Genomic DNA, 122,292 nt, shown 5'->3' with positions numbered 1-122,292 from the left:
GGAGGAGAAGGAAAGAGGACCAGACTTCAGGTCATCTTTAGCTATGTAGAGTCCAAGACTAGCCTGGGCTCTTAAAAAATAACAAAACAAGCCGGGCGGTGGTGGCGCACACCTTTAATCCCAGCACTCGGGAGGCAGAGCCAGGCGGATCTCTGTGAGTTCGGGGCCAGCCTGGACTACAGAGTGAGATCCAGGAAAGGCGCAAAGCTACACAGAGAAACCCTGTCTCAAAAAACCAAAAAAAAAAGTGAGTAAAAATAACCAAACAAGCAAAGTTTGGAGGTTCAGATTAAGGATATGTACTCAATTCTGTGTTCAAATGACTACTGTGCCTCTGTGCCCTTAGGAAGGATCCGTAAGGAATCCATTACTCCCATCCTGTAAGGGAGAGAGCCAGGATACAAAGGAGGAAATCTCTAGACTGCTGGACTAAGGATCTCATGGTAAAAAAGTTTCCAGTATGGGTTTTTTTTGTTGTTGTTGTTTTTTGAGGAGAGAGGTCCCAGATAGTTTCTCTATGTAGCCCTGGCTGTCCTGGAACTTCCTGCATAGATCAGACTGGCCTTGAACTCAGAGATCCACCTGCCTCTGCTGGGATTAAAGGTGTGGGTCACCATCGCCTGGCAGTTTCTAGTATCTTATAGAACCTACTTGTCTGTTTCTGTACAGGGCTCTGCAGGGCTAACACCTCCTAGTAGGGCAAGGAGAGTGAATGACTGTTGTAGAGGCCTGCTGTCTACCAGGCCCTGGGATGGCATTCTGTCTTTGTGTCTTCATATGTCTGTCCAAGGGCCAGGGCTGTAGCTCAGGGGAAGAGTGCTTGCCTAACATTCATGAAGGCCTAGGTTCGATCTTCGGCCCTGCCAGAAAAGAAAAAGAAAACACTGACTTGAGGTTGCTTTGACAAATACGAGTCCGTTTCCATTTCTCTCAGCCTGTGCCTGTCTGTAACTAGCTGCTGTGTGACTGGGTGTGTGCTGCACATTCCCAGAATTCTCAGGCATCTCCATGGCCCCTGCTTTCCCAGGGAGGTTTGCTCCTCTACCTAGAGCAAGGCTCCCTGGACAACGGGGCCCCTGTGGCTCCCAGTGACTCACTGAAGCAGCTCTCCTGAGCGTGGGTGAGGGAGGAGGCTGCGGCCAAGTGGGAGGTGGAGGCATCGTTCTTGAGCAGCTCCACGGTGAAAAGGCTCACCTAGTGGAGAAGCAACTTCAGTGTTCTCTTCCTGTCCACCACCTGAGCAAATTTCTCCAGTTTCAGTCCCCACCCACCAGTGTGTATAATGGTGAAGACTCTTCCCACACCCCCAGTTCCTTTGTTTTTACAACCAGAGTAATCCAAAGGATGCAAAGGGACCGAAACAGATGAGCTTCTGGGAGGAGTCGTTGTGGTCCCTCAGGTTACTCTTCCCCTCTGCCCTGCATTCACCATCTCGCCTCACTCCATTTCCCCTGCACACAGAACTCCAGGGAGTGATGGGGCTTGAACCCAGGGCTCCAAACATGCTAAGCATGCCTCCACCACTGAGCTACACCTCCAGCCCAGGATTCTGTTCTGTCTTGTTTATTTAGCTTTGCGTCACAGATTCTCTGGTCTCCATCTCTACTATAGTTAGACTATGGGTATGTGCCACTGTGCCCAGTTAGGGGTGTGTGTGTGTGTGTGTGTGTGTGTGTGTGTGTGTGTGTACATATTAACTTTTTCTTTTAAACTTCCATTTGAAATGTCAGCTGAGGCATGAAGGCACTTTAATCCCAGCACTCAGGAGGCACAGGCCACACAGCTTTCTGTGAGTTCAAGGTTAGCCTGGTATATATAGCAAGTTCTAGGCTGGCTAGGGTTCTATATTGAAATCTTGTCTCAAAAACAAATCAAAACAACCCCCCCCCCAAAAAAAAAAACAAGAAATAAAACCAAAGTCAATTGAAATGTCATATAAAATAGACTTTACTCAGCTTCTCACTTCTACTCAAGCCAAACAGTCCCCTGTGAACAATCATCTGCTGAATTGTCACTAAATATAAACTGTATTTTAAGAGAGACGGGGTCACATCTATCTTACTGGCCTGCTCCACGGCTCTCATTTTTGCCTCATTGCCATTTATTTATCTATCTATTTATTTATTGGTTTTTTTTTTGAGACAGGGTTTCTCTGTGTAACAGCCCTAGCCGTCCTAGAACTCACCATGTAGACTAGGCTGGCCTCCAACTCACAGAGATCGGCCAGCCTCTGCTTCCCAAGTGCTGAGACTGAAGGTGTGCTCCACCACAGCGGGCTTTGCACCTTATTTTTATATTTGAGACAGCAGTTGCTATGTTGCTAAGTCAAGCCTTGAACCCAAGATCTTGTCTATGTTTCCCAAGTGCTGGGATTATAGATTTGTGTCATCACACTCAGCTTCTTCACTCGTGTGTGTGTGTGTGTGTGTGTGTGTGTGTGTGTGTGTGCGTGTGTGTTTATAGGCCAAAGGTTGACGTCAGACATTTTCCTCACTCTACACCTTACTTTTTGAGACAAGGTCATTTCCTGAATCTGAAGCCTGCCAATTCAGTTAGACTGGCTGGCCCGAGAGTTCCTGGAATCCTCCTGTCTCTGTCTTCCCAGTGCTGGGATTACAGGCATGTGCTACTGTGCCCAGCTTTTATGCAGGTGCTGAGGACCAAGTCCTCCTGCTTACACAGCACTTTATTGAACGCAACATCTCACCAGCTGTTGTGGACTATTACTTTAACTATTTAAAGGTGTGTTAGTTTAAACCGCCTTTGCTTAAGGATGTAAAGAGGTGTTGCTTTGCGTGTCTAAGGCACCTGATTGGTCTAATAAAAAGCTGAAAGGCCAATAGCTAGGCAGAGAGAATAAGTAGGAGGAGGAATCAGGCTCAAGAGAGAATGGAGAATGAGGGAGAAGAGGGAGACACCAGCCAGCCACAGAGGAAGCAGGAAAGTAGGACATACAGAAAGAAAGGTAAAAGGCCCCGAGGCAAAAAGTAGATGAAAAGAAACAGGTTAAATTAAGTTAAAGAGCTAGTGGGACAAGCCTAAGCTAAGGCCGAGTATTATAACTAATATTAAGTCCCTGTATCATGATGTCGGAGCTGGCTGGTGGCCCAAAAGAAAGCCTGCTACACCCACCCCCTCTCTTCACTCTCTACCTCCAGCACAGTGCCAGGCATAGATAAATACCTGGTGAGTAGATAATGAATGAATGAATGAATGAAACTTGGGGAATTAGTGAAATATGCAAGTAAATGGCAAATAGAGCATGAATTACTACTAGAATCCGTGGTGGCGGGGATAGGAGTTATTTTTCATTCAGATGATCAATAGCACACGAAAACACTTACCCAAAAAGAACCCACTGTTTACCCACCAGAATGGCTTTTTAAAAAAATGCCAGGTGGTCAGAGGATGTGCAGCAACTGAAATCCTCATCTCCTGCTGCTAGAGAGTAAGTTGTTAGGGCCAATTTGAAAAACTGTTTGACAATACTTACTAAAGAGACACATATGCCAACTCTGTGACCGGGCAGTTACACTTGGAGGTATACATTCAAGAGAAATGAATGCATGCATGCGTTCATCAAAAACATACCCCGAAATGTTCATGGTGGCTTTTGTCATGGTAGTTCCAACCAGCACGCAGTGAAGATACCTGTGGACAGGATAACAGAGCAATTACTCAGGATACACTCTTATAATGGAAAAATATACCACACACACACACACACACACACACACACACACACACACACACTCACGACACAGGGCTGGGGATGCACCTCGTTTCATAGAATGTAGCCTAGCATTTGTAAGGCCCTGGGTTCAGTTCCCAGTAGTGCATATATCAGGCATGGTAAAAAGAAGTTCAGGGTCATCCTCAGCTACATAGGAAATTAGAGACCACCCTGGGCTACAGGAGACAGTATCTCAAAATGAGACGATAACAGCTAAGCCAGGCATGGTGGTGAATGTCTTTATTTTCAGCTCTTGGAGACAGAAGCATGCTGATCCCTTTGAGTTCAGGGCCAGCCTGGTCTACATAGTGAGTGCTGGGCCAGCCAGGGCTATACAATGAGACAATGGTAAGAATGGCTTGGGGATTTGAGCTGGACTGGGTTCTGGGAACGCCTTGGATCTTCACTTGGCTGACAGGGATATAGACACACGGATCGATACACTTGATTAATGTACTTTATAAAGAGTTGTGCTCTGATTTAAAAGGGGGAGGTTACCAACAGCCAGGCAGAGGAAGCTTGGAGCTTCCCCATACCATGGAAGTACAGGCGGGGATAGGTTTTCAAGGTGAAGGAAATGGGTCGCATCAGATACCAGAAAAGCCTGGTTCTCTGGATCTCACAGCTGAAAATTTATTTGTCTGGGCTTTCAGGGAAGCGGCCATAGCTGTGAGCTTAAGAGCCACTAAGTGGTGAATGAATGAAGATCATGAATACAGAAGGAAGAAGCAGTGATGATGGACGGGGGAGGCTACAGTCAAAGGAAGACTTCTTTAAAATAGAAACTTGAGTTACTCGTAGTCTGAAGGATGGATCCATTTGGAGGAGAGGACTGAAAACATAAGGGAGAGAAAGACTGAGGGGTGGCAGGAACTTCTTGGGACAGAAACATGGGGGTCCAAGGGACATCAGCTTAGGAATGGGTTGCTAGAGCCAGGTTGTAGTGGTGTCCTCGGGAGGCAGAGGGAGGTGGATCTCTGTGAGTTCGAGGCCAGCTTGGTCTACAAAGTGAGTTCCAGGACAGCCAGAGCTACATAGAGAAACCCTGTCTCAAACCAAAACAAAACAAAAAAACAAAACAAACCAAAACAAAAAACTAGGGTTGAAAGTCACTAGATAAAAGGCATGCATCTAGGTATCATATGTGACTTGGACAAGGTTCTACCTCTCTCTGGGCTTTGATTTATTTTCTGTTAGATGGAATTTAAATATTTGTCACAGGTCATGGTCTGTTCGATTATCCTGAAAAACTTCTCTCTCCTCTTTATATCCAAACTCCTGTGCCTTCCAGTTTTGCAGTTTCGAGTATTGCATCTATCCACATCTTTCCTATTACGTCCTGGATTTCCGCAACTGGTCTTGCCGTGTGCAGCCGGCCATTTCCCTTTGACTTCTACACAGGGCACACTGGGGGCTCCTCTCCAGCCCCGACTCCCCTTATAGCTCATCTAGGTACCTTGAAATGGTAGACATCCAGCTGTATGCCATGGCATTTCCTGTCCCTTTGTGCTGGCTTCCCTGGTCCCTCTCCTTGGAATAATCTCCCACACTCATCCGACTCTTATTCCTTAAAGCTTACTCAAATTCTTCCTGGAGCCTTCTTCCCCATGGGGTTCTGTGCTCCCCGGGTTCTGCAGAACCACATCAGACCTGTCCACTGCTTCTGTCTCATTCAGTCACATCTTTCCTTCCAAGTCTGTCTCTGATGGGCTGTGTGGGGAAGGGATTGTGGATTTTTTTCCATCTTTATTATATACATGATGTCTAGCATGTTTCCCGACACACAGAAGGTATTCAGAAAAAAATTTATGGAGTGGATGAACAGATATAGCACCATCATCGCCCTCTATGTTAGGTTTTAGAGTGATAGCCTAGAAGTGCTTATGAAATAGATCATAAATCTGCTGTCTTCAGCTCAGAAACAGTTGTTTCCTTGGCCAGGGGCTTAGAGAGGAGCCAGCGCTGGTGGTAACACTGGCATGAACATGTGTACGGCTGACATCTGCTTACACCAGCATCTCTGTGTCCTCTTGCCAACCAGAGGCACGCTGTTTTTCCTCCCGCTCTGACCATTGTGGGCTTTCAAGTACTCTAATTTAGAACTCTCCCTGTCAGCAAACATCTCCGTGTGACTCGTTAGACAACACTAGCCTCTAGATTAACCTAACCTTCCTACAAATGCAGCTTGGCCTCCATTTTCATAAGTTAGAAACTTGGATTGAACTGACCACCGATTAAAAGTATCCTAAGGGTGGGGGATAGCTGACCGTGTTGACTTCTTTATCCTGTCAGGATTTCCTCAACAGTGTAAGTAGTCACATGGCATTTCTATGTGGGAATGATTTAAAGTGTACAGTGGATGTATGTAGGTTACACATCAATCTCGTGCCATGATATATCTGTGAGATTTAAGCATTTGCAGATTTTGGTATCTGCAGCGGTCCTGGAATCAGCTTCCCTGAATATTAGGGGATGGCTGTATAAATTAAGCCCTACTGATGCATATCAGTACTGTTGTCTACATCAGAGTGCATAACCAAACTGCAGGCTTACTTGCTACTGCTTTTCATACTCAGCATCCTTCAAGAGACCACGAGGAAGTCGGCAGCCTCTTCCCAGGATGCAAAGCTACTGTACCAACAAATTTCCATCCTCCTTTACTGAGCCCAGAGAGTAGCGCCAGGCACCAAGCAATTTAGTTGTTTCTCGCGCTGTTTCTTCCTCCTCTGAGGACAGTAAGATTCTGTCAGGCACAAGGTTAGATAAAGAATGGACTTGTAGAGTCCATGTCTGCTAAGTCTCTCGCCCAGCTCAGCTCTTTGAGTCTGTCCACATCTGTCAGGTATATGTATTTGGAAGGATCATGGTATAGGTAGATGATTTCAGGGCCCTTCCTAGTTTTCAGGAAGATGTAAAGAAGCTGGAGAAGTGGATGGGAAAGAGGACGCTGGCCTCCAGAAGGTAGCTTCAGTGTGTCAGTCCACCCGGGCATACCTGCCCGCCCGGGAGCCTAGGAAGCCGGGCAGCACAGCTGCCACCCATGAAGCCCGCAGCTGGTCAGTGCCCCCGGCCCTAGAGAAGTATCCAAAGGACCCTTGGCAAGGTAGGGACGCTCAGTGGCCTGAGAACCGTTGGCTGGTCACAAACCTGGCTCCGGCAGGGCAGGGATCAGCCTGGTCCCAAGGGGCGGGACCGGAGCGGTGGTGGAATCAGGAAATTCCTTTTTACTGTAGGCTCTCGCCACCCCTTTCCAGAGTACTGACTTGTCCCGACCCAGGTTCCCTGAGAAAAAGAAAAAGAAATACGCCTCGGGTTTCCCCTCGCAGATCTGGGGTTCGGAGCTCTCGTGGGACCGCAGGAACACCCGTGCGTCCAAGTTCCAGGCCTTCCCGCCGGCAGGGAACCGGGCCAATCCTCGGCGACTCCCGCGACTCCTGAGCTCAGTGCTGTTTGGTCCCCGAGCTCCGGGAGGCGTCCCCCGGCTCCACTCCGGTTCAGCTTAAGGTGGTGTCACATGAGCTGCGGGGGAGTGGGAACCCAGGGAGTGGGCGGTGGCGTGCACGCCCGGAGGGGGCCGCCCAGTCCACCTATATGCACAGGGACCCGCCTGACGGATGCCAGGAATTCCCAATGAGAGGCGCTGGGGGGAAGTTTGGGCAACTCGGCCTGGCCAATGGAGAACCTCGGGAGGGCTCTGCCCCTTCTCCCCGCCCCCGCCCGCCTCGGCTCCGGCAGCGCGAGTGTTCACCGAGCGCAGTGTGCGTGGAGATTAGGTCGGAGCGTGCGCCCCAGGAAGGCAGTCCGCGAGCTCCAGCCGCCGCCGGCAGCAGCAGCCGCAGCAGCAGCCTCCGCTAGCAGAGCCGCGGCGGAAGCGGGCTCAGGGGAGCGAGCCCGGCCCCGCCAGCCCAGCCCAGCCCAGCCCTGCCGACTCCCTCCCCACGCCCGGGCAGCAGCTGCCGTCGCCTGGAGAGAAGGTGGAGGAAAAAAAAAAAAAATCCAGCCCCTAGCACGCGCGCACCATCATGGACCATTATGATTCCCAGCAGACCAACGACTACATGCAGCCCGAAGAGGACTGGGATCGGGACCTGCTCCTGGATCCGGCCTGGGAGAAGCAGCAGAGGAAGGTTAGCAGCTACCCCCACCCGCCGCATCCCCGAGTCCCGATCCCCTCTGCCCGCCGCACTCCTGGGCTCCCGGCTGGAAACCAGTTCCCGGCGCGCAAGAGCGGAGGCGGGGACAGCGCGGCCACTGTGAGGTGGGGTATTGGGTTACAGGCACCGGGCGGAAGAGGGGAGCACCCCTGCCCTGTAGCCCGCGAACGGCGAGCCGCAGCTCGGGGAGGTGGCCCCGCCGGCGGGCAGGTCGCCTCGGGGCGGGTGGTCTAGGCCACCCCGCTGCTGCCGAAACCGTGCCGGCGTGGGCAGGGCGTGGGGGCGGTGCTCCAGAGGCTGGAGCTGAGACTTCGGCTCCATAGCTGCTTACTCGGGATCGATTTTCCCCTTCCTCCCCTTCTTCCTGGCGCCTCCATATGGCGTGCGGTGGCAGCGCGCTTCCTGGGCCGCCCCTGGGGCTCTGTACCGTAGGGGCGAGCTGCCCCGGACTCTGCGCCCCTAGCCGGGTCGGCAGACAGTCAGCCGAGCGGGTGCCGGAGGCTTTGGCGGCCGCCTCGACATCTACCTGGAAGTGGACGTGCTGGAGTGCGGCTGGGGCCGAGAAAAATCGGGGGGCGTTCGCGGGCTCCCCAGGGCCCTGTGGGGGCGGGGTCAGGACGGTGAACCGTTTTATTGCTTAACTCGGAGAGCTGGTGGCTGCAAGCCTTGCGTCTGCGTTCTGCCCCACCGACTCGCTCTTTTCCTGGTGAAACGCGAGTTTGGGTAGCTTGGCTCTAGTTGAGGGGCTCCGGGGTGAGGGACAGTCTCAGGAGATATTTGAGGTCCTTCTCTGAGGATCCCTGCTTAGCCACGAGCTGTGTGTGTCCTAGACGCCATCAAGCGAGGTCCTGGATCTGCTGCCCGGTCTGGGCTGGGGAATTGGCGATGGGTCCCGAGTGTAATGGCTAGTGGTAGGAAGAGGTCAGAAACCACTTTTGGCGGGGGGGGGGGGGGGGGTGAGGGGGATGGGGGGTGGGGAGGGCATTAACCCTGCTGCGGCTTCCTGCCTGCGCAGAGAGCTCTTTCCCTAGACAGGCACGTATCCTGAACCCCCCTTCCATTCCCGTCCAGTTCCTCCCCATTTCATACCTCCCCCCCTTCGTGATCTGGGTATGGGGGGGGACGACAGGATGGCGCGTCCCTCTGGATAGTGCGGTTAGGGCTGGGCTTGAGGGAGAATGCTCATGTCCAAAAATGGTAACATTCATTCCCTTTTTTAAACTTAAAGGGGGGGGGGAGTTTAGAGAGCCGACTGAAGTTTTTTTTTTTCCCCTTCAACTAAAGGCATCCTGTATTAGCTCACTCAGGAATCCTAAGCCCTGAAACGGTGCCCTTTTACTCACTTCATCAGAGGTAATTTAAAACACACCACAATGGGCTTCCTTAAGCGGGCGACCTGGGGCCCTGCCCCTGTCTCCTACAGCAACATCGACTTAAGAGAGTCCCTTGGCTTTGAACTGAGTTCTTTGTAATGTATTGGTAGCTTAAAGACGCCGCCCTCTTCCTGCCCGCCCCCTCCCCCTCTTGTGGAGCTGAGGGCTGAGGGTCTTTCTCCCTGTTTTACTCACTGAGTAGTAGTTTTATTTCCTGGAACGGCTGTTGGAGGAGAGAAACCGGGTGAGCTGATCGGAGACTCCCACGGCGGACAAGGGATCTTCCTCCTCTGCTCGGTTCTCTTTCAAAAAAAGAAACAGAAAACAAAACAAAAAACCCAAAAACTTTCTCAAGATGGTCAGGAGGGCTGGGATCGCAATGGTGGAAATCTTGGGATCTTCCACGGAGAATAGAAGTCCCTTTCAGGGGTTCACCTTCGTGCTGGAAGAGACAGGAGTGATGGAGCTGCTGGAGAGCCAGACCCAGTGAGGGCTGTAGGACTCCGTTCCTGGCACCCAGACACTGAGTCTTGGGTCTATGTGTTCACTCAATATTAAAGAATGAATGGCTGAATGAGCGTATTCAGTGAGGTTGGAGAGAAAATGATAGATTCCCAGAACTCTGACCTGGGAGGATCAGACTATCTAGGGAATTTGGTCATCTCTGGGCATATGTAACACAGGTAGGCTGATGTTGGCTAATGTGTGCCAGCATGGTACCTGTTTTATCTCGTAGATCCCAGCAGCTCTGTGAGCCAGACACATGTAAGAATGAGTAAACCAGGATAAGAGAGAAGTTGCCGGGCCTGGGGGCTGGTGTGTGGTGGACCGGGAGGTAGCTGGAGGAAGGATGGGAAGGGAGCTAGGTCTGACATCCCAAGCCAGAGGGTTTTGGTATCTGGGAATCCGTATCTGCTTGGGTTGATAGTGGGGGACTCCCAGAAGGCCCTCTGCTTTTGACTTGGAAAACCTGGTCCAAGGTTGTGGCCTGGGCCATTCATTCTCTGTGTAGCCTTTATTCATTCTCTGTGTAGCCTTTTGTGAACGTCAGGTTCCCTGTCTGCAGAATTTTGGCCCTGCCTAGTTCTTAGGATACACAGAGGGGGCATTTCTTAAGGCAGAGCAGCATCTTGTAGATTTTGCTTTTCTTTCTACAGACTGGGAATGGAGAGGGTGTTATATGGGACCATTGCCCACAAGGGAACAGGGCTGAAGGAGGCAGGGAAGAATTGCGGGGGTGGGGGGTGGGGGGGATGTGCAGTTGGAGTCAAAGGTTACATCACAGAAGGCAGAAGAGAGCCTGCTTTTAGCTTAGCCCTGGTGCAGCGTGGCTGTTGGTGAGACTGTGGGTAAGTCATTTCCTTCTGTTGGCTCTCTCTGTGTGGTTTATGTGTGGGTTTGCCTGTGTGGTGGCTAGAGGCTGGTGTCTAGTGTCTTCCTGAGTCACTCTCCACTTTATTTATTGAGATAGGGTCTCTCTATGTCCTGCCCTGGCTAACCTGGAACTCTGCAATGTAGAACAGGCTGGCCTCGAACTCACAGAGATACTACATGCCTTTGTCTCCACACATTGCCAACTCTCCTTTATTTTTGAAAACAGGGTTTCTCTCACTGAACCTGGAGCTCTTGATTCAGCCAGTCTGGAGGGTCAGCAAACTCCAGGGATGTCTCTCTGCCCCTTGCCACTGCTGGGGTTACAGGCATATGCCACTGTACCCCGCTTTTTATGTGGGTGCTAGAGATTGGATTAGGTACTTAATGCTTGGGCAGAAAGCCCCTTAGTGACTGACCCATCTCCCCAGCTCCTGGCTTTTTCTAGATATAGTTCCACAAATGCTTGTGAGCAGTGACTGTGAGCTTGGTTGAGTTCTAGGTGTTGGTAGTGGAACGCCGAGAAAGGTAGAACCTGATGTGTTTCTGCCCTGCTGAGACTCCCCTTCCTTCCAGCTCTTAACCCGTTCCTATGAAATGATGTGGTAGGAACTGCTTCCTTGGTGGAGGTGGATGCAGGTAGAAGCCTGAGCAGGCAGGAGGAATGACTCAAGGAGCCAAGGGGTGGGATGGCTGTGCTTATAACCCTTCTCCAAAGAATGCTTTGGGGCAGAGTTCTCGGCTGGTCCGCCTACTTCCAAATGCCGCCGTGGCACAGAACCTGAGGACTGGGAGGAGATGCAGCTCTGGTCCACCTTCCTGACTTCCAGGCTGAGGTCTGAAGTCGTCTTTCTCTCCCGAGACAGTTCTTTTCGTGATGACCAAAGACCTCTCTGTGTTCCCTCATGGAGATCTCACCACACCCTAAAATGTACGTGCACAGAAGTCAAGCGGGCTAAAGAGAATACTGACTTGGTGTTAGGTCCCGGGACCTATCCTCTCACTGTGACCTTGGGCCAGCTCCTTTCAGCTTTGGCCTTGTAAAAACTAGCTGATGCCGTTTTAACTTGAGATGTGAGGAGGTGGTCTTGCTGTTCAACTATATTCTCCTCTCTGAAGTCTTGGAGGTTCTGGGTGACTGGGTGACCGTGTAGTCCCACAGGTGTCAGCCCTGGGGCTTTTCACAATAAGTAAGGCATCTAATCAATACTTGTTGAGTGAGTAGCTGTTGAAACAGAGCGGCGTTGGCAGGTGAATGAAAATGGCTGTGGATAAGACCCAGATCCCAATGCTGCACCAGTGGTAGGCTGGGCCTCAGGGAGACAGGCCACCTCATTCACACTGTTTTCTGGGTAGCTGGACCATCTCGTGGGAGCTTACCCAGGATTTCCGAAGGGAGTGGAAGGGCTTGAATGGATGGGTTTACACCTAGGAGGGACAAAACATCCCAAATCAGGGCCACCCTCGGAGGCATCCTTTTTTGTCCTCTTTTTTTTTTTTTTTTTTTTTTTTGGTTTTTCGAGACAGGGTTTCTCTGTGTAGCTTTGCGCCTTTTCCTGGAACTCACTTGGTAGCCCAGGCTGGCCTCGAACTCACAGAGATCCGCCTGGCTCTGCCTCCCAAGTGCTGGGATTAAAGGCGTGCGCCACCACTGCCCGGCCCTTTTTTGTCCTCTTGACTGCTGCCTAGTACCTGTGACAGGTGGAGGGGGCTAAGAACCCAGGCTGTCCTGGTCTTTGCTGCATTCCTGGAGCTGAGCACAGGGATAGGGCTCAGTTGAGGCTGCTGCTTGAGGATGTGGATGCTCTGTTTCTAAATAAAGACCCAGTCCTAGACCTGCATCCTGGCTCCACCTTCTGCAGATAAATGTGCACTCTGTGTGTGTGTGTTTGTGTGTGTGTGTGTGTGTGTGTGTGTGTGTGTGTGTGCGCGTGCGTGTATGTGTGTGTGAGAGAGAGAGAGAGAGAGAGAGAGAGAGAGTGTGTTGGTTCCCTCATTGACTAGCTGTGCCATCTTGGAACTACTTAGTGAATTCTAAGCCAGCTTGGTCTACATAATGAGACCGTCTCAAAGCCCTCTTTCTCCCGCCCCCTGCAAAAAAAAAAAAAAAAAAAAAAAAAAAAAACCAGACACACACACACACACACAAAAACAAACAAAAAAACAAAACACCAGGAAAAAAATACTCAAAACTTGTGCCATTGTGTTACAGTACAAGAAGAAGGACACACAGAGAGCGGATGTCCTTTAAGAGCCATTTAGCCCAGGAATTTGCCCTGCCCTCACACCTTCCAGCACCTTCCCCAAGCTCACTGGATATGGCTCTTTCCTCTCCAAACCCTGCTCCACATGGGTAGGCTGGGAACAGGTGCCCCATTGGTTAAGCAATGGATAAAACCTGAAGGAGAAGTGGGGGCGGGAAGGGTTGGGCCATCAGGCCCCAGGTGCCAGCTGGCCCTAGACCAGGCAGGTGTGAGAAGGCCTGGCTTGTGGCCCGAAAACCGGAGTGTCCGACAATGAGACACTAGAGGTGGGCTTGTGGGAAGAAGAGGCTGGCAGGCTCCTGAAGGGTACATGGTCAATGTCTTCCAGAGGAATCTCTTCCTTGAGGCTGGCTATGAGAGATGCTTCAAGGCTGCTACCTCCACACCCTCTCTAAAAAGGCTTGGCGCTGGGCACCTGACCACCTGGCCATAGACCGGAAATTGGGCTCGAGGGCTTGTCACACGAGATGTGGGACTTTCTGTGGGTCTGGAGCTGGAGTGGGATAGCCCCAGCCTGCACTATGACCTGGTCACAGATGTACTAAGGTGTGGCTCCTGGAGAGAGTCCAGTCCTTGATGCACTCGGACTGTTGATGACTACCGGAACCAGTTCTGCTGGTGGTGGGTCCTGACAACCACAGCTGAGGTGGAGAGGGGACCAGAAAGACCCGCAGTCATACTGCTAGGCTGTGTCAGTTCTAGCTGCTGGAGTGAGTGGCTGACGGGCCTTGAGGCTGTGGTAGGGACGGAGGCTGTACACAGCCCCGGGGTGGAGACGGTGTCCTGCATGTGCAGTTTGAGTAAAAGGGTGTAAAGAAAGAGGTTTCTGCTGGGAAACCCAGCATGCTGCGGGATTCAGAAAGGGTGAGATGAGAGGCTTGGGAGGGGCAGAGCAAGCCACCGAGAGTCAGGTACTGGGGACACCCTCTCAATGTTCTTTCTCTCTGAGCATTGTTCTTCATTTGGCCTTGGGCTCACCCTACTTCTCTCTTTCCTTTCTCCCTCTTGGCTTTTTTTTTCCGCCCCAGGAGCAGGAGGGGACAGGGTCTCATGTAGCTCAGGCTGGCCTGGAATTTTCTGTGTAGCTGGGAATGACCTGCCTGTGTGTTCTAAGTGCGGGAAGTATAGATGTGTAACAGCATACACCGTGGTGCTGGGAATTGAACTCAGAAGAGTTGCATGCATGGTGGGCAAGCATTCTACCAACTTGGCTATCTACCCAGCCCCCCGGTCCTTCACTTTCTGAGTGATGGTTAGGCCAGGCTGTCCAAGCAGGTCACTGGTCAGACTCTTAAAAGGCCTACACCTCGCCGGGCGGTGGTGGCGCACGCCTTTAATCCCAGCACTCGGGAGGCAGAGCCAGGCGGATCTCTGTGAGTTCGAGGCCAGCCTGGGCTACCAAATGAGTTCTAGGAGAGGCGCAAAGCTACACAGAGAAACCCTGTCTCGAAAAACAAAACAAAACAAAAAAACAAAAACAAAACAAAACAAAAGGCCTACACCTCTTCTGGTACAGTTGGGGTCATCCTAGCCAGACAGCCTCAGTGATCCGCAGCCTGACATGCAGCCAGGGATCACCTGCCCTCCTGTCTCTGCTTTTTCTCCTCCTGAGATGGCCAGCGGCCTCACATCTCTCTGCAGGAGCATTCCTGTGAGCTGGGCTCATTTATTCAGCAAGAATACTGGCAGGGCCAGGTGTGGGGCACGTGCCTTTAATCGCAGCACTTGACTTAGGAGACAGAGGCAGGTACATCTGTCAGCCTGGTCTCTGTGGTGAGTTCCAGGCCATCCAAAGGCTGCAGAGTGAGACCCTGTCAAAATGAAATCTTGGCAGGTTCTACAGCCTTTCCACTGGAGGTGGTTTTTAACGGTTTTAGTCTGCAGCTCCTCAGAGAGGTCATGGCCCAGAGGCCACAGGCAGAGGAAGCCTCCCAGCCCCATATACCAGTGCTGTTCATGTGGGTCAGTGTAGTCCTACTTACTCTTCAGGTCAGGTTTCTGCTCACTCAAACCTGGCCCTGACCCAGGCAAGGAACCTTGAGGGGACAGGGACCGAGACGACCCAGGACAGCAGGCCCAGCCCCATTGTACCACCAAGATTTGCCATCTATTCCCATCCTTTCTTCCCTGCACATGAAGATGAGGGGACAGAGAGTTCCTCGGGCCTTCTCTCATGGCCTTCTACTGACTGGGGGTGGCGGGTATTTCGCAGGACTTTTGGGTGGAGCACTAGGAGTCCAGCCTACAGTAGCTTTCCTGAGGGCCTGTGTGCATATGTGTTCCTGTGAGTTGGGCCTTGCTGCTGTGACATTTCACAGGTGGAGAACTCTCCGACCTTTTCAGGATCTCAAGGTCAGGGCGATGGTGGCTTGAGGATCCGAAGCTGGTGGTTCCACCCCGCTCTGGTGTTTGCTTTGCTGCGCCACTTATAAAATAGTCTGTGTGCGTAGGAACATGAAGCAAAGATGGACGTATACAAATAAAACCCCAGGGGTGGACATGTTCTGGAATTAGACAGTGGTGATGGATCCAGAATTACTGGATTGTGCAGAGCAAAAATGGTGACACTGATGTGATGGGAATTAGGTCCCAATTTTGAAAAATCCAAGAAAAGACTAATGTAAGGAAGAAGCTGACAGATGCCTGTCATCCTACCCTCCCAAATGTGAATGCTGTCACGGGAGTTAGGATGGCATCTGCCATCCTCATAACTTATTCTTACTTGTGCAACTCCTACCCCACCCCACCCCCACCCCGCCCCTTTCTCCTTGCTTGCTATCTGCTCCTAAGCTGGGATTTGGAGCCATGAACCATGGTAGAAGAGCTGAAGAGTCATCAGGAAGAGAAGCATTTCTTTCTTTCATTACACCCACCCACCCCCACCCCCACCCCTACCCCCCTCCCCGCAACAGGCTTTCTCTGTGTTGTTTTTGGTGCCTGTCTTGGATCTTGCTCTGTAGACCAGACTGGCCTTGAACTCACAGAGATCCCCCTGGCTCTGCCTCCCGAGTGCTGGGATCAAAGGCATGAGCCACTGCCGCCCGGCGAGAAGCATTTCTGTAGAGTGTGATGGACCCCGCTCTTGGAAACTGTCTTGAGAATTTAGGACACATAAGCACAGGAGAACAGGGGTGGGGCAGAAAGGTGGCTTTTCTTATCTTCCCAAGTCCCTGCCTGACTTGTGAGAGAGTCCTGGGGATGTTCAAATATGAAACCCTGTTGGACTGTGGTCACTTCTCCCTTCTTGCCTTCTGTCATTCCCCGGGTCAGCAGCAAGGGCAGCTTTCCTCAGGGTCCGAGGCAGGCATGGGCTGGAGAGGCAGCCGTACTTCCCTGGGAAGTTGCCTAGCAATAGTGGGTAGGTGACTTAGCCCACTACAGAGGTGGGAGGAGAATAAGAGGCAGTGAGGATGGGAACTGGGCGTAGATGCGTTTCCAGGGATGCTGTTCCCCTGGAAACTGCCTGCTTGGTCCTTGGCTACCATGGGCCTCTCATGGGGCTGTGATTTGCTCTCCACTGAGAGGAATCAGAGGCCTCTCCAGGCCTGTGTCCCGAAAGGTCCAGGGTGGAGGACATGGAGGAATCCTTGCATGCCAGACCATAAGTCAGCCGTGTTCCATCAGTGGCCTCCATTAGCACTCCCAGCAGCAGGGAGCAGGGATGTGGGAAGATCATTCTTCCTAGAATGACCTGAACTTGGAGATACAGAATGACCTGCTCCCAGGCACACAGAGAAAGGGCTGGACATGCAGACCCAGGTGTTCCTTTTGGTTTGAAGCGTTTCAGAAGGCCAAGATACCGAGAGGGAAATGTAAACACTGTCCATCTCCTGGGGGAGGAAAGAGAAGATTCTTGAAGGCGGATTGGCTAGGAGAACGGTCTGTTTTTCATCACTCAGCCAACTAGTATTTATTAATAGTATTTTGGTTCTCCAAGTAAGTAAAAGGACCAACGGTTCATGATGATTAAAGGCTAAATGATTTAGATGACCTTGGTCTGCACAAGTTTTCGAGGAAGGCACTGTTAGTATATTTTGCTAGATGGGGCAATTGAGACCCAGAGAAGTAACCTGCCCAGAAGCTGACTGACCGGTCAGTATACTGGGTTATGAACAAAGTTAGGCAGGTCAACTTCAGAATTCTGATTTTAACCGTATGTGCAGACACACCCTCGGCTGTGAAGGGGCTTGTGTTTTAACTGAGGCTTTAGTCTTAAATGTGAGTGAATAATAACTCGAGGTGGTGTGTAATCAAGTGCTTATTTTATGATTCATGGTTTTTCACATTTATACTTTTGTATTAATCATGATGTGGTTTATTGCCATTAATGGTGATGAGCAAACTTGTGAGGATGAATCTCCATTTTAGGAGATTTAGGTAGAGAAAGCGAGGCTCAGAAAAGTCAGGTGACTTTACCTAGGTCTTGGACACAACTTGAATGTTTAGGGTGAATTTTGATGAAAATCTTGGACTGACGGAGCCTGGCTGACATGGACACTTCTGAAGTGACTTTTCTTAGTTGGAAAGGTAGTGGGGGTGCCAGTGGCCACCTTGTGCACCCCCAAACTGCTCCTAGCCCTGACTCCAGCTTTTAGGGAGTAGCCTCTCCTGCTTTGGGGTTCAGCAGCCCATCCCCGCTGCTTCCCGCTCTCACTTGCTCTGCCCTTTGTTTGGGTTCACCTGGGGGACCAGGAAAACTTTGCTCCAGGCAGCAGGGCTCATTAAGGTTATTTTGAGTATAGGAGTCCATACTTTAAGCCTTGAGAGTACTGTACACAAAGGTGTGGGGGCTTAGGCTGGATTTTAGCATGACAGGACTGGACTTTTCTGGGCCAGACTGATAACAACATCACCTGCCGGAGGACAGTGTCATTTTGAACCCCAGCCTTGAACATCGTAGGGCCTCGAAGGGCCTTAAACCAGAGGCCCCAAGTCTCTTCTGGGTGGAAAGGCAGTCAGTCGGGGAGAGTGCCTCTTTGGTTACCTTGTGACTCCTGCTTGGTGGTTGGGGCCTGTGGGGCTGTCTGGAGTAGGTTGCAGGCAGTGGGATTGTGTTGCCAGGCCAGGGCTTGTAGATTTATTTCTTTTAGTTGTTTGAGACAGGTTTTTTTGCTCTGTAGCCCAGACTGACCTGGAACTCATTGTGTAGCCCACTCTGGCCACAAATGTGCAACAATTCTCCTGCCTCAGTCTCCTGAGTGCTGGCATTATAGGCACATTATAGGTGTGAGCTACCATGCCCAGCTTCTGAAGATATTTTAGTATAGGTTGAAACATGAGGATTCAGAGAAAGAAAGGTACTCAGAAGAAAGTAAGGCACACCCCACACCTGAGAGCAGGGGCGGTGTGTGTTTCTCAAAGTGAAATCTCAGAAAGAGGCAGGGCGTGATCAAGTGTGGCTAGGGGCTCCTCCAGGGAAAGTTGCCCTCTTAAGAATTTCTTTGAAAGCCATCTGCAGAAGTGGATATGATGGGAGAAAGATGGATTGGTGCTGGATTCCATTTTTCCCCCAGTCCTCTGTAAGTGAAATGTCACAGGGGAAGGAACATGGAGGTGAGTGGCCTCCCTCAGGCAGATGTCTGGATGTATCTTGTCTTTCCATGTTGGACAAGAAACCTCCTGTCCAGTATGTGGAGGGCTGTGAGGACCAGGTCCTGTCTCGTATCCCATGGAGAGACTGACCGTACAGATTGTGGTTTGGGGATAGAGAGAAAGTTGTCCGAGCACAGGCCCCTGTGTGTCTCTCTGGCTGCCAGCAGCCCCTCTGTTATTTTTGGCTGTAGCCTTGGCTTTGAAGGTGGAGTGGTTCCCTTCAAACACCACAGACATCCTCCAGATAATAAATAATGGCACCTTCCAGCCGAGTTCCCGATATTTCCGAAGGGCCTTTCTTTCCAGGAACCCAAAGTGCTTTTCCAGACTCAGCTCTGGGAGCTGGGCTGAGAAGGAGGCACATGAATGTGTTTTCCTGGAGGCGGGAACTGGGCTCGGATCCCTGTTTCCTGCCCTTTGGGTTACTATGGCCAGGACTAGAGGTGTCTTTGTACACATGAGGCCCTGAGCTTGCTCACCCACTCCCTTCATTCTGTGACACCTTCTCCCCTTAAATTGTTCAGTTCCATGGTTCGGGGATTGGGATCTAGGACCTTGTACATAGTAGACCAGGGTGACATCATCACTCTCCTTTTTTTTTTTTTTTTAAATTTAAGTTGAGCAACATGGGGCTGGTGAGGTGGCTGTCAGCAGATAAATGGACTTGCGCCCCACTCCTGACAGCCCGAGTTCGGTCCCTGGAACTCACAGAGTGGAAGAAAAGAACCCGTTCCTGGAGGCCGTCTTCTGGCGGCCACGTATGTGCACATGTGCACATAATAAGTTCAGGTGTAACGGAATAAATTTGTAAAAAGTTAAGCATTTATAAACGAAATTTATAGCCTGAGTAGTTAAATATGTATTTAATTTTATCTTATATATGTTTGTGTGTAAATAAATATGTATGTACACACACACATCAAGACATACACCTTTTTATTTATTCATTCATTCATTCATTGTGTTTGTATTTTTGAGACAGGGTTTCTCTATGTATCCTTGGCTGTCCTGGGACTCTGTAGACAGCCTGGCCTCGAACTCAGAGGCCCACCGGCCTCTGCTTCCTGAGTGCTGGGATTAAGGATGTGCACCACTACTCCTGGCTTTATTTTATTTTTAAGATTAAGAAATGGGGGGCTGGAGAGATGGCTCAGAGGTTAAGAGCACTGCTTGCTCTTCCAAAGGTCCTGAGTTCAATTCCCAGCAACCACATGGTGGCTCACAACCATCTGTAATGAGATCTGGTGCCCTCTTCTGGCCTGCAGAGATAACGTGCAGACAGAACACTGTATACATAATAAATAAATAAATCTTTAAAAAAAAAAAAGATTAAGAAATGTACTGGGCGGTGGTGGCACACGCCTTTAATCCCAGCACTCGGGAGGCAGAGGCAGGCGGATCTCTGTGAGTTCGAGGCCAGCCTGGGCTACAGAGTGAGTTCCAGGACAGGCACCAAAGCTACACAGAGAAACCCTGTCTCAAAAAAAAAAAAAAAAAAAAAATTAAGAAATGCTACTTTGGTGTTTGCATCTGAGCCTGTGTACCACTGCCCTAAAATTGTTGGCATGGGCAGTAAGGTCACTCAGGCACCCAGAGTGGCCGACTGGGAAACCTCCCAGGCCTCTCTCCATAGAAGCCCCTGGTTGAGGAGCAGGTCTAACTTAAGGTCTAAGCATACTAGACCAGTGACTGTGACTGGGGATGTGTCCCAGTCCCACTAAAGCACAAGAGCCACCCATAGTACCGTGGGTTGGCCTGGGCACATTCTCGGTGTTTCCCAGGCTTCCATTTAGGCTTTCTGTGGTGAGATGGCTGGCAGAAGGTGAAGGGTTTCTGGAAAGACCCGAAAGGTTCAGGTGAGACAGCAGGTATTTCTAGAGTTTGTTTCTGAAGCTAGTTCACAAAGAACATGCCGACTTTAGAGTTCTATTTTAAGGAAATGGCACATTGGAGTTGAGGCCCCAGAATTCTCTGGAATCTCATTGGCTCCCCTGTTGGCATGAACCTGTATCCTGAGTTCGATGTTTTTAATTAATAAAGCGTATGATCGTATTAACCCTGCCCAGGTAGCTGGCGTGTACCCGTGCCTGTTTTAAAACTGGAGACAAGCTCGTAGCCCCCCAGTCCGATGTGTATTGCTCCGTTTGCGCACATCTGTGCTGGAGCGCTGCATCCCATTTCCAACTGAGGCCTGGAGGCTTTGCCCAAGTCTCGTGGCTCCTTGCAGTGACAGGTAAACCTAGCTTCCTGCCTCTGGTGGGAGGACAGAAGTCAGTCTCAACGTGCTCTTTCCTTCCTAGGCATGTTTTTGGCATCTGGCTTCTGTGCCTTATGGTTACCTGCTCTCACATCCTGCCTGCCATCCTGGGGCTTTGAGGTCAGGGTCTTGAGGACCCACACCCCACCTTGTTATTGTCTTTTCAGAGTAGTAGCTTGCTCACCTTATTTATTTACTTACTGTTTTGTTTGCTTGAGATAGGGTTTCGTGTATCTTAGGTTTATTATGTAGCCAAAGTAGACCTTGAACTGCTGATCCTTTTCCTTCTATCTCCAAGCCCTGGAATTATAGGTATGTTCCTCCAAGCCTGGTTTTCTGCAGCGATGGGGATTGAAAGCAGGGTTTGTGCATTGGTATGCTACCAACTGAGCCACATCCCGCACCCCCTCTCCCCCCTCTTTTTTTTTGAGAAGAGTCTTACTATGAAATGGAGCTTGATCCTCCTGTATCACGTTTCTGAGCCCTGGGGTTCTGAGTATCCACCACCCCCAGATACTCACTGCTTGCCCTTACTGAGGATCGAATCCCTGGCTTTCTACCTGCTGCTGGGCTACATCCCTAGCTGTATTTATTACTTCTTGGTGAAGCAAATCTGTAGCTACAAACTTATAAGTGAATTCGTAGTTTATGCCTCACCATGGTGACTTGCAGTATTCGGAATCTAATTGTACCCTCTAAGACAGACTCTCCCGATGGGGCGGGGCTTGGACGAATAGAAGAGTTTTGGGTCATGGCACAGGTGGGGAGCTATGGTAGGCCACTCTTGGTCAGTCCCATTCTCAGGCCCTGAGGACAGCTAGCGGGATGCCAGGCATGTCACCTCTGTCCCTGCCTGGTTTCTCTGCTCCCGGCTCTTCTCTCCTGACTATCAGCCACTAGCTGTTGCCTTGCCCAGTTGGCCCCTGGGCTCCAGGATGGGCTGGCGAGAAATCTGGAAGAGACAGATGTGTTGGCAGGCTGTTGGCAGCCTTGCTCTACGGTCTGAGAGAGTCACTGTGAAACTCGTGGCTCTGAGGACATTTGGAGGATCAATGATCTGAGGTGCCTGGGACAGTAGAAGGTATATGATTCCCGAATCCCCTAGCAAGTGTGAGTCCTCAGAAGCCTTCCTGACTGGTGGCGCCCAGCTCCCTGAAGACAAGGCACACAAAAGCTTGTGTGTAGTAGTGGTTCCCTAACTCACCAGGTGCCTCTGGCCAGGTGTCTGGGTGGCCGTGGTCCAGCAGGAAACTCTTGGGTGTCATGGTCCAAGTGACCAGTACCACTCCAGCCGTGAGGTTGCTTCCTGGGTTCAGGACCGAGGTCTGCTTTGCTCCCCAGATTCAGATGTACCTGGGGGCCATCCTCATCACTGGACTGGGTCAGAGCCTTGGACGAGTTTAGACCCTGCCACGCCTCTCGTTACACTCCTGTTGTGTTCAGTCACAGGGTGGTAGGGTGCTGTCGATGACCTCCTGGCTCTCTTGGAGATAGTCCAGCTGCGGTTTTTCCTCCTGGCCATCTGCACACTCCAGATTCCTCTCCTGAGGAACTAGCCATGCTGGCCCCTCCCACAGTACCCTGCCCTTTCTCCCTGGAGGCTGGGATGATTGCATTTGGCTGGGATCCCTGCTTCAGAAAATCTTAGGGAGTTTCTGGTCCCCTTGTGTGAGCCTGGGGGCCCCACAGGAAGTCAATGTATGGTCTCGGTTTTTCTTCTCCTTCCATGGATGGCGTAATGTGTGTTCTTCCTGAGGGGTGGACCTTAGCCCGCTGTCTTTAGCAACCTTACCCTTGGGGTGTGGAACTAGATAGAACCATGGGGCATCCAGTTGGCCAGGACATGGTGTCCAGTAAGGCCTGGTTCTCTTACCACCTTCCCCCTGTTGGGACTTTGGAGAGTGGCATTTGTGACACCGTCTTCTTTGAACTATTAGCTCCAAGAGCTGCTTGGCAGAGTCCTGTCCCGTTCCCTCAGCACAGGAACCTTGGTGCTGCGAAGTGCCGGGGCCTTGGGAGGCCTTGGGGCTTTTGTTGGTGCTGCGAATGTCCCTTGTCATGCTCGACCAGTCATATCTGAGCATCGCTCATAACCCAGGAGGCTGCATCACAGAGTGGTGGTCAGTGCTCGATGTTGGTAGTTAGTTGGTTCTCAGGGCCTTGACTCGATCACCACGTGAGAATTATCTCCAAGGCCTGGGCCATGCCAGTGTTCTGTCTCTGTCCCCTTTTTTCTGTTTGTTTGTTTGCTGTTGAGACAGGGTCTTACTGTGTAGCTCTGGCTGCCTGGAACTCTCTAGATGACCGCCCGCTGGATCTCAGAGAGTTCCGCCCTCCTCTTGCCTCTGCCTCCCAAGGGCTGGAATTAAAGGTGTGTGCCATGGTTCTTGGTTCGTTGGTTTGTTTTTATTCATGTGTCTGTGTGAGTGTATGTACACTTATGCCAGAAGAGAGCATCCGATCTCCTGGAGCTTGAGTGAGAGGTGGTTCCGAGCCGCCTAACGTTGGTGCTGAGAATTGAATTGAGAAGTACATGCTCTTAACCACTGAGCCACCCCCCCTCCAATCCCCCCTGCCCTGTGGGCTACAAAGCAGATTCTTCAGGTGACCTCGAAATCGGCCTCTGGGCTTCCCAGCCCGTCTCTGACGCTAACCATTATGCAGTCTTACCTGTGTAACCTTCTGTATTCAGTTTTTAGGAGTTTCACCCCACCTGGAGGGTGAGCAGGGCCAGGTGGGTAGAGCCAGGTGAATGTCCTTCCCTGCTAGGCAGGACCCAGAAGTCAGTGCTCCACTACATAGACCCAGCCTTCTCTGACCATGGAAATGCCTGGCTAGGGTGTGGCCTGGAGTGGGAAGCCAGTTGCCCCAGGACATCGGAGTGAGGCCTTGTTGGGGGTTAGGAGTGGTGCCTTAGCTTTGTCCCTTAGCCTGGGTGCCCTAGGCAGGCATGATCTAGGGTCAAGGAAGAATGGGGACTATCTCGACCCTTCGCTAGGCAGGGATATCATAATCAGCCCCTGTGTTGCCTCGGCTGCCATTGCCTGTGTGAGGGAGGCTGCTTGCCCGGTGGGCTCAGTGGGTCTAAGAGCCTGGCCAGCCCCCAGAGCAAGACGTTTTGTGTGGAATCTAAGGAGAACTGTGTGTGTGTGTGTGTGATAGGTGGCCTTGTTCCTCACTTGCCTGCTCTTAGAGCTTGCTCTTGCCCTTCTTACCCTGCAGCAGTTTGAAGAAAGCAAATCATAGAATGCCAAGTCAAGGGTCCTTGAAGGTTATGTGGATGAAGAAAGTGAAGTCCATTGTGGCAGTCTGATTTGGCCAGGGTCACACTGCCCCGATTTCATTCCCTGTAAGGCTGGCTTCGTGAAGGATTCAGAGTACGTAGGAACCATCTTCTCCCATCCCTGCAAGCGGGCTCAAGAACCTCGGAGTGGACGCACCCAGCTCTGACACACGGTATTCTTGAGGCAGATAAAGCTACTGGGCTTCTGGCCAGTATGGGGGTGGCCTGTTTCAAGTGAATCCTGCAAGTTAGAGGTGGTGATGGACAGGCAAGCTTCTCTGCTCCAGTCTTCCTGGCATGGCCCCTGAGTTTGCATGGGACACAGCCGTGTGGAGGTGGTATCCATGGTGGCAGCAGTCCTGGGGATCACAGCTCACACTCATTACCACACGCTCAGTCCTGTACTGAGTCCCAGTTCCTGCACTATCAGTGAGCCATTGTAACCACCTTCTAGAGAAATGGTACTCCGTCCGATATTGCCAAAAACATCCTAGGCTTTGGTTAAGTCACTTGCCCCAAGTTATACAACTCTTTGTGGGGGACTAAACATGGCTCCGAGGATTGCCTTGCTCAGAGCACATGAAATACTTGCTGCTGGGGAGGGGCACCTGCTCCAGCCCTGTCTGCCACAGGGAAGCCCCCCAGAGATGGAGCTGAATCTCTACTTCCTCAGGTCCCAGGAACTTCTCTCTTGACCAGAACATTCTTTTATTGATTTATTTCTGTTTTATGTACGTGGGTGTTTTGCCCTAGGTGTCAGGTTCCCTGGAACTGGAGTTATCCACAGTTGTGAGCTGCCATGTGGGTGCTGGGAATTGAACCCAGGTCCTCTGGAAGAACAGTCAGTGCTCTTAACCACTGAGCCATCTCTCCAGCCCCGACCAGCACCTTCTTAAGGAGCAAGGAGGTGACCCTGTCTGGTCACGGAAGCTGAAGTCCACATGTGTCAAGTAGTGGAAATGGGGGTAGCCTGGGGCCATGTGGAGGCTTTTCATCCCACCACACTTCTTTTCTAGACCTTTCCTCCCTCCCTCCCTCCCTCCCTGCCTCCCTTCCTCCCTCTTCTCTGCTCTGTTGTTGTAGCCACAGCCCAGTACCAGGGATGGTCTTGGCGGTGACATCTTCTGTCAAGGCAGGCTCTTCTTAGCTCCTAGGAACCTGGTGCTGGCCCTGCCGCTGCCCTGACGAGGCACCTCCCTGGTGTGGCGGTTGGGTAGAGACTGCTCTGCAGGTATTCCAGGCCTCCACTCTAGCTGCTGTGGTCATGTCCCTCTCTTGCAGAACCCCTGCTGACTGCTTCCCAAACACTGTCTTGATTTGTCCCCCTAACAATGTAGGGGACACAGGCGCCCCAATCCAAACTTTGAGAACTCACTGAGGCTGTTAGAGCAGACTGACAGCCACATAAGGTCTGTAAGGCTAAAGGCCCCCCACTCCCCAACACCAGAGTCAACAGAAAGTGGTAGGTGGTTCGTCCCCGGATCCCCAAACACGCTCTCCAGCCTGGCTCACAGCATCCTGGGCCTGTGATCGTCCCCAGATCCCCAAACACGCTCTCCAGCCTAGCCCACAGCATCCTGGGCCTGTGAGAGTCTGAATGAGAAGCGGTCACCAGGCTCTTGGGAACATCTTCCTTTGTTGTGGTGTGGCTGGCTTGGAGCTGGGCCGTTGATTGCAGAAAACCCAGGCAGGTGAACACACAATATAAAGATAACCAGAAGCCAATCCAAGGCTGTCCTTCCAACGGCCTCGTCTCTGTGATTCCTTTTCAAGTAAAATTTTAGGTACCCACTATCACCTGGATCTGTTGACGGGGGCCATGGGAACCTGGTGGGTTGCATGTATCATTGTGACACTGGGGACCTGGTTCTCCCGTAAGAGTATGATAAAGTTGAAAAATTCTTGCTGCTGCTGCTGACAATGGTGATGAGGATGACGACGATGACCATCTTGCTGCCATTGCGGCCTCTGCCTCCTCTTCCCAGCTTCCCCCTCTCTTTCTCTTCCTCTTCGGTAGCCCACGCTGGCCTCAAGTGCACTGTGTGGCTGAGGATGACTTTGGGCTTCTGATTCTCCAGCCTCCATCAAGGGCTGGGCTGGGGTGTCGCACCTTATTTAAGCTGTGCTGGGGATCAAACCGAAGGCTTGGTGCATGCTAAGCGTGTACACTACCAACTGAGCTACGGCGTGTCAGCCCCTGCTTAGGGTTCCTACCGCACCTCTATAGTGCCATTGTGTTACACTTGCCTATCACAGTACAGTGGTGTGTCCTACAGGCTGTCCTCTAGGACAGTAGGCTACAGCATCGAATCTGGGTGACAGGAGGCCATACCGCTTAGCTCTGTGTGAGTGCACAGTCATGTTTACACAATGACGAAACCCTCCTGACCGTGTAGGCAGGGCCCAGAGATGTCCTCGTTACCGAGTGATGCATGGCGAGAATGGTAATTTTAATAGTAATGTTGGGTGGTGTGGGTACAAATCCTTCTCACATGTGAGGATGAGGCTGTGCTCTGTTCTTTTTTTTTTTTTTTTTTTAAACAGAAAAGCACCCCGGCAAATACTTTCCATATAGGAACCTACCCAAGGTCTTGTTTCCTCCATTTTACAGCTGGGGAAACTGAGGTCCAGAGAGGTATAGTAAATGAATGGGATTTGAATCTTAAGGGCTATGATTCTTCCTTCTTTTTTTTTTTTTTTCCTCTGAGAGAGGTTCCCATCCTGTATAGCCCAGGCTGGCCTGTATCTTACTGTATACACCAGACTTCAAAACTTAACAGCATTCTGCCTTGGCAACTGGGATGACTGGCGTGAGCCACCCTGGCCGGCTAAGACCATGGTTCTTTGGCCGAGGCCTCTGTGTGGTTCTTGGTTGTACCCCCAAAGCTGGCACAGCGCCTGGTATCTTAGTGAACTCTTGGAAAAGCTGTAAGAATAGAACGGAGGGTTTGGAGCCCTGAGCCTTGAAGAAAAGTGGCCTCTCAGTTGGAGGGAATCCTGCCATGGTACCCACTGGGGATGTAAGGCTCCTCAGAGTTCCTCCCCTGGCTTCCTGTAGTCACTGTTTGAAGTGGGGGATGAATTCAAGTTTAGGTGTAGTAAGTAGGTGGGGTTCAGAAGGCTTCTGCTCCTGCTTTGCAGAAGCTTCTTCCATTTTCATTACTTTTGGGATGGCAGCATGACCCTCTGTCACAAATGCCCAGCTAGTTCATTTCTGCATTGAATGAAGATAACGAATAATTTAGACTTTAAAGAAGGTGTCATCTCCTGGGAGGCTGATTCCTACCCCTGCCTGCCTTTAATCCGTGATGCCTGTGTGTTGCCTGCATGGATTTTCTTTAAAACTTACAGGAAATTTGCAGGTAGACACAGAAGGAGGAATGGGAATTATCATCAGAACATGCCTGAAATAGTCCACTGTCCCGATTGTTGTAGTGCATGGAGATTGGTGAGCTCGGGTGACCTGCTGCTGGGAGTGGCCGGGGTGGGAAGGCTAAGGGGAGAGGAGATGCTATCATAGTGCAAATGAGCGTTCACCCTTGCCTCATGCAGAAAGTTACCTAAGGGTTTGCACTAACAGTGTACGTCATTGGCTGGCTCAGACATGACAGTGTCTGAAGCGGGTGAAGGGGGTGGCTGGTAGGTGCATGTGATTCTCACTCATTATGTTGGGAATGAAAGCACTCCAGCCAGCTGGGCCTGGTTCCTCTGCTCAGCCCACATTTGCTGTGGATTGTTTTTTAAATTTAAATTTTCTTTTGTTTGTGACAAGGTGCATATGTGGTCAGAGGACAACTTGTCGGAGCTGCTTCTCGCCTTCCACTGTGGGTCCTAGGGATCGAACTCTGGTCTTTAGGATTGGTAGCAGACATCCTTCCTTACCTGCTAAGCCATTTATTTCCTCAGCCCACCTTATTATTCTCATTTTTAGAATGGCATTCCAAACATGATAAAGTACGGAGAATCATTTAACAAGATGTCACATGCTTCGCACCCATATTTAACAGAAGTCAGTTCATGACGGGAACACATTTTGAGATCTGAGTCTTTAGGTGATCCTGTCATTGCTGAACAGTAGAGTGGGTGCTGGTGGCACACGCCTTTAATCCCACCACTTGGAAGGCAGAGACAGGCGGATCTCTCTGAGTTCAAGGCCAGTCTGGTCTCCAGAGCAAGTTCCAGGACATCCAGGGCTATACAGAGAGACCCTGTCTTGAAAACCTTAAAACCCCAAAAAGAACAATATAAGTATACATCTGTAATCCATACTGCTTACAGCATGACTACTAAGCAACAGGAATTTTCTGCTCTGTTAGAATCTTCTAGGACCATGAGCCCATAGGGACCCCATAGTTCCATGTGTGGCTCTGAGGTACTAACCTCTGTTAAGCCCTTGTTCCATCCAGGTAGCAGCCAGGTGTGTGATCTCTGCCACTGAGGTGACAAATGAGTGAGAGTCACTTGCTGGCATGTTCTAAGGAGCCATAGGCTATTGGGGGATTTATTAAGGCAACTCCGTAGTTAAAAAAGGAGGTTTATTTTGGGGTAACTAGTAAGGGGGTTGGTTACAGTATTCAGGAGAGGTGAAGTGCAGTCCAGTGGTGTTCTCTGGAGAACTCTGCTCGGTCTACCATCCAGCATCCAGGACCACAAGGAACCAAGAGGGCCAGCACATCTGGATCTCAGGTCTTAAGGGCTCCTGTCTTGGCCCCGCCCCAGGGGCTCATCATAGGTGGGTACAGCAGTAACCAGAAGCCTCACTAGGGGTAGTACTTCCAGGTCAAAGCTGGAACAGCTACCCACTACATCAGGTGGTGAAGGGAGCCCAGAGGTAGGCCCTGCCCCACCTGCAGGGGACAGGTAAGGTGGCACTGAGCTAAAATCCAACAGGTAAGGAAACAGTGATGCTTGGAGTCAAAATCTAACCTAGAGGACTCCAGGTGGTAGAGCTCAGTGGGAGAGCATTGGCTGAACATGCCTGAGGCTCTGGGTTCCCAGTATTAGGGGAAACAAAACAGAACAAATATGTAAGGTTTCAGAGTGAGTGGGACACATATAATAATCCCAATACTAGGGAGGCTGAGGCAAGGACCGTTTGAGACCAGCCTGGGCTGCATAGTAAGTCCCCATGGGATGAAAAAGAAAAGAAAACAAAACCAAACCCAAAGCGAAGCTGGGCGTGGTGCTGCACACCTGTTATCTTAGTCCTGGGAGGTTGAGGCAGGAGGATCACTGCGTGTTTGAGTCCAGCCTTGATTATACAGAGGTTTGCAACAGCCAGGGTCCTCCCCCATCCCAAGGAAAAAGAAGACAGGAAGAGAAGGAAGAGGGATGTGGGTCAGGCGGATGTGCTGGAGTGGCAGAGGGTGTATGGAGTTGGGCCTGGCAGAGTGTGACCGAGGGCAGGAAAAAAGGAGCATTAAGTTCTGGGGACAGAGAGGCTATGTGTGAGTGTGAAGGAGTGGACTGGGTAGCAGGGTGTGTGTGTGTGTGTGTGTGTGTGTGTGTGTGTGTGTGTGTGTATGTGTGTGTAGGGGGCACTGGGGTGGGGATTGGGTAGTCCCAGGCCCTGCCTGAGTCAGTAGAGGGATAAGGCCATCTTCAGGGAAGCAGCAGTCGCCAGGCTCATTCTGAGACCTCTGAAGTACATGGCTGTCCAACTTGTCCCTGTTGAAAGTGCCATCGATGGATCTAATCTCGTGTACGGGGCAGGGTGGGGACTGCGTTGCGGGGATGTTTTGGTGGAAGCTGAGCTGGTTAGAGAAGGCCACAGGCTGTCAGTTAAATGAGAGGGGCTGCGTAGGGGTGGGTGGGCCTGAGCAGAAATAGGTCTCTGTGGGAGCCGGGCAGAGGTGCAGGCTAGCTCTGAGTCTCTAGCCAGAGGCACGGGATGGATGGAGTGGGAGTGATGTGGTCCTGCACGTGCTTAGATGGACTCTGTGCTGAAGTTGGGGTGGGGCGTGTGCAGGGAGAGGGCTCTGCGCTCTCAAGGATCTTTACTTTCCGTTCTAAGAATTTAGGCTGGAGAGGGTGACTGTGGGCTTAGGCACTCCAGTGAAGGCTGTGGAGGAGGCTCTGGCCTGTTGCCATGGGAACTCTCTGCTGCTGCGTGTTTCCATGTGCAAGGATGCCCTAGAAGGGAGTGAGCTCATCTTACCTGTAAGGTGATGAGTCAGCCCTGCCCACCCTACTGCCTCTTTAAGTCCAGCCGGGAACTTGGCCTGCAGACTCCTGCCTCTGCCTGCTCTATGGTCCACCCTGCTGCCCTACCGGATGTGCGCTTTGGTCACCAGACAGTGACCAAAGTGGCTGCCAGCCATTCATTCTGGCAATACGAAAATTCTGAGTCTAGGAAGTCTCCTTCCACCTCAGCCAAACTTTGGGCCTCTGCATAGCGGACATCCTCTGCTAGTCCCTTAGCTGCAGTAGACTGGGCACCAGCCACACCCAGGGTTCACAGTCAGGGGCTGGACAACTGCAGAGAGTGTGGGGGGGGCTGTGGTACGGGGCTCAACTTCTTAAGAAGTGGAGGTTCTGTGAGGATCTGGTGCTTGAAGAGATGGTGGGACTCCATGTGGGTGCTGAGAACCGAACCCAGGTCCTTCGTGAGAACAAGTGCTCCTAACCACTGGGCCAACTCTCCAGTCCTGTGTGAGGATCTGTTGGCAGGTAGTGGGTGGTTTTTGGGGGGTGAATGAGGAGAGCGTCACTACCTACCGCAATGGGGGTAGCGCTAATCTGATGGAAGAAAGCTAAGGTTTGCTGACAACGTTTTAGATACCCAGGGTCCTGGATCATGGCTCCTTCATGGATAGCCCATCTGAATGTGCCCAGTCATGAGAAAGTGATGAGAACCTGTCAATCATTGGCTAGGAATGGACTGTGAGCATCTGAAAGATCATGATTTGAGGAAACCAGACACTTATACCATTGCCATTGGAGGGGGGGGGGGGGGGAGGCTGTTCCTCCCTTCGTGTGGCAGCCTGTGAAATGACATGGGAAAGCTGTGCTTTCCTGGCTCTTGATTCAGTGGCTTCACCCATCTGTCTCCCCCCTCGCCCCCATTTGAGAAGATAAATGACTTCAGCAGGAAAGGGACCGTCTAGCCATGTCACCTAAACAAAACCGCTTATGTTTTCAGAAAGCCTTTGGTGACTTAATCTTCCCCATATTATTTGGATAGCAGTAATCATAGTGTATATGACATTTAGCTTGGCTTTTGTATTTTCCTATTTGGCGTTTTACCAGAAACATATTTTTCTTACAGATCTTTGCAACCTCTGTGTTTCTTCCCCAGAGAAAGTGAGATCCAAGCAAGGCTAGAGGTTGTTTTTATAGACGTATATTTATTTATGCATTTCCTGCCTCTTTTCCCCCAAAGCATTCGAGGTAGGCTTATGAGCAAGCCTCTGCATAGCCAGGCCGTAGAGTCATAAGACCCAGAGCATTGGTAGGGCAGGGTGAGGCCGTTGAGAAATCAGTGCTAAAAGAAGTTTAGGAGGCCGGAGAGATGGCTCAGCAGTCACAAGCATGTGCTACTCCTTTTTGAGAAAATCCAAGTTTTATTTCCAGTACCCACCACAGGCAGCTTCCAGCTATCTGTAGCCCCAGCTCCAGGGAGAATCTGACCATGCTGGCCTCTGTGGTCACCTGCACTTGCATGTATCTGTACCCCCTACACTGCATACACTAGTTAAACAAAAATTAAGAGGTTGATTTACTTGTAGTTTCAGAACACTAAGAGGTTGAGGCCAGAGGTGCATTCCAGACCAATGTGGGCTACAAAATGAGCGCTGTCTCAAACCTTTTCAAAAGGGTAGAGGGGTTGGGAGAGACGACTCAGTGGGCTAAGACTCGGTCTGCTACTGAGCCTGAGGTCCTGAGTTCAATCCCCAGGGCTCAAATGATGGAAGGAGAGAACTCATTCCCACATCCCACAAGTTGTCTTCTAACCTCCATCGCATGCCATGACGATGCATATGTATCCACACACATACATAAACATGCAAACAAAATAAATAGAACGCTGTTTAACAAAAACCCCACACTGGGCTTGGAGCGATGGCTCAGCGGTTAAGAGGACCTGAGTTCAATTCCCAGCACCTACAGAGTGGCTCACAACCGTCTGGAACTCCAGTTCTAGAGAATTTGGTAGCATCTTCTGACCTCCTTGGGCAACGGGCACACACATGGTGCACACACCTATATGTGGGCAAAACACTCACACACATAAAATAAATAAATCTAAAAAAATTGTTTTTAAATCCCCAAAGGGGAAGAGGGTTGGAGAGATGGCTCGGTGGGTAAGGGTGCTTGCTGCGCAGTCATGAGGACCTGAGTTCAAATCCCCAGAACCCACATAAAAAGCTGGGCATGGTCATATGCATGCCTGTAACACCAGCACGATAAGCCCATGGAGCCAGGAAGATCTTGCCAATCTGACTGCAGGCTCAGGGGGAGACTGTCGTAAAGAGAATGAGGCAGAATAAGAGAGAACACCTAATGTCCTCTGGCCTTTGCACATGGGTGTGTGTGGGCGCAAATACACAGAAATAAGTAAATTAAAGCAAAACCAAACCAAAACACGGAGACAATTTATTTTTATTTTTGATTTTTTTTTTTTCAAGACAGAGTTTCTCTGTGTAGCCCTGGCTGTTCTGGAACTCACTCTGTAGACCAGGTTGGCCTGGGACTCAAGAGATCCTCCTGCCTCTGCCTTCCCAGTGCTGGGATTAAAGGCGTGGGGACACCACCGCCCGGCTCACAAACATAATTTTCGCTTGTCAATTATATCTCAAGAAAAAAAGCTGAGGAGAGAAAATAACGTAAATAAATAAATACGGGGTGTGGGTTGTGTGTGCCACAGGGCATGTGTGGAGGTCAGAGGACAACTTTGTGGAGTTGGTTCTCTCCTTCCTCCTTTTGTTAGTTCCAGGGATTAAACTCTTCCACAGCAAGCACCTTTACCTGCTGAGCCATCTCAGCAGCCCAGAATTAATTTTTATTTTAAGATAGGGTCTCACTATATAGCCCTGGCTGACCTCATGACAGAGATCCACCTGCCTCTGCCTCTCGAGCGCTGAGATTGAAGGCCCGTGTCATTATGCCTAGCTCCCAAACATTAATTTAAAATTTTTTTGTGTATGTCTTTGGTGCATCCTCTCTCTCTCTCTCTCTCTCCCTCTCTCTCTCTCTCTCTCTCTCTTTCTCTCTCTCTCTCTCTCTCTCTCTCTCTCTCTCTCTCGTGTGTGTGGTGTGTGTGTGTGTGTGTGTGTGTCTTTTTCTTTAAGGCATGGTCTTTATAGTCCAGCCTGGCTTAGTCCCGCCCCAGTCTTTGCTCTTACTTCTGAGTTCCCCTTTAGACTCCTCACATGTGATCAAGCAGGCATTGCCCTTCTGTGTGGCTTGTTTCGCTTAGCCTAACACTAGAAGCGGTTGATTCTATAAGTCAGCACCGCCTTCGTTCTGAGTCTTCTAGCCTCCAAAACAGGAGGGGAAACAGGAATAAACTGTTTGTTTCCAAGTATGAGGAAGTCTATCGGCTCATTTGTTTACGAGCACCTAGCCGCAGAGGGCACGAGCTGCTAGGAGAGAGGTGCGCTGGACGTGCGGTCAGCAGTTCATGGAACACTCAGAAACCTCTTCTGTATTCTTGGTTTTCAGATGAACTCAGAGTAGGAGCCCAGGCATGGTGTTAAATTGCACTTGTCTGAAGGCTTTGCTGTGGGAAGTGGAGGTCATGAAATCCAGAGATGCTGTTTCTTGAGGCCTAACCGTGAGAACACAGGTCCTTGGAAATACTCCACAGCATTTCCTGGAGACTCAGGTGGGGACAGTCTGTGTGGGGTCCCCACTCAGAGTCCACAGGTTTTTCTAAGGCCTTTACTAAGAGAAGAACTGTGTGCTTTGCATGCTGGGTACCAGAGCTTCTATTTTGTTATGAACACGAGACTCTGGCTACCTCACCTTGCAGCATTCTGAGGAGGCTGGAGCTGTCTCTTGCAGGCCATTTTGCATCTGCTTTTGCCCACAGGTGCTGCTGGCTTCAGCCTCTTCACACACCAGGGCGGAGGTGTTTCAGGAAAGGAACCATATGGTCAGTTGGGCCTGGGCACGTCACCTTTCCTGCTGTCTCAGGTCTCAGCTGGCGAACATGTCCAATGATGTCCCCATGATGGCGTTTTTTTTTTCTTTCCAGCTTTTGATTATTGTAGATAATGACTATTCCTTTCTTGGCATTCTCAGAACTGTGTAAATTGATGTAAGGCAATGATCATTCTGTGTGTGTGTGTGTGTGTGTGTGTGTGTGTGTGTGTGTGCGCCTGTGAATCTCATTATGTAGTCAATACTGGTCTTGAATTTCAATCCTCCTGTTTCAGCCTCCTTAGTGCTGGTAGGAACCTGGAGGCAGGAAATGAAGCAGAGAACATGGAGGAACACTGTTTACTGGCTTGCTTCCAAGCTCACATCTAGGCTGCATTTCTTTTAACCACCCAGGCCCACCTTCCCAAGGGATGGGATCATCCTCAGTGGGCTGGGCCCTCCCACATCCATTAGTAATCAAGAAATCCCCACAGGCATTTCCACAAACCGGTCTGATAGAAGGGAAGCAGTTCCTCAATTGAGGTTCCCTCTTCCCAGGAATGTCAAGTTAACACCAAAGTTAGCCACCATAGTCTGGAAACAAGAAAATAGGGATTATCATAGGTTCTACCATCCCAAGAGCCTGGGCAAGGGTAGCACACTGCTGCAGTAAACCTCTTGCCTTTTGAACTTGGGACAACCCCATTTCTGGTGGGTAATGGGGTGCTCCTCCATCCCAGAGTATCTCATCTACAGACTTTGGGCTTACATCGGAAGGTTCTGAAGGCCACAGCGGCAATTGTTTGGTGCTACATGGAGTGTGGTTTAGGAAACTCTCAGTGTTGAGAGGTGAAGTCACTGCTACCTGTTACCCCTCGGTAACTTCTTCAGTAGCACGCACAGCAGGGTAGGACCTCGGTGAGACCTCTCCACACTTTGAGACCTCGGTGGTGGGCAAGGGCTGACGAGGTTTGGTGGGAGAAGTGTTCAAGCTTGGGATCTGGCCACTGACCACATCCCCTAAGTTCCTGCCTGTCTCAGAGGCTCGTCTGAACAGGCAGGGTGTTGGGTAAAATTGAAGGGAAGTGGAAGGGAACCTGAGCCTGCTTTTTTACTTCCTCTCCTCACTTCTCTGAGCTAACATACCATGACTCAGGTGCACGCTACCCTTTCCTCCCCCATCACCAAGAGGAAGCTTCTGGGCTGGGGAACCTCTTCTGGTCTGGCTGGCCGGCCAGCTGAGCTCTTGATCTCCTAACCCAGAGCATGAGTTCTGGTCAGTCTGCTGTTACTCAAGCCATTGTCTTCTGAGTTCCCCAGGAGCTGGAGATGAAGACAAGAAGGAGATGGCTAGCTGGAGGAATTGTTTGTCCTCAAACAGGGAATGAAGCCTTTTCTTGATTTGCTCTGAGAACTGGCAGAACATGGGGCAGGAGAGATGGCTTAGGAGTTACAGCTCTTACAGAGGACCTGGGTTTGGTTCCCAGCACCCACATTGGGTGGCTCACCATTTCTAGCTCTAGGGAAATCTCATGCTCTCCTTTGGCCTGCGTGGATACCTACACTCAGATGGTCATACACACAGACACAAGCATATACATGAAAAATTTTAAAAATAATAAAAGTAAATGTTAAAATCCCCTTAGGTGGTATCAAATGCCAAAATGGACTTGGTGTGTCACACACAGTGACTCACCTGGGTGGCTGAGGCCTGCTCAAAGCATAGGCACCGACACCCAGAAGGTCCCAGTCATCTGCAGCTCTGGCTGTTGCATAGAGTAGGATGGCTTGTGAACCAGGACTGTCACAAGGTCTCCAGGGGTCCCTTGAAGGAGGAAGAGGGCAACACACGGATGATGGTATCTTACCGTTGTCCATACCCCTGTACCACATGTACAGCTTTCTCAGAGGTGGATGTAGAAGATGCTTGATAGCCTGTATCCTATGCTAGCCATGTGACTGATTTCCAGTCTCTAGGGGCTGTGGATGATCAGAATCATGGGGTGCACCAGAGAGAGTCCCGTTCAGGGGGCTATTTCTTAGGATTAGTGATGAGGATGCCACCGCGTTGTCTCCATCACTACTGGTAGTGTCTTCGTAAAGTAATCCCCCTTGAGGCCTTGTCCTGCCTACAGGTTGTAGCCCTGTGGGCCATGGGAGTTGATTTGCTCTGTCTTGTTTGGTAGGCCCTGGGCCTTCCTTTCTTCTCTGCACTCAGACAGGGGAGGGTCCACTGAGGATCCTGATGGTCATGAAGTAGAGCTGGCCTCTTGAGGAGGCTGTGGCTTTTTCGTGGTGGCCAGTGCAGAAGTTCCTCTGTCGCAGTCCATCGCCCCTCCCGTCTTGTCCTTACTACACAGTCACCCATTCTCAGGGACCACAGTTTCTCTGTAGGTGTGCTGCTGCGCATGTTGTAGCCATCCTGTCACCCACGAGAGGACTTTCATTTCAGGACTCTGTTCCTTTTAAGGCATGATCTGTGGGTCTCCTGGGCACCATCCAGGTCTAAGAACCGCATGCCCCAGTCAGAGCCCAGGTGTGCGCCTCTATCAATTATCTTAGGCAATTTCTTTTAGATGAAGCTACAGAATTTGGCGGAGGACTATTACTACTTCAGTCTGACTGTGGGAGGAGCAGTTAAGCTTAACACGCCCAACTCCTTCATTCTTAACTTCCTTTGCCTCCGGGACATTGCGTTGGAGCCTTCTCTCCTTGTGACTGAGATCTTGAATTCTAGCTGCCCTCAAATGGGAATGACGTATTCCCTCTGGACCCCAAGCCCCACCTCCTGTGACTAAGAATGAAGAAAGGAGAGAAAATGTCTCTGCCTTCTGTATGGTCTGTTGTGTTGGGTCTGGAGCTGGTGGGCTGGTAGACAGTCTGCAAGGCTACTTTAAAGCACTATTGCATTGACTCCAGTGGAGTTTGACTTGATGGATTTTGTTCATCCTGGGGATTCTTGGGCTTGTTTACCTGGCACACAGATAACCCACACTGCCCATGGATCCCTTCCAGCCTGTGCTGTTCCTCCTCGGCCACTGAGCTGTATCCTCCCGTAGCAAGTCTTTCTCTGTACGGCCAGCTCCCAAATAACAACACAGAGACTTCTTATTAATTACTAGCTCTTACAACTGTTAACCTATTTATTATGTTCTGTCGCATGGCTTGTAACCTCATCTCTGGATTTCCCAGGCCACTTCCTCAGCCTCTAGCTGGCGACTCTGCCTTCTTCTTCCCAGAGTCCTCTCTGCCCCTGGAAATCCCACCTGTACTTCCTGCCTAGCTATTGGCCATTCAGCTTTTTATTACACCAATCACAACAAACACATCTTCACATAATGTACAAATACCCCACAACATCCTTCACTGACCTGCCCAGGTCTGTTGCTTGGCTTCCCGTGGAGTGAGGGCTTCTTGACTCTGCATCCCACCTTGCTTGGTTTCCCCGAACCACTCCAGTGATTTGTGTTCCTCTAGGCCCCAGTAAGCCGAATTCTGTCGGAGACGTTTGTGCCTTGGTCCTGCCTTCCATATGGCAGTGTGACAGCAGGAGTTTTTGTTAGCATCGAACTTCTAGCTCCCTCGCTGTCGTGAGACTGGGTCATTTCACCTGGGGGGTCAGTCGGCCGCTGTGTTTGCTGGCACAGACTCACACTGTCTTTGTAGATGAACCCTGGTGAGAGAAGCCCAGGAGACTTGTAGGAGGGTACAGTCTACCAGGAAACCCCCTGATGCTGCCCTGTGAGGGACCAGGGTGCGTGCTGGGGAGTTATGAGAAGAAACCCCCTGGCTGCTTCTGTGACCAGGGAACTTCTCAGGAGAGATGAGGGCCACAGCACAGAAAAGGAATCTGGAAACTTAGAGATTGAATAGGGTGGCTGAGGGCTGGGGATACCAGGCAGCCTGGCAGGTCCATCAGCATCGTTGTGGACTGGGACATGGGGAAGGGCTTAGATTGTGAGACCCTAGAGCACTTCATTTAGTGGTCTAGAGGAGGCGCAGTCTTCAGTCAAGACAGCCTAACTAAGAATCTGTTTTAAAAGGGAGAACCTGGGTTGTTAGGATAGCTCACTGGTGCTCACTGCCAAGCGTGACAGCCCCAGTTCAATCCCTGGGACCTGCGTGATGGACGGGGAAAACCCGTACTGGAACGTTGTCCTCTGACCTCCAGCTACACACCAGGGCACGCTCTTCCCCCACCAATAAATAAATCTATGTAACAAAAATATTTAAAAGTGAAACTGTGAGGGGACAAGGTAACAACAGATTAGCTGGGCATACTCCTTTTTAAGGTGGTACAGGATGCAGCATTCTTCGGTGTTGGCAACGGGAGAGGGAATTCAGTCAAAGTGTGCATGATTGTTAACCCCGTCATTCTTCCCCCTAGACTGGGTCTGAGCGGTATGACCAACTGAAAGAAAGGAGTCTTTAGACATCGTCCCTGTGTGCTATGTGTGGATAAGAGCAAAACTGGGGAAAAGGATTCTGTGTGTGTCTAACCGTCCTGATTGTCATGGTGGGATATTTTTGCAGTCTTTTTGTTTGTTTGTTTTTTGAGACAGGGTTTCTCTGTGTAGCTTTGGAGCCTGTCCTGGATCTCACTCTGTAGACCAGGCTGGCCTCGAACTCACAGAGATCCACCTGGCTCTGCCTCCCGAGTGCTGGGATTAAAGGCATGTGCCACCACTACCCGGCTATTTTTGCAGTCTTTAAAGATGTTAAGTAGGATGATTATACGAAAAAAAAAATATCAAAGGGTGGTTGAAAGTGGGGGTTGCCGAATAATATGTACATTAGGGTTGGTTTCAAGAGCAAATAAGAAAGACAATATGCAAAGTTGGAAATGGTTGTGTTTAAGATTTAGGACTTAAAAAGTAGTGTTTAAATTTTACAGCAAGTCAGGGAGGTCCTACCTGAGGAATCACTACCTCTCCAGCTAGTCTTCTGCTTCTGCCTTTGACTCTGGAGCTGGTGGCCTCGAGTAAACTCTGACCATTTATCCTGAACATTAGGTGTGAGTGCTGTGGAATGTGGGTCCCAAGCCCAAAGGTGGGAGATGGATACTTTTGTGGGAGAGACTAACTGACTCCGTGCAGTGAGCCCATCATCCAGAAAACCTCAAAAGGGTAACAGATCCCAGTTGGCATGAACTAGACCTGTTCAGACTGTCCCAGTTTTGTGAGCTTAGGCTTAAGTGAGATGTCCATCCTTCATCCTGTTTTCTAGACCCTGGGAGCTACGTCCAGGAGACTAACTCTTCTTTGTCATCTGCAGAGCCCTTTGGACAGAACTGGTGTGCAGGCTGGCTCCCTCTGCCTAGGCTTTGCAAATCCCCTGCTAGCTAGGACAGCCTTCCCATGCCCAGGGTTACCCTGTTTGTGTCTCTTTGTGCCAGTGGCAGCCTGGGATAGGGGATCAGTACTTCTTTCTTTTCTGGTTTGTCCCCATCTGCATGGGTGTCAGGCTCTCAGGGGGCCACCACGCTCAACACCGGGGCACTTTGACGTTTTGTTTAGGTGGGGATGTTATTGAGAGTGTTCAAGGGTGAGAACCGGAGGGCTCTGGCTCTTTAAGGCTGGACCTTCTAGTGAATTTTGGCAGAGGCCATACTGAGCGTTTAATTTTAGGGCCAGGGAGGGGGCTGGGGAAAAGTCCCCAAGCATCTGGTTCGTGTTAAGCCCTTCCTTTAGAAAAAAAAAAAAAAAAAAGGCTGTGTTTATGGTTAAAATCCGGCAGAGCTGAGGGGGAGAGGGATACCGTTTCCCAGCACCAGGCCTTGCGGCACAAAGACAGTGCACGTAGCCACCGTCTTGTCCCCTAACCCCTTCTCAGCCAGCTTGTTTCCAACTCTGAGAAAATGGCCATACCGTTTCATCTCTGCCATTAAAGCCGGATGTTTGCCTTCAGACAGCCTCCAGCAGCTGGGCTTTGCCAGGCTGAAGCTGTGTTCCCGGTGCCTCAGCGCTCTCCAGAGCTGGCTGCCTGTCAGCTCGTTGGTCTGCAGCCTGCAGGCCCCGGGTGGGTCCAGCCACTGCTGGGTCCCAGCGGGGCCACAGGAAGCGGCAGACTGAGGGGTGGCTCCAGTAAGCTTTCCTCCTGTGATCCCTGTGTGGACTGTCAGAAGGCCCCCAAAGTCTGTACCCTCTGCCAGTAGAAAAACAGAGGCCCAGATGACTGACCAGGCTCTTCCAAAGTTACACAGCAAGCTAGTGGCAGACTCAGGATTCAAACCAGACGCCGGACACTCTCCATTTCCTTTGTGTCCCTTGGGGTTCCATATGGCTCCCCTTCGCCATAGTTGTTCAGATTACCTACCCATGCCCTCAACCCTGCCTGCCCCCAAGCACAGGCCCTGAGGACAAGAGACTGAGGGGTGGTGGACAACAGACAGGTCTTAAAGATCCATAGAGACGTTCACCAGGCTGTGCACGGCTCCGAGACTGAGTTTGCTAACAGTAGCCTGTGGGAGCTCAGAAAACACTGAGAGATGGGATTGCTTGGCTCTGGGAAAGGGGTGACGCAGGTGTTCCAATTGGAACCGGTGCTTCTGGAGGGGTGCCAGGCATGAGTGTGTACTCTTAAAGCTTGCCCGGTTCCAAGGCCACATCCTGTCTTCTCTTGTCCTTTCTCAGCCCAGCTCTTCCAGGAGCCTAGAAGCTCAGAGCTTCCACTGTCCCACCCCTTTCTTTACGTTACTGACGAGGAAACAGGCCACCAGAACACGGAAAGCAGAGTGGAGTGGGCTGGGCTCAGGCCTTGCTTACCCCTCTCCCAGTCAGTGCACTTTACTTCAGTTGGGAGCGGAGTGTAGGATGCTGGGAACTGGGTATAGAAATGAAGACCGTGTCCTGTCCTTTGTGACTTCCTGTCATGGAGGATGACGGTTGTGTGTATCACCAGTGCAGGTGGAATCTGGGCCCCTAGGATTGGGTTGAATCATTCCCTTGTGTCTTCTTCCTAGAGGGGAAAAGGGCAGACTTGCGTGGCTCACTTCCTTCTGGAGAAACTGAAGCCTGACTCAGCCTGAAGTCGGGACCTGGGGAGGCCCCCCCCCCCCCCCCCCCTCGGTTGCTTCTCCCCTGGCCGTAGGAGAGGCACTTCCCTCCTGCCTGTGTGCCAGGGCAGAGGGCAGGGAAGGGTCTGAGGCGGGGTCAGGCCCTTCTCTACCTCAAGTCTGCCTTCGTTGTCTTGGGAGGCGGTAGTCCTTTTTTTGGAGCTGGTAGGAAGGGGAGGAGTCAGGTGACAGTCTAACTCACAGTTCTTCAATGTACTCTGGTTTGTGTGTGTGTTTGTCTTGTTTTGAGACAGGGTTTACTCTGTGTAGCTTTGGCTGTCCTGGAACTTGCTCTGTAGACCAAGCTGTCCTCGATCTCACAGAGATCTGCCTGCCTCTGCCTCTTCAGTGCTGGGATCAAAGGCGTGCGCCACCACTGCCCAGCCCTCAGTATACTCATTTGAAATGATTTTGGTATATAAACCTTCCATGTCTGTTTTTGTTTGTTTGTTTATTCATTTGCTTTTTGAGACAGGATATAGCCCTGGCTGTCCTGGAATATGTAGGCCAGATTGGATATGTAGACCAGATTGGCTTCAGACTCAGAGTTTGCTTGTCTCTGCCTCCATGTCCAACATGGATGCTGGGATTAAAGGCGTGAACCACCGTGCCCAGCAAGATTGATTTATTTTTATTTTATGTGTATGAGTGTTTTTTTGTTTTGTTTTTTTTTCTCCCTGTATTTCTGTGCATCGTGTGCATATGGTACCTGAGAAGGTCAGCAGAGGGGTCAGATCCCCTGGGACTGGAGTTACAGACAGTTGTGAGCCACCATGTGGGTGCTGGGAACCAGTCCACTGCAAGAGCAGCCAGGGCTTTTAACCATTGAGCTATCTTTTCGGCCTCAACACTGTTTTTTTTTTTATAACACATACAAAATTTAATGTTTAACTCTATGCATGAAATTAAACTTTTTACTGTAGTAAGCATGTGTGTGTATGTATATATATTTACTGTATTATATGTATATATACATTTACTGTAGTAAGCCTTGTATGTATGTATATATATGTTTACTATATTTATATGTATATACATTTACTGTAGCAAGCATGTGTATATATATATTTACTATATATGTATATATACATTTAGTAAGCATGTGTGTGTACATATACATTTACTATGTTATGTGTATATATACATTTACTGTAGTCAGCATATGTGTGTATGTATATATATTTACTATATTATATATACATATAGTTACTGTAGTCAGCATATGTGTGTATGTATATGTATATATGTTTACTATATTTATATGTGCATATAATTACTGTAGTTATATGTATATATATATTTACTGTAGTAAGCATATGTGTATATGAATATATTTATATGTACATATATTTACTGTAGTAAGCATATGTGTGCATGTATATATATTTACTATATTATATGTGTAGATACATTTACTGTAGTAAGCATATGTGTGTATATGTATATATTTACTATATTATATGTACATATATTTACTGTAGTAAGCATGTGTGTGTATGTATATATTTGTCATTTTTAGCCATATTAAATTTATAATTGAGTGACATTAGACACTTACATTGTTGTGCAGCCATGATTACCATCATTTCCAGAACGTTTTTCACCCTGTAAAACTGGAACTCTGTACCCCCTGCCCCAGCCTCTGGTTGCCATTCAGATTTCCTGTGAAAGTGACCACTCTTACTCTAGGTCCCTCATGGAAGTGGTCCTATCTTGTGTGCCCTTTTGTGATTGGTTTGTTTCACTTCGGGTTTGTTCAGTAGTATCTGGTGTCAGAATTTCCTTTTTAAGGCTGAATAATATTCCATTATTGTGTTAGCACATTTTATTTCTCTGTTTATGGGTCAACAGACATTTGGGTTACTGTCACATCTTGACTATAGTGAATAATATTGCTATGAAGCTGGACGATGGTGGCACACGCCTTTAATCTCAGCACTTGGGAGGCAGAGGCAAGTTGGTCTCTGAGTTTGAGATCAGCCTGGTCTACAGAATGAGTTCCAGGACAACCAGGGCTGTTACACAGAGAAACCCTGTCTTGAACCCCCCAACCCCCTCAAAAAAATCCCCCAAACCATTGCTATGAAATTTGGTGGATCGTTGAGTTTTGGCATCTCTGTGTGTGTGCTTGTGAGGCACTTGGAGCCCCCCCCCAAGGTGGGGTGACAGCTCAGTAGAAGGCCTTAGACAGACTCCATTCTCTTCTCCCCCTGACTGGGCATGCCACAGTAGCTGTCTGTAAAGGCCAGTAGGCTAGCTGGCTGGGTCCCCAAGGATGCACCATGTCTAGCCCTGGCTGCCACACAGCTCTGGGGAAGTCTGGAACCGTATATAAGGCTAATATGAAGTTTCAATATCTTCTACGGAGAAAAGAGGCTTTAGGGGCCAGGTCTCCACCCTCTCTGCCTCCTCTAGCCTCAGACATGGGGAAGGAGATTACACCCTCCTAGGCACCCCAGGGATTAGTGGGGCCCCCCCAGTTTGCAGCTGTCCTCACCTCCTTCCATTCACTTTTTACCCCCAGCCTTTCCTCTCTCAAGGGTTAGTCTATGACACATTTTTGGCCAGTGAGTTGCAGAGACACTAATGCAAAACTTCCTCGCTTCCCCTGGAGCTGAACACCATCTGTTTTTAACAGCAGGATCCTCTGTCCTGATTCCCGCTCCCAGTGGCTGCTGTAGCCAGCGGGTGGTTGGTCCCTGCATTTCAGCCTCCAGATACAAGCCCTTTCAGTCACATCGGGCACACCGGCTTCTGCCTGCTGCTAGTGCAGGCTCCACTCCAAGCTGCCTGTGTTCATTCCTGACCCACTCCCTGCAGAGATCTGCATGTGGTCCCCTCCGGGGGGGCTCTATGCTACTTATGAAGCATGTGCCTCCTTGATAGTGGACCTGCCGCTTAATCGGAGCTCCCTGAGAGTGGGGCCATTTTTCATTCTTTCTCAGGTCCTAGTAATGATGGATCCAGTACCCTGTGCAGATGCTTCTTGTAATGAAGCCACGTTCCCAATAAAACTTTGGGAAGCTGGAAATAGCCTCTCAAGATGCAGGTAACACAGCTCACTTATCCAGCACTCTAGCTTAGCCAATGGTACACTTGTTCTCTCCCCCAACACTTAAAGTTTATTTTACTTACTTAATATTATTTATGTGTTCGTATGTGTGCCTGTGTACGTGCCCAAGGAGGGTTGGATCTTCTCGAGCTGGGGTTCCAGGCAGTTGTGAACTCTCTGATATGTGCACTGGGAATCAAACTCAGGTCCTCTGCAAGAACATTATACACTCTTAACTGCTGAGCCATCTCTCTGGCCTAAGATTTAAGTGTTTGCTTGTGTGTGGGTATATATATATGCATGTGAGTGCAGGTGGCCAAGGATGCCAGAGAAGGGTCTTGGATCTCCTGGAGGTGGAGTTGCAGGTAGTTGTGAGCTGTCCAACATGGATGCTAGAAACTGAGCTTGGGTCCTAGTCGAGAATTATGAGCTCTTTGCTACTGAGCCATCTCTCCGGCCAAGTTCTCCCCCGACCCATTGTGAATGCACTGCTATCCGGGAGCGGCGGTCACTGCCACTGCCCAGGATCGCAGGAAGATTATTCTGAGAATCACTAGCCTGGGGGATGATCAAAGTTCAGAATCCCAATATGGTTTCTGCTGAATCCATCCTCAGAAGCACCAGAAAATTGACAAACTATTAAGTCCAGTCATAGGAAGGCAGAAGCCTCTGTACTGAGGACACCCAGAGACAGCAAGAAGGCAGAGGAAATGAGGGATCTGGAACCCTGGTTTTGGGCTTGGGGCCAGCTCTGTTTTTTTTTTTAATATTACATTTAGCACGTATGTGTATGTGTGTGAGTGTGAGCATGGTGCTCATGAGGAGGTCAGAGGACAGCTTGTAGGAGTCATTTCCTTCCACTATGTGGGTCTCAGGGATGGAACTCCAGCATGTCCGGCAGTAAGCACCTTACTAACAACCATCTCTTCATCCCGGGGCTCTCTCTCTTTGCTACCTAACCCTCCTGAGTGTCGGTGTTTCCATCTCTCAAATGGGGATCAAAGCAACCTGCCTCTTAATAAACTGTGAAGCGTAAGTGTGACCCGTGGTATAAAGTGCCGAGTAAGTAAGGGCCAGCTGTCCGTTGATGGGTCCCTCCGCCAGCTGGGGGAACTCTGCGGGAGGGGGGAACTTCGGGGTGGGGTGGGGGGGTCCCCTGTGCTTTTCCTCTGCTTCTCCTTGGTCTGTTCTAGGTCAGGCTCCTCGGAGTGGCTGCCTGAGAAGAAGGGAGCGCCAGGTGGTGGGCATTCTCCTGCCGAAGGAAATTGCTTCCTCCCTGGGCTGAGAGGAGTTACTAAACTTTGGCATGGTGTTGGCTGTGTGCTCTAGACTGGGATTATGTGTGAGGGTGAGAAGGGGTCCAGGGCACTTTGGGCTTCATTCTGGTGCAGTGTGCTCCCTCATCTTGCACGTAGGTCCTTCCTTCACTCCTGCTCCAGGCATTTGGACGGAGAATCCCAGCTGCTCTGGTTACTGTGTAACTGTTTCATAGGCGGGCTGTACTTTTCTTTCTAGATGGCAAGCTCCGGGGCCTCTGTTCTCCATCTGCATGCAGCCGGGTGTCCCTTCCTCCTGCAGGGTGACTGTCCACTCCTGTGTGGGACATTGTCCAGGCTCTGGGGAATGGGTAGGCGACCCGAGTTCTGCTGGGAGGCACCTTCGCCACTTTCCTCCTGCAGGAGAGAGGATCTCTGCAGCAGTGGCAGGGTGTTTGGGAGAGAGTAGGCATCTTAGTAGCTGTGTCCTTGAGCCTCAGTTTACCCCCTGTCCTCGTTTCTTTTTTGATGTATGTGTTCATGTGGTTGATTGCACGTGTGCATGTGGGCTTGATGTCGGGCATCTTCTTAAGTTGCTCAAACTGAACTGGAGCTCACTAATTCAGCTGGACTGTGGCCAGGGAGCTTGAAGGTACTGCTGGTCTCTGCTTCCTTAGTACTGCGGTGACTGCCATGTGTCACCACACCAGGCTTTTACAGGGGCTCTGGGTAACTTTGTGCAGCCAGCACGTCACCCACTAGACGCTCTTCCTGGCCCCCAATGTCTTCATCAGTGGAGGAGAGGGTTGTGTGCCCTGTGCGGGCGCCGATAGAACTAAACAAGATGGTGGACGTAGACCACCCGGGCTGGTGTCTTATAACCTGGTGAGCTTGTGTAGAGAGGTGTGAATGAAGCGGAGTGAACCGAACTCTGCTTTTAGCGGCAAATCCTTCTTTGCAAAGGCCAGGGGCATCAACTTCTTGTGCATTTCTTTAGCCCACAGTTGCCCAAGCTTGCCCGATTACAGGATTCGCCTGGGATGCCTATTACGATACCAATTTGCGGGCCCCACCCTAGGACTCCTGAACTGGAGTGGCGTTTGTCAGGGTGGGATTTCTGACAGTATTTGATATAATGGGGCCAATTAAGAAACGTGATTTTTTTTTTCCCTTTAGCTCACTCTCCCTGTAGAATTGATCTCCACCAGATGTAGCCCATTGATAGGAGGCAGGCATGACTCCTCGGGAAGTGGGGGGCACTGTAGATGGGAAGCTTGTCTCCAGCGGTGGACCCAGAATTAGAACTCAGGTCTTCTGATGCTGTGTGTCTCTTTTCTTGCAAATGTTCCTTTAAAGCATGGAGAAGGGGGGGATGGAAAGAGGATGACAGGAAGGGGGTGTGACTCACTCAGGCTGTCTTAGGGGCCTATAAAGACTAACGGAGGGACAGATGGCGAGGTGGGGACCCAGGTGGGCCTGGTGGGCCTTGGGCTTCTTCCCAGAGCCATTGAGCATCAACAGGTGTCGGAATGTAAAAAGATTGGAAAGGCATGTCTTAGGTGGCACAGGCTGGGTGGGCAGGGCTGCAGTGCATGCCGAGGCTGCTGGGGATGTCACATGAGGAGATAGTGTCCCTGGACAATCCTGGTTGGTCTGGAGAGCCTTGCAGAAACATGGCCAAAGCTGGCTCCCACTTCAGATGGGAGCGTGTATAGCTGTGGCAGCTAGCCAGGCCGGCTTGCTGGTCCGGTGCCTTGGAGAAGATGCTCCTTAGCTTCTCTCCACCCCTGCTCTACTGGTGGACTTGGGAGGCTCCCTCCACTCCAGGGTGGTTTGGCTGAGTGTGGGTGAGCAGCAGGAGCCACTGCTGAGGTAGTTGAGGACGGTTGGGGCCCAGTTCTGGTACCTTCCGCTTCACTCCCTTGTGGACTCAGCCCAGGTCTGCACTGGTGGGGTAAGGGTGGAATGGTCTCTGAACTCTCCCTTCCCGCTCTCCCAGAGTGTCTCTGATCTCCACCTACTTCTCTGCCTTCACCACCTGCGGCTGAGATGCTCTTGTCTCAGGTTGCCCCTTCGTCCACCCCGGCTCGCCGCAGTCTGAAGGCTCCTTCCAGGATGCAGGCATCATTGTGTGTTAACCTCCACCCACCTTGTCACCCCTCCACTTATTTTGGCTGAAATCAGACCAGAGATCTTCAGTGGCTTCCATTGTTCTCAGTGGAAAGAATCTTCACATTCTGTGGGCACCCAGATTCCTGGGGGTCTGGTACCGTGCTCACCTCTGGTGCTAGCCACAGGGGCTATGGTTTTTTGTTTTTTGTTTTCTTGTGAGTAGGCTTCTGCCCTACCTGCAGCCTTGGTTGTTTTCTCTCCTCGGCTTAGATGGCAACTCCCCTTACCCCAGCATGTGCGTGTGGCTCCGTTCTCGTTGGTGATGTAATATGGATAGCTTTTATTATCAGGGCCTCACATTTGCAAACCTGCTCTTTGGAGCAGGAGTCAGGCCAGAACCCACCACCACTCATAACCTCATGCTTCTCTGACATTTTCTATGCTCGTCATTGATCTCCCCTCTGAAACCCTAGGTTCCGTGACCTTGGAACTGGTTTTATTTACTTACGGTATCAGTACTCAGTGAGAATGAATGAATGAACAAGTGAATGAATGAGTGAGTCAGCTCCAACTCCCTGAGGGAGGTGGAGAGAGCACGGGCAGGTCAGGGAGGATCTGCACTGGCCTGCTGTGAGGGAGGCTGCTGTGAGGGGGCCAGCCCAAGCCCAAACAAGCTGGTTGCTCACACCCTGGCATCCACACCACCAGCTTGGCTGCCTCTTCAATTATTCATTGTCTTTTTCAATGGGTTTTGTGTTCAGAAGCCAAGAGACAAGAATTCAAACCCCCTTTCTACCCTCCCAAAAACTGAGACTTAGCAGAGACTCGTGCCCGACCCAACCCATTCTGCATCCCCAGGGAGCCCCAGGGCCAGGGCCCCTCTCCTGGCTCAGTCTAAGCATTGGAGGTGAGTCTCCGGTCTGTGTCCTGGCCTGCCCCTTAGCTGCCCTCCTGGGTCCCAGACTGTCTGGGGACAGCTGAAAAAGTCTCCACGTGGCTCTGTGTCCTGATCTAGATTTCCTGCAGGGTGGCAGGCGGAGCTGGGTAGTCAAACGGAGTCTTCGTGACTGGGTGGCTTCCCTAAAGGAGCCTTAACTGTCCCATGAACCAGAGCACAGATCTCAGTTCTGCCATCGGCCGCTGCTGTGGAGGCTGCCGCTGCCTCCCACCCACCCCGTCTCCTCCTTTCCTGGAGCAGATCGGCTGAGATGACGCATGCCTCGGTGGTGACTGAGTTGGAGAGACATACTAAGAGAGTTTCTAATAGCCCAAGTCATTGAATAGCTACAGGGCTTGATTGATTGCTTCCTTTCCCCTGGGGCCCCAAGCTGCTTTCTTGGCATTCCGTGTCCATCCTTTAAGTGGGACTGTGACACTGTGTTTTTCTCTAAGGTTTGGAGGAGGCTGGACTGATGATAGCAGGCCTGGGACTGTCTCTGAAGCCCAGGAGCCCTCCTAGGGGACTAATAATGAGTGGTGGAGTCTCTTTGATCTCAGAGGAAGCACAGATAAGGCCTCCGGTCGAGCGCTAGCTGGAGGTCTCTGAGCATCCCAGCAGAGTCAGAAATGGTCTGCCAGATCTTCATTTCCATACTGCCACAGAACCACACCTGTGCCTCAGTGGCCTGCTGCAGATCTGTCTGCCCCTGTCCCTGGAGCCCAGCTGGTCATGCCGAGGGGTTGGTCAGCTGCCAGGGCAGCAGGGACAGGCTGGGAGCGCAGTGATGGTAACAGGCTCCATCGGCTAGCCATGGGTGAGGGTTCCCTGCTTCTCTTTACTGAAGGGGGGTTTGGAGTGTCTATGCTGTTTTCTGTGTGTGCACACACATGCATGTATGTAGTTCTGGGAACTGAATCTAAGGCCTTATACATACTAGTCAGTGCTCTTAACACTGAGCTATAGCCCCAGCCCTTTGGACTACTTTTTTTTTTTTTTTTTTTGTGGTTGAGGGGAGGGTTGAGACAGGGTTCTGTGGAGTACTGGCTGTCCTGGAACTCGCTCTGTAGACTAGCCTGTCTTCAAACTCATAGATCCGCCTGCCTCTGCCTCCTGAGTGCCGAGGATTAAACACATGTACCACCACCACCACCGCCCAGCTCTGGACTACTTTTTAAGGTGCTGATCTGTGCTGTGTGTACTCGAGGAAAAGAAACGTGATTGGACCTCACGTTAAGGGAATTGAGGTAATTAGGTTCTTTGTTCATGGCCCACTGTCATTGTGGGTCCATGCAAGATGACTGACTGTGTGACTGTCACATTTCCTCCACAGCAGACCCTCTCAGACCCCCTCCGCTCTTTGCCTGCCAACAGTACAGCCCCAGTATTCAGCCATGGGAGAACGCCCTGGATGGGGGTCGCTGGGTTGTACAGTGAATACACATCGAAGTCCCTCATGAGGTGCAGGGCCACTCTCTAGAAGTGCTGTAGAGCCCACTTGTCACACAGCGTCCTCCACGACTGCCCCAGAATGGTTCCCACACTCTCATTTCTTTGCCTGGCCATCCTTACCCTTTCCTTTCTTCTACTTCCGATTTCTTTGTGTCCTGCTAGGAGTTTTGCATGGACAAGCTCCTTGAAAGCCCTCTGTGACACTCAGCAAGAAAGTATCCTGGAAACTGGGGCTCACACGGGTCAGGAATTAATTTAGATCCCAAGGTCAGTAAAGCGGCAGGCCAAGAGTGCGTCAACTTACATCCTGACCACCAAGTCTGAGGTCTTTAGACAGTGGGGTCCTCAGAGCAGCAACACCTGGAGAAAGAAAATGTCTCCACCTTCCCAGAGCATTGGAAGCAGGGGCTCTGGTGGTAGGGCACGGTCCGTCCATCCCTCCATAATCTAACAAGTGCTCCAGTGGCCCTGATGTGAGTGCCAGTTGGAGGCCCATTCCACTGAGTTGCCTCCTCCATCCTTCTGTCTTCCCATCCCTCCTCCTACCCTTCCATCATTGGGTTAGTGGTGGCAGGTTTTTCTGTCCCGCCCGCCAGCTCCCAAATCACCACACAGAGACCTCTTAACAATTATGAAAGCTTGGCCAATAGCTTAGGCTTGTTGTTAACTAGCTCTTACAACTTAAATCAACCCGTTATTGTCAATTACTTTTTGTCTCATGGCTTTATTACCTTTACTCTGTACTGCCCATGCTACTTCCTCTTCATCTGGCTGGCGACTCCCCCCATCTTCCCAGTGTCCTTGTTGCCTGAAAATCCTGCCTAGCTATTGGACATTCAGCTTTTTATTAAACCAACCAGAATGACGTATCTTCACAGTGTACAAAAAGATTATTCCACGACAGGTTAGTCTGTGTGAACTCAGACTTTGGGCCCAGGCTGCTCTTCAGGGTGCTTGGTGTGTGTTACAGACAGATACATCTCTGTGGAGCCCGAGACCTCCAGGAACCCCCCTTCCCCCAATCCCTGAAACCCGTTGACAGGACAGGATTCCAGCTGTCTCCAGCCATTGCATGGAGGTTGGAGTTCCTGGGCACTGTGCCAGAGGGTCTAGATGAGCTTGGATGTGGCCTGTGGTATAGGGCCGAGCAGAAGGTCCAGAGTGACAGAGGGGAGACACGGACAGTTTCTTCACCCGAGCAGTACTTTGTCCTTGGAATTTGGGCTGAGGATGTGGTAAATTGGTAAAAATGCATCACATAAACGGATCTGTCCCCTATCTGTAGGAGCATCAGGAGTTCAAGGTCTGCCTCTGAGTTTTAGGCCAAGCCTGGGTTACATGAGACTGTCTCAAAACAAATCCAAACACATTGTGATCTGTGCCCTGACCCCTGAGAGCAGATTCCACAGAGGGGCCTGGAATCTAGTCCATCTCTAGTCAGCACAGTGCATTCCACAGAAATGACCCAGGAAGAGATGGTTGCTAACCCGAATCTGTTTCCTGAGCCCCTACCATGAATCAAGGGTTTTCCCATCAGCCCAGAAGGGGTAGATGGATCCTCTCACGCACAGGTGCGACCATTAGTGCGTCAATGCCGTATTTCAACACCGTGGAAGAGATGTGTTAGGGGCTAGACCCTGCCAGACCACAGAGCCCCACGTTAAAGACTAGAGGGCTTGTCATCTGTGGGAGTTCTCTGTGGAACTGGGTGACCTGTAGGTCTCAGGATCTGTGCCAGAAAGAAAAACCAAATGAGCTCACTTGGAGGTGGCTTTTCCTTCTATGGGGAAGGAATGTGCAGGCCAGTCCTGTGGGTCCTAGCTTGCTGAGGTCTGTGTGTGTCAGATCAGCAAGGGGCAGAATCACTCACTCTGGATGTGAGTCCGGGGGAACAATAGCTTCCTCCCGCCCCACTGGCTTCCTGGAATGGGGTGCCACTCTGCTGAGATAAGGCCTGCCCCTCCAACCTTCGAATCCTCATCCCAGCTTGCTTGAAGGCCTAGCGGTAGCAGTAGAGGGAACCCAGTCCCTTTCTCTAGCAGTAAAGGATCCGGGGCCTGCTTTTGAGACCACTCTCTTCCAAAGGGCCAAGTAGACAGAGACAAAGAAGATTTAGTGGGATTCTAGAATATTTAACTTGTTGGTTTAGGAAAAATTTAAATAGCCATTTTATGGAGGGGGGGTGTAGAATTTTATAACTTAATGCTTTTCACTGTATTTTATAGGTAAATGCAACCAATTTGAGAACATAGGAAAATAAATTTCATACCCTTTGGCTACTCTTCTGCCCCCACTGTTTAATTAGTTAATTAATTTCGGAGACAGAATCTCACCGTGTATCTCTGGCTAGCCTGGAACACACTAAGTAGACCAAGCTGGCCTCAAGCCCATAGAAATCCGCCTGCCTCTGCCTCCTCAGTGCTGGGATTATTAAAGGCGTGTGCCACCACCGCCCAGCCATATTTATTTATTTCTGAGATATAGGGTCTTGCTCTATAGCCCAGAGGTTGGCTTCCACCTCATAATCCTCCTGCCTCAGACTCCCAAGTGCTGGGATTACAGCCTGAGCCCTTTGCGTAGCTTTGCTAATATACTTCCTGTCCCTGTGAAGGGGATGGAAGGAACACACACACACACACACACACACACACACACAGTAGAACTGGCACTGGACTGAGCCCATTGTACTAGCTCACGACAGCCCTGTGGAACTGAGGTTGTTTTTGCCCTTTACTAGTGCTGGAAAGAGAGACCAAGCAAGCCTGGGACTATAAATATAAAGCTGGTGATGGACAGAGCTTGCAGCAGCTGGGGCATTTGCTGGGGACTCTTCAGTCTCTAGGAGCAAGACAGTGGGGGTGGGTGGGGGGGTGGGGGGTGTATGACGGTGGCCGATAGGGATGTGCAGTTGACTCTCAGTAACTAGGGGTTCAGAGGACAGACTTTCTTCACTGGGATTCTCTGTCCCAGCGCCCTGAATTCTCCCAGGGTGCACAGGTTCAATCTGCACAGGGCAGGGAAGACCATGCCAGGTCCTCATGGTGGACCCGTTACAAGCAGGGAATGCTCCTTAGGTTCAATAGCCCCTTTGACCTGGGTGACCCTCCTGGTCTCCGGCACTGCCTCTCCTGAAATGGGCCCTAGATGGACACAAACCAAAAAGCACAGCTCCCCTTCAGCTACAGGCTGATTTGGGTCTCCTCAGGAGTGGGAGAAAAATAACAGGGCTCCTTTCTTGCTAATACTTGGTACTCTGTGAATGATTAACTCTGATTAAACAGACAAGGGAGAGGAAGCGACAACGGGCATTTATTGGGCTCCTGCTATGACCAGGGCGTCTGCTCACTGGTTAGCATGCGTTGTCTTGATCCTAACAGCCCTCGAAGTAGGGACATTGTTTATCCCCTCTGTCAGGCCCGGCACGTAGGCCCAGGTGGATTAAGTAAGGTCACTTGGACCAGCTGGGTTGGCATTTTTAGGTATCTGTCCATTGTGGACCTATAGGTCTAGTTAGCCCCATTTTACCTATGAGGATCTTCAGGCTGAGAACCTTGCCCAAGGAGTCAGGGCTAGTGAGAGGTTAGGCCAGGGCTAAAGCCCAGCCTGTCAGCCCCCAAAGCTTAGCCCTTTTGGCCACCTGCATTCTGGGTTTCCTTGACCCCAGCATCCTTCTGTTCGGGGGTGGGAGAGGGCTTGGGGGGGTGAGGGGTGACTTAGAGAGCAACCGGTGCTTGAGGTCTCCTTCACAGCCGCTCCCAGGTGGGTGGAAAGTAAACAGATCTGGGTGGAGCTGTTCCGTGGAGCTCTGCCTTTTATCTGCGGATGAAGCAGCTGACGCTGACTTTGAAAGGCTGGCGGAGTGCCCTTGGTAAGTTAACCAGACACTCCTGTTTACATCACCAGCACGCAGGCGTTCGAGATCTCCTCTGGGTAGGTCTTTGCTTAGACAGACTACCTACAGCCCATGCCCTGGCCAAACTGGCATGTGTGGGGACTCTGAGGGACTCTAGGGTAGCCCTGGGGAGTGACCCTCCCCTCCCTTTGTTAATTGGCAGGTGGAGTAGGGGACTTAGACCCAAGCACACCAGGGACTCTGATGCTTTCACAATACAGCTGGGGTCTGGCTCTGACCAGTACCCGCGGCATCTCAACCAGCATGGTGCTTGCTGGCGGTTGAAAGACTGTAGGATCCAATGATTTTTTTTTTTTTCCCCTAGACTTTCCAGCTTGTATAGAAAGTCCCATGCCACCTTCAAGAAGTTTAGCCGCTCCTCTGGAGGTTCTGGGACCATGTGGCTAAGGGGCTATGCTTTGACTTTCCCCACAATTCACCATTATAGACTTATGGAGGAAATATGTTCCGGATGCCGAATTGTCCTCTGTCCCTGTTTCCAGTTACGCCTTTTCTTGCAGGATTTTACCAGGGGATTTTCTCAGAGCCCTCTGTCTCCCTCATATTCTTTTTTTTTTTAAGTTTATTTATGTATTTTTATGTATGAGTGTTGTGTCTGCATGTACACCTGCATGCCTAAAGAGGGCATTGGACACAACTACAAATGGTTGTGAGCCACCCTGTGGGTGCTGGGAATTGAACTCAGGACCTCTGGAAGAGCAGTCAGTGCTCTTAACCACTGAACCATCTCTCCAGTCCCCCCACCCCCCCTTTTTTTGAGACAAAGTTTCTCTGTGTAGTCCTGGCTGTCCAAGAACTCTCTGGAGACCTGTAGCAGGCTTATCTTGAACCACCAGTTCCCAAATCATGACACAGAGACTTATTATTAGTTGTAAATGCTCGGCCTTAGCTTATGCTTGTCCACTAGCTCTTATAACTTAAACTAACCTGTTTCTCTTCATCTGTGTTTTACCTTGGGGCTTTTTACCTTTCTGTGTGTGTCCAGAGGCTAGCTGGCCGGGGTGGGCATCTCCCCCCTCTTTCTTCCTTGTTCTGTCCTCTCTCGAGCCTAGATTCCTTCTCCTGTTTATTCTCTCTGTCCACCAGCCCCACCTTTCCCTCTACTGCCTAGCTATTGGCCATTCAGCTTTTTTATTAGATCAATCAGGTGCCTTAGGCAGGCAAAGAACACCTCTTTACATCATTAAACAAATGCAGCGCAACAAATGTAACACACCTTTACATAGTTAAAGTAATACTCCATAACAGACCAGGCTGGCTTTGAACATAACGGAGATCTGCCTGCCTCTGCCTCCCAAGTGCTGTCATAGTCTTACTTTGTATGTATGCATGTATGAATTTATGAAGCAGGATCACATGTAGTCCAGGCTGGTCTCCAATTTACTGTGTGGCTGAGAATGACCTCGAGCTGATCCTCCTGCCTCCAGCTTTTAAGTACTGGGTTTATGAGCATGAGTCATTACCCCCAGCCTTCACTCTTTTAAATGTAAGGGGTACTTTCCCCCTCTTTATTATAGAAACAGTCAATAATACAGCAACAGCATCAACACTCTCTTGTATCAGCTGATCCCAGAGAAAGAGGAAGTCTATTCTGTCCCATCCCAGGGGCCTGATGATAATGGTGAAATTTACACACTTCAGGCAGACTTGCTTTACATTTGCATGACTTTTTAAATAGATAATGACAACATGTGGTATAAAATTCAAAAGAAAACAAAAGGCTATTCTATGAGAAGCAAATGTCCTTTTCCCTGCCCTGTTCCAGGCTGCTCTTCCTCTTCCCTGGAGCCAGCCACTGTTCCCAGGTTCTCCCGAATTGGCCAGGGAGATTCTGCCCACAAGCTTTTATTTTTTTTTTATTTTCATTATAGTCCAAGTTAACGACAGACTGATGATTCTCCTTCCCCTACCTGGTGAATGCTGGGATTGAAGGCGTGCACCACCAGTGCAGCCTGCAACCAAGCTTTAGCCTATCCAGTAGACTAGTAACAGCTATCTGTTGGGCTGGGAGGGTCAGGAGCTGCAATCTTGAGACTGAAACACTGGTCTGGTTTTGAGTCCCCTGAGGTTAAACCACCCGTCCCTGTGGAATTTATTGGGAAGAAACTGAGGAGGAACAAAAGGTTGTTACCAAGTGTCCTATTTAGCTGTGTTGTTGAGGCCCCAGATGATGGGATTTCAGAGCTGAGGGGTTAACTTATCTGAGGTCACATGCCTCGCTGAACCAGGGCAGGCCCAGGCTTCCTGACTGACTCCTGTCCTTTGAACAATAACTTCCCTGAAGTGAGCCAGGGCTGGTAACCTTGATTCCAAGAGGAGGATGTATCCGGGAGAGGTGTGGCCGGCAGGTGAAGCCTGGGCCTGAGGTAGGCTGCTGTCCTGCCCCTGCCTTGCCCGTCTCAACTGGCTGCAGGGCATTGTTTACTCTGTACTGGTATCACCAGAGGCCTCTCTGGTCGGTCACTTGAGCATGGGCAGCCTGGATTTTGCTTTAAGGAATAAATATCCAAAAGAAGAGGCTGGCCAGGGAGAAGGCAGAGAGTGTAACAAGCCAACTGTATTTATAGGCGGTTTGGCCGGGAGAGCAGCTAAGGATCCTGGGAACTTCAATTCCTGGCGCACAAGTGTGCTTGCATTTGGACACACTTGGTCTTAGACGCTGTGCCGTGTTTGTGTGGCTGTACACAGTTTTAAAGCTGTGTTTATAAACGGCAGTATGTACAAGCTCATTTCAGACTTCCTTAATTATATATAAGCATTTTCTTGTGATAATGTAGTTTCAAAACCCATCATACTTGTCATCTCCTTTTCTAAGTGAACACATGGTGATTTACTCAACTATCTACCTTGTTAATATAATTCGGGGTGTTTCTGGGTTTCTTCACTTCATTAAGGCTAGGGAACACCTTTTCATGCTTAAAGCCTTTCCTTTTAAAAACATTTTTTATTTCATGTGTGTGGGTGTTTTGCCTGCTTGTGTGTCTCTGCACCACATGCGTGCCTGGTGCCCATGGAGGCCAGAAGAGGGCGTTAGATCCCCTTCACTGGAGTTACAGATGTGTGTGCTGGAAAGTGGATCTTGGTCCCCTGCAGGAATAGCAAGTGCTCTGAACTGCTGAGCCATCTCTCCAGCCCCCTACAGCCTTTTCTTTATTTGGCGCTTTATACCGGGGTAGAGTCTCCAAATTGGGGTATATAGTTCAGGCCTGTTCTGGTTCACGTTGACAAGCTGCTTTCCTTTGGAGTTGTAACCATCAGCCTGCACACAGTTGTATGGGGCATTGCCTTGCACACTCTACCAGGTATTCATTTTGCAACTATAATGGATGGCTGTCCTGGTTTGCTTTCTATTGCTGAGATAAGCATCGTGATCACGAGTAATGGGGAGGAAAGGATTTCTTTTTGTTTACACGTCCTAATCATACTCTGACAGTGAAGGAAATCAGGGCAGGTACTCCAGCAGGAGTGGGAGCAGGAATTCTGGAAGATAGCTACTCACAGTCAACTACCTTTTTAGCCTTCCTAGGATCGCCTTCCTGGGGATGGCACCGCCCTCCCACGCCATCAGCCAATAGTTAATAACATACCCCCATAGATTTACCTACAGGTTAATCTGACAGAGGCAGTTCCTCAGATGACCCTAGCTTGGGTCAAGTTGACCGATGGCTTTACCCTTTGTTTTAATTCACAAGGCATGGCAAAATGTGTGTAGTCATCTAAAGTCCTTCCTGAAACACATGGGCTGTTGATCGGTTCCACCTGTGGAGTTGTCTCTCCTCTTCACAGGATGTCCCCTCTACTTTTAACAGAAATGCCCTCGGTCTTGCTACCAGATTGTCAAGGTGGCTAATGTCATCAGTGGTCTTTAGGAGTGTTACCTGTGACAGGCACGGGTATTGGCTATGTGCTGATTGAGTGCACTACATGTTGTGTGTGTACAATTTATTTTGTGAGCAGACTTAGAAGGTTCCATGGTTTTCCACCGTGGGAGCAGAGAGATACCCAGGGAAACTTAATTTAGACTTGGCTGTTGACTCTTTTTTTTTTTTTTTTTTTTTTGGAGGCAGACAGGGTCCCTGTAGCATGTATTCTGTTTTCAATTGTAGCAGCATTTAAAGATCGAGGGGTTCCATTTAGAAGTCTCTTCTTTTTTATCTTGTTGAGTGTTACTGTGATGATCCAATGAGTTAAATGAGGTAAAACACTCAGAAGAGGGTCCAACCCACACTAAGTGCATATGTGCTTAATAAACAAACTGCTGTCATCTGTGGCATACATGTTTGCCTCTGTTAGACCAGATTCTCCACGGGGCATGATTTTGGGGTGTCTCAGTTTGAAACAGACTTTTTGTTGTTATTGTTTTCCGAGACAGGGTTTCTCTATGTAACTCTGGCTGTCCTGGAATTTGTTCTGTAGACCAGGCTGGCCTCGAACTCACAGAGATCCAACTGCCTCTGCCTCCCAAGTGCTGGGATTAAAGGCGTGCACCACCACTGCCTGGCTTGGGATAGACTGTGATTGACATCTAGTGGGTAGGATCCATGATGGTCTGATGGTGTCTAAGACCATACTGCTCTTCCAACGGGAAATATTCTGACCCCAGATTCCCAAAGTATCAAGGTCAAGATACCCCACTTATATGCCAGGCAGTGATGGCGCATGCCTTTAATCCCAGCACTTGGGAGACAGAGGCAGGCAGATCTCTGTGACTTGAGGCCAGCCTGATCTACAGAGCGAGTTCCAGGACACCAGGACAGCCAGAACTACATAGAGAAACTTTGTATCAAAAAAACCCATATATATATATATATATATGTGTGTGTGTGTGTGTGTGTGTGTGTGTGTGTGTGTGTGTGTGTATGTGTGTGTGTCTCTATAAGACATATATATATATATATATATATATATATATATATGTCTTAATAACACTTTAAGGGGCTGCCTGGACTTTTGTAGAATCACAATTATAAAGGGCCTTCCTCAGCTCAGCCTGGGAGCTATGTGAACCCCTTCAACAGTGTTCACATGGTGCCCTCCTGTGACATATGGCATGTCTGGTTTGAGTCCCCTCAGTCCATTGAGCTCTGAGCTTTTGTCTTCATGAAAGCAGCTGGCTAGGATCTGTGTCACAATGATCTTCCAGATATGGCCGTGGAAGAAGAAGTGAAGTCACCTGCACAGGGTCATTTGGGTACAGCTGTCTCCTTATCCAGCTGCAGGATCCACATCTCTCTGTTGCCTGTTCTGCCTGGGCCTGCACCAAGGCCCCTTCTTTGTAGAAGTGAGGTGACTTCCTCAAACACGTCTTCTCTCCTGCTGGTCAGAGACCCAGTTCCTGAGTCCTGTTCCTCCTGCCCATGTGTTTCTGGTCTCCTTCCCTTCTGGGTGGTCTCCCATCTCTCTCTCCTTGACAGTCACCTGGCAGTCCACAGGTGCTACCGCTCTCACGGGTGGCTCTCTGCCATGCTGACCAGAGAGGCCGCCTTTCCCATGCCAGTGCTGCTGACATGGTGAGGTCTCCTGAAACCGTCTGGCTTGTGTTGTCACTTTCCAGTGACAGGTTCTCAGTGGATGTCATGAAATTTGGCTCACGGGTGTGACCACTTAAAATGCCAGTCTTGGTTCTGCACCCCTTGCAACATCCCACCCATACCCAAGCCAGAAATCCGTGTCATTCTGGGCAGCAGAAGTTGTGAGGGGGTTTAGAGTTGGTGGCGGTTTGGTGGCCTGATCCATGTGCCCTCAATTGTACAGTGAGGATGTCGGGTGCTACCTGAGGTCATCAATGGTGTGTGTGCTCATTGTGCTGTAATGACGGTGGCTTTCTCTGGCCATGGTGACAGTGGTGCTTAGAAGCTACTGAGTAGCCACCCCCGCTCCAGCCCAGGTTCCCCCTTCATGTTTTGTTTTTGTTGTTTTCATTTTGAGATAGGCTCTCGCTTTGTAGCCCTAGCTGTCCTGGAACTTAACATGTAGACCAGGCTGGTCTTGAACTCACGGAGATCCAGGGATTAAAGCTGCATGCCACCGCATATGCCTGCTTCCCTTGGTTTTAAGGGGACTCTCGTTAGATCTTCTGTTGACAGTTCACAGTGTCCATTGCTACCCCGATGTTGCTGTTGGAGCTGCGACAGGTCACTCACCCACAGTGATAGACGTGGGGTCTGTGTGGGCCTCTCTATGGCCACCCTGTCTGTGCTGTCCTGCAGATTCCTGCTCTGTGGAGGATGTGGGCCTTCCTGTTCTTGCTTCCCTCCTTCCACTAAGGTCAAGACCGAGACTGATACATTAAAAACTCAGCCCCTGGCTCATGCCATGGGAACAACCTTCTGTACCCCAGTCTCTATAGGGTGTGACTATTCGGAAATCTTGGTAGAAACTACGATAGAGGCCGTAGTGAGTGATAACAGCAGTGGCCGCATCAGGCCTGCTGTATTTCAGACACATTAGTATGATGCGGCCATCATTAATACAAATACTACTACTTTGTTAGTATTATTTCATTTGAGCCTTGCCTCAGGCATGTCTGGTAGACAACTGTTGTCCCCATTGTACAGTTCTGAAAACTGAGGTATATGGAGAAGGGTATATATAACCTCGGGTGTGGTATAACCACACTCAAAAGTTGTGGTTATAGACATCTTTGAGCCAGGAAGGATGCATTTTCAAATGCCAGGGGCATTCTCAAGGTATATTAAAGGAGACATGTTGCCATGGTGATTGTTAATGGCAAAATGAGAACATGGTAGAAACCAAGGAAGCAAGACCCAGGCCCTAGGAGCTGGGGGCAAGGTGCCTGTCTCTCACTGGCCTTTGTGACCCTAAGATAACCCTGATACATTGATACATTCTTTACCTCCTCAAGCCACCATTAGGTACCAAGGTTATGGAGGGTTGAAGGGACCCTGGTTCCTCCCATTTTCCCCTCCCTGTCCAAGATCTGCAGAGGCTGGCAGCTGGACGCACATGCACACATGTGCATGTGCATGTGCGTGTGTGTGTGTGTGTGTGTGTGTGTGTGTGTACACGTGTGCATGGGGGGAGATGGACAGGTATGGAGAGGTAAGCAGAGGCAGAGAGGGGTGCTTACCTTGCCACAGCTCTGGGAGTAGGTCCCAGTGTGGTCCTTGCCTAAGCATGGCTCCCGAGACCTTGTGGTACACTCCAACCTGAGCACATTTCTAGAGCGCCGTACATGTGTGAAGGGAAGGCTGTCATCTGTCTCCTCATTCGACTGTGACATGAGCAGGCTGCAGGAGGGGAGTGAAGACTTTTGGGGATGAGGTGGAAGTTACAGAAAGCAGGGCCCCCTGGGATGCAGGCAGGCGTGTGGTCCCTTGCCCCTTTATTAGAATAAAGTTGGACCATTAGACTTCTCTGAGTGTAGCACTGCCCATCCTCCTGGGTGTTGTGTGGGGCCGGGGTGTGTGTGTGTGTGTGTGTGTGTGTGTGTGTGTGTGTGTGTGTGTGTCTGTGTGTCTGAATTGGGTCGGCGTCCCTTGGCTGCTAGTTTTTCCTCCCTGAATCCTGGGGGCAGTTGCTGAGGAGATGGTCATTCTGCGGGGACCTTGTAGCCTGAAGAGAGAACATGGTAGCGTGGTTCATGGTGGCTGTGGCTTCTCTGCTGGGATGCACAGGGCTGCTGTTAAAATCACCTTACTGCACCCTCTGCTCTATCAGTTCTTTCAGGAACTGTAGCGCGGGTCCCAAAGGTTCCTCAGAGCAGCACTTGGAAGGTGGGACCTTGAGAGTTTGGTGTCTGGAGGCAGGGAGGGGTTGTGGAGAGAGCTGGCCCAGTCACCGGCATGTCTGGGCGTTGTTGTTGTTTTGCGGCCTTTGGGTGGATATAACGGTAGGCATTTTGTAAATCGTTTTTTAAATCCTGTGGACTTAGAAGTGCCGTGAGATCCCCATTTTACTGCTAAGGGAACTGGAGTTTTGGAAAGGCCAGAGAACAGTGGATTCAGAACAGTCCGCAGGAAGAAGTGTGTTCTTAACACTGAATTACTCCACGTCCCCCATGCCTGAGCTTTGTGGCTACTGCTGGTAGGGTACTTTATGGAGGGGTTCAGGGCCCTAAGCCGTGGGGCCCTGGGGACCAGGGCTTTTATTGACTCTTCTGGCAGGCTTAGCCCCAGGGCTTTGTCCTGGAGGCCTGAACAAACACAGGTGTTGTTTTGGCTCCTGCAGCTTCCCCAGGAAATGGGGCCAGCTGCTTTCTACCGCTCTTAGCCTCTTTCACAAGCTCGGTCCTCTTACAACAGCCTCTTCCTCCCTGGGTTCCTCCCCGCCTGCCTTCAAGACCAGGTTAATAGCCAGGGAGAACTCACAGCCCTCTGCTGGGCAACTCCCACCGGGAACCTTAGCTTCCAGTCGCTGGCACTAGGCAGTTTCCCTCAAGGCCTTAGGAAGCCTTTGGCTGAGGGTTGAAGGGACTGAAAGTTGGAGGGTGGGCTGGGAAGAGGTTTAAGGACAAACTGTTGGGAGATAGGAGATGCTGATCATGGAATAAGACCCTCCCATGCCTGGCCCCAGTGAATGTGCAGTGTGGTGGCTCTGGGCCAAAGTATGTTGGGAGAGATTATGGTAGAACCAGAGTAATTGTGCTTACTCTAAGATTTAAACATGCTTTGCAGTATTTTTATGCCAACACAAGAATACTTCGGTTGCATTTTTTTTTTTTTATGACAACGAAAGAAGCTATAACAAAATGAAAATAAAAGCTAAGAAGCACACCATCCCCTGCCAGGGTATCCAGTGCATACTACCCTCTGTCAATCCTTTCTCTTGAGCTGTTCTCTGAGGCCAGAGGGTCTCTAAGCACCAGGGAGAATGGCCACCCACCCACTCCCTGCCCTGACCACTTAGTATCACTCAGAGGCTCTGCTGTCTCTTTGGGACCCTCTGAGCTTTGCATCAGGTTCTCTCGAGTGCCCAGCTTCTCCAGGGCCCGGGCTTCTGCTGTATTTTTTCGGTGCTGCAGTTCTGATTCTGCCCATTGGCACCCTAGGATAATGCAGGTGAGCGTTGAGGCCTGGCCTTTCAGGAGCTGCCAGTCTGGGGTGTCGGGCTGACCAGTGGCCAAACAGTGGTCATGTTGCTGGGTCCAAGCAACAGTAGAACATGTCATTGCAGGCTCTGTGCCAAACCCAGACATACCTTTTCCTGGAGGAAGTGACATCTGGACCCAGTCCTAAAAGGCAGATGTGTTAGCCAAGCAAGGTACAAAGGACAGAGCAGACTGAGGAATGGTTTATTTTTCCTCTGTCCACCTTGATCTGATGTGGTTTTCTCGAAGATTTGATATGGCCCGTACCCCTTCTCCCTGTCATGGTGGTGGGTGTGTGCAGGGGAGAGGGGCCCTGGCTTGGTAAGTTACTGGTGAGGTCTGAGAACTGAAGTCCGAAGCTCTTCCACAGCTGTCCCGTCCGACCTCTCTCATCTCTCCGTCCCCCTGCTTGCTATCACGGGCTCTTAAACTTTGTTCGTAAATCCGGACAGCCAGGTTTGTTTCCCCTGATAACAGGGAGTTTGATGTTCTCTCTCTGCCCACCTGTTGCCTCTTCACTTTGGAGGTTCCCAAAGCAAGGGGAGGGCGGGGCACGAGTGACCTCCCCTAAATGAGAACATTCCAGGCACGCTGCTCATCCATGGGATTTGCAGGTGGGTGGGAAGAGCTGAAAGACCCTACAGTGAGGTGAGCAGGACCAGACTCTTGAGCCTCGTGATGTCATGGGTTGGGATTTGGCCAAGTTTTGAATAGACACGAGAAACTGAAATACATACATCTGTTCCCTGTTGTTTGCAGAGTCAGCCCATTCTATGTCTGTACCACCAGGAGGTAAGCCCTTGGTTGGTGGCCTGCCTACGGTTGGTGGCCTGATCGCCCCCCTCCCCATCTCACAGAGAAGTAGCTACAAAGTTGATGGTCTTTACATCAGCTTCCTTCCATCCATCCTGAAATTCTTGTCCATGCTTATCCTAACCCAGATACCCACATATGCATGCTGGGGGACTTTGGATTCTCTCCATGCCGACACCATGCCTCCGAACTCCATCCCCAACCCAAAGGAATCCTTTCCCCCGATTGGCTACCAAGCGGGAAAGGATTTTATAAGATAACTTAGCCAGAGGTGCATGTGGGTTTCTCAAGTAACTTCTGGCTTTTTACTCTTTCTTAAAACTGTAAAGGGAGATTGTCAAGAATGAGATTGTGGCACTACAGGGTGTGGGTAGAAATGATGCTTTTGAGGAGGGCTGGGGAAAAGGGGAGGTGCCGCTTCATTCCCATTACAGCCCCCTATAGGCCCCAAAGGATGCCTTATTTGCATTTCTGTGAAGAGCCCCCTGATTGGTTGCCTCACTTGCATTTCTGTAAAGAGCCCCCTGATTGGTTATCTCACTTGCATTTCTGTAAAGAGCCCCCTGATTGGTTGCCTCACTTGCATTTCTGTGAAGAGCCCCCTGATTGGTTGCCTCACTTGCATTTCTGTAAAGAGCCCCCTGATTGGTTGCCTCACTTGCATTTCTGTAAAGAGCCCCCTGATTGGTTGCCTCACTTGCATTTCTGTGAAGAGCCCCCTGATTGGTTGACATGACTGTGTGAAACAGCCATGCTGAGAGTTTCTGTGGATTCTGCTGAGTGGGTGGCCATCCTCCCTCTTCCCTCCCCGCGGCTTATAAAGTGAGGATGCCATGAGTCTGCTGAGGGCCTTCCACAGAACAGCTGGAACGAGGACGTGGGGTGGGGGTCCTGGAAGCCATCGAGGCCTACGGTGAGGGCCTCAGAGACCGCATGGCCCACGAGGAGACTGACCACCTGCTTCTCTTCCCTTCGTGTCAGACGTTCACGGCCTGGTGCAACTCTCACCTGCGGAAGGCGGGGACACAGATCGAGAACATTGAGGAGGACTTCCGAGATGGCCTGAAGCTCATGCTGCTCCTGGAGGTTATCTCGGGTGAGCCGGCCCTGGCCCAGGACGTGGTGGTCCCCTCTGGGCTCTGTCCTAACACTTGGTTGTATTCTGTCCATATTCATAGTTGGCCCCTGTGGGCACCAAGCAAGCACATGGTGTATTTACATACATGCAGGCAAAACACTCATATATGTGTATGTATATAATACAACACACACACACACATACAATATATATATACAAAAAAAGGGTCAATCAAGATGTCACATCACTTACTCTATTTCCGTGGAGGGATTACTCCGATGACTTCATTAGGCCCTGTGTTTTAAAAGTCTTACCACTTGGAATATCACCATGCTGGAGCCAAGCCTCCAGGGCCTGAACCCCTAGGGGACAAACCATAGCGTTGTGCATGTCCACTTGGGTGCTCCAAAGCAGTAGCTGGCCCTCTCTTCTTGCTGCTGCAGACTTTATCTGGTCATCCTAAACTTGAACCCAGGACCACAGACTGCTCTGCCTCTCTGCCCTTCTTTCCAACTAGAAATTTACATTCTGTTCTGTTCCCTTCTTTCACGACCCCCCTTTTAACCTTTTGCATTCCTCTAGGTGACTCCCACCTAGAGGAAACCATTAAGACCTTAGGTCCAGTCTCCGCCCCTTCCCCTCCTCTCTGCAGCCCGGCTCTGGCTCTGAGCTGCCGCCCAGCACTCTGACAGCCCAAATATGGTCACGCTGTTCCCTGCTCCAAAGGCTTTTGTGCCTCCCCAGGGCTTCCAGCCTGAGTCCACATTCCTTTGCAGAGCCCTCACGATCATTTAGGAGCTGGCACCTGCTTTGTTTCCAACTAACTATTCCCAAAAAGGTAGCAGAGCTCAGGCCCTCCCTCTGCCACACTGGGAAGCTCTCCCGTCTCCCCAGATGACATGTCCCGTTCCCTGTGCTTTGCATGACTTCTGACAGGCTCGCCTCCTTAAAAACAGCTTTTCATATATCCTTTAGAGCGAAACCTGGGTAGGGCAAAATATAGACAATGGGAAATTAGAACCGTTTTAGCTTCTTTTTGTGTGTGTGTGTGTGTGTGTGTGTGTGTGTGTGTGTGTGTGAGGAATTACTTATTTTGGCTCTTGGATTCACAAATGTCAGCCCACTGTGGCAGGGAGGATGTGGAGGAGCAGATCAGTGGACATCATGGCAGCAGGAGGCCAAAAAAGGGAGTAGACAGAGAGGCCAGAACATTTTCCAATGATGGACTTCCTCCCAAAGCCCCACCTTCCACTTTTCACCACCTTTTAATAATGCCATCATATTATGAACCTGACAGGGCATTAACCTGTTGATTAGGTCAGATCCCTAATGACCTAATGATCTCTGAGAACATCCAGACCTGCCCTTGACTAATCTCGGCATCTCTTAATCCATTCAAGTCAACACTTAAGACTGAGCGTCGAGATCTACCGCTTGTCAACTTGATACCCAAACACATCATGTCAAACCCTAACATTCCACCCCTGAACCCCAAGAGACTACATTCGATCTCTCTCCATGAGTCCGAGTGATCTTAATAATTCCAGCATTGTTCTGAAGGTTAAATCCAGAGTCCCTACTGAAATGCAAGGCAGTCTATTAGTTCTGAACCCCTGTAATAAATAAATATGTAAATCAAATTTGCGTGCCTCTAACGTACAGTGGTACAGTGGGAGGACTCAGGGCATAGACAGGGAGAACAGTACCAAAATCAGACCAGAACTCAGAAGATTACAGCCTGTACAGCCGTGTCCAATCCTGAGGAGGCTTGATGGTGTGATCGAACCTCAGCGGGCTTGGGCACCCCTTCCTTCCACGTGGCTTTTCTCTTGTCTTGTTGCATCCACTGCCCGGGGCTTTCATTAGCAGACATTCCACATTCCCAGCATCTTCAAGGGGTTTCCATTGCAGCTTAGACTTCACCCCCACAGAGCTTTTGGTAGGTAATTCAACCGTGTTATACATTTCCTGGCCTCCCAGGCCTTCCTTTGAACTCTGGGTAGAAGCCACCAGAGCACTGTAACTCCTGAATTCTGCATGCTTGCAAAATCAGCTTCATATGGATGAAGCCAAGACTTCTGCCTGTCCTTCCCTACCCCACATTGTAGTGGCCTCTGGGGTGCCTGAGAAGCTGAACCTAGGAAGTCCTAGCAGGTCTCTTCTGAAAGGAAAATGTTTTTTTTACTGGTGACTTACTTTTGTATTATTAAAATTACCATACAGAGTAATAGGTTTTATTGTATATGCACATGCCCTAACATTTCGTTCTAATTCATCCTTCCTCACTGCCCTCCCCTGAAGGGGAGCACTTTCAAAAGATTTTATAGTTTTATATTATGGAGCCTGTGGCGGATGGCCAGTTCCTGAGGTGTCAGAGACATCCTTCTTATTAAGGCATTTTTCCTCTTGACCCACTGTAAAGTGCTTAGCTTTTGTTTTGTTTTTAAAAAAGAGAATAAGAGATAGTTTGTTCTGGAGCTGTTTTGAGTGACCATGGCCCAGAAACACAGATTTAAGTTACCCTGAATTCCATGTTCTAGTGTGGAAGCAGTTTCGTGAAGTTTTTACAGTTTTACAGAACAAAGGGAATCGTAAGTCAAGGCAAGTTTAAAATACAGTAGTGGGTACATCGGAGAGACAGTTACAGCAGGATGGAGGGAGGCCTTTTCCGTAGGCCCAGGATGCTGTCTGATGCCATCCTAAGCCACAGCTAGTGGCTGGAAGCTAGTGGTGTGCTAAGTCAATAGAATCCAGAACATTTCTGTTAGCCACAGGTTGTTAGTTCTGACACAGAGGAGAGAGGAAGAGCTGGGAAAGCCATTAAGGAAGAAACTGCTGGATCCTATCAGTGCTGTCTTGGCTTCTTTTTTAATGTCGCTGATCTCCAGCAGTCACACCCTGTCTGTCCACAACTTTGAGTTTGTTCCTTTGGGGGCGAGGCTTCAGGCTTTTTCCAGGTCTTTCCATTCTTTTGCACTTTGCCCTTGATTCTTGTTGTGAACCTTGCTAAGAACGGTAACTGTGCCACAGCTTGAGTGTGATGCTGTCTTGAGATTTCTTTACCCAACTGTTAGCTTTAAACCCAGCTTCCCACAGAGTTCTAGGACACCAACAACATATTGGCCAATTCTTTGCCAAAATGTTACGTGAATGCCTTTAGTCCATTCACATGCCTGCTCCTGTCTGAAGCCTTCTGAGTCAGACTTGACTTTGTTTCTGTTGTTATTCTGGTTGCTGAAATCCCACCAGATGCGCTCAGTAAGCTTTGTGTATAGCATTCTTGGGCTCCTCTAGTCCACATCTACTGATTTTTCCACACACAGGTTTCCATACACCTGTTTCAAATGTCATTCGGGGGTGCAAGTACATCGTAGTGGGAAGGCTGTGGTAGTTGCTCATTGTATACGTTAATTTGTCTGCCTTTTAAGACCTGTCCTTTCCTACTGGACTACAATTACATGAAAGGCAAGAAACCTGTTTGCTCTCATATACCCAGCACCTCAATCTCTGGCATCTATTAGGAACATAATAGATAAATGTTGAGGCCAGAGAGACTGAGGCTTGCTGCTCTTCCAGAGGACCTGGGTTTGGTATCAAATACCCACAGCTTCTGACTCACAATTGCCTGTAACTCCAGCTCGAGGGGAATCTAGTGCCCTCTTCTGGTCTCCTCAAGTAGCTGCACATACATGGCATGCATACACACACACACACTTTTCAAAAGTATTTTTAAAATAAAGCTATAAATTTTGAGCGAAGGCACGCAGGTTTGTCTCTGAGAAGTAGAAGAGGGAGAAGCGAGATAGAATCAATTTCTCTTTGATTCCCGAGTGATAACTCTGAACATCCGAGAGGCGAATCATGCCTGTGCCCATTTAAGAAGCGCTTTGGACGAGGGGGGTGAGGGTGGCCCTGGTTCCTGGACAATCCTACCTCACCTTCATGTTCTTCCTTCTTGATCAGGCGAACGCTTGGCCAAGCCAGAGAGGGGCAAGATGCGCGTGCACAAGATCTCCAACGTCAACAAGGCCCTGGATTTCATAGCCAGCAAAGGAGTCAAGCTGGTGTCCATCGGGGCCGAAGGTGAGAACGATGCCGCCGTGTGGTCGGTGATTCCTCGGTCCTTTCTGCTCTGACTCCTGTAATGACAGGACTGGCCTTCGAGGTCCACACCAGGACTCGCCCCTTCCCCAGTCTGTCACTGTAGTCCTTATGCACCCCGAGTGCTGAGCACCTCACCCAGTACCTCCCTGCCCTCCGTGTCCTGCAGGAGTGCTCTGTGGCTGACAGTGCCCTGGGGAGACCCTGCTGTTCACAAAGCAGCATTCTTAGTAGCTTCTCCCTGGTTCTTTGCCCATCACATCAAGACTTTTTTTTTTTTAAATACAAAAAGCTGTTGAAGCCATTGTTGTGGTGTGCTCTTAGAATAGTTAGAATGTGGCAGGGCTTCTGGTGTATCTTGTGCCGGCTTGAAGAGCAGCTAGAATATTCTAGCTGGTCCCTCTGATGGCATAATCTATGAACACAGCACGTTTTCACTGGGCACTTGCTTAGGGATGCCAAGGGATTGAAAGACGCCATCTGACTCACTTGGCCAAGACGTGGCCTTGGTTGTGTAGATGAGGGCTCATTTGTCGTGAGGAAAGCCAAGCTGAAATGCTTTAACCTGTGACCCCACAGGGCAGAGTATCTAATGCTTACCCTCACTATAGACAAATATGCTTATAGATGACCATGATGCTTGCTCTGGTCCCATCTTCTGTAAGTGGCCAAGTCTGTAGGCGGACTTTTCTTTCCCTGCCCACCAGTTTCCAAATAACCGATATGGAGACTCAATATTAATTGTAAATGCTCAGCTGATCGTGCAGGCTTATTACTAACTAGCTCTCACACATGCACCCAGATACCTCATTTCATACACGTCCTGCTTCCTCTGTGTCTGGATGGCGACTCCTCCGACTCTGCCCTTCTTCCTCCCAGCATTCTCAGTTTGACTCTCCCCCCTAACCTTATCCTGTCCAGCTATTGGCCAGTGAGCTTCTTTATTAGCCAATGAGAGTAATACATATTTACAGTGTACAAATATTGTTCCATAGCACAAGACCAGTTCTGTATGATACCAGAGAAATGCACCAGGGTGAGGGTGATATTGTTCCCCCTAAATCTGTGAGAGCCGATCTCCTGTGGGTAACGAGAAAGGTCCTTTTTTTTTTTTTTCCCCCTCTAGACACGGAAGGGTTTTATGCCCACTCATCAGCTTTAATAGGGGCAGCAAACTGCAGTGTGTCAGGTTGAGCCTGGTTGACAAAGGTTTTGGTGAGCAGCCGAGCACAAAACCATATCTGTCTGCCCGTCATCTGGTACTGCTTTGGGTGTGGGCAGTGAAGTTCAGTCATTGCTGCAGAGACCATGTGGCCAGTGAAGCCAAAACTATTTCCTGGCAGGCCCTGTATTGAGAAAATTGGCTGACCCTTCTCTTAACTATTGGGGTTGGTGCTCAAGGTGGTAGCCATACCTCTGGATCCTGGCACCCCTATGGCTTTGAGCATCTCAAGGGCAGAGGCTGCAGTCTCTTCAGCCTGTGGCCCCAGTCTCTAGCTACTGATACTGGGTGTGTGTTCGAAGCACGAGTGTGTGGCAGGTACTTACCTTGTGGCTGGAAAAACATTCTTTGCTTCTTACTAAAAAGAAAAGAACATCTTGTTCTACTAGGGAAGGGTGAAGCCTGGCAGCTTTTTCTCATGCAGGGAGAGCCAAGAAAAATGCCACTCAATGGTCTGGCATCAGTTCAGGTCCCCACTAGGGTAGGAAAGGAGAGAGTGTGGGAAATGGGCTTGGGTGAACAAGAGGGATGGATGGGGACTGCAGTGAATTGGAAAGAGCTTTTCCTTCCAAAAAGGATGAGCTCACATAGATCCCATCAACTGTTGCTGAGTGGGAAAGCAGGGCCACTATGGCAGGTTTGTTTTTAAAAAAAGAAGTCAGAAAAAGCAGAATTTTAGAAAGGAAAATTGGGCAAAGGATAACCGAAGAGGAAGGGAGAGAGGTGGAAGATGCGTCAGTGTCCTGGGCTAGCCTGAACCTGACCCAGCAGGAAGCATCCCTGGGTGCCTCCTCAGGACAGTGGTGAATTGGTTTGACAGACCATCTTTTAGGGTGAGGGGGGGTGAGGGGGGGCCGAGGCTGAGGAAAATCACCAGAGAGGTAGAATGGCAGGTTTCGCTGAACCGGACTGCGCCTCCATAGCAGAGCCCAGGTCAGGCTCCAGGGCTGAGGTCTAACCCTCATCTATCCTGACGGGCTCCACTGTGTCCCCTGGGGTCCAAGGCAGAGTAACGGGGCCGAGGCAGCGAGGGACTCTAACTAAGCACACCCCACTGTCTCTCCTGTTCTCTAGTGTTAATGTTGACTCTTCACTGTGACTTAGAATTCACTAAGTTCTGGGGAAGGGCAAAGGGACCCCCCAAAAAACTGTCCTGCTAGTGCTCGAGAGGTCCCCAGTGGGTCATAGTGTTCGGCTCTCATGGAGTCAGGCAGAGGGGCGGGGAGCCTCCATTCCAGGAAGGCTGAACTTCAGTGCCCATCTTTTTATAAGCTTTTTTTTTTAAAAAAAAAAATTCCCCCTCAGAGTCAAAATGCTGCCGGTAAAATTTCATTGTAAGGATTTTTTTTCTCTGAGTCATTAAAACCTCAGGAATGCAATGTTGAATGGTTCTGTTAATATCTGTTTGAGCACAGCTGAGCCGTTACCTGGGCCTGCCTTGGGAGTGGCTAAGCTCTGCTAAGTCCTCGAGGGCCAATGACAGGCCTGTGTGCCTCTGCTTCGCTCACTGTCATTCATGCCTCATTCATTCATTCATTCACTCATTCACTCATTCATTCATTCATTCCTGGAGGCCTTCCTCAGTGCTAGGCCTGTACTGGGCAGTGATGCGGGACAAGTAAAGTCCTGACCCTTGTCCATCCGGAAGACAACGGGAAGAACCTGCAGATGTCAGGTGGAGAACAGGGAAGAATCAGATGGGTGGTCAAGGAAGGCTACTATGGGATGGCCTGTAGGGAGGGGAGGGACAGGCCACGTGGATGTTCCCGGAGAGGAAACAAGGAGGATGCCAGCGAGGATGGAAGGAGGGCCCAGGATGCTCAACCAGTCCAAGAGGGCCTCGCTGGCCACTGGACTCTGGGTGGGGTGGAAAGGCATGGCTTTGAGCAGCAGAAGGGCGATGGGGCTCTGGGGACTTCAGTCACTCTTTGTCCTTTGAACAGAGTTTCCATGGTAAATAACTGAACAACAAGGGTATTTAGACAGGAACCTCACTCCGCACCGCGGGTCTTTGGCCAGGGACAGAGATAGAATTTCACTGCCAGAATTGAACAGCTCTGAGATGCTTGCTCCCCGGTGCCAGCTTTTTCAGCGAGATTTTTTTTCTTTTTAAAGCCAGATTATGCTCCTAGTTAACAGTGTCATAATAATGTGTATGCATTTAAATTTGTTTTTCAAGTTTACTAATTTAACGTCGGGGAAAATGAGACCCGTTTTCATGTTCTGTATTCACTCATGTCTCTTCACCTGTTTACCTGTGAGAGCTTAGCGTCTGTGCCCATCAGTTTAAACGTTTTCAGTGTTATGGATGTTGATGAACTGGAGGTTGTAGATGAAAGCACATCTTTAGAAAAAGTAAGTCATTCTGAGGTGGGGCTTGGTAACAGCGCACCTGTAATGCCAGCATGTGGGGAGGCGGAGCAGGAGGATCCACAGGTCAGCCTGAGGACATGACCCTCCCTCATCCCAGCTCGCCATACTGATTCAAACGCCTCCCCTGCAGCATTTCCTGCAAAGCTCTGGCTGAGCGTGCTGATCAGGGAAACGGTTGCCTGCTGCCAAGGCTCTCGGTGACTCTTAACGTGGACCCGTGGCCCATCGCTGACTGTGGCTCTCAGCAATGCGTCTCGTGTCTCAAGTGAACACTGGTGTTCCTTTGCCCAGCACACCAGTGCAGACCCAATGCAGTCGTGTTGCAGAGGGGAATAAATGAGATATCCCTTGGGTACCTGGCTCTTCACTGAGCACCTCGCCGTGGGCCAGCTTACTGTCTGGAGCTGCAGCTGAACCTCACCTTTCAGCCCACACAAGACCAAGAGAGCTCCGTGGCTTAGGCTGATGTAGTACGTCTATTTACTTGTTTACATGTGTATTTTATCTCCTCCTTGGGGATATGAGTCCTCAAGGGAAGTTGCTCTTTTTCTGCCCTCCCCAATAATTAATTAATAACCAACTAATCAGCGCCCCCGAAGAGAAATGGACTTTTACTTGCTTTTATTTTGCATGAGCTTGCCTGCATGTATGTCTGTGTGTCACGTGCTCGCCTGGTGCCTGTGGAGGCCAGAAGAGGGTGTTGGATCCACTGAAACTGGAATTACAGATGGTTGTGAGCTGCCATGTGTGGGTGCTGGGAATTGAACCTGGGTCCTCTAGAAGAGCAGCCACTGCTCTAACTCCTGAGCCATCTCTCTAGCCTTGATTTGTTTATATTTTTACTTCTCTGTTTCTAGGGTGTGTGTGTATATATATATATATATATAGATAGATAGATAGATAGAGAGAGAGAGAGAGAGAGAGAGAGAGAGAGAGAGAGAAGAAGGAAGGAAAATGTAATAGAATTGTAGCATATAAGGTCTGAAAAATGTGAGGACCAAATATAGCAGGTTATCTGAGCTGTTGTCTTGAATGGGTTTTAAAAACAAAAATCTATTTTAATGCTTAGGGCATTTTGAGGTTGACCAATCAGAGGGTTGGTTAAGATGGCAGCTCTTAAAATGGACGTGTGTGACTTGCTGTTGTTCGTCCTGGCTCTCTGCATGAGTGGCTATTTTAAGAGCTGTGATTGGCCACAGACCCCTAGGTCGTTCATCGCCCCTCCTTAGAACCTCTGTGAGAGCTTAGCAATCTGTCCCCTCCTGTCTGTCAGACTGGGTGACTGTGGTTCAGGTAGAGAGTCCTTTCTGATGGACCCACTCTTCCAAGAGAATCTTGCTCAGATGGGTTTCTCTCTTGGTATCCATCCTGGTCGATCCACTAACTTTCACAGACTTCTTATGTGGAGCTGGGTGTGCCTTAGACAAGGGGAACTCTGTTTGAGGTGCGTAGGTTCAATCTCCAGCACAAATAAATAAATAAATAAATAAATAAATAAATAAATAAATAAATAAATACTTTTTCCCTCTTCTGGAAGTGGGGGATTTGTGATGTTTGACTTCTAAGGGGTACAGGGAGTGACATGGGAATGCTGGGAATGTGTGTCCGTCTTGTTACGATCCACCTAACATGTCCGGCCACTGTTTCTATAGAAATTGTGGATGGGAATGTGAAGATGACCCTGGGCATGATCTGGACCATCATCCTTCGGTTTGCCATCCAGGACATCTCTGTGGAAGGTGGGTTTCTGCTGTGTTCTGTTCCCTCTTGAACTTTCACCTCCCCCCTGGCCTTCCCTTACCTAGTCCTCTTCTCTAGGCTCATCTAGAACTCCCTCACCTGGGGCAACAATGACCATGACTTCAAATAACTCCCCCCAAATATGTTGGCCTAGCAGCAGTCCTCATTTCCAGAAGACCAAGGCTGCTGTGGTTGAGTCTTAAAGCCTCACTGGGCCCTTAGCGGGAAAGGATTAATCATAGGAAAGTGAGCCGGCCCGTGTCCACCACTGCTCCCATAGCACCCCCTGGTGGCCACTTTCCAGGTCGGCACAGGCTGCCCTGGTATGAGACAGTAATCCCTTGATTGCTTACTCCAGCCCTTTTTGAGCTTTGTGTCTGATACGGTGCTCTTATCACTTACTGTTTGTGGTTTGCTATGTGCATGATATATGCGTATAAAAACCACCTTCTTAAACGATGAGATTGAGGTTAAAATGCTTTTAAATATGCACATTTAAATTTTTTCTTTTATGTGTATGGGTGTTTTTTACCTGCCTGTATATCTGTGTACTGTGTGTGTGCCTCGTGTCCCAGAGTCCAGAAAAGGGCACTGGCTCTCCTGAGACTCGAATTACAGTTGTGAGCTTCCCAATGTGAGTGCTGAGAACTGAACTTGAGTCCTCTGGGAGAGCAACAAGTACTTTTAACCACGGAGCCATCTCTCCAGTCCCATGAAGATTTATTTTATTTTTTTTTTAGTTGTGTATTTGCATGTGTGTCCATATGTGGTTATGTACAGGTGGGTGCTGGTGCCCTCAGATGCCAGAGACATTGGCTCCTGGAGCTGGTGTTACAGATGATTGTGAGCTGTTCTAACATGGGCACTAGGAACCAAACCAAACCTCTAGGAGAGCACAAACCTCTAGGAGAGCACTAAGTGGTCTCAACTGCTGAGCCCTCTCTCCAGCCCCATGCCAATTTATACATAGATTATTTATTTAATTAATTAATTTTGAGACAGAATTTCACCATGTACCTCTGGCTGGCCTGGAACCTGCTATGTAGACCAGGCTGGCTTTGAACCCCCAGAGAACAGCCTGCAGAGTGCTGGGATTAAAGGAATTCACCACTGCACCTGGCTCCCCGTACCAATTGATTGTGCTTGAAAAATTATAATCTTTAGAGCTGTAGATCCTTTTTTAAAGTCCATTTTATTAGTTAAAAATACGTGAGGTCAATGAGGTTCTTTTTACTAAATGCTGCCACCTGCAGTTCACAGGTCTGAACACACGGAGGCAGTGCAGTCTGTAACCTTGGAGTTGGGAGTCTCTCCCCCCCCCCCCCCCATCCCCTTAGAGAGGGACAGGGCACTAGAGCCAAATCAGTGCAGTAAATAGGAGGAAGCCTGACTTCGGATGAACCTGGACAGGAAGGAATCCTTTCTTCCTGTTCCTCCATGCTCACCCCACAGGTTGCGTGATCCCCTTTCCAGGGGCTTCTGGTCATGTAAATTTCATAGGCTCTTCCAGTTGTCCTTGAAGTGGAAAGCAGCTGCTGAGTTACTGTCTATCACTATCACTTCTTGAATAAAAGGGAGTTGGGCAGATACCCTGGCAAGCTGTAGCTGTCTGGACATTTTAGTCTATGGAGCAAGTGGCTTGCTTTTCTATTTTTTTTTTTTTTTTTAGATTTATTTATTCATTATGTATACAGTGGTCTGCCTGCATGTATGTCTGCAGGCCAGAAGAAGGCATCAGATCTCATTATAGATGGTTGTAAGCCACCATGTGGTTGCTGGGAATTGAACTCAGGACCTCTGGAAGAACAGTCAGTGCTCTTAACCTCTGAGCCATCTCTCCAGTTCCGCTTTCCTGTTTCTTAAGTAACTTTTTCCAGCTTTGCCAAACAAATAGACAGGATGGCCCGGACTTCTTTCTTCCTTATAGCAACAGAGTTGGGGGTCTTGAGGCCCCCATAGGGCCTCTTAGTAGCAGCATCCTCACTTCCTAGGTCACCCCACTGACCCCGCTCCCCCTCCCCCTTCTTCACAGAGACATCGGCTAAAGAAGGGTTGCTTCTGTGGTGTCAGAGGAAGACCGCCCCATATAAAAATGTCAACATCCAGAACTTCCACATCAGGTGAGTGCTGGAGCCAGAGGCTCCCACAGAGGCCGGCCGGTCTCCTCAGGATCTCCCCTCATCCCTTTGTTGGAAGAGTCAGGAAAAAAAAACCTTCTGGGGAAGGGTATTGTCTCTTTGAATCCGCCATCCCTCCCCAAAGCATCTTGGGCCTGACTGCTGCCTGGTACAGCTTTGCTCATGTTTATGATACTGGCAAGACCCCCTCAAAGGTCATGTCAGGAAGCCTGGCCCAGGGTTCCAGAGCTCTTGTTGGAGGTGTGTGGGACTTAGCAAGGGGAGGGTGGATGTGGCAGGTTCATCTCGACTTGTAACCACTTAGAAAAGCTTGACCCCATACCTGGGAATGTGGCAGGCAGAAGTCTCCCTTTCTCTCCTGCCTTTTAAATCCTGCTCCAGAGGATTTCATAATGAATGGCAGAAGTCATCACCTTGGCCCACTCTCTCTCTCCCTGGACAGTTGGAAGGATGGCCTTGGTTTCTGTGCCTTGATCCACCGCCACCGGCCCGAGTTGATTGACTACGGCAAGCTGCGCAAGGTACGTGTGCTCACCTGATCTCACGCCGTCTTCTCCTGTCAGGAGACAAACTGAGGGAGGACAGGACAGGACAGGACCGCTGCTCAGAGCCCAATGCCCAGCCTGAAAGGTGTTGGCCTTCTGGGCCAGCTCGGGAAGCGAGCAGAAAAATCGCTTTCTCTATTCATTACCCAGTGTACGTATCACAGATCCCTGTGTACATACACAGCCCGCCAAGAAAGCTACCAGAACTGAGGCCACAGTGTTTGAGTGATGGGATGCTGAGTGACAGTTCTCCTTTACATTATTTCTGGTTTCATAAGGTGACAGTACTTATGAATGATGTCCTGAGAGACATTTTGTCCCAGTGTCCCTGACCTGTGTCTAGTCATAGGCAGATGCTGTAGGTTTGGTGTCCTGTGTTGCCACTCAGTTTTAATTATGCTTTTGAGGTGGTGGTGGGTTTCACTCTATTGCTCAGTCTGGTCTCCAACTCCTGGACTCAAGTGATCCTCCTGCCTCAGCCTGGGACTGAAGTTGTGTACCATTATGTCACCTTCATTTATATTTGGGTATCAGTGGTGATTTTCTTGAGTGAGAAGTGTATGTTGAGGGGGAGAGGAGGTGGGCCTTTGTAAGCTCATGGTGGTTGTAGGTGTCCAAGCTGTTCGAAGGACACTGGCCTAGACCTTGGTTGAGGCCTGGCCTGAACCGTTCTTACCTGCCATGAACTGGTGTCACGAGCTCCCCTAGCCGCACACTGACCTGGAATGGAATGGAAATGGAACCCACCAGTGTGTAGGCCACTTAACAAAGGATCTTTTTAGGAATACAAGCCTGTGTCTCCCCTTCCCCTGGGATACCTGAGGACAGTGTTCAGTCTAGCCTCCTACCCTCTGCAGACACACCTGTGCCCCAGAGCGTCTTGCTCACCAAGATGTTCTTGCCCTGGCAGCTTCTTTTAGGGTGTAGGTAGATGAGCAAGCTGCCCAAAACAAAACCAACCCCCACCTCCAAGATTTGCTAGGATGAAGAGACAGATTCCCACCCCTCTGCTCACCGGCAAGGGCCTATCTGCTAACGGAGAGGAGCCTGAGGCCTAGCCCTGGGTCCGGGGCTGGGGCCACTGTTCTCAGGGTAACCTCTAAGGGAGAAGAGAGTCCCAGCCTACCAGCTCAGCTGTTTTTTGCAGGGGAAAGTCCGTATTTCATGTGCCCATTGGTGAGCGCCGACTTCCACTTTCTGACTTGTGAACAAGGCTGCCTGCCATAAATACCAGCAGACACATCTCTATCTGAGACCATATTTTCAGTTCTTTGATGTCTCTCAGAATCCTGTGGACCACTAGATTGAATGGGAATTCCATGTTTAAATTTTTTTTTAATTTTTTTTTTTTTTTTGAGAAATAAATGACATCATTTTCCTCTTCCCTCCCATGAACCATCCCCCTCCCCGCTGCTCTTTCAAATTGTGGCCTCTTCTTTCCTCTTATTGTTGTTGTCTTTATTATTGTTGTTAGTGGTTGTGTGTGTGTGTGTGTGTGTGTGTGTGTGTGTGTGTGTGTTCCTAAGTACATACATATAAACTGTTCAGTCCATATAACGTTACCTGTGTGCATATGTCTTCAGGGCTGACCATGTGATGACCACTTGGCGAGGAGAAGACTGTTTCTCCAGCTCTCAGCACTCCCTAGTTGCCTGTGGTTCTTCCTGTAGGTTGACGCTTTCTCCCTTAGCGAGTCTGTCCATGTCATCTTTGTTCAGGTCACGTTTAGGCAGCCATGTTGGTGAGACTTCTTGGGGATAGTTTCTGGCATTTGTAGGAGACAAGACCCCAGCAAACTCTCTAGCTCTTACAACCTTTTTGCCCCCTCTTTCACAGTGATCCCCAGCCTTAGGTGCAGGGGTTTCATTTTTCGAGGACCCTCCTGCATGCCCTCCTCCCCAGCAGCTGCACCGTTCTGTGAGACTGACGTGCTGCCTGCTGGACTGGGGAGGCATTCGGCTGCGCCATTTTACCTTAACTCCCTGTTTGAAGTACATTCCAGGGTGCAGGGACCCAAGATCCCCCACAGCCTTGTGCACCCCTCTCCCCATTTAGCTCTCTGGAGAGGATAGCAGAGGTGCAAATTATCAGAAAGCCACGGCTACTTAGAAGACCCCAACATGTGGGAAAACGGCGGGGGGTGGGGTGGGGGGGTTCAGCTTCTAACTAACCTTTCAGCGTTAGGAGCACACAGCCCAGCTATTGAGTTTGGAGGGGGAAACTACGTCTGCGTTCCTTACCCATGCGTCCCGCGAGGACTGATGGTTCCCCGCTCCCAGCGTCATTTCTTAACGCTTCTTTCCTACCCCAACTCTAGCGTGAGGCCCAAGTTTTTCACCCCTTTTCCCTGATATACTGAAGCTGGAGGTGGGAAGGAGAATGTTTGAAGCCTCCAGCTAGTGGCCCCTGGCCTTGAGGCCAGCCTTCCTTACCCAGAACCTGGGAAGAGCTGGTGGAGCACTGTCATCCCGCCCCCATCCCCTCCTAGCTGGGATAGGCTGTGACATGTGACTCTCTGTATGATCGATCACTTTGCCCTTTTCTCCTTTAGGACGATCCGCTCACAAACCTGAACACGGCCTTTGACGTGGCAGAGAAGTTCTTGGACATCCCCAAGATGCTGGATGCCGAAGGTGAGGGCATTCCCCCGTTGCTCCCCGGCAGCTGAGGCAGGAAGGGGGAGGGGCTGTTGGCTGGGACCTCAGCTGGAAGAGCTGGGGGTCACTTGCCTGCCAGGGATTCTGTGTGGTTCGGAGGAAGAGGCACTGACTGGTAGCACGCAGACTGCATAGAGCGAGCTTCTTGGAGAGGGAAGGGGAGGCCTTCCTCCTCTGCCCCTTGTCCTTGGAAGAAGCGGGAACCATGGCCACTGTCCCTTGGGCTCCCTTCAACACTGATACCATTTTACAGTGTCGCAGCTCCATGTTGAGGAGCCGAAGGGAGTCTAGGGTGTGCGTGGGGGTTGGGTGGGGAGGGTGTCCAAGATTGCCCCTAGCCCTGTGCTCCTGGCAACCCCACCAGCGGCATTCAGGAACATTCCAGACATGCACAGAGGTATGAGATGGTGTATTGCCCACCATGCCAGAAGGATTATTGATAGTCCATCACACCTTATTTTTCTTCTTTGTCCTTTTGCTGTCTTTGTTGGACTGTATTAAATCCAATCTCAGTCACCGCTACCTACTTCCAAGTACGTGCCTTAAAGATATGGGTATTAGCTGGGTGGTGGTGGCACACACCTTCAACCCCAGCGCTCGGGAGGCAGAGGCAGGCAGATCTCTGAGTTCCAGGACAGCCAAGGCTACACAGAGAAACTTTATCTTGAAAGACCAAGTTGGGGAGGGAGGGGAGAAAGATGGGTATCTTGCATGTAATCAAAATACTGTCCACAGACCAGATGTGTGACACGTGCCTGTCATCTCAGCACTGGGGAGGCTGAGACGGGAGGATCATGAATTTGAGGCCAACCTGGGCTACCTAAGTGAGACTCTCAAAAACACAAAAAATCTGTTTCACATCTAGCAAACGTGACAGTAATTCCCGATAAATCACCTGTCATCCTCATAGCCAGGGTCCCCTATTGAAACTTGCCATTGAGAGTGGGCTGGCTTTAGTCCATGGGTTGGCTGTATCCATGCATGTGTTTGGTTGGTGAGTTCAATATGTCATTTCCATCTTCAGCCCATCCCCGCTTCCTTCAACCCCTTTTATTGATGCCACTGACCTTGTGGTTGAGGAGAGCCACCAGTAGGGTATTTCCTGTGGGCTTCTTCGCTTGCCTCCTGGGGTATCTTCCCCATTCCTCTGTGTCCATGTTCCTGTTAGTGGAAGTTGACTCTGGAGGCTGGCTAGATTCAGGATGGGCCTTTTGGCAAGGTTGCTTCACAGTTTGCAGACTTCTGCCTCCATCCCCTTGTGAGATGCGCGGTACGTTCAGTAGGCAGCTTTAAATGCAGCTCTGTCTTTCTCTCTCTCCAGACATTGTCGGAACTGCCCGGCCGGATGAGAAAGCCATTATGACTTACGTGTCTAGTTTCTACCATGCCTTCTCTGGAGCCCAGAAGGTACCTGGGACCCCCTGCTCCTTCTCTGCCCAGCACACCTCATGCCAGATCCCAGCCATGCCCTCCTACCCTTCCCTCCATCTATCCCTCCATGTCCCGGTGCAGGTGTCTGGAAGGCCTGGTTCTGGTCTCGTGGCTAGCCAGCTGTATTTATGAAGAGGTCTTGTTGGCCTCCTCTCTCACACTACTCTGCGGTCTCTCACCATGTATTAGGACCAAGAACATTTAGCAAGCGCTAGTCCTCCGGAACCAGCTGCGTGCCCCAGGCCGGAGGGCTGGGTGTGGGAGATCAGTGGGTCGGTCCTCTTAGCCCCTGAGTGGCCTATCTGAAGTGCGTAGTGGAAGCTCCGCTCCCATCCCTCCGTCCCTTGCTCATTTCCCTCTCTGCTCACGTCCCTCTGGCCCTCTCCTCTCCTCCCACCCGTCCGTCCGTCCGTCCCCCTTCTGTCTCGTGCTCTCTGTCCACTGCTTCTGTTCGGGTTTGCTCCACGCTGTTCTGCTTTCTTCCCTCAACCTCTTCTCCTTCTCTGTGCAGATGTGTAGGCACGCTAAGGCCGGAGGGGAAGGCCATGTGACCTAATGTTTCATGTCACTGCCACGCCTTCTCGGGGCGCAGAAGGTGAGCTCGCCCTTGGCCTCGCCCACTCTCCCCGCCGCCCCTTGGCCCATCTTGTCCTCCTCGCTGGACACCAGCAGCAGTCCCCCTGACTGAGAGAGGGTTAGTTCATGCCCACGTGCAGATGCCGGAGAAGTCCAGCCTCTGGGTGGACTCCACAGAGGGGAAGGCGGCCAAGCTATCCGAGCCTGGATCCTAAGCCCTTCCCTTAAATACCCAGAATCCCTTTCCCCTCTGTCCCTCCCTTCTTCCTGCCTGAGCAAGGCCATCTCAAATCTAGGCCGGAGCCAGGCCTGGGAGATGTCTTCTGACATCCAGGCCAGAGTCCTGCATGCCGTTTGCCAGCCAGGCCTTTCGTGGATAGTTGTAAATTACATAAGAGTGCCACCTGTGTGCCACGGACTGTGGAGATTTAAACATTAGCTACTAAAATTACTCTGCAGATAGCAGCAAAGATATCTTTTTCTTTTCACTCTCTCTCTCTCTTTGTTTTTGTAGTGGTGCTGGGGTTTGAACCCAGGGCCTTGTGTTTCTTGGGTAAGCATTTTACTGCCAAGCTTCACGTCCAGCGGTAAAATGTCTTCTAACCAAATCAGTCTTTTTTTTTTTTTTTTTTAAATAAAGGTCACTTTTTAAAAAAATTGCCCAAAGACAACCAGATGGGCTGGCAGCAACCCTGGTACCCACTGGATGGGTGCCCAGACCTGCCTTTCTCAGTGGTGGCCAGCCTCCAGCTTCCCAGCCCTCCTGCTGGCCTCCTGACTCCTTCTCATCCTCTGCCCCTCACCTCTGCTGCTCTCCTGCCACCCTCTCCTGAACCCCGTCCCTGACCTCTTAGCCAGGGTGTGGGCAGCTTCTCTGCTTGCCTTGGTTGGGCATTTGTGCTCAGCCTACTAACCACACAGAGTGTCCTGGCCAGGCTGACTGAGGTGGCCTGGCCCCTCTGTCTGACTATCCCGTTCCTCTTTTTCATGCCCTTTGCCTTTAGGGATTCTGCCCTGGGCTTCATGCCTGCCGACACTGGCCTTACCTGTCTCTGATTCCTTCTCTGTGGCCTGGCTGATGATAATGCTCGGGAGGGGTGTGTGTGTGTGTGTGTGTGTGTTTGTGTGTGTGTGTGTGTACGCAAGCGTGTGTGCATGCACACAGGCATGGCATGGAAGAGATGTGGTATGGTGTATGTATCCTGCGTGCAGTAGGGAGTGTGGGATTTGTGTGGCTCCCCCTCCGAAACCCTCCCTCCCCTGTGCCCTCTTCCCGTTTTCTCATCCCTGTTGCAACCATTTCATGCTTTTGTCCACATCCCGGCATAGATAGGAACATAGACAGTGTGGCGGGGTGTGGGGTGTCTCGCTGGATCCAGAGCTGTCCCCAGCCACTTCCACAGCATCTGCCTAGAGTGATCAGCCCCAGAAGGATGTGTCCCTCTGGTTTGGGGGGGCAAGGAGATGAAGGAATCTCTCTGCATCTGGCTCTGTGGCTGGTACCCATGACAGACATCTTCCAGAGCCAAGCCATATCCACGGCCCACCCTCTTCTCCTCATCTCTCTCTGGCCAGTCATGGATAATAGAAGTGGAAAGGTCCCAGTTAATAGACATGGGCGAGTGCCTCTGTACATTTCCATGCAAGCATGTGATGGACACAGCTGTTGAGGGACTGTCCTCATTGGGCGAGGACCAGCTTCTGTTTGGCAGGCTGGTTTGGATTCTGATTCCTTGCTTCCCGGGTTTAGAATGGGTGGAGAGAGCATCAGGGTTTTGTTTATGCAGCTGGTGCTTCGGAGGTCTCTTAGGAGCTATTTCTAGGAGCTGGCCCCCGAAGGGGCAAACTTGATCTGCTGTGCGTGTTTCTGGATGTTTAGGGACAGGTGGAGCTGTCTGCATCCATCCACCTGTCCACCAGTCACTCGGTCCAGGAGTGTAAACCTTCTAAGGGAGAAAATGTATTCCCATCCACAGACGCTGTACCTGTCTGGAAAGGCATGATGACAAGGAGGTGGCCTCAGCTGGGCTTCTGTGCTGCGGCTCTGTCCAGAGGAGACAGCTGGGGGGCTGCAGGGTGCCTTCTTTGAGCAGCAGCTTGGAGCTTGGAGGTGTGGGGTGGGATAACATTCCCCCAGGAAAGGCTCAGGTACCACTAGGGAAGGGCGAAGAGACCGTCCCTAAGGAGTCACTCACTACTAACAGCGGGGACAAAGAAGGTCGTCATGGATAAGGCGGAGGCTTTGAGGTGTGAGAGGGGAGGAAAGAAAGCAGCATTGCTGAGTCACCATAGAACGGGGAGTTCTGGGGAAATGGAGGCACAGGTGGCGGGACAGACATGTGTCCCCAAACCCACCCCAGCCTGCTTGTCTTGAGGAAGCGCCATTCTGGGGCTAGAAGCCATGATCTGTTGGGCTTAGCAAGCCTGGCTTGGGGGTGGGGGTAGACAAAACAGCAGTCACTGGGCAGGAGGGAAGGCGATTTTAGCTAGATTCGGGGAATTTGTACTAAAAACATGACCAATGAGATCTTTGTAGCATTCATATAAACAGTGGGTTGTGGGTGGTGGAGCCCTGGTGTATCACTTTGCCTGGTTTGGGTATTTAATGACACTCTAATTGATGACAGCCTCTCTATAGATGGATCTGTCTCCGGTGACTTGGCACTCTGATTATCAGGGCAAGCAATAGCTAAATCTCTAAGAATAATAGCTCGTGGATATCTATCTATCTACCTATATATAGATATAGATAGATAGATAGATAGATAGATAGATAGATAGATAGATAGATAGATTTATATATATATATATAGATATATATATATGTATAAAATAATATATGTATATAAATAATTGAATGTTGTGTGACTGGGTGTGGTGACGCATGCCTTTAATCCCAGCACTTAGGAGGCAGAGAGGCAGGTGGCTCTCTGAGTTTAAGGGCAACCTGGTCTCCATAGCAAGTTTCAGGACAGCTAGGGCTACATCGAGAAACCCTGTGTAAAAACAAAACAAAAAGAAAATTGTTGTATGTTAAGTTGTACTAACAGTAGTAACAGTTGAAAGTGGTCACGGAGAACGTGGGAATGTGCATCTGGCCTCTTTCTCCGGAGTGTATTCTCGGCCAGTTGGCGTCTATGCTTCCTTGCATTATCTCATGCAGTCTGTCGTCCGGAAAGACTTGGGCAGCCTGCTTCGCTAGCGTGGGTTTTAGAACAGCCCGTCCCATCACAGAAAACCCAAAGCCCGAACCCAACCTGGGTTTTCTTCTGGATGGCTTCGTCTCTGTCTTTCTCCCGGGGCCCATTTTTTCCTCTCCTGGTCCAAGTCCCTCCCTGGTGTTTCTGAACTCCAGCAGCCTGGCAAGCATTGCTTACACACTGTGCTGCTGTTAATTTTCCCCTCGGCTCCCACCCTGCCCTGGGCTTCTTGTAGCTCTGGGGAGGGGCAGCGGAGAAGCCAGATGCTTAGGATGGCTGTCACGGGACTGCTGTCACCATCTGCAGCCTGATTGCCTTCACTCCGTGGGTGAGGTCTGCAAGGCCAGCCAAGCCGCCTTGTCTCCCCTCTGGCTGAGGTTGGTAGTGACTGGCCCGTCTTCATAAGGGGGCCACTTGAAAGCATGTGTCCCCTATGCCCCTGGCAGGCTTATTCAGGGTTGCAGCCTGTGGAAGGAAGTGGGGGGAGGTGGGGAGACAGTATTCTGAGGACTTTAGCCTCTGTCTTTCAAGAACCTGCTTCTCAAAGGTTCCTCAAGGTGACCCACAGTGTTCACAGGTGGGACCTTTTTAAAGAAAGCACTCTTGTACTCTGTGGGTCTGTTTTCTCCAAACCGGTCCCTTGGGGATGCTGGTAGAGTCCTCCAGCTCTCTTCTGCTGAGGCTAGCCTGAAAAGGTCAGGCGTTAGAGCCTTGGAAAACATCCTCAGGAGTCCCATGTGGAAGTCTTCCCCAGGTTTCATCCAAAGGACTCTTTTGGCTGTGGAACTATCTACAGGCTATGGCGAGGCTTTAAGAGCACAGCTCTTAAAATTGTACGGACTCATACCCCACCCAGCCTACCGACTTGGCAAATAAGTTTATGGCTGCTGAGCGCAGGACTCAGGATGCATCTGGAGGACAGCGAGTTTAAGTTGGGATTTATTTACATTGCCCATGATAGCGGCCAGCTAGCATGGTGGTGCACGCCTGTAATCCCAGTACTCTGGGGTCTGAGGCAGGAGACTTGTGAGGCCCCTGGCCAGGCTGCAGCTGTTGTTTATCTACAACGAGGAGCTACCCATGACTTGTTTGTGGCAGTGTCTGCAGCCCACCTCCTGGTTGTCTGTGGCCCTCTGCCTTAACTTTGGTCGAAGTAGTTTTGATAACACCAGGCAGGATCATCACCCCAGCCATTTTCATGAAGCGTGCTGACCTGGTGCTCAAGAGTCTGCATTCTTTCTGGATCCTGCCCCTTAGGGATAGGCTCCTGGAAAGCGACTCATTCCTTCAGTGCCTCAGGGAATTCGCCACACTCACTCAGTGGTTCTCAAGAAGATGGCAGTCGAGCAAGATGTCTGTATGAGAAGGGGCCCTGCCATCTCCAGGACAGGGTTGAGTTTGAGGGCAGGGCTGGTGACCGAGCTGGGGACCCAGAGTCCCTATGTGGCCGTTCTCGCATTCTCTTCTGGGAGTCCCAGCTGTTCGGTACCCACCGACCCAGGATACAGTCTCTGGACTGTTCACTTGAGAGACCTTCAGGACAGTTTTGTTCTGTCCCATCCCCTGTGTCCCAGCACACTCCCCCATAAGGCATGTGATTTGGTTGGCATTTCCTCTTTGAACAATTCTTCTTGGAAAAAAAAAAAACACATGTATCATAGTCATTTCTTCCAGTTCTCAAGGAATTCTTTACACTCAGTCTCGTTTTGTGGTAATAGAAACTCTTTTTGTTCATCAACCAGATTTGGGTTTTGCCTTCCTCTTTCTCCAATCAGGTATCCTTTATCATCTATAGGTCACCTGTCTCCAGGGTCCCAGGGTTCATCTGTATCTTCTCATAGGCACTGTCTTCTCTACCTTTAACTGTCTCCTTTCTGCCCTGTGGTCCCCAAAGAGCTCCACGTTCATACTTCTCCTTGGCCTAGGGTTGGTATATGTACGAGGCCACAACTCAATTCAGAACCACTCAAGTGGACCAGGTGTGATAGTGAAGATCTTTACACCCAGCACTTGGGAGGCAGAGGTGGCCAGCTCTCTGTGAGTTAGTTCGAGGCCAGCCTGGTCAACAGGAGCGAGTTTCAGGATAGCCAGGCCTACCTAGTGAGATCCTAACAACAAAATCACTGAAGTGAAGTGGGTTTGGGAACACAGGGTCCCTGCTGATGTTGGGTACACAGGACCCTTAGCAGTCACCAGAGGCTGGGTCTCCGTGGGGTGCTAGGCCTTGTGGCTGGTTACCATTCCATCTCTCCATTCTTCTCCCTGCTGAGGACTGTCTCTGGTCTCTCCTGGTCCAGTGCTTGGTGCATGATGTGATCTTAGCTGAGCCAGCAGCACCTGTGCTGGGCTGAGCCCTGCATCTCCTCCTCCATGCACTGCTATGCCTTTAGCTTTTCCCTAAAGGGCTTTGAACCAGGAGCCTTCGGAGATTCTTCAGGGAACCTGAGAGGCCTCGCTGTCAACCAGCACCTTCTCACGCTTTCAGACTTGAAGTCTCCCATCTTCAAAATCCTGTCAGATCCAGCCCGAGGTCCCAAGTCTTGTGATCCCTGGAATCCCAGGATGGGCTTGAATCTCTTCCTTTCTCCACCTGGCCTGAGATTTTTGAACGCCTCAGTTACTTGGTTCATTTCTTCCCAGCATGCATGACGGGAATCAACCCTTGTCCAGGGCTGGCCAAGAGAATGATGCAGGAGACAGGGGAGTGTGACACGGTCTCAGGGGCTCCTTTCCAACCACATGGAGTTGCAGGGGGAGGGGCTTGTTGACACAGGTGTGTGGGGGGGTCCCCCGTTGCTGGGGCAGGCTGGTCATGACTTTTCTATCTCGTCGCCAGGCGGAGACAGCGGCCAACCGCATCTGCAAAGTCTTAGCCGTCAATCAAGAGAATGAACAGCTTATGGAAGACTACGAGAAGCTGGCCAGTGATGTGGGTACCCCTGTGTTCTTCCAGACTGGCCTCCTCGCCAGGCCCTGCATTACACCCTGAGAGAAGGAAGCTCTTAGGTTCGGTGCCTGCACAGTCATTCTGTGGACACAGTCCCAGGCTGGTGCGGTGCATGAGCCAAGCACAGTTAACCTAGGGCAGCTTGGTTCTGGGCCTCTGGGGAAGCAGAAGTGAAGACGGAGGAGGAGGAGGAGGAGGAGGAGGAGGAGGAGGAGGAGGAGGAGGAGGAGGAGGAGGAGGTGTCTGGCTTACAGTGAGCCTGGGAGAATGCCTCCACCTCTCTGGCTCTTGCTTTTTCTTTCACTTACTGAGTGGGAGTTGAGCCCTGAGATCTCAGAGGCCTTTGCAGCCTGGTCTACTGCCGCTCTATAAGTTTTTGTCTAAACTTGATAGTACGGGGCTACGTCAGGTTCCGAAAAGCTACGCGCCTGGGAGGACTCAGTCCTGGCTCAGGCTGGCTCAGTAGTCAGTCCATCAGGGGACAGGATGGTGAGAAGTTAGCCGGTTGCCCCGCTGCTCCTTTTGGGCTGTTCCCCTGGCCTTTTGGTGGCTCTGCCTTCCAGTTTAGTGAGAGCCAGAAGCCCAGGCTTTAATCCCTGCTTCATCGTTTCAGCCAGTCACCGCAGCAAGCTGCATGACCTGGCAGAGCAGAGCCTTGGGTGCCTCCTCCATAATGTGGGGGTGCTGATAGCACTTGACCATGAGGTATTTCTATGATTATTTCTGTGAGTCACCCCCGTGGGTCATGCCTGGCAATATGCAGGTGTTCCGTAGGCTTCCTGTCATCCTTCTTTGCAGTCCTACATCTTCATAATCCTCACCATAGCTCCAGGATAGAAATCTAGGCTGTCCTGGATTCTAGTCTCTTCTTTTTGAGGCCGGAGATCCCTGTTCTGTTACATCCCTGCTTGGTATAGATTAAGAAACTGAGGCCTCAGGTCTCCTTGCAAAGCAGATTGTGGTTCTTTGGTTTGTCCCTATCAGGGCAGAGAAGATGAGGGGTGTGGACTCTGAGTTGACCATATCCTGGTCACCTTGGAGGGAGCACCCGGAAGCCTTCCTACGTGGCATGGTGAGGCCCTAGTGGGTCGTTGGGAAGGGAGTGTGCCATCAGGAGAGACTTTTTGCCAGCCCTCTTCCTGCGAGGACAAGCTGGCCTTTGCACACACCTTCCTCCGGCATCCTCACTCCATGCCTTGTCTCTGCCCTTTCGCCTCAGCTGTTGGAGTGGATCCGCCGCACCATCCCCTGGCTGGAGAACCGGGTGCCCGAGAACACCATGCATGCCATGCAGCAGAAGCTGGAGGACTTCCGAGACTACCGGCGCCTGCACAAGCCACCTAAGGTGCAGGAGAAGTGCCAGCTGGAGATCAACTTCAACACGCTGCAGACCAAGCTGCGCCTCAGCAACCGGCCCGCCTTCATGCCCTCCGAGGGCAGGATGGTCTCGGTGAGTGCCAGGGGCAAGTCTGGGGCCTGCCTGGCCACCTCCGTCCCCCAGCTCCTTGGAGGTGGGTTTCCTTCTACCTACCTGCCATGTTCCACATTTCTTTCACTTTGTCACTCAGGCTTGAGTTCAGGCGCAAGAGGGATAGCCACCTTCTCCCCTGACTGTTCTGGGTCAGGCTTGCTCTTCTCAACCCCTGAGCATTCCAAATTTCCCCTGCCCCTTAAAAAAATAATGTTTTAAACAGGATGTCTGGTCGTACTGAACCAAGCAATAATGTTAATTTTTAATTTTGTATAAACTTTTAAGTACTTTCAAAATAAAATAACAACCGCAAAAACAAAGCAAAACTTTGGTTATCTTAAATAACTAATTTTTGTAGAGTATTTCTAATATACAAATACATAAAATATTAAAAAGTAGAAGTTATTTATAATCTTACTACCTACCATCAATTTTGTTTTAATTTGAAAAGATCCTTTTATTCTTTTATTTATTTTTTTGTGACTCTAGGCCTTAAATCTAGGTCCTCATGCATGTTAGGCAAGTGCTCTGATGTAGGACCACATTCCCAGCACCCTTTTTATTATTTTTCTGTGAGATAACTCATCCTGGATGTCAACTCATCCAGGCTGGCCTAGGACTCAACCATGAAGGCCTTGAACTTGAGATTCTGCCTTGATGTTCTAAGTAGCTAGGATTACAGGCCTGTGCTGCCAAGTCCAGTTTTAATCTTTTTATATAAATATAATTTTAAGTGACTCTTAAAGCGTGTTTTATGTAATAAGATTCTTTTAAACAGAAATACCTATAACAAGTTGGGTGTGAATCAAATCTATAATCCCAGCTCTTGGGAGACTGAGGCAGGAGGATCGCAGCAAGTATAGCTAGGCCTTATCTAGAAAATAGAGACAAAACCCTAATATTGCAACCAATTTTCTGTGTCATGGGTGCCCTTCCATTGTGTCCCCCTTTATCATTTTGTCCTTCATTCCCTTTTATCCTGTCTCCGGGACTTTATGGGCCAGGAGAATGCAGGACAAATTCATCAAGGCAGATGAATGCTTTCAAACAAAGCATAACACAACAAAAACAAACAGACATATTGGGCAGGACCAGAGAGGGCCAGGCCAGGTTGGGGGAGGCAGGAACAAGGTGATCTTGAAGGGAGAAAGCAGGCCTGTGGCGTCATGCAGGCAGTTTGGAACACCAGTTCTTTAAAGTTCAGGGCTTCATCAGATGCTCTTGGGTTGTCAGAGTTACTGTTAGCTAACAGATACTCCTGAGAGCTGAAGGAAGTGCCTCTGATGTGGGGCAGATGGCCAGCGCATGGCCAGGAGGATGGCCCGCAGACTGGTTCTACTCTAGTTCTTCCAACTGGGTGCCTATGCTAACTGTAGGGTGCCTTGTACAAAGCTGGTGTGTATTTCTTTTCTGCTCATGATTGTGGCTGATTCCCTCTCCCAAGCTACCCTCCAGAGCCCAAAGGCCAGCATCTGGGAGTCTTGGCCTATTAGAAGCGTATATCTTGGAGGCCGTACTGTCAGCTTGCTTTATTCTTAATTGGTTTGGCCCCCTGGCTTGACCTTGGACCTCTGAGACTAGCTAGGGTTTGTTTGGAAGCTAGTCCATGAAGGGGAGGGCGCCATCGGTGGAGGTGGACTCGAGCTCCACTCCCTCTCCAAGAGGCAGGGTAGTCCGAATAGGCACTGGAAGAGTAAGACGGGATGTTTGGCTGCGATGTGTGTGGCGGCCAAAGATCCGAAGCATCCCTGCCTGGAAGGCTGCGGCCCCTCCAGGTTCTCAGAGCCCGCATCTCCCATATCTGCAGGACATCAACAATGCCTGGGGTTGCCTGGAGCAGGCCGAGAAGGGCTACGAAGAGTGGCTGCTGAATGAGATCCGGAGGCTGGAGAGGTTGGATCACCTGGCGGAGAAGTTCCGGCAGAAGGCCTCCATCCACGAGGCCTGGACCGATGGTGAGCCAGAGCCAGCTCCCGCCTCCCTGCCCCATTTCTGCTTTCCGACTCCCACCCAGCCGCCGCCGGCTACAGCTCTTTTCTTTTGCCCTCGTTGGTGTCTTCTTGTTTGTCTCTGAATAGTTCTCTGGCATCGGGCAGGTTCATTCACCCCTGGGTTGCTTCGGTTTCCGTGTTTGCCAAGTAGGAACCGTAGTACCACCTCCTCGGTGTGTGAGAACTAAGTGGCCGAGGGCACAGGCGTGCTGCGGAGAATTATGGACGGCAGTTTGGGGAAAGGGCTGCTTCTTCCTTGTTCTGCATTGCCATTTGTTCTCTCCAAGGCCTTCAGTGTGTGGCTGTCAGTCCTGGCATTGTCCCTGAGAAGCGGTGTCTATTTGTCTGTTTCCGGATTTCTGAAATGTGGATGTTGAGGTCCCACTGTGTCGTTTCCTAGGCTGGTGGCTGACCTCTGCTTGTTGACCGCAAGGCTAACAGCCATCTGTGAGATGGTCTTTTTCCCCCAGAAACTGGCTTGGGTTAGAGTGAGGACCAGCTCCTGCCCATTTTCTTGCACTCTGCTGGCCACAGTGGCCTGAGACAGAGCCACTGGCCGCCGGTGCCTAAGATCTCCTTACCCAGCCCTGGTTCATGTTCCTCTGGCCTCGGGTTGGAAGTGAATAGGGAAGACCGTATTCTGTAGCCATCTGGGAGTGGCCTGGCTTGGTAGGAAAACACCCGGCGAAGCGGGTGGGTTTAGGATTCCATCTAAGTACATGTGGAGTTACCGAGTGAAGGGGATTGGTGGAGATGGCTCTGACCGCCCACTGGTATTTTTTTATTTTATTTTTGTTTTGTTTTGAAATAGGAGTTCATCGTGTAGCCTTGGCTGACCTAGAACTCACAGTGTAGACCAGGCTGGCCTGGAACTAAGAGATCCACCTGCCTCTGCCTCCCTAGTGCTGGGATTAAAGGCATATGCCACCACACCCAACTAGAATTCCATTTCTTAAGACTAAGGAATTAACCCTAAACATGGAAGACATTGTGTGCACAGGGCTATCTGTGGGAAATCTGGCACAGTACAGGCTGGGATGGGGTGGGATCCAGGGCCCCACAGAGCAATGAGAAGCTCTATTGGAGAAATCTGGCCAAGAAATTATCCATATCCATGGGTTCTGTGTCTCTGGATTCAACCAACTTTGAAGCAAAATGTTAAGAACAAAAAGGAATTATGTCTATGCTGAGCTCATACAGACTGTTTCCTTGTCATAATATGGACGAACAGCTATCTACATAGATAGCATTTATACTGTAAGCAACCTGAGTGGTTTAAAGTATATAGGAGACCTATATACTTTATAGGTGAATATATGAGAATACACACACACACACACACACACACACACACACACACACACACACACACTGTGTCATCTTGTATAAGGGATCTGAGCATCTTGGGATTTAGGTATTCTAAGGGGGTCCTGAAATGAATCTCCCACAGATCTTGAAGGACCACTTTACCCAGGAAGACCCTGAGGTCCAAGTAGAAATTCTCATAGTGTGTGCTGCTAAATATTTTTAAAGCAAGCCAGGTGGTGGTGGCGCATGCCTTTAATCCCAGTACTTGGGAGGCAGAGGCAGGCGGATCTCTGTGAGTTCAAGGCCAGCCTGATCTACAGAGGGAGTTCCAGGAAAGGCGCCAAAACTACATAGAGAGACCCTGTCTCGAAAAAAAAAAAAAAAAAAAAAAAAAAATTAAAGCAGAAAACATTTATATAGGAATAGATAAACTCATTTATTTGTAATCTAAACTTACTGTGTTATGATTTTAAAGGGAAAACAAAACAAAAGAACTAACCCAATACCAGAAGAAAGAAGTGCTTTACTACTGGACATAGCTCTTAGCCTCACAGCCTAGCCTTTATGGACCAAGAAGGTATGCCGTCCTGTGATGGCATAGGCAGAGAATGTTTGTGTACACGAGGCTAAGTTTGCCCGTCCTGAGAGGGTCCTTCTTCAGGCAACTTGGAAGCTTTTTAGGGAGGTCATTCCTCATCCTTGCCTTCCTCCTTTAAGGGCAAGGCCAAAAACACAAGCGCTGCCCTTGCCCTGGGCTGAGGACATTACTGACGGGCTGAGAAGGCTCTAGTCACCAGTGGATGTGAGCAGCAGAGGCCACAGGTTCACTGACTGTGCTGATACTGTCTGGGAAGAGGATCCCTGTCGGGCTTTCAGGACGTAGCCATAGTAACTAGAGAGATTCTAAGACTCAAAAGTACCTCTGAGGTACTCCCCGGCTCCCCCGTTATTCCATAGAGCATATATGGCTGTGTTTCCTACTGTTAGAAAGTGGGTATGTGGCCTCATGCATTTCTGCATATTCCTGCATAACCTTCCTAGACAACTAGTCTAAATGCCCTGGAAATGCTCCCTGCAGGGCAGTGGTCTTCCCAGCCTCTTCCCATACTTGGATATTCTTGCTGCACGTCCACTCTCTTACCCTGTAGATTGGTGTACAGTGAGCACTTCCATGGGAAGTACCCAGACCAAACACACTTGCCTGGCTCTTGCTCAGCTGTGTCCCATCCCCGTCTCCCGCCTCCCTCACCCCAACCCCAGGCAAAGAAGCCATGCTGCGGCAGAAGGATTACGAGACAGCTACCTTGTCAGAGATCAAGGCTCTGCTCAAGAAACACGAGGCCTTTGAGAGTGACCTGGCTGCCCACCAGGACCGCGTGGAGCAGATCGCCGCCATCGCCCAGGAGCTCAAGTAGGCCCCCTTCCATCTCCTTCCCTTCTGTGCCCTAGTGTGAGGCTGAGGTCTGCTTTCTCAGCTGTTCTAGGTGACGGTGGGAAGGAAGGGGATAGACTGATGGGGGAAAGAGCTGTGCCCATGTGGTCAAGGAGGCAGTACACAAGGCAAGGACTCTTCCTGGTGGGAGAGAGCCTGATCCATTCCATTCTCGTGCAAACATTTGGTCATCACCTGTTACCAGGATAGGAGCAAGGGGTGCTCAAGCCCTGTTTTATTTGACTTTACCTTTCATTTACCTTTTAAAAAATAATTTTTTTTTTCGGAGCTGAGGACTGAACCCAGGGCCTTGCACTTGCTAGGCAAGTGCTCTACCACTGAGCTAAATCCCCAACCCCTAAAATTATTATTTTTTAATTAACTTAAAAGTAATGGGGTTTGTTACAACATTTTTGTACTGTTTTGTTTTGTTTTCTAAATTGTGTATGAGAGAGAGAGAGAGAGAGAGAGAGAGAGAGAGAGAGAGAGAGAGAGAATGTGCGTGCACACAGGCATATGCATGCCATGGCGTGTACGTGGTGATCAGGGGACCAACTTAAAGGAGTTGGTTCTTCCTCTGCTTTTACTGTGAGCTCCAGGAATTGAACTCAGGTCCTCAGGCTTGCACAAGTGCCTTCACCCACTGGCCCATCTTGCCAGCCCAGATTTTATTTTATTTTATTTTTGTTTTGTTTTCTCTTGAGACGGGATTCAAATTGTAGCCCAGACTGGCCTAGAACTCAGTGTGTGCCTCAGGTTAGCCTCAAACTTGCGGCAGTCCGTCCGTCCGTCCGTCCGTCCGTCTCAGCCTCCCAGGAGAATGCTAAGATTAGAGGCATGAGCCACCATGCCTAGCTGCCAAGCCTTAGTCCTTGACTCTGAGCTTTTTCCTTGGGCCCCAGCTGCTTCCTGTCATTGGTCGTTAGAGTCACCACCAACTTGGTTTGTGGCAGGGACTGTTGGTCTCCTGCTCCCAGTTTCCTGAAAGCCAAAGAGGCAGGAATGGGAAGGATGCTGGAAGGTGTGCCAAAGGGAGCACCCCCGGCTCCCCCAAAACCGCTAGTGCTCCTCACATCCCCGGGAACAAGAATGACAGGCTCCCTACCCACCCCCCTCAAGCTGTGTCGTTCATCGCTTGACCCCTGTCTCTTCCCACTCTACAGTGAGCTGGACTATTATGACTCACCCAGTGTCAACGCTCGATGCCAAAAGATCTGTGACCAATGGGACAATCTTGGAGCCCTCACTCAGAAGCGGAGAGAAGCATTAGAGGTGAGGACCCTGTGGTGCCATGTGTCTCTTCTTCCTCCTCCTCCTCCTCCTCCTCCTCCTCCTCTTCCTCCTCGGTTCTCTGCTTTTTAAATTTTCATGACTCCCTGGACCATCCCCTATTGGTGAATTTATTAAGGCCACTCCACGTAGTTAAAAGGAAGATTTATTTAGTGGGTAACTTACAAATGAAGGGATAGGTAGGTCGCGGGGTCTGGGGAAGGTGTATCGCAGTCCAGCGGTGTTCTCTGGAGCTCTGCTCAGTCAACTTCCACCGTCCAGGGTCCCGGAACAGAGCGAGCACTCACCCATCCCGATCTCGGATCTCCAGGCTCCTCCCTTGGCCCCGCCTTGTAGGTGTGACAGTTGCCGAAGCCTCAATGGGGGTTGGAACTTCCAGATCCAAGCTGGAATGGCTACCCACTATAATCCCCATCTCTGGCCTAATGGGAAGACTCCCTTTGGCCGAGAATGTGTGAACTTGGCCTTGATGGAGATCCTGCTCCTATCCCAGTGACCTTGTTAGTCCCGGACCTTTGGAGGGTTTTCCTGTTCTGTAAACCAGACCCTCTTGGGACCAGGGCAAGTGATTCCAATGTGAGGTGATCTGTCAGTTGACAACCAAGACCCAGAGCCACTCAGGAACTGGTTCTTCCTGCCTCATCTGGTCCAATGATTCTAGACCAAGATGCGAGGGGGGGGGACTGGCCTTTGAGGGTGACTCTGCTAAACATTCCACCCCCCTTGATACTCCCAGAGAACAGAGAAGCTGCTGGAGACCATTGACCAGCTCTACTTGGAGTATGCTAAGCGGGCTGCACCCTTCAACAACTGGATGGAGGGAGCCATGGAGGACCTTCAAGACACCTTCATTGTACATACCATTGAGGAGATCCAGGTGGGCATCCCAGAGAGGCTGGTCCTCTTTAGGATAAACTGAAGACCAATATCCCAAGGGTTCCATAGATTGAAAGTGTTAGCATATAAGGTTGTGTGTGTGTGTGTGTGTGTGTGTGTTTAAAGATTGTTTATGTTGTTTATATGGGTGTTTTTTTCTGCATGTATGTATGTGCACCACTTAGATACAGTGCCCAGATGCCCCTGGAACTGGAGTGACAGATGGTTGTTGGCAGTCCTATGTATACTGGGAACGGAACCCCAGTCCTCTGCAAGAGCAGCAAGGGCTTTTAACTTCGAAGTCATCTCCCTAGCCTCCTACCCCCTTTTAAAGATAGGGTCTCACTATGTACTTCTGTCTGGAACTCACTCTGTAGACCAGGCTGTCCTCAGACTCCCAGAGATCCGCCTGCCTCTGCCTCCTATGTGCTGGGATTAAAGGTGTGTGCCGCCATGCCCAGCCTAACACTTGAATTATAGTAACAAGATAATATATGTACATAGAATAACATTCTAAAGATAAAGGGGTGCTGTGACAAGGTTCCCTCCCATAGTCCTTTCTAGCCCCCTGCTCCCTTTTTTAGAGGTAAGTATTATCATCAGTATGATCTTTGTATATATAAACAAATGTGTGTGGGGGGGTTGGTGTTGTGTGTGGTTTTTTTTGTTTTTTTTTTTTTTTCAAGACAGGGTTTCTCTGTATAACAGCCCTGGCTGTCCTGAAACTTTCTCTGTAGACCACACTGGCCCTGAACTCAGAGATCCGCCTGCCTCTGCCTCCCGAGTGCTGGGATTAAAGGTGTGTGCCACCACTACCTAGCAGACATGTATTTATTTATGTGTTCTTTGCACACACAAAAATGTAGACTTTATTATATACCAGATCCCACATCTTGACTTTAACATTAATCGTGGGGCTCCCATTGGCTCCCCTCTTAGATTAGAGAGTTTGCAGGGGCCTAGGGATATAGCTCAGGTGGTAGGGTGCTTGTCTAGCACCCTTGAAGCCCTGAGTTCAGTTCCCACCTCTGCATAAAATGAGTATGTTGGATGCAGGTCTTTAACCACAGCACTCCCAAGGTAGAGGAAGAAGAAAGGGTTTTGCAGGAAGCTGAAGGAGCTAGTATTGAAAGAGAATACCTGGGGAGCGGGGCTGGCCCCACCCAGATCCCTGATCTGGTGGTAGGGTGTTGAACACCCCAGAATGGTGGCTGCTGACTGTACCAGCCCTCAGGACACAGCTGTCGCTTTGCCTTCCTCTGGCCACCCTGCCTCGCCGGCTCTCTGCCATCAGAACCTGGTTTGGTGTCTCCACGTCTTCAGTAGGTGTAGGACTTGGCCTTCAGAGCCCTTCCACCTTTTATTTGGGACCTCTTGGGCTCTCTTTGCTTGTCTTGTCAGAGGAGAGCACTGACTAATCCTGCCATTGTCTATCCAGGGACTGACCACAGCCCATGAGCAGTTCAAGGCCACCCTCCCGGATGCCGACAAGGAGCGCCTGGCCATCCTGGGCATCCACAATGAAGTGTCCAAGATTGTCCAGACCTATCACGTCAACATGGCAGGCACCAACCCCTATACAACCATCACGCCTCAGGAGATCAATGGCAAATGGGACCATGTGAGTTGAAGGGTAATGGGCATAGGCCGAGCCATTACACTTTTTTGTTTTGTTTTGTTTTGTTTTTCGAGACAGGGTTTCTCCATGTAGTTTTTGGTGCCTGTCCTGGATCTCGCTCTGTAGACCAGGCTGGCCTTGAACTCACAGAGATCTGCCTGACTGCCTCCCGAGTGCTGGGATTAAAGGCGAGTGCCACCACCGCCCAGCTATTATACATTTCTTAAGGGCAGGATTTTTATCTGTATCTCACTGGTTTTCATTTATTAGTGAATGAGTTTCTGGTCCAAGCTGACACCTTCACTCTTACTGCATTCTGACTTGCCCTTTTCCCTCACGGAGGGGCCCCCATTTCCTCACCTGGGAGTATGGAGATGTGTGGCTGGCCTGCCTACCGAGTCCCATGGTTATTCTCACCCCAGGTACGGCAGCTGGTGCCCCGGAGGGACCAGGCACTCACAGAGGAGCATGCCCGCCAGCAGCACAATGAGAGGCTACGCAAGCAGTTTGGGGCCCAAGCCAATGTCATTGGGCCCTGGATCCAGACCAAGATGGAGGTGAGTCTTGTCATGGGAAGCCGGCTGGGAGTGTCTTACCTCTTCCCGGCACCATTCCAGCCAGCCAAGTCACCTGGTTACTAGGAAGAACCATGGAGGACTGAGGTCTGAGCTCATGATTGTTCAGTGGTAGGGTATGCCAATGGTTTGATCCCTGTGTCTCACTGGGGCAAAGTAGGAGTAGATGTAACCAACCTTCTTATTAAATAAGAAACACAGAACCAATGCAAAGAAGAAAGCCAAGAGGTCAGAGCTAAGAGCTAAAACCTTACCCTTCCTCCTGCGGTGGTCCTACCTCTCCGAACCAGAGCTACTCCTGTGCTAAAGTCTTTATATAGAGTTCCTGTTCTGCCTTCTCATTGGTTGTAAACCCAACCACATGACCGCCTCATCACGGCCTGTCTGTATAGACCTCCAGGTTTTCTATGAATAGTATTGAAATTAAAGGCATGTGGGGCTGGAGAGATGGCTCAGAGGTTAAGAACACTGGCTGTTCTTCCAGAGGTCCTGAGTTCAATTCCCAGCACCCATATGGTGGCTCACAACCATCTGTAATGAGATCTGGCTCCCTCTTCTGGCCTGCAGGGATACATGCAGACAGAACACTGTATACATAATAAATAAATCTTTAAAAAAAAAAGAAAAAAAAAAAGAAAAGAAATTAAAGGCATGTGTATCCAATACTGGCTGTATCCCTGAACACAGAGACTTACCTAGCTCTGCCTACCAAGTGCTGGGATTACAAGCATACGCCACCACTGCCCTGCTTTCCTATGGCTTGCTAATAGCTCTGACCCCCGGGCAACTTTATTTATTAACATACAAATAACATTTTAGTACAAATAAAATATCACCATACTAGGACACTACTAAGGAACTACCTACGGAAGTTCCACAAGAAGAGCAACTGAATGCCTGGGTCAGCTCAGTCCCTCTGGGTTGCCTTGTCCCCATTGCCGCTCCCCCAGGCAGTGGGCCTGATCTTTTTAAGAAAGAGTGCCGAGCCTCTTATAACAAGTACAGGATATTTTGTGGGATGTGTGTGATGGTGATCACTGAGCATCTTGAGTGGAGAGTCCATGTCAAGTTTATGTGGGTGTGCACACACACACAAGCGCACACACACACACACACACACACACACACACACACGCACGCGCACTTAGGTACATGCACTCCCAAGACTCTACTTGTAAATACTCGGTAAATATTAACAGGACCGAACTGAATGAACACAAGCTGCTTTTACTGAGAACCACTTACATACATGAGTCAGCGGCTGGCGGAAGTGTACACTAGGCCTGGCTCATGGAGTTGGGGTGGCTCCGCAGGGCTTGGCCAGCCATCCTAGAGGCGAGAGAGCAGGAACAAAAAGAACTGTAGCAGAGGCACACCAGGTGAACTGAGAAATATGAGGGGTTCTGCTCAACGTGACATAGTTGGGAGATGGCTGTGAGCAAGGCTCTGGAAGGCGTTTAAACAGCAAACAAAGGAATGAGCACTCGGGTCAGCCGTTGACCCTGCCCTCCAACCCTTTCCTCAGGCGAAGGTGGACGATATATCACCCAGTGCCAAGGCTTAATATCGAACTACAGGATGCAGCTTCCTTACCAAGGAATGTCCATGCTAAATAACTTTTTATGTTCAGTGTTGCCTGTTCTAGCCTCTCTAGGGCTGGGATGCTAGCAGAGGTGACCATGGGGGACTGGTCCCTGCCACCTAAGTGCAGAGTGGGCTGGTCTGACGTTATCTCCTTCCTGATGCGCAGGAGATTGGGAGGATCTCCATTGAGATGCACGGCACCCTGGAGGACCAGCTCAGCCACCTGCGGCAGTATGAAAAGAGCATTGTCAACTATAAGCCAAAGATTGACCTGCTGGAGTGTGACCATCAGCTCATCCAGGAGGCGCTTATCTTCGACAATAAGCACACCAACTACACCATGGAGGTAAATAGGCTGGGTCCTGCTTCTCTGAGAGGAAGCTGGGGGCCCTTCCTGTCCTCCACTTGGAGTATCATCTCCCAAGGAATCTGGTTGTAGGAAGAGGAATGCTCACTCTCCCTACCCCAGACTCTTTACCTTCAATCCACAGCACCTTCTGGATGCCCCAGAGAACTTGTTGCAGGTGTACATATCTGGTCCCTAGTTCCAGAATTCAATTCATTTGTTCTAGGGTGGAACTTAATGAATCTCAATTTTTAACAAGCACTTCCCAGTGATTTTGATGCTGGTGGGCTCAAGACTGGCCTAGGTACCAGCTTTCTCAATGATGTTAGCTGTTCGTTCCCTCATGGTAGGATGTGTCCTGAGGTTTGCCTTGTTAAGCTGTTTCCTCATTGTTCAGATATCATAGAGTGTGCTTCCTCTGGCTGGAGTGTTACTTACTGTGTGATCACTGAGACCACCATGATGTATTTGGCTTGTCTTTGACCAGAAGGCCATTATATGGTGCCAGCCATCTTGGGTTTTGTGGGGTAGGACCTGCTAGGAGGGGATCGCTCTGTCTTTTGTTCTTCAGTTTTTCCCGCCGCAAAATCTGCCTTCCTTCACTGACAAAGTTCATTGGCAAATCTGGTTCTCGTTGCTCTTCCTGCCCCTTTTAGGCCCTCTGTCCCTCCAGCTGGTCATACTGTGACTCCAGACAGATGATCAAGCTAACCGTTTTGGCCTTTAAAAATAATATATATTTATTTTATCTTATGGATATGGGCATTTTGCCTGAGTGTGTGTCTGTGCACCATGTGTGTGCCTGGTGCCCAAAGAGGCCAGAGATGATATATTCTCTGGAACTAGAGTTATAGATGGTTGTGAGCCACCATATGGGGGCTGGCAATCAAACCTGGGTCCTCTAGAAGAACAATAAATTGTTCTTAACCACTGAGCCATCTCTCTAACCCCTACTTTGGGCCATTTTTGAGTTGGAAGGAGGAATACTTAGACATGCTGGAGCCCGGGCCTGGTGTCCCTTTCTGACAAGCTCGTCACTTGCTCCTAGCACATCCGTGTGGGCTGGGAGCAGCTGCTCACCACCATTGCCAGGACCATCAATGAAGTGGAGAACCAGATCTTGACCCGGGATGCCAAAGGCATCAGCCAGGAGCAGATGAATGAGTTCCGGGCCTCCTTCAATCACTTCGATCGGGTGAGAACCCTACTCCTTGCTCCCCTAGAGTGGCCCCCAACCCCCGACCCAGAGCCCTGGAGGGCACTGCCCAGGGCATGAGCCTGGTCCTTGGGTAGGTGAGGAGGAGAGAGAGGGAGGAACTGATAACAGCCTGCCCTGACTCAGTATACCCCATAGAGCCAGGCTTTCTGAGCTGGCCTTGGAAAGCCTGCCCTGCCCTGTAAGCTTTCACGGCATTCCTAAAGACAATGCTACTGTGGGTGAGGAAGAATCTTTCATCCTTGTTCCTCTCCTGTGAGAAACCAGTCTTTGGGAATGAGGCTGTCAAAGCCACAAGTAAAGCCCTGTGCCTATTGGCTGTGGGGACTGTCCTTACCTCCGCCTTGGGACAAAGGAGCAAAAAGAGACTGCCCATGCTGAGGCTGCCTTTGGGACCTGCTACTGGGGACGTTAGAGTCCACCGTCACGGCTCCTCACGCCAGCTTCAGGACAGGCTACATTGTCAGTGGGCTGCACATTCCTGGTGCCCTGAGCCTGGGGACAGCCACAAGGGAGGCGAGGCATGAGGTCAGGTGCTGTCGGTCCACCACCCTGCCTGCTTCACTGCCCTCCAGGTACCTGGCGAGGTGGGGGGCGGGGTAGGGTTCCGGGAGACATCAGGTAACCCGGGGCACTTCTGGGAGCTTTTCACCCTTGTGGCTCATCATGTTCCCCCTCCGGCCCTGCTTTCCCAAGCAGGACTATGTGTGCCAGGGACAGGGCCCCCTCTGGAACCTTGTCCGTGTGTCTAACTGTGTGCACTTTTATTTCCCCTCTCCCCCACCCCTTACCCTCCACCCTCTCCACCCGCATGCCTTTGTCCCTGTGTCTCCCCACACACACACCACCTCCCACCCTGGGGCATGGCCCACCCCCACCCCCCACCCGTACCCCCTCACGGCCTCCTCCTCTTCCCTGGCACCGCATGGCTCGCTGCCTGGCGCACCACGGCCCCAGGATCACTCCGGCACGCTGGGTCCTGAAGAGTTCAAAGCCTGCCTCATCAGCTTGGGTTATGATATTGGCAACGACCCCCAGGTACTTGCCTCCTGCATGGAGCACGCTCAAGGGTGGCCTCTGGGGCGAGAAATAACGCATTTCTCCTTTTTTCTCTTCTCTCTCTGTCTGACTCTCCCTGTCCCCCTTCCTGTGGGCCATGGGGCTCGTCCTCTTCGGCTATCCCTGCCTGTCCCTTGTCGGGTTCCTCTGACTTCTGTCCTCTGCCCGCGGTTACTTTCCTGGGAACCTGCCTGGGTATCCGCCTCTCCTCCCTCATCACGTCTCATCTGTGGACTGGACTGCTGCATTTCTTTGCTCTGACCTCCTTCGACGTGTCCCTTCTCCATTCTTCGGCTCTTCCGAATCTTCACCATAAACTCCGCCCTTCCTTTCTGCTGTCTTCCTGGCCTCTGGCTGGTCCTTCCTCCTCCCACCTGTCTGTCCCGTCCTGTGTCTTGGTGCCACTGCCCCACAGAAGAAGACGGGCATGATGGACACAGATGATTTCCGCGCCTGCCTTATCTCCATGGGTTACAACATGGTAACGTAAACCCCATCCTCTACCTGCCAGGCTTTCTGTTGCCCTGGCCGGGAGGCAGCCACCTAACCGGAGAAGCTAAGTCTTAGTAATGGTGGACCTGAGGCCCTTAGGTTAGCACTGCCCTCTCCAGGGGAGCCCCTTACCCCCATCCTTGGGGAAGATGGCACCTGAAAACCAGACGACCCATGGGGCCAGGGTATGGCTGAGAGGCTTGGCCTTCTTATCTTGGTCTCTGCACTAGCTCGTCTTATGGTACTCACTGTGGAGAAAGGGCTTTTCATTCCCATGGTGGACACCAGCTGTGGGTGGCCAACCCCAAGGCATATAGGAATGACAGTTCTGCTTTGTCTTACGTGAGACAGGGAGGTATATATTTCTGCCCTGATAACAGCCCCCATCCAGGCCAGCCACCACTCAGTGGCTGGCCCAGGCTTCTCTCTAGTGTGTCCCCACTTCATCCAGCTTTCTGAGCAGGACAGGACACTTAGCTGGATAGACAGGTGGTTCCTGCCTATTGAGCCAAATACAAAACCCATGTGATGTCCAGCAAGGTTAAGGGCTTGGCCAGATGTGTACTCAGTAAGTCCCACTTGGCCATCAACAGTTTGTGTTCATCTGAAGTGATGGAAGCCCCACATAGTAGTTGTAAGAGTTAAATAAAGTGATCATGAGTACTGTGCACACGACTGGCGCTTAGGAAATATGGAGGGATAGGGAAACAGCAAATTCTTTTTTTGGTTTGTTTGTTTATTTTTGTTTTTTTGAGACAGGGTTTCTCTGTGTAGTTTTGCACCTTTCCTGGAACTCGCTTTGTAGGCTAGGCTGGCCTCGAACTCACAGAGATCTGCCTGCCTCTGCCTCTGGAGTGCTGGGATTAAAGGCGTGCGCCACCACTGCCCGGCAGGAAACAGCAAATTCTTGAGCCAGACTGCCTGAGTTCTAATCCTAGCTTCCTACTTATTAGTTGTGTGACCTTGGGCAAGGCCTGTCTTGGCCTCGGACTTCCATACAGTGGAAATAATATGATTTTATTTAGTTGTGGTGATGATAAAATGAATTATAACATATAAAACATTTAGAACAAATAGTAACTGGCATATAGTACATGCTATATAGGTGTTATCCTTGCTAATGTTATTGTCATTATAATCAATACCACCATTATTTTCTGTAAAGGGAACTCGGGGGATCTGTAGTGGGTGGGAAGTCCTGAGTCTCCAACTATTAAGTCACTGTCACACCCTTGGGGCAACCCAAGCCGATTCAGAGGGCTGTCGTGCCCTCCATAGGCTACTCAGGGCTCGAGGTCTACCCAAGACACTCCAGTAGGCCATTAGCTGACAGGTGTGGGTTGGCTGTTTCCTCCAGGGAGAGGCAGAATTTGCCCGCATCATGAGCATTGTAGACCCCAACCGCTTGGGGGTAGTGACGTTCCAGGCCTTCATCGACTTCATGTCCCGAGAGACAGCTGATACAGACACAGCAGATCAGGTCATGGCCTCCTTCAAGATCCTGGCTGGAGATAAGGTGGGTCTCTCGTGGCTCAGGCACTGTCTCGACTCTGGTCTGTCGGGCACATGGCTAGGATATGAGCAGCACCTCGGTCATTCCTCCTAGGGTCCCATGGGGCCTCTCCGCCCAATCTATAATGCCTTGGGCTCAGCTAAGTTGTTGGGACATGGTATTGGCTTAGGAGGGCCATCGCAAGGAACCCTGCAAGTCACCAAAAACCACTGTGTTGAATGGAGGAGGCAGGTGCTTCAGAGTGTGTAGCTGGAGGAGTCAAGCCACCTTGTAGGACCCAGAAGCTGTCTAGTCGAAATGACTAATTTTGTAGAGGAAGAAAACAGTCCAGAAAGGGGAAGTGGTCTCCTGACTTTTGGAGTGAACAGAGGGTAGCCCCACTCTTCCTCACACTGGGGCCCAAGGGACTCACAGTTGTAGCACTTGAAGCTGAAAAGTCTTTGGTAAGTCTTAGGGCAGTGGTTCTCAACCTTCCTAATGCTGCTGTGACCCTTTAATACAGTTTCCCATGTTGTGATGACCCCCTAGCCATAAAATTATTCTTGTTGCTACTTCATAACTGAAATTTTGCTACTGTTAATATATCACAATGTAAATATTTGATATGCAGGATACCTAGTATGCGACCTCTGTGAAAGGGTCATTCAGCCCCACAGGGTTCACGACTCATGGGCTGAGATCACACGGTTTGAGAGCTGCCATCCTAGACCCTTCAACTCCGATGTGTGCATGAAGGTGTCAGATCCAGTGGAACTGGAGTTACAGACAGCTGTGAGCTGCCATGTAGGTGCTGGGAAGTGAACTCGTGTCCTCCGAAAGAACAGCCAGTGCTCCTAACCACTAAGCCATCTCTCCAGCCCCCCCTTCAACTCCTATAAACAGCAGCGTCCAAGTTGATTTATCGGGTGGGGAAGGAAAGGAAATTCAGAGGCCCAGGCTGGGAGCTGGCTGAGGTGTGTGGCAAGGCCCACACTTGCAGACTGGTGAAGAGAGCTGTCTGTAGCTGTGATTCCTAAACTGGACATTCATTCTGCTCTGTGGGACACTCCTTAAGTTTTGTTTTGTTTTTTTGTTTGTTTGTTTGTTTGTTTGTTTTTTTGGTTTTTCGAAACAGGGTTTCTCTGTGTAGCTTTGCGCCTTTCCTGGGACTCACTTGGTAGCCCAGGCTGGCCTCGAACTCACAGAGATCCGCCTGGCTCTGCCTCCCGAGTGCTGGGATTAAAGGCGTGCGCCACCACCGCCCGGCCACTCCTTAAGTTTTGAACTGGCGGAGGTCTTTAAAGAGCCAGCTGAGTGGCTGTGGAGGGCTCCTAGGAAGTGATGTTCTGCTGGAGAACCTTTGAAACCGAGCCAGCACATGGTTACTAAAACCAGTAGGATGAATGAGAAGAATCTGGGCGGAATTAGTTTGGAAAGAATTTGAAGTGGGGGGCTGGAGAGACGGCTCAGAGGTTAAGAGCACTGGCTGCTCTTCCAGAGGTCCTGAGTTCAATTCCCAGCACCCACATGGTGACTCACAACCATCTGTAATGAGATCTGGTGCCCTCTTCTGGCCTGCAGGAATACATGCTGTATACATAATAAATAAATAAATCTTTAAAAAAAAAAAAAAAAGAAGAAGTTGAAGTGGATACTAAAATGGAAAGCATGAAGTTTTAAAAAATTATATATACATATGATATGTAATATGTAAATACATCATATGCACTTAAATATATATGTACATACACACAGACATCTGTGTTACATGTACGCATGCATGTATTGTACGGATCAAGGAGACCTAGGAGGGAGAAAACGGGTACCTAACATTTTTGGCAAGTTTGCGACGTAGGAATTGCGGCACTGCCGCGTTGCTTTCCGGCCGCTGCCAAGCTTTGCGACCCTGACCATGCTTTCTCCGCAGAATTACATCACGGTGGACGAGCTGCGCCGCGAGCTGCCACCCGACCAGGCCGAGTACTGCATCGCGAGAATGGCCCCCTACGCGGGCCCCGACTCTGTGCCCGGTGCTCTAGACTACATGTCCTTCTCCACCGCGCTGTACGGCGAGAGCGACCTCTAACCGGCCCCCGCCCCCTCCCCCTCCCCCCTTGGCCCTCTGCGCGTGCGCCCCGCCCGCTCCTCCTCCTCCTCCTCCGCCCAGTCCGGCTCCTCCTCCGCCCAGTCCGGCTGTCCGGGTTTGGTTTCAGCTCAGCCACCAGGGGACTAGCTGCAACCCGGGCGGCACCAAGCCTCCCTGCCCGCGAAGTGACAGTTTACAAAATTATTTTCTGCAAAAAAGGAAAAAAAAAAAAGTTACATTAAAAAAAAAGTTTAAAAAAAAAAACCAAAAAACTACATATTTTATTATAGAAAAAAAAAGTATTTTTTTCTCCACCAGTCTTAAATGGAAAAGAAGAAAAATTAACTATTTGCACCGAAATGTTTTTGTTGTGACATAGGAAAATAACCAAGCACAAAGTTATATGCCATTCTTTTTACTGATCTTTTTTTTTCCTTCTACCTGTTCCGTCTGCTGTATTCATTTCTCTAATCTCATGTCCGCCTGGGGAGTGGGGGTAGGTGGGTACTCTTGTCAAAGGCACAGCGGTGCATGTGTGTTTGCTAGCTCACTTGTCCATGAGAATATTTTATGATATTAAAGAAAATCTTTTGAAATGGCTGCTTTTCAAAGAAGATAATTCATGGCTTCTCATTTCTAAGTCTCCTCAATAGTGTGGCTGGCCTGTTTCATGAATGCAGACTTTAAAAAAAAAAATTTGAATGTTGCCTATTCAAGATAGGGCAGACTTGGAGATTATGATGTTGCTTGGCACAGACTGTATTAAAACAACACTCCCGTGACACCTCTTCGTTTTGCTCCTTTTACCGACTTCCAGAAGTGAGGGTGGGGGTGTGTCAAGAATGGTGTGGGATACCTGTACCCACCCACCTCTAGATTGTGAATCTGGTATGTCAATCTTATTTACTTTGGAAAGGGAAAGATGGTTTCCTCAATGTACTGGAAGTTGAAAGGTCATGAATGCATAAGGGGATCCGCCTGATGGCGAGTTCCACTGTTCTTGGTTCTCTGTAGCATCTGTGGCTTCTGCATGTCCCCCAGCCATGGTTTTTGCTACAGAGGACAGTTTGAATTGTGTCAGGGTTGTATTCCCCTTTTCATACTCTAAATGTCACATAGAGGGCTGGGGCTGTAGCTTGGTGGCAAGGTATGTGATGAGCATTTCCTAGTCCCTAGAACCCCAAAATGTACCACAGATAACAGCTGTTGAGCCTCACAGGGAAGCTCATTTACACACACACACACACACACACACACACACACACACACACACGTATCTAAGACGATATGATGATAAGCTCCAACTTATCATCTAAGTTTAATGGGGGAATCTATATAGTTGCCAGAAGTCCTAACCTCTTTCTCCTTACCCATGTCTTGGAGGCTTCTACTCAAAGTACAGAGTGGTGAAAATGATCATGTTTAAGATAATTTAGTAAGTAAAGCTATGTAGATGTATTTGGGAGTTGGGCCTGGAGTCAGTTGTGCCTCCTAAAAATAGTGAACCGGCGATCTGCCATTCCCTAATCTATTAAGTGGTGCTGTTATAAATGTGGTAGATAGAGAGCGGAGAAAACTATTATGTACGCATGTTGGCTGTGGTCGATCTAATTTTCGCTTTAAGGAGTCCGTTGAGTTGGAAGAGTCACTTAAAAGCAAGCCAGTGGGCACAGTGAGTGGCCCAGTGGGTAAAGGCCCCTGCTGCCGAGCCTGAGTTGGATCCCTGGACCCACATGATGGAGAAAATCAACTCTCAAAAGTTGTCCTCTGACACATGGATGTGGTTACATGTACTTGCATGTGCTAAGTAAATAAATGTAAATTTTGTTTTGTTTTAAACCAGATGATCCTTAACATGGTGTGTCCCCCTGGACTAAAGCCAAATCAAAACTTCCTGGGCTGAGCTAGAGAAGTCTATTGTAGGGATTGATTCAGAGGCATTCTTGCACACTCAGCCTGGGTTTGCCATTGAATGTATACTCAATGAGTGTATCTATGTAGAGAAAGCCATAGAAGTAGCTGGTCCTGGTTTCGAAATCTTGAGAGGGCAGACTTGCTGGTTCTTAGCTATTTATATGCAAATTAGCTAAAGATAAATTGAGGTGTTCAGAGGAAGAAATCATTCCAACTGAAAGTTTTTCACACCCAGGAAACACAAATTTTGATGCTCCAGTTTCCAAAGGTGTGCTTAATCTGTGTCCTTAGCAGACTTTTTTTTTTTTTTTTTAGCATTTGTCATGCATGTACCACAGTGAGTATGAGAAGGTCACAGGATGACAGAGTTGACTTCTTTCCTTCCATCATGTGGGTTCCAGGGATCAAACTCAGATTACCAAGCTTGGTGGCAAGCCCCTCATAAGTGCTTAGTGTTAATAGTCACGTAAGTCGTTTGAACAAAAGTGTGCCCTCCAGATTACACCATAAATTAATTTTGAGTCTGTTGAGGATACAAATTTTAAACCTAGGTTTTCTTTCAATGCTGAGCATGTGTCCCAGGTCCTTATGTGGGTCAGGTTAGCACTCCACCACTGAGTTAATTTCTCCAGCCCTTAAAACAGGCTTTTAGGGCCCCTTATAGACATCTTGTGCTATTTAAACCATTTGTTCGTTTTAGCAGATTTTGTCCCTCTCCCGTAACAACCCCATTGGCGAACTTCATTAAACTTCTTTGAACGTTTTTTTTTTTTTTTTTTTTTTTTTTGGTTTTTCGAGACAGGGTTTCTCTGTGTAGCTTTGCGCCTTTCCTGGGACTCACTTGGTAGCCCAGGCTGGCCTCGAACTCATAGAGATCCGCCTGGCTCTGCCTCCCGAGTGCTGGGATTAAAGGCGTGCGCCACCACCACCCGGCCTTCTTTGAACATTTTAAACCATACTTAAATGTCTCAATGGTTCTCCCTCCCCGAGATCCTAAACTTCAGACTCTGGTGTATTGACATTAAGCAGTGACATCCTGGCTCCACACAAAACAACTGAAATTGTTATAAATGTAATGAATCAAGTCCCGCGAGCAGTCTAGTGTTGTTTTACTAACTGAATCCCTTACACTTCCAAAATTAAAGTCACATGTCTCACTTGGTTCCATATTTCAGACTAAAAACCACATGATGCATGCATGGCAGCCCCTTTGACTTGTTCGTGAACTTGAACCCAGTTTGTCGTGGTTGGGACAAATGAAACACCACCGAAGCTTCAACTGCTGCACCTGCTTACCCACCCACTCCCCCACCCCCTTTTTTTAGATTCAAAGTCCTGGACACTTGTTTCTGATTTTGAGTTTGTTATATGTCACATGACTTTGGGCTTTGTAAGCTGGCGCATGATTCGGGGCATTGCACTCAAGGTCATTCAAGGTGAACTCTGTCTCTTAATAGATGCTGTCTGCTCTGGCACCAGGTAGTCCAGCCCTGGCCTTTCATCTGACCTGTATCATTTGCCCATGGGCATCTTTTGTATTTTACCCTTGCCCATTTGGGGTCACTATGCCAGCTTACTCTAAATGCCAGGTGGACGGAATTCCCTACCATCACCCGGCTGACAGCTAGTTCTCTTTAGCATCTCTTTCCTGCCTCTGTGGATGGCACATTTTAACTTTACATCTTTATCCATCTTAGACCCCACCTCTCTGGAGACCGTTGACAGCCCCCATGAGGCCAGTCTGTGAAAATGGCACCTCTCTGACTCCCCACACCTTAGCAAACCCTTATGACCGTTCTGAGCACCCAGTCTGACTCAGTGCTGTGTCGGTCACAAGACCGTCTCTAAGCTTTCCTGTGCACACCAGCTCGGCGCCCGAAGAATGCAGTCACTTAGCTAGTAAGTACCAAGTGTGTTAGCCAGGTTTCTGTCATTGGGGTGACATACACACAGAGTAATCGCTTTAGAAGAAGAGAGAGATTTGACCCTCATTGGGTTTCATTCTGTACTCACTCAGTCCTGCTGCCTCTGGGCCTAAGCAGCACATCACCATGGGGAGCACATGCTGAAGGATGTCTGCTTGCTGCAGCCAGGCAACAGAGACTTCCTTCTACAAAGCCCTGAGTCCTAAGAGTCCCATAATTCCTCACAGTGCCCCGGGCTATAACAGGGCTGTCAGTAATACACGGCCTTTAGGGGACATTTCTGGTCTAAACCATAGCACCAGGATGGAGAGTGGCAGCACTTTGGAGGGCGAAAGGCATTGGGGGTGTGGCCAGTTCGCCTTTTGTTGCACCCACAGGTGAGAAGGCTACTGTCTAAAAAGTCTCATATGAACACAACTGTCAACACAAGGGGACCCTTTGTCCATAACATGGACACTATAGCTAGCCAGCTCAAAGATACATGGGAGGCTTCAGGATGTCAGAGAATGCAGGAGCTAAAAGGTAGTAGACTCCAGGGGGGACCAGTCACAGGATCTGGAAAGCCCATGGCAACTGAGGTCCTGCTTTCTCTGGCATATCTTGGCCCGTCCCATCTTGTGGGTGAATACATGAATAAAACTAAATATGAAAGTATTGTGTTGCAGTTTAGCTGACTATATTTTTGTCTTCTGTGACCCAGACTGGCCTTGAATTTGCTAACAGCTTGGGGTAGTTGCTCCTGACCTCTACAGGAGATTTCCCTCAAATAAAAAATGAAATTTAAAAAAATAATGAATAAAAAAAACTAATACCAATTTTAAGAAAGATCTATAATTCCAGCACTTAGGAGGCAGAGGCAGTCTGGTCTACACAGCCAGTTCCAGGCTAGCCAGAGCTGCATACTGAGACCCTGTATTTAAAAACAACAACAACAAATTAATAAGATATCCACAATGGCGGTATAGAACAGTGTGTCTCAACCTTCCTAGTGCTGTAATTTTGCTACTATTATGAATTGTAATATAAGTATCTGATATGCAGGATATCTGATATGTGACCCCTGTGAAAGGGTCATTCAGCCCCAAAGGGGTTGTGACCTATGGATTGAGAACCACCGACATAGAACATTCTTTTTTAAGAAATTTATTTCCTTTTATGTGTGAGTGTTTTACGTGTGTGTGTGTGTGTGTGTGTGTGTGTGTGTGTGAAGTCAGAAGAGGGTGTTGTAACTCCCTGGTCCTGGAGTTGCAGGTACTTAGGTACCATGTGGGTGCCGAGAAGTGCCCCAGCTCTTCTGCAAGAGCAGCAAATGTCCTTAACTGCTGAGCCATCTCTCCAGCCTCTAGAACTTTTTTTTAACCACAAATTACTTTCAACAATTTATTAAACACTTTGCTTTTTTGAGATAAAGTCTCCTGCAGCACAGGCTATCCTCAAATTTACTCTGAGGATGGACTTGATCTCCTGATCCTCCTGCCTCTGTTTCCCAAATGCTAAGGTTTGTGGTGGTATTGCGTTTCCCGAAATATTGTGCACCCTAATAAACTTATCTGGGGTCAGAGACAGAACAGCCACAATATTAAACACAGAGGATAGGCAGTGGTAGCACATGCCTTTAATCCTAGCATTCCAGAGGCAGAAATCCATGTGTTCAAGGATACAGCCAAGCATGGTGACTCACGCCTTTAATCCCAGAAAGCCAGCCTTTAATCCCAGGGAGTGGTGGTAGAAAGCAGAAAGGTTTATAAGGCGTGAGGACCAGAAACTAGAAGCTTTTAGCTGATTAAGGTTTCAGGCTTTGGAGCAGCCGTTCAGCTGAGATTCATTCTGGATGAGGACACAGAGGTTTCCAGTCTAAGGAAACAGGATCAGCTGAGGAACTGGCAAGGTGAGGTAGCTGTGGCTTGTTCTGCTTCTCTGACCTTCCAGCATTCACCCTAATAACTGGCCACAGGTTTGATTTTATTAATAAGACCCTCTCAGATTTCTACTACAAGGGTTACAGCATATGCTACCACACCAGCCTTAATATACATTTTCTCATTATCCCTTTCTGGCAACTTTCATGCCCAATCATGCCGTCCTGATTAGAAGTCCCCTTGAGTTCTACTTTCCCAACAACATGAGAGGTTTTCAAGCTAATAAGTGGGGGACTGACTTCTGAAAGTAATTTTAAAAGATGATTTGTGATAGATGTGGTAGTACACACTTGTAGGTTCCACTACTCAGGAGGCAGAAGCAGGAGGATTGCCAGTTTGAGGCCAGCCTGGGCTACATAGCAAGAGATCATTTCAAAAGCCCAATTCCTAACCCGCTCCCTGAAGGCTTGGAAGACTTATAAATGGAATGTATATGACTTACGTAGGAATATACATATACATAGGAATATATTATGGGATATATATATGACTTATGTAGGAAGCCAATAAGGTGGCACATACCAGTAGTCCCCGTTACTCAGAGGCTGAGATGGGAGGGTCATGAGTTCAAGACATGACAAAGGACACTGGCAGAGCCCCAGCTCAGGAAACAGGGGGCATAAAGGAGCCTCCAGGCTCAGCTTAGCTCTGTGAAAAGGCTGCCGCATCACTGGTTTTTACCTGAGAGGAAAGGGTTGGATGCCAACCTCTTATTTATTCATTTTAATTTTTATTGGTGTTTTACCTGTATGTATGTCTGTGTGAGGGTGTTGGATCCTGGACTTAGAGACAGTTGTGAGATGCCATGTGGTTGCTGGAGATTGAACCCTGGTCCTCTGGAAGAGCAGCCAGTGCTCTTAACCTCCGAGCCATCTCTCCAGCCCCTGGATACCAACTTCTATGGAAGGAACAGTGCAAAGATGTCTCAGCTCTTGCCAAAATCCATTCTGCATCTCAAATCCCAGAGGGAACAGGGGGACAGAGCAGTCAATGGCTCATCCCTCTAGAGACCTAAGTGACTAAGTGAGCGTGCTCAGCTGATCACAACTTATCTGGGTGGTCCTGTCTTGGTCAACACACTCCCTGGTGATTTGAACTCATGAAACCCACAGCCGTGATAAAGCCAGTATGGCAAATGAGAGAATTAGAGTCTAAAAAGCTCTTGGGCAGTAGTGATGGCAGAAATTTCATATTTCAGAGGGATAAATGTTAAGCCCTGGAACTTGGTAAAACAATGGCAAAGCCAAAACCAGCCCTTCAAAGTGAGATGTGGAAGGACCACATGGAGATCTGTCCAACAGGTGTCTGAATTTGATGAGTCCACAGTGTGTTGAAGCAGCTTCAATGGGCCTGGCCTGGAACTTAGAAGTTACTGGTGTCACCATTTCTGCACCCCACCGTGTCTGCACAAGCTCCCTCCTAACTCAAGCTAGCTTATGTGATTTCAAATACTCCTACCCCAAAGGCCCACCCGATGCCACAGGAGCTGGGAGCAAGAAGTGGGACACATCCAACCACACAAAAACCAGGGCTTGTGGTTAGTTTGGAACCTCATTTGGGAATTAGAATGGAGGAGGTCTCACATTGCCCATCCAGAATATTCTAGGCAGTCTAGGAGAACACCTGCCAGGTTCTACTGAAGGCAAGTTTACACTTGGTAAAGGGAGGAGGGGGGGAAGCCATGGCTACAGAAAGAATGTGGTAGGGAACACAGGAGGAAGGGTTAGAACAGTGGTTCTCAACCTTCCTCAGGCTGCACCTCTTTAATACAGTTCCCCATAAAATTATTTTCATTGCTACTTCATAACTGTAATTTTGCTTTTGTTATGAATCATAATATAAATCTCGGTGTTTTCCAATGGCTTAGATGATTCCCTGTAAAAGGTTCATGTGACAGGACCCACACGTTGAGAATCTCAGGGTTAGAGGCTTCCTTAGGCGTTGGTGACTGGCCAAATATGAACATGAAGGGGAAGGATGTCACTGTGTGGGAAGGCCTGAGAGCAAAGCCTGGGCCTTCGTGTTGATGAGTGAGAACCTGGAGTGTGCTAGACAATGGCAAAGTTTGAAGCCAAAGCGGATGAGAGGATAGAAGAGTGCCAGCAAGAGCCTTTGGATTCTTATATGATCCGTATGAGATGATAAAATAGCTCATTAATGGCCCAACCCAGGGTCAGTTGTGAGTGTCTCTGTAGCTATTGGTTAGGACCCATCTTAGTGTAGGAGACATAAGATGCAGCCAAAGCTGGCAAAGCCAGGATCATTCATTGGCTCAAATAACTGACGTGTCCAGGGGTAATGCTGGTTTCTGATATTGCTCAGGAAGGAGTCAAGCCAACAGAGCAGGATCTAGAGTCTCTCTGGTGTGACCCCGTTCTCAAATGCCTCTCCCTCTAAGGTGGCAAGATGGCGACCTACCAGCTTCCCCAACTTTCCATGGCTAACAAAGAGACGCATTTGAGAAAGAGTGGCATCCACTGTGGGTATGTAATATGGCACCCTCAAACAGAGCAAAGGCTTCTTGTAGACTCGGCCCTGTGCTTATCCTACAGTGGAAGCCCCACCCCAGCCACTTGGATTCAGTACTCTGCAAGCAATTGAAACGTCTGTCTCCCTGACGCTCACCCAAGCACTGGGCTTCTCCAGATATGGATGCTGGCCAATAAGCACCACAGACACCCACGAGGATGGGGGATGAAGGGACTCCTGCCCCGGGTCAGAGGTTGTTGCTGGAGAAAAAGGGGAGCTGGAACCGGGTGGACAGTTAGCTAGGTAGTCTCCAGCTGCCATTGTTACCACCTGGCCTCTACCTTTCACATTGGTTTGCTCCAGCAAAATTCCACCTGTCATACACAAACTCTGCCCCAGGGGCTTCTCCCTGGACCACAGAAGACCAGTCTGAGGACCAGCAGGCTCCTTCAGGGATGGAGCTATGAGTGCCTGAGTGTTCCTACATAGGAGACCAATTGGTTTCACACCTTGTCCCCATTCACAGTCCAGTCCAGCTGTCTACTGTGGTGGGAAAGTTCGTGGCTCCCTCTTGCTGGCTCCTTTTCCATTCCTCTGTCTCTTTCCACGTCTGCCACATAGATGTGATGTGGTGGATGCCATATGGGTAGCTCAGATGAATACACTGACCGCTCTCAGGGTCCTACTTGGAGAGTGACTATCATTGGGAACCGCTGTCTAGCCCAGGAGAGGGAACCCAGTCCTTCCAAGTGCTAAAACAGTTAGTCCCACGGGCCGGGAAAGAAGCCATTCCTGTAGCCACATTGAATTGGGACACGTACAGTCTAGAAGGAGCTACCATCTCCCCTCAGGTGCCTCTATGTTTCTCTACATATATTCCAGCTGGAAGGGTGGAAATGGCAGTGTGCCAAGGGAGTAAGCAGGGATGTGTGTGTGTGTGTGTGTGTGTGTGTGTGTGTGTGTGTGTCTGTGTGTGAAGTTATGTGGCATTGCAGGGACCAGAAAACTGTCACCAGATACTTGTGGGAGACCCTAGGCTTAGGAATAAAAATTGTTACTTTATAACTCAAGGCAGTGGGGAAACTGGGTTTTTAAGCAAAGTATGTATAGGATGTTATATAGACTGCATTTTAGTAAGCTGTGTATAAAATCGTACGGACTATAATTTATCTGAAGTTACAGCTACTCACGGAAGATTTCTTGGGGGAGCATGCGTGTAAGTGAAATGTGGAGGCAAAGCAAGAAACCCATGTCTGGTACGTTCCAGCCAGCTTCCCTTCACCTTCCTCACAACTGGGGAAGGATGCTGTTTTAGAAGTGTTTTTGGAAAAGAGAAAGAGAACTGGGCGTGGTGGTGCACCACTTTAATTCTAGCGCTGGGAAGACAGAGGGAGGTGGATCTCTTTTAAGTTCAAGGCCAGCCTGAACTACCTAGTGAATTCCGGGTCAGCCAGGTCGACATAGCGAAACCCTGTCTAAAAATACAAAGAAATAAGCTAGCAAATAAATAAGAGATAGGTAGATGCTGTCCTCTAGTGGCAAAATATAAAATTACAGCATTTCGTAGATGGAATGGGAAAGCCCAGCCATTCTATCTCATTCGACAACTGTAACTCAGTTATTCTCAGAATTGTGAGTGACTAGTTATATCCATACCACAGAGTGAATGCAGAAGCAGCTAAGCACATTAACAGGAGATGAATGACTAACATCTGTTAAGCACTTACTTCATGTTGGCCTAAGACTTAAGCATTTTACACTCACTTTATCTTTACACTTATCAGTATTATCCCTATTTTATTTTTGGTGTTTTTGAGACAAGGTCTCTATGTGGCCCTGGCTGTCCTGAAACTCACTATATAGACCAGGCTGGCCTTGAACTCACAGAGATCCATCTGCCTCTGGGACTAAAGGCGCCGCTGCCACCACCACCACCCAACATCTTGTTAATTTTTTTTAAATTTAAGTTTTTACACTTGTTTTTACAATTATTTACACACAGTTGTGTGCCACTATGCCCGTCTTATAATCCCTATTTTAAAAGACAGGATGTTAGCCAGGCAATGGTGTCACACGCCTTTAATCCCAGCACTGAGGAGGAGGAGGCAATTGGATCTCTAAGTTTGAGTCCAGCCTGGTCTACAAAGAGAATTCCAGGACAGCTAGGGCTACACAGTGAAACCCTGTCTCAAAAAACAAACAAACAAGCAAACAAACAAACAAGATAGGTGTTGTAGAATATTATTTTAACTGGGCAAAGATGTGTTATATTTGTTTCTGCTGCATTTGTTTAACTATGTAAAGATGTGTTACATATGTTTCTGCTGCATTTGTTTTATATGAAAAGATGTGTTACATTTTTTTATGCTGCATTTTTATTTAACTATGAAAAGATGTGTTGCATTTGTTTCTCCTTGCCTGCCTAAGGCACCTGATTGGTCAAATAAAAAGCTGAATGGCCAATAACTGGGCAGAAGAGGATAGGTGGGGATGGTGGGCAGAGAGAATAAATAAGAGGAGAACTCTAGGCTCAAGAGAAAGAGAGAAGAAGGAGAAAAGAATGAGGGAGAAAGAGAGGGACATTCCCTGGGGGTGGAAAGGCAGCCAGCAGCCAGCAGCCATGGAGACAGCAGGAAAGTAAGATATGCAGAAAGAAAGGAAGGCAAAACGCCCCGAGGCAAAACGTAGATAAAGAGAAACAGATCAAAATAAGAGCTAAGACAAGGCTGAGCATTCCTAACTAATAAGTCTCTGTGTCATGATTTGGGAGCTGGTTGGTGACCCAAAGGGAAAGGCTGGTACAGATGGGGTCTTGCTCTGTAGCCTAGACGGGCCTTCAACTCACAAATCCTCTGCCTCAGCCTCCTGAGTGCTGCTTGTAAGCATAAGCCCACACGCCCAGCTTCAAGGGGACATCTATTCTGATCGAACTGAAATTGACGTGCAGACATTTTGATATGTGTTTCCACGTCATCTCGTTTCCTTGATCCGTGTGATGTGGGTGTCTCCAGTTTGCAGGTATGAGTGCCAGGATCGAGTGCCTCCGTAAGAGAGTTCCCCTCTCTCTCTTTTCTTATCTGGGGTCCTGTGCCTGCCTCCACCTGTCATTCTATGTGTTTGTGTGGGTCTCCTCACAATTAAGGGAATTAAGGACCTTGACGATATGGGAAGGGGGAGGGGGGCTTCGTGCCGTCTAACCAAGGTCACAGTCCGAGCACAGCATGCCATCTGCCATGAATAGACTCCAGTAGGAGGGACTGGTGGGTGGACGGAGCTGCTAGGCTGGCATCAATTCTGGGAAACAGAGCAGCTGGTTCCCGGGGAGAGTCCAGGGAGCAGGTAAAAAGCTCTGGCTGGCTGTTTGGGAACTAAGTCCTGGTGGCCGTGGGGCTGCTTTTCAGGGGTTCCCACAGAGTGCAATCAGGATACATTCTCCATAGAGAAAAGAGCCCATGAATGTAAACCAGGTTCTCTGGGGGGTGAGGGGTGGGGATCGGAAGTCAGAGCAGCAGTCTGCTAACTGGGGAGAGGGGAGGTTCCTGCAGGGAATCCAGCTACTCCACGCTTCTGCATTTCACATTTGGGGAATGTTCAGCTGGGCGAGACATAAAGACAAGGCTAGGAAGTCCCAGGGCAGTGGCCACCGGCCTGATGGTTTCCCAGGCTCAGGGCTTTGAGGCCTCTGTCTGGAGCTTTAGGGACTGGAGGAAAACAGACCCAAGCTTTAAAAATCAAGGATAAGCCCTTTCACCTGTATGGGGAAGGGATCAGCTGTGACTGGTCCTCAAGGACCAATGTCCTGCCAACAATGGCCTTCAACTCAGGCACCTAGGATCTCTGGAAAGGCCAGTGACTCAGGGAAGGGCCTCTGTATGTATGGTTTCTGTGAGGTATGTGTGGATGGCAGAGTAGGTCAGGTCCTGTGGCTGCCTAGGGAGGGAGCCAGTGTCTGAGGACGAGCAGACCAGTAATGTGTTGGTAGTTCTTTACATGGTGTGTGTGTGTGTGTGTGTGTGTGTGTGTGTGTGTGGTCTTTGGTAGTTCTTAGACTTCAAATTTCATATAGAAACAATGCTGAGAGCAGAGGATGAATTCTGGGGCCACTGGACATGAGTGGGTCTGGGATCAGAGGCCCCTCCAGCTGGCCCTGCTTGGCAGTAAAGTCTCCAAAGAAGGAGGCTGGCCTACAAGATGACCCTCTTTTTGCTCCAAAACACCAGGAGAACTTCATTCTTTCTAGGATGAGCAAGGACTCTTCACTCCCCACTCTATGACCATAAGGCTATCTCTGACCCCTTCACCCAAGCATATTCTTTTTTTTATTTTTTCCTATTCTACCCACTCACAAATTCTCCTCCTCCTTCTTTAAAGATTTGTTTTATCCAGGCTGTGGTGGTGCACGCCTTTAATCCCAGCACTCAGGAGGCAGAGATAAGTGGATCTCTGTGAGTTTGAGGCCAGCCTGGTCTATGAGGTGAGTTCCAGGACAGCCAGGACTACACAGAGAAACCCTGTCTCAAAAAAAAAAAAAAAAAAAAGAACCAAATGTCTTTTATCAGGACATGAAAGAGTGAGGCCTTTCCTTTTTTGGGGGAGGGGATCGAGACAAGGTTTCTCTGTGTAGTTTTGGTGCCTGTTCTGGAACTCACTCTATAGATGAGGCTGGCTCGTCTATAGATCCATCTATACCACTGCCCGGCTCAAGGCCTTTTCTTACAACCACAGTGTCACAGAGGACACACCACAACAGGCAGGTAAACATGAGGAAATGCACAGCAGACTGACTTAATGAAACTTTTATGAAATTGTGGAGAAAATGGTTGGACAAGAAGGTCAACTGTTAGCTCTCCATCCCAGTGACGAACCACCTGAGATGTACAACTTACTATGAGGAAAGGGTGGTGAAGGCTCCAGAGGTCTCGGTCCTTGATCACTTGCCCTGTTGCTTTGGGGCCTGCGGAAGCATGGTGCGAACATGAGGAGGAGGAGGAGGGCTCCCCTCAGTGTAGGGTAACAGAGAATGAGAGGAGAGGGGCCAGAGTCCCGACGCCCTCTCCAAGGGCACAACCCTAATGACCCAACTTCCCCAAGTCCCTACATCCAAAAGGGTCCATCACCTCCCAATAGTATGGCAGGCTAGCAATCAAGCCTTCAATGTATAAGCCCTTTGGGGGACAGTCAAGATCCAAAATATATTGGTAATGAGTGGGGGGAGGGCTAGCAAGGCCTCTCTTCAGATTCTTCTGGCTCACTCACTCTGCCCTACCACAGGCATGAAGCAAGATTCTTTGGAATAAAATCTGATAGCCTAGTGTCAGGAGAGGTAGGGCGGAGGGTCGGCCTTTCTGGGTCTTAGGACTTGCTTTAGGAGAAAGGGCTTCCAGCTTTCTATGACTTGAGGGAGAAATGGCAGGAGCGAGGAGGATGGGATAAGTTTGGGACACTTCTTGCTTCCGAGGTCCTTCCCAGCTTCAGCTCAGTGTGCTCAGCATACTTAAGGCGCCACCTGCTGGTGTACTGTAGGAGTAAATACATTTGATATCAATATTGTGTTTACACGGTTAAAGTTCCTTCTGGGGGGTGCAGTCATGTGATTTTTAGCTTTCCAAGAAAATTATTTGTGTGTGCGTTTATGCATATATGTCTTAGGGTTTCTATTGCTGTAAAGAGACACCATGACCACAGCAACTCTTATAAAGGAAAACATTTAATTGGGGTGGCAGCTTACAGTTCAGAGGTTTAGTCCATTATCTTCATGGTGGGTGGTATGCAGGCAGACATGGCGCTGGAGAAGGAGCTGAGAGTCTTCCATTTTGATCTGCAGGCAACAGGAAGTGAACTGAGTGTCACACTGTGCGTAGCTTGAGCACAGAAGACCTCCAAATGCACCCCCACAGTGGCACGCTCCCTCCAACCTCCACACCTCTTAATAGTGCCACTCCCTTTGGGTGCCATTTTCTTTCAAACCGTCACAATGCATGTGCCACAGCACGTGGACACAGGTCAGAGGACAACTCTATTGTTGTTGGTGGTGTTTGGCTCTTTTAGGGGGGCCCACCACCCAGCTCCCAAATAAATCACTCATGGAGGCTTATTTTTACTTATGAATGCCTGGCCTTAGCTTGGCTTATTTCTTGCTAGCTTTCCTTAACTTATCCCATCTACCTTTTGCCTCTGGGCTTTCCCGTTCTCTAACTTCTGTAAATCTTACTCTCACTCTGTGGCTTGCTGTGTAGCTGGGTGGCTGGCCCCTGGAGTCCTCCTCCTCTGGCTGCTAGATCTTAGATCTCTCCTCCCAGATTTCTCCTTCTATATATTCTCTCTGCCTGCCAGCCCCGCCTATCCTTTCTCCTGCCTTGCTATTGGCCGTTCAGCTCTTTATTAGACCATCAGGTGTTTTTCACAGGCACAGCAACACAGCTTCACAGAGTTAAACAAATGCAACGTAAACAAAAGTAACACCCCTTAAACTATTCTGCTACACTCCATGGACTCAGTTTCCCCCTTTCTTCTTTACATGGGTCCTCGGGGTCAAGCTCAGGTCACCAGGATTACCAGCCAAGCACCTGTACCCACTAAACCATCTTTCCCACCACAATTATTTTATTTCTTTTTATTTTGTGTGTATATTTATTTTACCTGCGTGTATGTATGTGCAGCGTGTGCATACGGCAGGTATAGACACTAGTAGAGGGTGCCCGACACCCTGGAATTGGCACTAGAGACAGTTCTAAGCCACAGTGGATGCTGGGAACTAGACCCAGGTCCTCTGCAAGAGCAATGTGTGCTCTTAACTGCTGAGCCATCTCTCCAGCCCCACACCCACCCTAATGTTTAAATTATGTTTCTGACTTCTTTAATAAAGGATCATAAGGACATTTTCCTATTATTTATTTAATTAATTAATTAATTTTGGTTTTCTGAGACAGGGTTTCTCTGTGTAGCTTTGCGCCTTTTCTGGAACTCACTCTGTAGCTCAGGCTGGCCTCAAACTCACAGAGATCCACCTGCCTCTGCATCCTGAGTGCTGGGATTAAAGGTGTGCGCCACCACCACCCGGCTGACTTTTCCTATTCTTAATTGCCTTTTCTTTGTGAGGGGCTGAATTCAGGACCTTGTGCTTGCCAGCAAGGGCTTAAACACCTAGCACAGGCTAGCCAAGTGCTCTACCACTGAGCCACACTCTTTGCCCTTTAATTTTTAGCAAATCTTTTTGCTATGGAGCTTACTAGAATATATACGGTTAGATTTTTGTATTTCTTCTTGCATTCAGCCTACTGTACTATTACAAGTCATGCAGCCTCTGAAAATTCCATTGTATTTTACTCACTCAGAATGGGCGAGTAAAGAGTCTTAGCATTGTCTTTAAAATGGCTTTGATCTTGTAGGGGTGAGACAGTAGTTTCTTGTCAGCCATTGCCAGGGTCATGGCTTTACACTCCTATAAGCAAAGACAGGTATGCCAGAGAAAAG

General features: G+C 49.7%; 1 protein-coding gene across 4 annotated transcripts; it reads left to right on the top strand.

Annotated features, from left to right (window-relative positions):
• The first annotated feature begins 7,523 nt into the window (after nucleotides 1-7,523).
• Actn1 (actinin alpha 1) lies at nucleotides 7,524-107,188 on the top strand. Of its 4 annotated transcripts, XM_059279223.1 has the most exons (22): nucleotides 7,524-7,860; nucleotides 64,730-64,844; nucleotides 68,790-68,909; nucleotides 74,175-74,261; nucleotides 76,295-76,382; nucleotides 76,843-76,921; nucleotides 79,497-79,578; nucleotides 80,924-81,009; nucleotides 87,646-87,738; nucleotides 88,976-89,206; nucleotides 91,035-91,182; nucleotides 93,787-93,937; nucleotides 95,122-95,230; nucleotides 95,985-96,125; nucleotides 97,563-97,745; nucleotides 98,165-98,299; nucleotides 100,068-100,247; nucleotides 101,296-101,442; nucleotides 102,421-102,501; nucleotides 102,938-103,003; nucleotides 104,372-104,530; nucleotides 106,434-107,188. In XM_059279223.1, the coding sequence occupies exons 1-22, from the start codon at nucleotides 7,756-7,758 to the stop codon at nucleotides 106,590-106,592; spliced, it is 2,745 nt and encodes a 914-aa protein (XP_059135206.1). In that variant the 5' UTR covers nucleotides 7,524-7,755; the 3' UTR covers nucleotides 106,593-107,188. The 4 variants fall into 4 exon arrangements, with proteins under 4 accessions (XP_059135206.1, XP_059135203.1, XP_059135204.1 ...); XM_059279220.1 differs by lacking the exon at nucleotides 102,938-103,003; XM_059279221.1 differs by lacking the exon at nucleotides 102,421-102,501 and having other exon boundaries at nucleotides 7,526-7,860.
• Nucleotides 107,189-122,292: the final 15,104 nt, after the last annotated feature.

Source organism: Peromyscus eremicus, chromosome 14 (genome assembly GCF_949786415.1).
Source record: "Peromyscus eremicus chromosome 14, PerEre_H2_v1, whole genome shotgun sequence".
Taxonomy (NCBI): domain Eukaryota; kingdom Metazoa; phylum Chordata; class Mammalia; order Rodentia; family Cricetidae; genus Peromyscus; species Peromyscus eremicus.
This window is presented reverse-complemented; position numbering and strand designations above follow the sequence as displayed.

What these genes read in the sequence shown, in the direction of transcription:
- Actn1 (XM_059279223.1), top strand. Translation starts at nt 7,756, where the DNA reads ATGGACCATTATGATTCCCAGCAGACCAACGACTACATGCAGCCCGAA. An exon ending in CCTTCTCTGGAGCCCAGAAG is followed by an intron (nt 81,010 to 87,645) that starts GTACCTGGGACC and finishes TCTCGTCGCCAG; the next exon opens with GCGGAGACAGCGGCCAACCG. An exon ending in ACGAGAAGCTGGCCAGTGAT is followed by an intron (nt 87,739 to 88,975) that starts GTGGGTACCCCT and finishes CTTTCGCCTCAG; the next exon opens with CTGTTGGAGTGGATCCGCCG.